Source organism: Heptranchias perlo, chromosome 30 (genome assembly GCF_035084215.1).
Source record: "Heptranchias perlo isolate sHepPer1 chromosome 30, sHepPer1.hap1, whole genome shotgun sequence".
Classification (NCBI taxonomy): Eukaryota; Metazoa; Chordata; class Chondrichthyes; order Hexanchiformes; family Hexanchidae; genus Heptranchias; species Heptranchias perlo.
This window is the reverse complement of record NC_090354.1, coordinates 32,229,762-32,373,940: the sequence shown is the minus strand read 5'-3', so window position 1 is coordinate 32,373,940 and position 144,179 is coordinate 32,229,762. Positions and strand designations below refer to the sequence as shown.

Genomic DNA, 144,179 nt, shown 5'->3' with positions numbered 1-144,179 from the left:
AGCAGTATGTGGCCTCCTTATTCTTCCTACCAAAATACACCACCTCCGCTTATCTATGTTGAAATTCATTTGCCAATTACACACCCATTCTGCACATTTATTAATATCCTCTTGCATTTTGATGCATTCTTCCTTTGTATTAAATATACCCCCCGATTTAGTGTCGTCCGCCAATTTTGAAATTGTACTTCCGATTCCGAATCCAAATCATTTATGCAAATGGTGAACAAGAGTGGTCCCAGCACCGATCCCTGTGGAACATCACTTCCCACCTTTTGCCAGTCAGTGATATCCCCTGACCTCACAGACAGTTCAGTGGGTGATAGTGACAGTGACCGTAACAGTGACAGTGACTGTGACGGTGACAGTGACCGTAACAGTGACAGTGACTGTGTCGGTGACAGTGACGGTGACAGTGACAGATACCCTGGGGTTTGTTGATTTGAGGAGGGGATGCAGTGCTTGACCCTAAATAGGAACAGCATCTAATTGAGGTGGGAGGGACATAAGGGCAGTTCCCACCTCGTGATCACCTGGCGGGTGCCTATTATGAAAGCCCCAGAGGAAGTTGCTGTTAAGCCTTGCACCTTGTCGCTCAGTGTGGGGGAACAAAGGGGCAGAGAGGACCCCAAAAGCTAGGGGCCCTTTTGTTTGGGTTCCTCCACAAATCGTCATGGTTACAGGCCTCCTGACTGCTGCTATTTGACAGAAACCAGATGACCTGCATCAGCGACTATTACTGCTGAGACCTCCTGCCAGGCCCGTATGTGGGGCTGGATTTCCACCCCTGTTTGCAGACACTAGGCCCTGCCAAGGCTCAGGCCTGTGCCTGGAGTATTTTGGGCCTAGGGTAATGACTTGAGCCCAGAACGTTCAGGTCAGGTGATGAGGAGCACATTTTGGGCCTGCTCTCCCTGGTGTGCAACCAGATGGAGCGATGAGTGAAGAATGGGCCCCTGAGAAGGTTTCAACCACCTGTAGTAAAGAGACAAACCAGCCCCTCTCCCAGACACATTCAGCGCGTATCCTGCAAAGTCGGGTCAAACTGCTTTTCAAACTGCACTATTCAGGGACAAGCTACCTTGAACACAGGGACTGTGATTTGTTCAGTTAAAAAGTGACAGCCCATTACTTCAGAATCCGAGAATCGACTAAGAAAATTCCAAACTTGCCACATTAACCATTGAACGGGTGAATACGTGACTGGAACTAATCTCTGAGTGAGTTAATGGAAGCTAGTCGAACTGATCACAATGTTCACAGGAAGGGATAAGATAGACCGCAGTCAGAAACAATAACAAGAAAGAAAAACACAAGGTATTTAAGAGTTATTTATAAAATAATACCTTAGTGTAATCTCCTCCAGCCCTACAAGCCTCCAAGATCTCTGCGCTCTTCCAATTCTGGCCTCTTGCGCATCCCCGATTTTAATTGCTCCACCATTGGCGGCCGTGCCTTTAGCTGCCTAGGCCCTAAGCTCTGGAATTCCCTCTCTAAACCTCTCCGTTTCTCTATTACTCTCTCCTCCTTTAAGTCGCTCCTTAAAACTTACCTCTTTGACCATTCTTGTGTTTACCTATCTTAATATCTCTTTATTTGGCTCAGTGCCACATTTTGTTTGAGAACAGAGAGGTCTGGGGGTGTATGTATACAAATCTTTGAAGGTGGCAGGACAAGGTGAGAAGGCTGTTGAAGAAGCATATGGGATCCTGGGCTTTATTAATCGAGGCATAGAGTACAAAAGCAAGGAAGTTATATTGAACCTTTATAAAACATTGGTTAGGCCTCAGCTGGAGTATTGTGTTCAGTTCTGGGCACCACACTTTAGGAAGGATGTCAAGGCCTTAGAGAGGGTGCAGAGGAGATTTATTAGAATGGTTCCAGGGATGAGGGACTTGAGTTATGTGGAGAGGCTGGAGAAGCTGGGATTGTTCTCCTTAGAGCAGAGAAGGTTAAAGGGAGATTTGATAGAGTTGTTCAAAATCATGAGGGGTTTTGATAGAGTAAATAAGGAGAAACCGTTTCCAGTGGCAGAAGGGTCGGTAACCAGAGGACACAGATTTAAGGTGATCGGCAAAATGAACCAAAGACGAGATGAGGAGAATTTTTTTATGCAGAGAGTTGTGATGATCTGGAATGCGCTGCCTGAAAGGGCGGTGGAAGCAGAATCAACAGTAACTTTCAAAAGGGAATTAGATAAATACTTGAAGGGAAAAAATTTGCAGAGCTCTGGGGAAAGAGCAGGGGAGTGGGACTAACTGGATAGCATTTTCAAAGAACCGGCACCGGCCCGATGGGCCAAATGGCCACCTACTGTGCTGTAACATTTCTTGATTCTATGATTCTTTGTTACTATTAATATATAGTTTATGAATCATTTAATAAATTCATGTAACATTTTAAACTTAAAACGGGCCCTGATGTGAGGCTCTAGTGTTCAGAAGACCAGCAAAGTCCTATTACAGCACAGAGTAAAGTCTAGTAATGGGTTGAAAATCACAAGCTGAGGCTGTGTCTTTGTTATTATGGGCTGTTTTCTGAATTCGGCCTCACTTCCAAGGTGAAGATACTTTCAAAAGTAGAGGGAGTGACTTGAGATAAAAGAGGCAAATAATCTAATGTAGAACTTTTAATTACCTCAGAATGTTACGTGTCAGATTACAGATATTGGGGAGTGTGTTACGTATCAGATTACAGATAGCGGGGAGTGTGTTACATATCAGATTACAGGATCGCTGAGACTGTGGAATGTTTTATCAGATTACAGGAAGGCTCTAAATTTGTAGCTGGGTCGAACACTTTGACGGGCCCACATCAGGTCATGTGTGTGCGGAAACCCTGCAGTGGGTTATTACTGTAAACTACATTCAGATGTCGTCCTGTCAGAAGAACAGAAATGTGCTGAGCCTGTGGAGGGAGTTTGAGGGAACTGAGCTGAGTGTAAACTCCCAGATATCCCCACTCACACGGATGGAACATTCGGTCCGTTAGGAGTGAGATTTATGATCAGAGTGAGCCGGATTTATTTAACCGTACAGGGCTGTCTCGTAAGAAATGCACCAGACTTGCAACAGAGTGGACCCCGAATGTTTTAGTGTCACGATGAGTGTGTGAGACTCTAGTCTGAGAACATAATAAGTGGCTCAGATTACAGGCTCTGGTACCACATCATTCAACTCCAGGATACATCACTGGGAATTTTAAAAAGCTGTTCTTTTGACTGATATAATATATTTGTTTGAAGTACAGAACGATTTCCACTGGTGTGGGAATTGAGAACAAGGGGACATAATCTTAAAATTAGAGTTAGGCCATTCAGGAGTGAAATCAAGAAACATTTCTTCACACAAAGGGTAGTGGAAATCTGGAACTCTCTCCCCCAAAAGGCTGTGGATGCTGGGGGATAATTGAAACTTTCAAGACTGAGATCGATAGGTTTACGTTGGGTAATGATATCAAGGGACATGGAGCAAAGGCGGGGAAATGGATTTGAGGCACTGATCAGCCATGATCTCGTGGAATGGCAGAGCAGGCCTGAGGGGCTGAAGGACCTCCTCCAGTTCCTAAATCCCTAGAGATATTTTTAAACCCATGTGTTGCGTCCTGTTGAGATAAAGAATCTCCTGAATTTCACCCATTGGCATCATCTTGGAATTTCACCGTGACCTTTGACACGGGAACACACAGCATTTCAGAGCAAAGTAATGCTGGACATTGTGCTCACTAAAAGCTGCAGGGCTGAGTGGGCCAGGAAAGGAGCCCCCTCTGCTCTCGTGGGTACAGGGCTGTGAAATGGAAGGGGTGGGGCCTGAGCAGAGACAACGCGGGGGGAAAGAATGTGGAGGGCATCACACCCTGAAAAATAATAATGGCACTTGGAGGGGGAATGGGCTCACGTTAACATTGTCAATCCCTTCTCTTGATTAACCCCTCCCCTCCCGACTGTAATGCTTAACATGTCGAGCTCATGCGTAGCTTTCAAGACTGAGATCGATATATTTTTCTTCGGTCAGGGTATCAAGGGATATGGAGCAAAGGCGGGGAAATGGAATTAAGGAGCAGATCAGCCATCATCAAATTCAATGGCAGAACAGGTTTGAGGGGCTGAACGGCCTCCTGTTCCTATGATTGGATCATTATTCTCCTGTTGCACTGAGTGGTGAAGTATTCCCATCTTCCTGCGTATCAGCCTCTCTCTCCCCTTGCAGGGAGTATTGTTAATTGATGGGCCTATGAGTCTGCTGGTTGCCACAGAATGCAGAGTCAGGCCGTCTGACAGAGGGAAAATCTGCCCATTCAGCCCATCTGTTCACTCTGGAATGTCACTGTGAACAGTCACAGCTGGGAGAGAGGGAGAAGGAGCTGTGTGTTTGTAAGTGTGAGTGTGAAACATAGAAAATAGAAAATAGGAGCAAGAGTAGGCCATTCGGCCCTTTGGGCCTGCTCCGCCATTCAAAATGATCATGGCTGATCGTCTAACTCAGTACCCTGTTCCCGCTTTTTCCCCATATCCCTTGATCCCTTTAGCATTAAGAAATATATCTATCTCCTTCTTGAATACATCTAATGACTTGGCCTCCACTGCCTTCTGTGGTAGAGAATTCCACAGGATCACCACCCTCTGAGTGAAGAAATTTCTCCTCATCTAGGTTCTAAATGGCATCCCCTGTATCCTGAGACTGTGACCCCTGGTTCTGGACTCCCCAGCCATCAGGAACATCCTCCCTGCATCTAGTCTGTCTAGTCCTGTTGGAATTTTATATGTTTCGATGAGATCACCTCTCATTCTTCTAAACTCCAGTGAATATAGGCCTAGTCGACCCAATCTCTCCTCATACGTCAGTCCTGCCATCCCAGGAATCAGTCTGGTGAACCTTCGTTGCACTCCCTCCATGGCAAGGACATCCTTCCTCAAATAGGGAGACCAAAACTGCACACAACACTCCAGATGTGGTCTCACCAAGGCCATGTATAACTGCAGTAAGACATCTCTGCTCCTGTACTCAAATCCTCTTGCAATGAAGGCCAACATACCATTCACCTTCCTAACTGCTTGCTGCACCTGAATGCTCGCTTTCAGCGACTGGTGTACAAGGACACCCAGGTCTCGTTGCACCTCCCCTTTTCCCAATCTATCACCATTCAGATAATAATCTGCCTTTCTGTTTTTACAACCAAAGTGGATAACCTCACATTTATCCACGTTATACTGCATCTGCCATGTTCTTGCCCACTCACCCAACTTGTCTAAATCACATTGGAGCCTCTTTGCATCCTCCTCACAGCTCACGTTCCACCCCAGCTTTATGTCGTCTGCAAACTTGGGAATGTTACATTCCGTTCCCTCATCCAAATCATTGATATATATTGTGAATAGCTGGGGCCCAAGCACTGATCCCTGTGGTACCCCACTAGTCACTGCCTGCCACCCGGAAAAAGACCCGTTTATTCCTACTCTCTGTTTCCTGTCTGTCAACCAATTCTCAATCCATGCCAGTATATTCCCCCCAATCCCATGTGCTTTAATTTTGCACACTAACCTCTTGTGTGGGATCTTATCAAAAGCCTTCTGAAAATCAAAATACATCAAATCCACTGGCTCTCCCCTATCTATTCTACTAGTTACATCCTCAAAAAACTCCAGTAGATTTGTTAAGCATGATTTCCCTTTCATAAACCCATGCTGACTTTGTCCAATCCCATTAATGCCTTCCAAGTGTTCTGTTATCACATCTTTTATAATAGACTCTAAAGCATTTTCCCTACTATTGATGTTAGGCTAATTGGTCTGTAATTCCCTGTTTTCTCTCCCTCCTTTTATAAATAGTGGGGTTACATTTGCCACCCTCCAATCTGTGGGAACTGTTCCAGAATCTACAGAATTTTGGAAGATGATCACCAATGCATCTACTATTTCCAGGGCCACTTCCTTTAGTACTATGGGATGTAGATTATCAGGCACTGGGGATTTGTCAGCCTTTAGCCCCATTAATTTCCCCAGCACTATTTTTTTACTAATACTGGTTTCCTTCAGTTCCTCCCTCTCACTGGACCCTTGGTTCCCTAACGTTTCTGGCAGGTTATTTGTGTCCTCCTTTGTGAAGACAGAACCAAAGTATGTGTTTAATTGTTCTGCCATTTCTTTGTTCCCCATTATAATTTCCCCCATTTCTGACTGTAAGGGACCTACATTTTTCTTCACTAATCTTTTTCTCTTGACATATTTATAGAAGCTTTTACAGTCAGTTTTTATGTTCCCTGCTAGTTTCCTCTCATACTCTATTTTTCCCCTCTTAATCAATCTCTTTGTCCTCCTTTGCTGAATTCTGAACTCTTCCCAATCCTCAGGCTTGCAGCTTTTTCTGGCAATTTTATATGTCTCCTCTTTGGATCTAATACTATCCCTAATTTCTTTTGTAAGCCACGGTTGAGCCACCTTTCCTGTTTTATTTTTGTGCCAGACAGGAATGAATAATTGTTGTAATTCCTGCACACGTTCTTTAAATATTAGCCATTGCCTATCCACCGTCATCCCTTTTAGTAAAGTTCCCCAATCTATCATAGCCAACTCGCACCTCATACTTTCATAATTTCCTTTATTTAGATTCAGGACCCTAGTTTCGGATTCAACTACTTCACTCTCCATCTTAATGAGGAATTCCATCATGTTATGGTCGCTCTTCCCTAAGGGACCTCGCACAACAAGATTGTTAATTAATCCTTTCTCATTGCACAATACCCAGTCTAGGATCGCCTGTTGTCTAGTTGGTTCCTCAACGTATTGGTCTAGAAAACCATCACGTGCACACTCCAGGAATTCCTCCCCCACAGTATTATTGCTAATTTGGTTTGACCAATCTATATGTATATTAAAGTCACCCATGATTATAGTTGTACCCTTCTTGCATGCGTCTCTAATTTCATGTTTAATGCCCTCCCCTACATCTCCACTACAGTTTGGGGGCCTATAGACAACCCCCACCAACATTTTCTGCCCCTTGGTGTTTCTTAGCTCCACCCATACAGATTCCACATTGTGATTTTCCGAGCCAATATCTTTCCTCACTATTGCATTGATTTCCTCCTTTACTAACAACGATACCCCACCTCCTTTCCCTTTTGCCTATCCTTCCTAAATATTGAATACCCCTGGATGTTCAGTTCCCATCCTTGGTCACCCTGCAGCCATGTCTCCGTAATCGCAACCTATATCAACCGTTGATATCTATCTGCGCTGTTAATTCATCTACCTTATTGCAAATGCTCCACGCATTAAGACTTGTCTTTTTAAGATTGCTAGTCATCTTAATTTTATTTTGCACTATGGCCCTATTTGTTTTTCGCCCTTGTTTTCTCTGCCTTCCACTATTGCTTCTTTCCTTTCTGTCTTTTGTTTCTATCCTTGTTTCCCCCTCCTCTGTCTCCCTGCTCAGGTTCCCATCCCCCTGCCACTCTACTTTAAACCTTCCCCAACAGCAGTAGCAAACACTCCCGCGAGGACATTGGTCCCAGTCCTGCTCGGGTGTAACCCATCCCGCTTGTACAGGTCCCACCTTCCCCAGAACCAGTCCCAATGTCCCAGGAATCTAAATCCCTCCCTCCTACACCATCCCTGTAGCCATGCATTCATCTGGTCTATTCTCCTGTTCCTATACTCACTAGCACGTGGCACTGGTAGTAATCCTGAGATCACTACCTTTGAGTTCCTGCTTTTTAATTTATCTCCTAACTCCTTAAATTCACCTTGCAGGACCTCATCCCTTTTTTTACCTATGTCGTTGGTACCGATATGGACCACGACTACTGGCTGTTCACCCTTCCCCTCCAGAATGCCCTGCAGCCGCTCCGTGACATCCTTGACCCTAGCACCAGGGAGGCAACATACCATCCTGGAGTCACGTTTGCGGCCGCAGAAACGCCTATCTGTTCCCCTTACAATTGAATTCCCTATCACTATAGCCCTGCCACTCTTCTTCCTCCCCTCCTGTGCAGCAGAGCCACCTGTGGTGCCACGAACTTGGCTCTTGCTGCTTTCCCCTGATAAGCCATCTCCCCCAACAGTATCCAAAGCGGTATATCTGTTTGAGAGGGAGATGGCCCCAGGGGACTCCTGCTCTACCTGCCTAGTCCTTTTACTCTGCCTGGCGGTCACCCATTTCCTTTCTGCCTGCGTAATCTTTATCTGCGGTGTGACCACCTCACTGAACGTGCTATCCACAATAATCTCAGCATCGCGGATGCTCCACAGTGAATCCACCCGCAGCTCCAGCTCCGTAATGCGGTTAGTCAGTAGCTGCAGCTGGACACACTTCCTGCACACATTGTCGCCAGGGACACCTGTAGTGTCCATGACTTCCCACATAGTGCAGGAGGAGCAAATCACGGGTGTGAGCTCTGCTGCCATGACTTGCCTTAGATTAAGCTCGTTAGTTACTCCCTTTAAGGAGTTTACTCCTTTAAATTACTCTTAATCTAGAAAATGTTAACTACACTAGGGACCTTGATTCACTAAAAAACATTACTTGCTATAAGACCTGCAGACCTTCCCTTTCTTTTTCCTTTAGTTACTGTAGAATAGTAGAAATACTCACCAGAATCTACTTACCAATCAGGTGCCTCCCCTGTGTGGCGTCCCTTTCTGATTCCTGACGTCACTTCGAACTCCGTCGCAGCTCCCTCTGCTCAGATCTGCTCCTCTTAGCTGTTCTCGGCGTTCTGAAATCCCGCCTTTTTATGGGAAGCTCCCTCTGCTCAGATCCGCTCCTCTCAGCTGTTCTCAGCGTTCTGAAATCCCGCCTTTTTACGGGACGCTCCCTCTGCTCTGATCTGCTCCTCTCAGCTGTGTGTCTGGGTGTGTGTGTGAGATTGTGTGTGTGTCAGTGTGTGCATGCATGTGAGTCTAAATGGTGTAGAGGAGCAGAGGGATCTGGGGTACAGATACACAAATCACTTAATGTAGCGACGTAGGTTAATAAGCACAAAGGTGTCTATGCATGTGAGAGTGTGTGTATGTGCGAGTGTGTTTGTGTATGTGTGTGTAAGTGTGTCTGTGCATGTATGTGATACACTCCCAGCTATCTGTAATTTGATATGTTACACACACCCACTATCTGTAATCTGATACGTAACACACTCCCGGCGATCTGTAATCTGATACATAACACACTCCCTGCGATCTGTAATCTGATACGTAACACACTCCCGGCGATCTGTAATCTGATATGTAACACACTCCCTGCGATCTGTAATCTGATACGTAACACACTCCCTGCGATCTGTAATCTGATACTTAACACATTCCCTGCGATCTGTAATCTGAAACGTAACACACTCCCTGCGATCTGTAATCTGATACGTAACACACTCCCGGCGATCTGTAATCTGATATGTAACACACTCCCTGCGATCTGTAATCTGATACGTAACACACTCCCTGCGATCTGTAATCTGATACTTAACACATTCCCTGCGATCTGTAATCTGAAACGTAACACACTCCCTGCGATCTGTAATCTGATACGTAACACATTCCCTGCGATCTGTAATCTGATACGTAACACACTCCCTGCGATCTGTAATCTGATATGTAACACACTCCCTGCGATCTGTAATCTGATACGTAACACACACCCTGCGATCTGTAATCTGAAACGTAACACACTCCCTGCGATCTGTAATCTGATATGTAACACACTCCCTGCGATCTGTAATCTGATATGTAACACACTCCCTGCGATCTGTAATCTGATACGTAACACACTCCCTGCGATCTGTAATCTGATACGTAACACACTCCCTGCGATCTGTAATCTGATACTTAACACACTCCCTGCAATCTGTAATCTGATACGTAACACACTCCCTGCGATCTGTAATCTGATATGTAACACACTCCCTGCGATTTGTAATCTGAAACGTAACACACTCCCTGCGATCTATAATCTGATATGTAACACACTCCCTACTGTATGTAATATTTGATATGTAACATACTCCATGCAATCTGTAATCTGATATGTAACACACTCCCTGCGATCTGTAATCTGATATGTAACACACTCCCTGCGATCTGTAATCTGATATGTAACACACTCCCTGCGATCTGTAATCTGATATGTAACACACTCCCTGCAATCTGTAATCTAATATGTAACACATTCCCTGCAATCTGTAATCTGATATGTTACACACACCCACTATCTGTAATCTGATATGTAACACACTCCCTGTGATCTGTAATCTGATATGTAACACATTCCCTGCGATCCGTAATCTGATATGTAACACACTCCCTGCGATCCGTAATCTGATATGTAACACACTCCCTGCGATCTGTAATCTGATATGTAACACACTCCCTGCGATCTGTAATCTGATATGTAACACACTCCCTGCGATCTGTAATCTGATATGTAACAAACTCCCTGCGATCTGTAATCTGATATGTAACACACTCCCTGCGATCTGTAATCTGATATGTAACAAACTCTCTGCGATCTGTAATCTGATATGTAACACACTCCCTGCGATCTGTAATCTGATATGTAACACACTCCCTGCGATCTGTAATCTGATATGTAACACACTCCCTGCGATCTGTAATCTGATATGTAGTGCACTGAAGTAATTAATTGTGTTACCTTTTGGTCTTTTTATATTAGATTATTTGCCTCTTGTATCTAAAGTCACTCCCTCTACTTTTGAAAGTATCTTCACCTTGGAAGTGAGGCCGAATTCAGAAAACAGTCCATAATAACAAAGACACAGCCTCAGCTTGTGATTTTCAACCCATTACTAGACTTTACTCTGTGCTGTAATAGGACTTTGCTGGTCTTCTGAACACTAGAGCCTCACATCAGGGCTCGTTTTAAGTTTAAAATGTTACATGAATTTATTAAATAATTTATAAACTATAGTGGAATAATACATTTATATATTAACAGTACCATAGATCACAGTAGGAGGCCATTCGGCCCTTTGTGCCTGTGCCGGCTCTTTGAAAGAGCTATCCATTTAGTCCCACTGCCCTGTTCTTTCCCTAAAGCCGTGTATATTTTTAAACTTCAAGTATTTATCCAATTTCCTTTTGAAAGTTATTATTGAATCTGCTTCCACCGCCCTTTCAGGCAAAGCATTCCAGATCATCACAACTCGCTGCATAAAAAATTTCTCCTCAGCTCGCCTCTGGTTATTTTGCCAATTACCTAAAATCTGGTTATTGACCCTTCTGCCACTCGGAACAATTGCTTCTTATTTACCCTATCAATACCCTTTTTGACCTTGAACACCTCTATTTAATCTCCCCTTAACCATCTCTGCTCTAAGGAGAACAATCCCAGCTTCTCCAGTCTCTCCACATAACTCAAGTCCCTCATCCCAGGCACCATTCTAGTAAATCTCTTCTGCACCCTCTCTAAGGCCTTGACATCCTTCCTAAAGTCTGGTGCCCAGAATTGAACACAATACTCCAGCTGGGGCCTAACCAGTGTTTTATAAAGGTTCAATATAACTCCATTGTTTTTGTACTCTATGCCTCTATTAATAATGCCAAGGTTCCCATATTCTTTTTTAACAGCTTTAGACCATAATTCTATGACAGATAGGAGCAGGAGTAGCCCATTCGGCCCCTCGAGCCTGCTCCGTCATTTAATGAGATCATGGCTGATCTGATTTTTACCTCAACTCCACCTTTCTGCCCTTTCCCCATATCCTTTGACTCCCTCGCTGATCAAAAATTTGTCTAACTCAGCCTTGAATGTATTCAATGACTCAGCCTCCACAGCTTTTTGGGGTAAAGAATTCCAAAGATTCACAACCCTCTGGGAGAAGAAATTCGTCTTAAATGGGCGACCCCTTATTCTGAGACTATGCCCCCTAGTTTTAGATTCCCCCATGAGGGGTAACATCCTCTCAGCATCTACCCTATCGAGTGCCCTCAGAATCTTGTATGTTTCAATAAGATCTCCTCTCATTCTTCTAAACTCCAGTAAGCATAGACCCAACCTGTTCAATCTTTCCTCATAAGACAACCCTTCCATACCCGGAATCAACCCAGTGAACCTTCTGTGAACTGCCTCCAATGCAAGTATGTCCATCCTTAAATAAGGGCACCAGAACTGTACGCAGTACTCCAGGTGTGGTCTCACCAGCACCCTGTACAGTTGTAGCATGACTTCCCTACTTTTATACTCCATCCCCCTAGAAATAAAGGCCAATATTCCGTTTAACTTCCGCTTTACTTGCACCTGTATGTTGACTTTCTGTGTTTCATGTACGAGGACACCCAGATCCCTCTGTACCGCAGTATCTTGTAGTATTTCTCCATTCAAATAATATTTTGCTTTTTTATTTTTCCTCCCAAAGTGGATGACTTCACATTTTCCCACATTATATTCCATCTGCCAAATTTTTGCCCATTTACTTAACCTGTCAATATCCCTTTGCAGACACTTTGTGTCCTCATCACAACTTGCTTTTCCACCTATCTTTGTATCAGCAGCAAATTTGGCCACAAGACACTCTGTTCCTTCATCCAAGTCATTGATCTAATAGTTGAAGCCCCAGCACTGATCCCTGCGGCACCCCACTAGTTACAGATTGCCATTTTGAAAATGACCCTTTTATCCCGACTCTTTGTTTTCTGTTAGTTAGCCAATCCTCTATCCATGCCTGTATATTACCCCCAACACCATGAGCTCTTATCTTGTGCAGTAATCTTTTGTGTGGCACCTTTTCGAATGCCTTTGGAAATCCAAGTGTACTGCATCTATTGGTTCCCCTTTATCCACCCTGCCCATTACTTCCTCAAAGAACTCTAATAAATTTGTCAGACATGATTTCCCCTTAATAAAACCATGTTGACGCTCATTGATTGTATTATGATTCTCCAAATGTCCTGCTACTACTTCCTTAATAATGGATTCTAGCATTTTCGCAATGACAGATGTTAGACGAACTGGTCTATAGTTACCTGCTTTCAGTCTCACTCCTTTCTTGAATAGGGGTGTTACGTTTGCGGTTTTCCAATCCGCTGGGACCTTTCCAGAATCTAGTGAATTCTGGAAGATTACAACCAATACATCTACTATCTCTGTAGCCACTTCCTTTAAGACCCTCAGATGCAAGCCATCAGGTCCAGGGGACTTGTCAGCCTTTAGACCCATTAGTTTACCTAGTACTTTTTCTCCAGTGATAGTGATTGTTTTTAGTTCCTCCCTCCCCTTTGCCCCTTGATTTTCTACTATTATTGGTATATTATTAATGTCTTCTACTGTGAAGACAGATACAAAATATCTGTTCAATTCCTCTGCCATTTCCTTGTTTTCCATTATTATTTCCCCAGTCTCATCCTCTAAGGGACCAATGTTTACTTTAGCTACCCCTTTCCTTTTTATATATTTCTAGAAGCTTTGACTGTCAGTTTTTATATTTCTTGCTAGTTTACTCTCATAATTTATTTTCTCCCTCTTTATTATTCTTTCAGTCATCCTTTGCCGGTTTTTTAAGTTTTCCCAGTCTTCGGGCTTACCAGTAATCTTTGCCACGTTGTATGCTTTTTCTTTTAACCTGATACCATCTGAATCTGAAGTCTTTGCGACTTGTCCTTCCACCTTCAAAGATTTGCATACACACCCCCAGGTCTCTCTGTTCTCAGACAAAATTTGGCACTGAGCCACATAAAGAGATATTAAGATAGGTAAACAAAAGAATGGTCAAAGAGGTAAGTTTTAAGGAGCAACTTAAAGGAGGAGAGAGTAATAGAGAAATGGAGAGGTTTAGAGAGGGAATTCCAGAGCTTAGGGCCGAGGCAGCTAAAGGCACGGCCGCCAATGGTGGAGTGATGAAAATCGAGGATGCGCAAGAGGCCAGAATTGGAAGAGCGAAGAGATCTTGGAGGCTTGTAGGGCTGGAGGAGATTACACTAAGGTATTATTTTATAAATAACTCTTAAATACCTTGCGTTTTTCTTTCTTGTTATTGTTTCTGACTGCGGTCTATCTTATCCCTTCCTGTGAACATTGTGATCAGTTCGACTAGCTTCCATTAACTCACTCAGAGATTAGTTCCAGTCACGTATTCACCCGTTCAATGGTTAATGTGGCAAGTTTGGAATTTTCTTAGTCGATTCTCGGATTCTGAAGTAATGGGCTGTCATTTTTTAACTGAACAAATCACAGTCCCTGTGTTCAAGATAGCTTGTCCCTGAATAGTGCAGTTTGAAAAGCAGTTTGACCCGACTTTGCAGGATACGCGCTGAATGTGTCTGGGAGAGGGGCTGGTTTGTCTCTTTACTACAGGTGGTTGAAACCTTCTCAGGGGCCCATTCTTCACTCATCGCTCCATCTGGTTGCACACCAGGGAGAGCAGGCCCAAAATGTGCTCCTCATCACCTGACCTGAACGTTCTGGGCTCAAGTCATTACCCTAGGCCCAAAATACTCCAGGCACAGGCCTGAGCCTTGGCAGGGCCTAGTGTCTGCAAACAGGGGTGGAAATCCAGCCCCACATACGGGCCTGGCAGGAGGTCTTAGCAGTAATAGTCGCTGATGCAGGTCATCTGGTTTCTGTCAAATAGCAGCAGTCAGGAGGCCTGTAACCATGACGATCTGTGGAGGAACCCAAACAAAAGGGCCCCTAGCTTTTGGGGTCCTCTCTGCCCCTTTGTTCCCCCACACTGAGCGACAAGGTGCAAGGCTTAACAGCAACTTCCTCTGGGGCTTTCATAATAGGCACCCGCCAGGTGATCACGAGGTGGGAACTGCCCTTATGTCCCTCCCACCTCAATTAGATGCTGTTCCTATTTAGGGTCAAGCACTGCATCCCCTCCTCAAATCAAGAAATCCGAGAGCATCTGTCGCTGTCACCGTCACTGTCACTGTCACAGTCACTGTTAGTCACTGTCATGCTCAGTCACGATCGCTGTTATGGTCACTGTCACCGTCACTGTCACGGTCACAGTCACTGTCACAGTTGCTGTCATGGTCACTGTCAATGTCACGGTCACTGTCACGGTCACAGTCACTGTCATGGTCACTGTTACGGTCACTGTCACCCACTGAACTGTCTGTGCGGTCGGGGGATATCACTAGCTACTCAGATTGGCAAAAGTTGGCACCCCCTCCTCAAATCAGGAAATCCCCAGGGCATCGCAAAGGGGCAGAGGCACAGCATCACAGGTAGCTGCCCTTTGTCCTCTGCCCGAAAACTGAATATTTCCCACATACAAATCAGAGGAAAACATCTCTCTGATGCTATGGGTTGCCATCACTCCAGGATTTTCCTGGAATCTCCAGGATTTAAAGATTAATCTCCAGGACACTGTTGTGAGCAACACCGGGGAGACAAAGCATAGGGGCATTAAAAAACATGGTGTTTCCTTCATTTTCTTTGAACTGTTTTGTTTCTCAGTTATAAAATTATTGAACCTCAGAATTTTGCAATCTCTCTCCATTTAAATAATATACTGCTTTTCTATTCCTCCTGCCAAAGTGGACAAGTTTGCATTTTCCCACATTATATTCCATCTGACAAATTTTTGCCCACTCACTTAACCTGTCTATATCCCTTTGCAGACTCCTTGGGCGCTAAATTGGGCTGTGTAGCATCCGTTGTTTTGGCGCTACACGGCCTCTCCGACATCCAAGATGGCGTCTTGGATGCGCAGACACGTTTCATGTGTGACGTGCGCCAGACGCCATCTTGGTATAGGAGTTTGCGCAGGCGCAGATAATGAACACTGGAATCATGTAAACTAGGGAGAAAATGGCTTCAATCAGTGTGCAACGTGGATTTGAAGTGATAGACACCATTTTAGGATTAAAGGCTCAACTCAACGTACAGTCTTAACCCCGACCATCTGAACGTGTCTTAGAGAGCCTGGAGGACCCCCCACCAGCGCTATTTAAAGGGACCATGCAGGATTTACAGGTTAGTGGCTGGATTATTGCCTCTGGCTGCCGAGACATTTGTAACTGTTTTTGGAGGTCTCCTAGACTTGAATACTAGGATGCAGAGACATAGCCTAACATTTAGAGCCAGGACGTGCAGGAGTGAAATTAGGAAATGCTTCTACACGCAAAGGGTGGGAGACGTTTGGAACGCTCTTCTGCAGATGGCAGTTGATGCTCGCTTACTTGTGAAAGTTAAATCTGAGATTGATAGATTTCTGTGAACCAAGAGTATTAAGGGATATGGGGCTAAGGCGGGTATATGGAGTTAGGTCACAGGTCCACCGTGATCTCACTGAATGGTGGAACAGGCTCAAGGGGCTAAATGCCACTGCCACTTGCTGCCTCTTGATATGCGCCACCTTCTCCTTCAAGAAAGCGGGACATGTGCTTGGGTGATGTGCCTGTCATGGTTGAATAGCTGCCATGTGGTGTGGCCTGTGAGTTGTGGGTGGGCGGCTTGAAACAGTGGTAATGTGTAAGTGTGAGAGGAAGCATCTGATTGGAAGAGTTGAGTACTGATGGAAAGAGTTTATTGGTATGTGGGTGATGGGGGTGTAGTGTGTGGTGCAGTTGGTAGGAGACGCCACTTGACAGTTGACCTCACTCACCTTGCCCACTCATGTCAAAGCATTGAACTTCTTCCTGCACTGCATCCATGTTCATGATGGTGTGAGCCTGGCATTGACTTCGTCCCCCGCTGCCTCCCACTGCCTTTTGGATATTTGTCTGGAGGGCCTCTTGCCTCCCCCCCACCCACGGATATAGGATGTCCCTCCTTCTGTCCACCTCTTGCACCCAAGGTCTTTGGTGCATCAGCAGAGAAGCTTGGCATATCTACTCTCACAGGCCTGGTACCAACTCAAATCAGCAGTTTGGTGAAGTCTGGTATGCAGATTGGAGGATGTGGGATTTAGTAGTGCGCAACATTTATTCAATGTTTTAATATATCTCATTAGTGTGTAAACATAGGAATGGGATCTGCATCTGTGTTTTACGTGCGCGATGTCTGATCTCTGTTCAGATTCCATGCAGACAGTAGACCGTTATTTTCAACAAATAACAGGTACCAGCTACCTTTAAGAGATTTCTAAGAAACATCCTTCCTTTAAGAGATTGATCTCCCTTTGTTGGTGGAAAGTGTGAATTGCATTGATTCCACGTGCAAGGCTGGAAAGGAACACTGATTGCAGGTATGTGCTCCCTTGGGTCCAATCTTGCGTCCTGCCTGCGCAGAGCTATTGGGTGCGGGGTGTTAGTGCATTGCACTAATACTGCCCAAAACGGGCCCTTATCGAATTTTCCACTCATTATGTCCTCTTCACAACTTACTTTCCGACCTACCTTTGCATCATCAGCAAACTTAGCAACCATACATTCGGTCCCTTCATCCAAATCATTGATATAGATTGTAAATAGTTGAGGCCCAAGCACTGATCCCTGTGGCACTCCACTCGTTACATCTTGCCAACCTGAAAATGATCCATTTATACCTACTCTCTATTTCCTGTTAGCTAACCAATCCTTTATCCATGCTAATATGTTACCCCCTACATCATGAGCTCTTATTTTGTGTAGTAGCCTTTGATGTGGCACCTTGTCAAAAGCCTTCTGGAAATCCAAGTACACCACATCCACAAGATCCCCTTTATCCACGTTGCTTGTTACTTCCTCAAAGAACTCTAATAAATTAGTCAAACACGATTTCCCTTTCACAAAGCCGTGTTGACTCTGCCTGATTGCATTGAGATTTTCTAAGTGCCCTGCTATAACCTCCTTAATAATAGATTCTAGCACTTTCCCTATGACAGATGTTAAGCTAACTGGCCTGTAGTTTCCTGCTTTCTGTCTCCCTCCTTTCTTGAATAGAGGAGTTACATTCACTATTTTCCAATCTGATGGGACCCTTCCAGAATCTAGGGAATTTTGGAAAATTAATACCAATGCATCTACTATCTCTGTAGCCACTTCTTTTAAGAGCCTAGGATGAAGTCCGTCAGGACCTGGGGACTTGTCAGCTTTTTGTTCTAATATTTTTTTCAAAACCCTTTCCCTGGTGATTGTAAATGTTTTAAGTTCCTCCCTCCCTTTCACCTCTTGATTCACAATTATTTCTGGCATGTTATTTGTATCCTCTACAGTGAGGACGGACGCAAAATATCTGCTCAATTCATCCGCCATTTCCTTATTCTCCATTATTAATTCCCCAGACTCACTCTCTAGAGGACCAACACTCACTTTACTTACTCTTTTCCTTTTTAAATACCTGTAGAAACTCTTACTATCTGTTTTTATATTTCTAGCTAGCTTTGTCACGTACTCTAATTTCTCCCTCCTTATTATTCTTTTAGTCACTCTTTGCTGTTTTTTATATTCTGTCCAATCTTCCGACCTGCCATTAATCTTCGCGGAATTGTATGCTTTTTCTTTCAATTTGATACTATCTTTAACTTCCTTCGTTAGCCATGGATGGTACATCCTTCCCCTGGAGTCTTTCTTTCTCACTGGAATGTACCTTTGCTGAGTGTTATGAAATATCTCATTAAATGTCTGCCACTGCATCTCTACTGACCTATCCCTTAACCTAATTTCCCAGTTCACTTTAGCCAGCTCTGTCTTCATGCCCTGATAATTGGTTGGCATCACCGTGAGCCCAGAGACACCTGTTGCTGCTCTCTGCCCAGGAAAGGTGCAATGCCCTCTTTTAGATGCTGCAGATCACAATTTCCCTGCCCCCCTAATGGGCGAGCAGCCAATCCCAGGGACTATTTGTAAATGAGGCAGAAGCCAGAAATAGCACTGGGGTCAGGGCCGATCCACTCGGGAGAGTAACATGCCCCGCCCCCCGCCGATCCTAAAGCAGCTGACTGTAGCCGGCCGCGGAGACAGGCAGGTGGGAAGGGCCTGTCCGATTCTTTCCATCAGTGTTCGACAGTGACCTTTCTGAGCCTGTAGCCATGGTGCTAGGGGCTGCCTCAGCCCATGAAGCAGATTGGAAAATAGGTTATTCACAAATTCTAACAACTGGATGATAATGAAGCACCGGGTCCAGATGGAACAGAGCCCAGAACTCAGAAACAAATGAGAACGGAAACATCGTCTGAACTGGGCAGTGTTGGCCCGGAAACAGTGCGAGATTGGAAAGTAGCAAGTGAGACTTCTCAGTGCTCAGTTGAGAGAGGCTTGAATCGAAGCCAGTAAGCTCGGCATTGAAGATGGGAAAAGTGAGGCAATCTGTTATAAAGGAAGCTTTTCAAGGCTATTAATCGTGAGAGAAGGAAATATACCAGAGGTGTCCTAGATTCATGAAAGGGAAGTCAACACCACTGAGTTCGTTGGAAATCTCTGAGATTGAAATGCCAATAATTATACATCTGCACTTCAGAAAAGTGACAGGGAAAGAGCCGGAGAATGGGACTAACTGGATAGTTGTTGCAAAGAGCCGGCACAGGCATGATGGGCCGAATGGCCTCCTTCTGTACTGTAAGATTCTATGAAATATTTAATAAGATCCCTTACAAGAGGCACAGGTTCATGTAGGCAGGAAAGGGGATACACCCGCCCGTTATACACCCACCCGTTATACACGCGGCCATTATACACCCTCCCGTTATACACCCGCCCATTATACATCCGCCCATTATACACCCTCCCGTTATACACCCGCCCGTTATACACCCGCCCATTATACACCCACCATTTATACACCCGCCCGCTATACACCCGCCCGTTATACACCCGCCCGTTATACAATTGCCCGTTATACACCCGCCCGTTACACGCCCGCCCATTATATGCCTGCCCGTTATACACCAGCCCGTTATACACCCGCCCGTTACACGCCCGCCCATTATACGCCTGCCCGTTATACACCAGCCCGTTATAGAGCCGCCCGTTATACACCTGCCCGTTACACGCCCGCCTATTATACCCCCGCCCGTTATACACCCGCCCATTATACACCCGCCCATTATACACCCACCTGTTATACACCTGCCCATTATACACCCGCCCGTTATACAACTGCCCATTACACACCCACCTGTTATACAACTGCCCATTATACACCCGCCCATTATACACCCGCCCGTTATACACCCGCCCGTTATACACCTGCCCGTTATACAACTGCCCATTATACACCCGCCCATTATACACCCGCCCTTTATACAACTGCCCATTATACACCCGCCCGTTATACAACTGCCCATTATACACCCGCCCATTATACACACGCCCGTTATACAACTGCCCATTATACACCATCCCATTATACACCCGCCCGTTATACACCCGCCCGTTATACACCCGCCCGTTATGCAACTGCCCATTATACACCCGCCCATTATACACCCGCCCATTATACACCCGCCCGTTATACACCCGCCCGTTATACACCCGCCCGTTATACAACTGCCCGTTATACACCCGCCCGTTATACACCCGCCTGTTATACACCCGCCCATTATACACCCGCCCGTTATACACACGCCCGTTATACAACTGCCCATTATACACCCGCCCATTATACACCCGCCCGTTATACACCCGCCCGTTATACACCCGCCCGTTATACAACTGCCCATTATACACCCGCCCATTATACACACGCCCGTTATACACCCGCCCATTATACACCCGCCTATTATACACCCGCCCATTATACACCAGCCCATTATACACCCGCCCGTTATACACCCGCCCATTATACACCCGCCCGTTATACAACTGCCCATTATACACCCGCCCATTATACACCCGCCCGTTATACACCCGCCCATTATACAACTGCCCATTATACACCCGCCCATTATATACCCGCCCGTTATACACCCGCCCATTATACACCCGCCCGTTATACACCCGCCCGTTATACAATTGCCCGTTATACACCCGCCCGTTATACAACTGCCCATTATACACCCGCCCGTTATACAACTGCACATTATACACCCGCCCATTATACACCCGCCCGTTATACAACTGCCCATTATACACCCGCCCGTTATACAACTGCCCATTATACACCCGCCCGTTATACACCCGCCCGTTATACACCTGCCCGTTATACAACTGCCCGTTATACACCCGCCCGTTATACACCTGCCCGTTATACACCTGCCCGTTATACAACTGCCCATTATACACCCGCCCGTTATACACCCGCCCGTTATACACCCACCCATTATACACCCGCCAGTTATACAACTGCCCATTATACACCCGCCCGTTATACACCCGCCCGTTATACACCCGCCCGTTATACAACTGCCCATTATACACCCGCCCGTTATACACCCGCCCGTTATACACCCGCCAGTTATACAACTGCCCATTATACACCCGCCCATTATACACCAGCCCATTATACACCCGCCCGTTATACACCCGCCCATTATACACCCGCCCGTTATACAACTGCCCATTATACACCCGCCCATTATACACCCGCCCGTTATACACCCGCCCATTATACAACTGCCCATTATACACCCGCCCATTATATACCCGCCCGTTATACACCCGCCCATTATACACCCGCCCGTTATACACCCGCCCGTTATACAATTGCCCGTTATACACCCGCCCGTTATACAACTGCCCATTATACACCCGCCCGTTATACAACTGCACATTATACACCCGCCCATTATACACCCGCCCGTTATACAACTGCCCATTATACACCCGCCCGTTATACAACTGTCCATTATACACCCGCCCGTTATACACCCGCCCGTTATACACCTGCCAGTTATACAACTGCCCATTATACACCCGCCCGTTATACACCCGCCCGTTATACACCCGCCCGTTATACAACTGCCCATTATACACCCGCCCGTTATACACCCGCCCGTTATACACCCGCCAGTTATACAACTGCCCATTATACACCCGCCCGTTATACACCCTCCCGTTATACACCCGCCCATTATACACCCGCCCGTTATACAACTGCCCATTATACACCCGCCCATTATACACTCGCCCATTATACACCCGCCCGTTATACACCCGCCCATTATACACTCGCCCATTATACACCCGCCCGTTATACACTCGCCCATTATACACCCGCCCGTTATACACCCGCCCATTATACACCCGCCCGTTATACACCCACCCTCTTTATACAACTGCCCATTATACACCCGCCCGTTATACACCTGCCCGTTATACAACTGCCCATTATACACCCGCCCATTACACACTCGCCCATTATACGCCCGCCCGTTATACAACTGCCCATTATACGCCCGCCCATAATACACTCGCCCGTTATACGCTCACCCGTAACACATCCGCCCATTATACGCCCGCCCGTTAAATGCCCGCCCGTTACACACCACGCCTGATTGTACTCCGTGTGTAACTAAATCAGGAAGTGCTGGAAATGCTCAGCAACCCCTGTGGAGAGAACAGACAAGTTGATGTTTCAAGTTCAGATCCTTCTTCAAAGCTCAGTTCTGGTGAAGGGACGGCACCTGAAACATTAACTTGCCAGTTCCCACCATGTTGGCTGATCGACTTGCTGAGTCTCTCCGGAATTTTCTGTTTCTGTTTCGGTTTTCCAGCAGCCGCAGTTATTTAAAATTCTCATCCCTGTTTTCAAATCCCTCCACAGCCTCGCCCCTCCCTCTCTCTGTAACCTCCCCCCTCCCTATCTCTGTAACCTCCCCCCTCCCTATCTCTCTAACCTCCCCCCTCCCTCTCTCTGTAACCTCCCCCCTCCCTATCTCTGTAACCTCGCCCCTCCCTATCTCTGTAACCTCGCCCCTCCCTCTCTCTGTAACCTCGCCCTCCCTATCTCTGTAACCTCGCCCCTCCCTCTCTCTGTAACCTCGCCCCTCCCTCTCTCTGTAACCTCGCCCCTCCCTCTCTCTGTAACCTCCCCCCTCCCTATCTCTGTAACCTCGCCCCTCCCTATCTCTCTAACCTCGCCCCTCCCTCTCTCTGTAACCTCCCCCCTCCCTCTCTCTGTAACCTCGCCCCTCCCTATCTCTGTAACCTCGCCCCTCCCTATCTCTGTAACCTCGCCCCTCCCTATCTCTGTAACCTCGCCCCTCCCTATCTCTGTAACCTCGCCCCTCCCTATCTCTGTAACCTCGCCCGTCCCTATCTCTGTAACCTCGCCCCTCCCTCTCTCTGTAACCTCGCCCCTCCCTATCTCTGTAACCTCCCCCCTCCCTCTCTCTGTAACCTCGCCCCTCCCTCTCTCTGTAACCTCGCCCCTCCCTCTCTCTGTAACCTCCCCCCTCCCTCTCTCTGTAACCTCGCCCCTCCCTCTCTCTGTAACCTCGCCCCTCCCTCTCTCTGTAACCTCCCCCCTCCCTCTCTCTCTAACCACGCCCCTCCCTCTCTCTGTAACCTCGCCCCTCCCTCTCTCTGTAACCTCGCCCCTCCCTCTCTCTCTAACCTCGCCCCTCCCTCTCTCTGTAACCTCCCCCCTCCCTATCTCTGTAACCTCGCCCCTCCCTCTCTCTGTAACCTCGCCCCTCCCTCTCTCTGTAACCTCCCCCCTCCCTATCTCTGTAACCTCGCCCCTCCCTATCTCTGTAACCTCCCCCCTCCCTCTCTCTGTAACCTCGCCCCTCCCTATCTCTCTAACCTCGCCCCTCCCTCTCTCTGTAACCTCGCCCCTCCCTCTCTCTGTAACCTCCCCCCTCCCTCTCTCTGTAACCTCGCCCCTCCCTCTCTCTGTAACCTCGCCCCTCCCTCTCTCTGTAACCTCCCCCCTCCCTCTCTCTGTAACCTCCCCCCTCCCTCTCTCTGTAACCTCGCCCCTCCCTCTCTCTGTAACCTCGCCCCTCCCTCTCTCTGTAACCTCCCCCCTCCCTCTCTCTCTAACCACGCCCCTCCCTCTCTCTGTAACCTCGCCCCTCCCTCTCTCTGTAACCTCGCCCCTCCCTCTCTCTCTAACCTCGCCCCTCCCTCTCTCTGTAACCTCCCCCCTCCCTATCTCTGTAACCTCGCCCCTCCCTCTCTCTGTAACCTCGCCCCTCCCTCTCTCTGTAACCTCCCCCCTCCCTATCTCTGTAACCTCGCCCCTCCCTATCTCTGTAACCTCCCCCCTCCCTCTCTCTGTAACCTCGCCCCTCCCTATCTCTCTAACCTCGCCCCTCCCTCTCTCTGTAACCTCGCCCCTCCCTCTCTCTGTAACCTCGCCCCTCCCTCTCTCTGTAACCTCGCCCCTCCCTATCTCTGTAACCTCGCCCCTCCCTATCTCTGTAACCTCCCCCCTCCCTATCTCTGTAACCTCGCCCCTCCCTATCTCTGTAACCTCCCCCCTCCCTATCTCTGTAACCTCCCCCCTCCCTCTCTCTGTAACCTCGCCCCTCCCTCTCTCTGTAACCTCGCCCCTCGCTATCTCTGTAACCTCGCCCCTCCCTATCTCTGTAACCTCGCCCCTCCCTCTCTCTGTAACCTCGCCCCTCCCTCTCTCTGTAACCTCACCCCTCCCTCTCTCTGTAACCTCGCCCCTCCCTATGTCTGTAACCTCGCCCCTCCCTATCTCTGTAACCTCACCCCTCCCTATCTCTGTAACCTCCCCCCTCCCTACCTCTGTAACCTCCCCCCTCCCTATCTCTGTAACCTCGCCCCTCCCTCTCTCTGTAACCTCCCCCCTCCCTCTCTCTGTAACCTCACCCCTCCCTATCTCTGTAACCTCCCCCCTCCCTACCTCTGTAACCTCCCCCCTCCCTCTCTCTGTAACCTCGCCCCTCCCTCTCTCTGTAACCTCGCCCCTCCCTCTCTCTGTAACCTCCCCCCTCCCTATCTCTGTAACCTCGCCCCTCCCTCTCTCTGTAACCTCCCCCCTCCCTACCTCTGTAACCTCCCCCCTCCCTCTCTCTGTAACCTCGCCCCTCCCTCTCTCTGTAACCTCGCCCCTCCCTCTCTCTGTAACCTCCCCCCTCCCTATCTCTGTAACCTCGCCCCTCCCTCTCTCTGTAACCTCCCCCCTCCCTATCTCTCTAACCTCCCCCCTCCCTCTCTCTGTAACCTCACCCCTCCCTATCTCTGTAACCTCGCCCCTCCCTATCTCTGTAACCTCGCCCCTCCCTATCTCTGTAACCTCGCCCCTCCCTATCTCTGTAACCTCGCCCCTCCCTATCTCTGTAACCTCGCCCCTCCCTCTCTCTGTAACCTCGCCCCTCCCTATCTCTGTAACCTCGCCCCTCCCTATCTCTGCAACCTCGCCCCTCCCTCTCTCTGTAACCTCCCCCCTCCCTATCTCTGTAACCTCCCCCCTCCCTCTCTCTGTAACCTCGCCCCTCCCTCTCTCTGTAACCTCGCCCCTCCCTATCTCTGCAACCTCGCCCCTCCCTCTCTCTGTAACCTCCCCCCTCCCTATCTCTGTAACCTCCCCCCTCCCTCTCTCTGTAACCTCGCCCCTCCCTCTCTCTGTAACCTCGCCCCTCCCTATCTCTGTAACCTCGCCCCTCCCTATCTCTGTAACCTCCCCCCTCCCTCTCTCTGTAACCTCCCCCCTCCCTCTCTCTGTAACCTCACCCCTCCCTATCTCTGTAACCTCGCCCCTCCCTCTCTCTGTAACCTCCCCCCTCCCTATCTCTGTAACCTCGCCCCTCCCTATCTCTGTAACCTCGCCCCTCCCTCTCTCTGTAACCTCGCCCCTCCCTATCTCTGTAACCTCGCCCCTCCCTATCTCTGCAACCTCGCCCCTCCCTCTCTCTGTAACCTCCCCCCTCCCTATCTCTGTAACCTCCCCCCTCCCTCTCTCTGTAACCTCGCCCCTCCCTATCTCTGTCACCTCGCCCCTCCCTATCTCTGTAACCTCACCCCTCCCTCTCTCTGTAACCTCCCCCCTCCCTCTCTCTGTAACCTCCCCCCTCCCTATCTCTGTAACCTCGCCCCTCCCTCTCTCTGTAACCTCGCCCCTCCCTATCTCTGTAACCTCGCCCCTCCCTATCTCTGTAACCTCGCCCCTCCCTATCTCTGTAACCTCGCCCCTCCCTATCTCTGTAACCTCGCCCCTCCCTATCTCTGTAACCTCGCCCCTCCCTATCTCTGTAACCTCGCCCCTCCCTCTCTCTGTAACCTCGCCCCTCCCTATCTCTGTAACCTCGCCCCTCCCTATCTCTGTAACCTTGCCCCTCCCTATCTCTGTAACCTCGCCCCTCCCTATCTCTGTAACCTCGCCCCTCCCTCTCTCTGTAACCTCGCCCCTCCCTCTCTCTCTAACCTCGCCCCTCCCTATCTCTGTAACCTCGCCCCTCCCTCTCTCTGTAACCTCGCCCCTCCCTCTCTCTCTAACCTCGCCCCTCCCTATCTCTGTAACCTCGCCCCTCCCTATCTCTGTAACCTCGCCCCTCCCTATCTCTGTAACCTCGCCCCTCCCTATCTCTGTAACCTCGCCCCTCCCTATCTCTGTAACCTCGCCCCTCCCTATCTCTGTAACCTCGCCCCTCCCTCTCTCTCTAACCTCGCCCCTCCCTATCTCTGTAACCTCGCCCCTCCCTATCTCTGTAACCTCGCCCCTCCCTACCTCTGTAACCTCGCCCCTCCCTACCTCTGTAACCTCGCCCCTCCCTATCTCTGTAACCTCGCCCCTCCCTACCTCTGTAACCTCGCCCCTCCCTATCTCTGTAACCTCGCCCCTCCCTATCTCTGTAACCTCGCCCCTCCCTCTCTCTGTAACCTCGCCCCTCCCTATCTCTGTAACCTCGCCCCTCCCTCTCTCTGTAACCTCGCCCCTCCCTATCTCTGTAACCTCGCCCCTCCCTCTCTCTGTAACCTCGCCCCTCCCTATCTCTGTAACCTCGCCCCTCCCTATCTCTGTAACCTCGCCCCTCCCTCTCTCTGTAACCTCGCCCCTCCCTATCTCTGTAACCTCGCCCCTCCCTATCTCTGTAACCTCGCCCCTCCCTATCTCTGTAACCTCGCCCCTCCCTCTCTCTGTAACCTCGCCCCTCCCTATCTCTGTAACCTCGCCCCTCCCTATCTCTGTAACCTCCCCCCTCCCTATCTCTGTAACCTCCCCCCTCCCTCTCTCTGTAACCTCGCCCCTCCCTCTCTCTGTAACCTCGCCCCTCCCTCTCTCTGTAACCTCGCCCCTCCCTCTCTCTGTAACCTCGCCCCTCCCTATCTCTGTAACCTCGCCCCTCCCTCTCTCTGTAACCTCGCCCCTCCCTCTCTCTGTAACCTCCCCCCTCCCTATCTCTGTAACCTCGCCCCTCCCTCTCTCTGTAACCTCGCCCCTCCCTATCTCTGTAACCTCGCCCCTCCCTATCTCTGTAACCTCCCCCCTCCCTATCTCTGTAACCTCGCCCCTCCCTATCTCTGTAACCTCGCCCATCCCTATCTCTGTAACCTCGCCCCTCCCTCTCTCTGTAACCTCACCCCTCCCTATCTCTGTAACCTCGTCCCTCCCTATCTCTGTAACCTCGCCCATCCCTATCTCTGTAACCTCGCCCCTCCCTATCTCTGTAACCTCGCCCATCCCTATCTCTGTAACCTCGCCCCTCCCTCTCTCTGTAACCTCACCCCTCCCTATCTCTGTAACCTCCCCCCTCCCTCTCTCTGTAACCTCCCCCCTCCCTATCTCTGTAACCTCGCCCCTCCCTCTCTCTGTAACCTCACCCCTCCCTATCTCTGTAACCTCCCCCCTCCCTCTCTCTGTAACCTCCCCCCTCCCTCTCTCTGTAACCTCGCCCCTCCCTATCTCTGTAACCTCGCCCCTCCCTATCTCTGTAACCTCGCCCCTCCCTATCTCTGTAACCTCGCCCATCCCTATCTCTGTAACCTCGCCCCTCCCTCTCTCTGTAACCTCACCCCTCCCTATCTCTGTAACCTCCCCCCTCCCTCTCTCTGTAACCTCCCCCCTCCCTATCTCTGTAACCTCACCCCTCCCTCTCTCTGTAACCTCCCCCCTCCCTCTCTCTGTAACCTCCCCCCTCCCTATCTCTGTAACCTCGCCCCTCCCTATCTCTGTAACCTCGCCCCTCCCTATCTCTGTAACCTCGCCCCTCCCTATCTCTGTAACCTCGCCCCTCCCTATCTCTGTAACCTCGCCCCTCCCTCTCTCTGTAACCTCGCCCCTCCCTATCTCTTTAACCTCGCCCCCTCCCTATCTCTGTAACCTCGCCCCTCCCTATCACTGTAACCTCGCCCCTCCCTATCTCTGTAACCTCGCCCCCTCCCTATCTCTGTAACCTCGCCCCTCCCTATCTCTGTAACCTCGCCCCTCCCTACCTCTGTAACCTCCCCCCTCCCTATCTCTGTAACCTCGCCCCTCCCTATCTCTGTAACCTCGCCCCTCCCTATCTCTGTAACCTCGCCCCTCCCTACCTCTGTAACCTCCCCCCTCCCTATCTCTGTAACCTCGCCCCTCCCTATCTCTGTAACCTCCCCCCTCCCTATCTCTGTAACCTCGCCCCTCCCTATCTCTGTAACCTCCCCCCTCCCTATCTCTGTAACCTCGCCCCTCCCTACCTCTGTAACCTCCCCCCTCCCTATCTCTGTAACCTCGCCCCTCCCTATCTCTGTAACCTCCCTCCTCCCTATCTCTGTAACCTCCCCCCTCCCTATCTCTGTAACCTCGCCCCTCCCTATCTCTGTAACCTCACCCCTCCCTCTCTCTGTAACCTCGCCCCTCCCTCTCTCTGTAACCTCGCCCCTCCCTATCTCTGTAACCTCGCCCCTCCCTATCTCTGTAACCTCGCCCCTCCCTATCTCTGTAACCTCGCCCCTCCCTATCTCTGTAACCTCGCCCCTCCCTATCTCTGTAACCTCGCCCCTCCCTCTCTCTGTAACCTCCCCCCTCCCTATCTCTGTAACCTCCCCCCTCCCTATCTCTGTAAACTCGCCCCTCCCTATCTCTGTAACCTCACCCCTCCCTATCTCTGTAACCTCACCCCTCCCTATCTCTGTAACCTCCCCCCTCCCTATCTCTGTAACCTCGCCCCTCCCTATCTCTGTAACCTCGCCCCTCCCTATCTCTGTAACCTCCCCCCTCCCTATCTCTGTAACCTCGCCCCTCCCTATCTCTGTAACCTCCCCCCTCCCTATCTCTGTAACCTCGCCCCTCCCTATCTCTGTAACCTCGCCCCTCCCTATCTCTGTAACCTCGCCCCTCCCTATCTCTGTAACCTCGCCCCTCCCTATCTCTGTAACCTCGCCCCTCCCTATCTCTGTAATCTCGCCCCTCCCTATCTCTGTAATCTCGCCCCTCCCTATCTCTGTAACTTCCTCCAGCCCTACAACCCTCCGAGACCTCTGCATTCGGCCAATTCTTGCTTCTTCTGCAGACCGATTTCCTTCGTTCCACCATTGGCGGCCGCGCCTTCAGCTGCCTAGGCCCAAAGCTGTGGAATTCCCTCCTTAAACCTCTCTGTCTCTCTACCTCCCTCTCCTTCTTTACGACGCTCCCTAAAATCAACCTCTTTGTCCAAGCTTTTGGTCACACGTTCTAATATCTCCTTTTGTGACTCAGTGTGAGATTTTGTTTGATAATCGCTCCTGTGAAGCCCTTTGGGACGTTTTACCACATTAAAAGGAAAACAAAAGAAGGTTACAGTCTAAAAGCTAAGCCCAAAATGGGCGGGTAGTTGGCGGAGCGGCCATGTCGAACTCCCGAAGCTGGCTTTGGGATGCCCGAACCATTTTCAGGTTTGGGCCTGATTTGAACGTGGCCAATGGGCTGTGAGGGGCATCGACTGCAGACCGCCGATTGTGGGGAGGTGGTAAATCAGCCGGCCGGCAGCTCGGGCCTGGGGAGGGGAAGGAGGGCAGCGAGCCGATTCCAGAGGGGGATTATCATTGGCTGGCAGCGGGCCGCCGTGTTTTTGTGGAGCTGGGTGGAATACTTCTGCTTCACCTCACCTCACAAAAATAAAAGAAAGGAAAGTCTGGGGGCTGTTTTGTTAAACAGACACTAGCAGTCCCTTTAAGGACTTCTGGTTACGCTGCTGACCGCCTGGTACAAATGGGCGGAGCTTGTGTAACGCATGCTCCGCCCACTTGTACTGCAGAATTGCACTCGTGATCCCAGAATGACCCCGATTTGCATATTTAAACAGCCTCCAGCCCAAAATAGAAAGTCATTGACCTGCAACGTTAATCCCACAGCCTCTCTCCACTCCTGTTGCCTGACCTGCTGAATGTGACCAGCATTTCCTGTTTTCACCTGAAACATTCGTATCGGACTGAGTTTGGGAATGTTACCCGCCAAAAGTGCCTATCAGAAGTTTGGGCATGCACTCCGACTGATTTGCCATCGCCACTGGCTTATCTCACCCCAATTCCCAACATACACGCCCAACATTCAAGGTAAAAGGCGGGAGGTTTAGAGGGGATTTGAGAAAGAACTTTTTCACCCAGAGGGTGGTTGGAGTCTGGAACTCACTGCCTGAAAGGGTTGTGGAGGCAGGAACCCTCACAACATTCAAGAAGCATTTGGATGAGCACTTGAAATGCCATAGCATACAAGGCTACGGACCAAATGCTGGAATATGGGATTAGAGTAGACAGGGCTGATGGCCGGCGCGGACACGATGGGCCGAAGGGCCTCTATCCGTGCTGTATAACTCTATGACTCTATGACTCTAAAATCGACCACACACAAACAGGAAAAGACAGAGTCGTGCCCTGACCCACACGGTGAAAGTTCAGCCTGGCTTCAAACCTCGCTTGGAATTGAATTGTAGAAAGGATCACTCGAGCGTCCGCTCTGGGCTGAGTTAGCCAATCCCCACTGGGAGTAGCAAGAGGCTTCAACTAGCTATGATAGAGACAGGACCATCAGCCAGGGTCCCAGCTCCCAATCCCGAACTAACAGCCCCCTTACTGGGAAATAATATACGTGGACATGGGTGAGGCTAGATTGGGGTCAGCTGTGAGGATTCTCCCCCTGGTCAAATACCTGCTAAGACTCACACATGTAGAATGTGTGGTACTGGGATACAATCGTAGGAACATAGGAACAGGAGTAGGCCATTCAGCCCCTCGTGCCTGCTCCGCCATTTGATAAGATCATGGATGATCTGTGATCTAACTCCATATACCTGCCTTTGGTCCATATCCCTTAATACCTTTGGTTACCAAAAAGCTATCTATCTCACATTTAAATTTAGCAATTGAGCTAGTATCAATTGCCATTTGCGGAAGAGAGTTCCAAACTTCTACACCCCTTTGTGTGTAGAAATGTTTTCTAATCTCACTCCTGAAAGGTCTGGCTCTAATTTTTAGACTGTGCCCCCTACTCCTAGAATCCCCAACCAGCGGAAATAGTTTCTCTCTATCCACCCTATCTGTTCCCCTTAATATCTTATAAACCTTGATCAGATCACCCCTTAACCTTCGAAACTCTGGAGAATACAACCCCAATTTGTGTAATCTCTCCTCGTAACTTAACCCTTGAAGTCCGGGTATCATTCTAGTAAACCTACGCTGCACTCCCTCCAAGGCCAATATGTCCTTCCGAAGGTGCAGTGCCCAGAACTGCTCACAGTACTCCAGGTGCGGTCTAACCAGGGTTTTGTATAGCTGCAGCATAACCTCTGCCCCCTTGTACTCTCGTCCTCTAGATATAAAGGCCAGCATTCCATTAGCCTTCTTGATTATTTTCTGCACCTGTTCATGACACTTCAATGATCTATGTACCTGAACCCCTAAGTCCCTTTGGACATCCACTGTTTTTAACGTTTTACCATTTAGAAAGTACCATGTTCTATCCTTTTTTGATCCAAAGTGGATGACCTCACATTTGTCTGCATTGAATTCCATTTGCCACAGTTTTGCCCATTCACCTAATCTATCAATATCCCTTTGTAATTTTATGTTTTCATCTACACTGCTTACAATGCCACCAATCTTTGTGTCATCGGCAAACTTAGACATGAGACTTTCTATGCCTTCATCTAAGTCGTTAATAAATATTGTGAATAATTGAGGCCCCAAGACAGATCCCTGCGGGACTCCACTAGTCACATCCTGCCAATGTGAGTACCTTCCCATTATCCCTACTCTCTGTCACCTTTCGCTCAGCCAACTTCCTAACCAAGTCCGTACTTTTCCCTCGATTCCATGGGCTTCTATCATAGCTAACAGTCTCTTATGTGGGACCTTATCAAATGCCTTCTGGAAGTCCATATAAATAACATCCATTGACATTCTCCTGTCCACTACTTTAGTCACCTCTTCAAAAAATTCAATCAGGTTTGTCAGGCACGACCTACCTTTCACAAATCCATGCTGGCTCTCTCTGATTAACTGAAAATTCTCGAGGTGTTCAGTCACCCTATCCTTAATTATAGATTCCAGCATTTTCCCCACAACAGATGTTAGGCTAACTGGTCTATAATTCCCTGGTTTCCCTCTCTCTCCTTTCTTAAAAAGCGGAGTGACATGTGCAATTTTCCAATCTAGAGGGACAGTTCCTGAATCTAGAGAACTTTGAAAGAGCCATGAAATGTGTACAACAAGTGCCAACACCTTGAAGAAGGGATAAAATGAGAGAATAAACACACTTTTTAAACAGTACACTTTGAACTAGCCATTAAGAAAAGGTTTGGTGGATAGAAATCCTGTTGAGTGGACACAAGAGGCAGCTCCTGCCAGTGAGGTGAGTTAACTGTGTTAATATAATTAACTTGAACTTGCACATTTCCAAATGGATTGGACCGATTTTGAAGCAGCCTTTGGAATGTTGTAAAGCTGTCTCCTTTCAAAACAAGTCAACCTGAAAACTCAGATCATAGAATCATAGAATCATAGAAGTTACAACATGGAAACAGGCCCTTCGGCCCAACATGTCCATGTCGCCCAGTTTATACCACTAAGCTAGTCCCAATTGCCTGCACTTGGCCCAATAGATCTTTCCGCATCGCTTCTTAATACGTAACCAGAAGCTCAGGGCAACTAGGGATGGGCAATAAATGCCAGCCTTGTCAACAACGCCCCACATCCCGAGAACGAATTGAAAATTAATGACGGCTCCTCACTTAAGCGCACTGGCATAAGCTGCACGAGCTGCCTGACAGGCTGTGCACGTTTGATTGGTGAGGCTCAGGCCTCAGGCCTCACCTGGGCCATCAAGGAAATAAAACACAGACTCTGAATAGGCCTCCAAAGGACTTGGATTTAGTTACTGTGTCTGGGGGTGACCACCCGCCCGGATTTCAGCCGCACATTCGAATCATTGCAAACTGTGAGTGAGCAGATCTATTTCACTCCGAAACACGGACGGTCGCACCCGTTTCACACGCACACTATCTGTGCCCCAGGCATTGCGACGGAGCGGGTGATGGCCCGAGGAAATTCACCCCTCCCCTAACACCTCCTCCTCCACTTCCCCTTCCCCTCCCCCTCCCCATTTCCTCCCCCTCCCCTCGTAGAGTGCTGTGTATGTTTGCAACTTTTGGGGAAGGAAGGCAGCAGGGGACCATTGAGCCTCCGTCTGACATTGGAAGATGGAAGAAGTCTTTGGCGATGAGGGTGGGGGAGGAAGAGGCAGGTGTGAATCAACCTGCATTCATTGAAAGCACCAGAAAAGTTGTATCCTCCTCACTCTGACTACTGGCCATCCTGATGGACCTTCTACTGGACACCCTCCTCATGGTGCGAACTCCTTACCTTCCCCTCCACTTCCCTCCTCAATCCCTAGCCCTTTCTCTCCACCTCCACTTCCCCATCCCCTCCCCATTTCCCCTCCCCTCCCTCCCCTCCCCTCCCCCTCCACTCCCCATGCGTACCGTCATTTAGGGGCATTAAAGAATCTCCTGAATTTCACCCATTGGCACCATCTTGGAATTTCATCGTGACCTTTGACACGGGAACACACAGCATTTCAGAGCAAAGTAATGCTGGACATTGTGCTCACTAAAAGCTGCAGGGCTGAGTGGGCCAGGAAAGGAGCTCCCTCTGCTCTCGTGGGTACAGGGCTGTGAAATGGAAGGGGTGGGGCCTGAGCAGAGACAACACGGGGGGAAAGAATGTGGAGGGCATCACACCCTGAAAAATAATAATGGCACTTGGAGGGGGAATGGGCTCACGTTAACATTGTCAATCCCTTCTCTTGATTAACCCCTCCCCCCCCCCCCGACTGTAATGCTTAACATGTCGAGCTCATGCGTAGCTTTCAAGACTGAGATCGATATATTTTTCTTCGGTCAGGGTATCAAGGGATATGGAGCAAAGGCGGGAAAATGGAATTAAGGAGCAGATCAGCCATCATCTAATTCAATGGCAGAACAGGTTTGAGGGGCTGAACGGCCTCCTGTTCCTATGATTGGATCATTATTCTCCTGTTGCTCTGAGCGGTGAAGTATTCCCATCTTCCTGCGTAACAGCCTCTCTCTCCCCTTGCAGGGAGTATTGTTAATTGATGGGCCTATGAGTCTGCTGGTTGCCACAGAATGCAGAGTCAGGCCGTCTGACAGAGGGAAAATCTGCCCATTCAGCCCACCTGTTCACTCTGGAATGTCACTGTGAACAGTCACAGGTGGGAGAGGGGGAGAAGGAGCTGTGTGTTTGTAAGTGTGTGTTTGTGTGTGCAAATATTAAATCAAGTCTTCCCAAAGTCTACGCTTTTCTAGAGTAAAGAGACCCAGCTCCCTAAGCCTATTGTGCTAGCTAAGAGTTCTTAAACAAGATATTTTTCACGATGGGCCGAAGGGCCTCTATCCGTGCTGTATAACTCTATATTAATTTTCACATCGTTCACCTGACGAAGGAGGTAGCCTCCGAAAGCTTGTGAATTTAAAATAAAATTGCTGGACTATAACTTGGTGTTGTAAAATTGTTTACTATATTAATCCATTAGTCCTCCTCTGAACCTTTTCCAGAGACTCTGTATCTCCCACCATGTCTCTCGTCTATTCAGAAGGTGAAACATATTTGCATTGTTAGACCCCATTTATGCAGGCTAAAGTGCTGACCAGATTTATTTACAAATAAAATTATTCACAGAATCAGTAACAGAAACAAAATGGACTTCAGCACAGTCTGTAATTTGCACCACGCACAGCTATAGCTCCAAGGTTCAAAGTCTTGCCATCTGCTGGAATAAGTGAGGCAGAGAGTCCCCCAATTTTCATCACTCCACCGTGGCCAGCTGTGCCTTCAGCTTCCAGGCCACAAGCTCTGGAATTCCCTCGCTAAACCTCTCTGCATCTCTACCTCTCTCTCCTCGTTTAAGACGCTCCGCAAAACCTACATCTTTGACCAAGCTTTTGGTCATCGATCCTAATATCTCCTTATGTGGCTTGGTGTCAAATTTTGTTTGATAATCGCTCCTGTGAAGCGCCTTGGGACGTTTTACTACATTAAAGGCGCTATATAAATGCGAGTTGTTGTTGTTGTTGATGTTGTTGAGATGGCTCCGACAAGACCCAGTAAGAAGAGAGACTGCGATTCTTCAGAGTGATGTTGTCATTCTACTGAGTGACATTCGACACAGGAGGGGCAGAATGGTGGGTGTGGAGTGAATGGCAAGAGGCCTGTCAACACAGCAGCCAGGGCCACATGGAAGGAAGTGGCACAGACTCTGAGAGCAACTCCCTAACCCCAGGTCTGATAAACTTTGATTGAGTTCTTTGATGAGCTAACGGAGAGGGTTGATGAGGGTAGTGCGGTTGATGTTGTGTATATGGACTTTCAAAAGGCATTTGATAGAGTGCCAAATAATAGACTTGTTAGCAAAACTAAAGCCCATGGGATTAAAGGGACAGTGGCAGCATGGATACAAAATTGGGTAAGGGACAGAAAGAAGAGAGTAGTGGTGAACAATTGTTTTTTAGACAGGAGGGAAGTATACAGTGGTGTTCCCCAGGATTCAGTATTAGGAACACTGCTCCTTTTGATATATATTAATGATTTGCGTGTAGAGGGCATAATTTCAAAGTTTGAAGATGACACAAAACTCAGAAATGTAGTAAACAGTGAGGAGGATAGTAGCAGACTTCAGAAGGACATAGATGAGCAGACACATGGCAGATGAAATTTAATAGAAGTGTGAAGTGATGCATTTTTGTAGGAAGAATGAGGAGACGCAATGTGAACTAAATGGTACAATTTTAAGAGGAGTGCAGGAACAGAGAGACCTGGGGATGTACGTTAACAAATTTTTGAAAGTGGCAGGACAAGTTGAGCAGGCTATTAAAAAAGCATATAGGATCCTGGGCTTTATTAATAGAGGCACAGAGTACAAAAACAAGGAAGTTATGCTAAATCTTTATAAAACACTGGTTAGGCCTCAGCTGGAGTATTGTGTCCAATTCTGGGCACCACACTTTAGGAAGGATGTCAAGGCCTTAGAGAGGGTGCAGAAGAGATTTACTAGAATGGTACCAGGGATGAGGGACTTCAGTTATGTGGGGAGACTGGAAGAGCTGGGATTATTCTCCTTAGAACAGGGAAGGTTATGGGGAGATTTAGTAGAGGTGTTCAAAATTATGCAGCATTTTGTTAGAGTAAATAGGGAGAAATTGTTTCCACTGGCAGGAGGGTCGGTAACCAGAGGATGCAGATTTAAGGTAATTGGCAAAAGAACCATAGTGGAGATGAGGAGAATTTTTTTTATGCAGTGAATTGTTATAACCTGGAATGCACTGCCTCAAAAAAGGATGTAAGAATAAACCCAGCAACTACAGGCCAGTCAGATTAATCTCGATAGTGGGGAAACTTTTAGAAACAATAATCAGGGACAAAATTAACTGTCACTTGGACAAGAGTGGATTGATTAGGGAAAGCCAGCACAATTGAGTTTTTTGATGAGGTAACAGAGAGAGTCGATGAGGGCAATGCGGTTGATGTGGTGTATATGGACTTTCAAAAGGCGTTTGATAAAGTGCCGCATAATTGGCTTGTCATCAAAGTTGAAGCCCATGGAATAAAAGGGGCAGTGGCAGCATGGATACAGAATTGTCGAAGTGACAGGAAACAGAGAGTAGTGGTGAACGGTTGTTTTTCAGACTGGAGGGAGGTGTACAATGGTGTTCCCCAGGGGTCGGCATTAGGACCACTGCTTTTTTGATGTATATTAATGACTTGGACTTGGGTGTACAGGGCACAATTTCAAAATTTGCAGATGACACAAAACTTAGAAGAGTAGTGAACAGTGAGGAGGATAGTGATAGACTTCAAGAGGACATAGACAGGCTGGTGGAATGGGCAGACACGTGGCAGATGAAATTTAACTCAGAGAAATGTGAAGTGAGACATTTCAGTAGGAAGAACAAGGAAAAGCAATATAAACTAGAGGGCACAATTCTAAATGGGGTGCAGGAACAGAGAGATCTGGGGGTATATGTGCACAAATTGCTGAAAGTGGCAGGTCAGGTTGAGAAAATGGTTAGAAAAGCATACAGGATCCTGGGCTTTATAAATAGAGGCAGAGAGTACAAAAGCAAGAAAGTCATGATGAATCTTTATAAAACACTGGTTCGGCCACAACTGGAGTATTGTGTTCAGTTCTGGGCACCGCTTTAGGAAGGATGTGAAGGCCTTAGAGAGGGTGCCGAAGAGATTTACTAGAATGATTCCAGGGATGAGGGACTTCAGTTACGTCGATAGACTGGAGAAGCTGGGGTTGTTCTCCTTGGAACAGAGAAGGTTGTGAGGAGATTTGATAGAGGTATTCAAAATCATGAAGGGTCTAGACAGAGTTGATAGAGCGAAACAGTTCCCATTGGCGGAAGGGTCAAGAACCAGAGGACATAGATTTAAGGCGATTGGTAAAAGAACCAAAGGTGACATGAGGAAAAACCTTTTTACACAGCGAGTGGTTATGATCTGGAATGCACTGCCCGAGGGGGTGGTGGAGGCAGATTCAATCATGGCTTTCTAAAGGGAATTGGATAAGTACTTGAAGGGAAAAAATTTTGCAGGGCCACGGGGATAGAGTGCGGGAGTGGGACTAGCTGGATTGCTCTTTTGGAGAGAGCCGGCACAGACTCGATGGGCCGAATGGCCTCCTTCTGTGCCGTAAGCATTCTATTATTCTATGAAAGGGCGGTGGAAGCAGATTCAATAATATCTTTCAAAAGGGAATTGGATAAATATTTGAAGGGGAAAAAATTGCAGGGTAATGGGCTGAATGGCCTTTTTCTGTGCTGTATGATGATATGATTGAGTGACTCCCAGCCAGTGCAGATATATGTTTAATAACTTCACAAGGTCAGTGAAGGTAAATGTGAAGGAAGTAAGTTACCATTCATTTATGCTTTAAACCATACAGACTGATATTAACCCTAAAAATACAGTAACAATTTTTTTGATTCAGTCCCAGGCTGTGGGCATCACTGGCAAGGCCAGAATTTATTGCCCATCCCTAGTTGCACTGAAAAGGTGTTGACGGGCCTTCTTAGCAGTTTGGTACAACTGAGTGACTCGTTGCGTCACTTGTCACTTCAGAGGGTGGTTGGTGTGGGACTGGAGTCACATATGGCCCGGACCGGGTAAGGACGGCAGGTTTCCTTCCCTAAAGGGCATTAGTGAACCTGTTGGGTTTTTACAGCTTCAGGGTCACTGATCCCAGTTTTTTTATTTCTAGATTTTAAAAAAAAACTGAATTCAAATCTCAATGTTCGTTGGATTTGACCTCACCGTTTTACCTAGTTTATTAGTCCAGGCCTCTGGACTACTAGTCTAGTGACATAACCACTGCACCACATCCAGGTAGTAACAAACTCAGGGGTATAAGCACATGAACTAAATGAACTGTACAAAGTACAGAAAAATTACATTATATCATTGGAGAATTCCGCAATGTTTGTTTCTCCTTTGACGAATCATTTTCTATATGGGAAGTCCGTAAAACAAGTCATATGACTTCTCCAATAGTCATATAAACCAGACTGCGACTGAAGGCAACAGACATTCTGTTCCCAGGCAAGAGAAAATTGTACATAATGCACGGGAATGACACTATGAGGGGAGTAACAGCAGAATGTTCATCCATTAACCCAGTAGGATTAGGAGGCAGTTGAGATCGTGCGGTTTTAAGATGATTGGCAAAAGAATTATGGGGGAGATAAGGAGAAATTTTTTTACGCAGCGAGTTGTTCTGATCTGGAATGCGCTGCCTGAAAGGGCGGTGGAAGCAGATTCAATAATAACAATTTGAGTGGTGTGTATGGGGCAATATAATTTGATACTGCCAACTTGCTGCAGTCTCAAATCTACACCAGTACAAAATACAGGGTAGTTGCAATACAATAGTACAAATAAATTATAGTAGCTGAGACAACATTGATGTTGAAGTCTTGGACAGTATCTTTCTAAATACTTTTTTGAGGGGTGGGTGTGAGGGTTTGACGAGGGACCTTCGCAGTAGTTTCAACTTGTAAATGTCAGATATGTTCACGTTTGCCAGCTATATGTGGAAGAACGAACTTTTAGCTTGTAAACTGTTATTGTTGCCCGTGGGGGAAAAAAACAGGGCTACAAGAGCAGGTCAGAGGCTGGGTATTCTGTGGCGAGTGACTCACCTCCTGACTCCCCAAAGCCTTTCCACCATCTATAGGGCACAAGTCAGGAGTGTGATGGAATACTCTCCACTTGCCTGGATGAGTGCAGCTCCAACAACACTCAAGAAGCTCGACACCATCCAGGACAAAGCAGCCCGCTTGATTGGCACCCCATCCACCACCCTAAACATTCACTCCCTTCACCACAGGATGCACTGCAGCAACTCGCCAAGGCTTCTTCGGCAGCACCTTCCAAACCCGCGACCTCTACCACCTAGAAGGACAAGGGCAGCAGGCACATGGGAACAACACCACCTGCACGTTCCCCTCCAAGTCACATACCATCCCGACTTGGAAATATATCGCCGTTCCTTCATCGTCGTTGGGTCAAAATCCTGGAACTCCCTTCCTAACAGCACTGTGGGAGAACCTTCACCACACGGACTGCAGCGGTTCAAGAAGGCGGCTCACCACCACCTTCTCAAGGGCAATTAGGGATGGGCAATAAATGCCGGCCTCGCCAGCGATGCCCACATCCCATGAACGAATAAAAAAAAAAGCTTCCTAAAAGGAGGCCAACACTACAGTACAAGGTGAAACCAATTCAATCCAGTTTATATCTGAGATTACATAGCTAGAATATAAAATTGCCTTTAGGAGGATTGCATTTTCAGTTGTTTGTGCACACCTATTTTCAAAAAAGAAAAACTGCAACACTGACGCCATGACAGGTAGCTCAGTGGTTCGGGAAGCAGCTTCTTAAGAGGAATCAGAGTCGACCTCCACCCAACCCCCCCACCACCAAAAAAAATTCCACGCAAATCGCCCAGCCCGGAGCGGCCCTCTGGGTTGATCAGTTGAAGGATCGGCCACTGCGATGCTCCCAGCACACAGGCCAGGATGTGGTGAGTGTTTGCTTTTTTAAGCAACAGCAGGACGAGGCCTGTTTTCTGAGCCCAACAGAAGGCGCGAGGGGCGAGTGAATAAAACATTCTGAAATTAAACTCCGGATTGGAAACCCACATCTCTCTCTGCAAGCATGTTACTCCAGGTCCGCCTCCCATTTTCACATGGAGGCTTCACAGCCGCCAGGATTAGGTCAAAAACGGTTTAAAATTTACTGAGAACATGAACCACATCACCTATATTTAAAAAAAACGACAGTATTGTTTTCTCATCGCCCCCCCCGCCCCCCTCTGTTTTTTTAAAATCAAATTGTCCCCCCCTCACCTCTGCTGCTTCTCCTCCTCTATCTCCTTTATCTTCTTTACCACAAAAGACCAGAAGATCTCCTCGATGTTGGTCACCATGGTTGTTCTCCAGCCTGCGGCCTATGGCACCCACAATGCACCTGCTCGTCTCGTCCCCTCCCCCACTGCCAGGGGAGCAGCGTGTACCAGCAATAAGGGAGTGCGGGGGCTCAGCGCGTCCTGGCTGATGCTCTTCATGATGGGCTTGACGCGGGAAAGAGGCAGCACGATCATGGCGAGCGAGGAACTCGGCCTCGCGGGGAAGCGACCCAGTGATTAATGTTCCCCGACCCAGTACTGGGTCGCGACCCGTACTTTGAAAACCATTGTTCTAAGTGCAATGTATCTAAGATGTGGATGGCTGCTCTATTTGACTCTAAGCCTCCTGGGATGGAGGTGGCCTTCCCCTCGGAGCCGGTGAGTCCTGGGATGGAGGTGGCCCTCCCCTCGGAGCCACTGAGTCCTGGGATGGAGGTGGCCCTCCCCTCGGAGCCACTGAGTCCTGGGATGGAGGTGGCCCTCCCCTCGGAGCCGGTGAGTCCTGGGATGGAGGTGGCCCTCCCCTCGGAGCCGGTGAGTCCTGGGATGGAGGTGGCCCTCCCCTCGGAGCCACTGAGTCCTGGGATGGAGGTGGCCCTCCCCTCGGAGCCGGTGAGTCCTGGGATAGAGATGGCCCTCCCCTCGGAGCCGGTGAGTCCTGGAATGGAGGTGGCCCTCCCCTCGGAGCCGGTGAGTCCTGGAATGGAGGTGGCCCTCCCCTCGGAGCCAGTGAGTCCTGGGATGGAGGTGGCCCTCCCCTCGGAGCCGGTGAGTCCTGGGATGGAGATGGCCCTCCCCTCGGAGCCGGTGAGTCCTGGGATGGAGGTGGCCCTCCCCTCGGAGCCGGTGAGTCCTGGGATGGAGATGGCCCTCCCCTCGGAGCCGGTGAGTCCTGGGATGGAGATGGCCCTCCCCTCGGAGCCGGTGAGTCCTGGGATAGAGATGGCCCTCCCCTCGGAGCCGGTGAGTCCTGGGATGGAGGTGGCCCTCCCCTCGGAGCCAGTGAGTCCTGGGATGGATCCTGCCCAAAACATTAACCTACCACACCACCCAGCCTCCCTGTGCTCCTTCCATTAAAGGCTATTCAAAAGCCGGGCTCACACATTTCAGATTTATTTTTTGGTATTGGCAGCCTAGAGAGATTTATTAAACTTTGCTTTCAGAAATGAATTGAGGAAGAGGAACTGAAGGTCACTGAGGTTCTGACTGAAACATGAAGCTTTAGGGCGAACCTGCTACATGCATCTCCCAATGGAATGTCAAGAAGAGTAAGGGAAGGAGTCTGAGAGCAGATCACCAGGCTGCGATCTTGGAGGGATTAACATGTGACTGAAACATACCAGTTCCTCCACATTTCCCAGTCTAATCTTCAGACATAGAAATCTGGCTCCCATTCAACGCAGATATGCAAATTTAAACTCAGAGGATAATAGGCTCGGTATGATAGACACGGTACCTGATCCACTGGTGGGATATGGCATGGGGAAATAAAAAATACAAATGAGGAATGAGCAGACAATGGGGGTAAGAATGGTGACTTCCTTCGACTGTCTTTACTTGCTGTTCAAGCCTTGTAGGCTGACAGCCTGTCCCATCTCACTCACGTTCACCCCTCTGCTCTTCCACCCCCCTCTCGTTGGGAATCAATCCAGCTCATTTTTTGCTTTCACTGCAAATTTGGTTTCTGCCATAAAATACCGTCGTTAAGTACAGTGTATTTAAATATTCCCGAAACCATGTTTACTTTTTTTTCATAATTACAGGTTTATTAAGATTTTGTCTACATATGCAGGAGGATTGACACCACAAGGTTCTGGAGCAGACTCTGCCAATGTTAAAGACATCATCAATGTCACCCGAAACCATACAGGACAAACAGTCCAGGGTCTGACTTCTGGTCCGTGTTCTGTTAAGTGACCTCAGCCAGAGGTCCCTCGCCTCTAAATTAACGACGGCAAAAATCTGCCAGGGTTCCAGCCCTTAATTACTATCCAGTGATTTCTATTGGAAAATGTACACATGCAGACACTGGGTGAGAACAGAATTCGGCCAGCTGTGATGCCTTCCATAGTTAAACAGCTTGTCAACATTCACTTTCGGGTATCAGAGAGCTTCTGGTGCCTGTGAAACTGGATCCAGCACGAGGATTGGGCATTGGTACCAACTCAGGTGTAACACAGAGGGAGCAGGGCTGAAAGCTGTCAGACTCACAGCTAGTGACGTTCTGGTCTAACCCAGATGAACAAGGACTGTTCAACCATTGAATAATCTGACCACAACCATGTCCAGAAATTAAGATGAACACAGGAAAAACCTCAAGCTTGGATTGTGATTACAATTTGACTTAAAGATGCATGGTAAAAATGTAAAAAGTTATTAGACACAGAACAGATCCTTACCCATTCCACTGGCACAGAACTGCCCGATGTGTCCAATCAGTGGAATCCCACCGACCAGTTATGGATCTTCACTTAATGATCAGTTCAAAGCTGAAACAGTGACGCCTTTTTTAATCTGTCTGTGTTTTTCTGACTGACTCTAATCTTTCTGGTGAATCCAATTGCAACATGAGAGGGACATTTAATAACCTGCTTCTCTGTAGCAGATGTCTTTCTCTTTAATTACGTCATCTGGTCTGTGCAGTAATTCCACATACACAGGCATGAAAAGACAAATTTATACCTCACTGTGAGCCAGGGTGGCTCTGAGTTCTATTTGGAATCAGATAGATGGAGCCCAGCGTAAGCTGATTAAAGGCAGTTTCCAAATATCAAACAGTATCATCTCCGGGATTTACAAAAATTCTGTACAACAACAACTCTTGCATTTATATAATGCCTTTAATGTAGTAAAATGTTCCAAGGCCCCTCACAGGAGCGTAATCAGACAAAAATTGACATGAAGATATTAGGACAGGTGACCAGAAGCTTGGTCAAAGAGGTAGGTTTTAAGCAGCATCTTAAAGAAGGAGAGAGAGGGGGAGAGGCAAAGAAGCTTGTGGAGGGAATCCCAGAGCTTAGGGCCTAGACGGCTGAAGGCCCGGCCGCCAATGAAGGGGCAAAGGAAGTGGGGGATGCACAAGAGGCCAGAATTGGAAGAGCGCAGAGTTTTTGGAGAATTGTAGGGTTGGAGGAAGTTACAGAAATAGGGAGAGGCGAGGCGAGGCAAGGGATTTGAACATAATGATGAGAATTTTAAAATTGAGGCTTTGCCGGACCGGGAGCCAATGTAGGTCAGCGAGCACAAGGGTGATGGATGAACGGGACTTGGTGCAAGTTACGATACGGACAGCAGGGTTTTGGATGAGCTCAAGTTTATGGAGGGTGGAAGATGGGAGGCCGGCCAGGAGAGCATTGGAATAGTCATTTTACTAAGTATACACCAGAATTTGAGTGTAATCCACCGTTTGATGTCTGCTACGCCCACTGACTTCAGACTAATTTGCTCAATTCTCAATGTTGGCAGTCTCATGGTCCATGGAGAGATTGCTTCAGGGTCAATCATAAAGTCAGAGGCATAGCTTTAACATTTCTGGAATGTGCGACTGAGAATTAAACTATTTGCCCTGTAACGAGATTGCAACAAATTACAAACATTTGGATCACAGCCCATTTATCAATTCATTCATTGATTCAATGTGAACTCAGCTCATAACAGCACTCAATAAAAGGACATCAGTGTCACGCTAAACCTGTCAGATTTCTGAACTTGCTGCTGGAAGTGGGCAGGACCTGGATATGCCCGGTGATGGCCTTTGCTGGGAGTTTCAAGAGGATCTCTGTTCACCCCAAACGTGAGCCCCCACTTCAGAGGGACGAGACCGTGGGTGGAGACTCCCTACAGTGGGAGTTCCTGTTTCCCCGACCTCGGTGAGACCCAACATAGCACTGAAAGCTGGTAAGCCCAATGAGGATGGACATTCCAGGCTCCAGAAGGGCCCTCTCGGGGGCCAGAGCAGGGAAAACCAGCTAAGATGAGATCTTTTTTTTCCCAAAAACATTTTTAGTACCAGTCCCCTTCCCCAGGTGGTGAAGGGGATGGAAACATAATTTCCTGGGGGGGGGGGAGGGAAACGGGCACAACCTCCCGGGCAACAGCAGATGCCGTATCACTTCGGGCTGACAGGTGTCAGTGATATGATTGTAGCGGCATGGGTGCCCACCAGCCCAATGCTAATGAGGTGCCCTTCCATTGATCCCACAAACACCGGCAAGGTTGGAGCTGGAGAGCACTGGACAATGTGATTATTGCCAATAACATAACCTGTGAAAGGAAGGGGTTTGGTCCATTGGAATTCTATACAATGGGAGGGAATGGGAAGGGGTTTGGTACATTGGAATTCGACACAGTGCGAATGAGTGGAAATCTGTCTATTATCCAGCTTTCCCCAGATACTCTTTCTTGCTCTTTATATAAGGGCCAACTGGCATGGACATGCCTGCACTTCCTATAAATTGAAGCAAGAACCTCTGTCCAAAACCTCTGTCCAAAACCTCTGGGATGGGGCTGCCAAATCTAAAGCCCCCTGAATGTCAAGGAGCATACAGGGTAAGATAAGGCTAAAAAGGGAAGCTTATATAAAAAGTGCAGGGGTGAAATTAAAAAGGAAATTAGGGAAGCAAAGAGAGGACATGAAAAAATATTAGCAAGTAAAATCAAGGAAAACCCAAAGATGTTTTATAAATACATTAAGAGCAAGAGGATAACTAAGAAAAGAGTTGGGCCAATTAGAGACCAAAAAGGTAAACTATGTGTGGAGGTGGAAGATGTGGGTGTGGTTCTTAATGAATACTTTGCATCCGTCTTCACAAAAGAGGGGACGATGCAGAGATTATAGTTAAGGAGGAGGATTGTGAAATATTGGATGGGATAAACATAGTGAGAGAGGAAGTATTAAGGGGATTAGCATCTTTGAAAGTAGATAAATCACCAAGCCTGGATGAAATGTATTCCAGGCTGTTAAAAGAGGCAAAGGAGGAAATAACGGAGGCTCTGACCATCATTTTCCAATCCTCCCTGGATACAGGCGTGGTGCCGGAGGATTGGAGGACTGCTAACATTGTACCGTTGTTTATAAAGGGAGCAAAGGATAGACCGAGTAATTACAGGCCAGTCAGTCTAACCTCGGTGATGGGAAAATTAATGGAATTAATTCTGAGGGACAGGATAAACCGTCACTTAGAAAGGCACGGAGTAATCAAGGACAGTCAGCATGGATTTATTAAGGGGAGGGGGTGTCTGACTAACTTGATTGAATTTTTTGAGGAAATGACAAGGAGGATCGATGAGAGTAGTTCATTTGATGTAGTCTATATGGATTTTAGCAAGGCTTTTGACAAGGTCCCACATTGCAGACTGGTCAAAAGAGTACAAGCCCATGGGATCCAAGGGAGAGTGGCAAGTTGGATCCAAAATTGACTCAGTGGCAGGAAGCAAAGGGTAATGGTCGACGGGTGTTTTTGCGACTGGGAGGCTGTTTCCAGTGGTGTTCAACAGGGCTCAGTACTAGGTCCCTTGCTTTTTGTGATATATATTAATGATTTGGACTTAAATGTAGGGGCATGATTAAGAAGTTTGCAGGTGATACAAAAATTGGCCGTGTGGTTGATAGTGAGGAGGAAAGCTGTAGACGACAGGAAGATATCAATGGACTGGTCAGGTGGGCAGAAAAGTGGCAAATGGAATTCAATTTGGAGAAGTGTGAGGTAATGCATTTGTTGAGGGCAAACAAGGCAAGGGAGTACACAATAAATTGGAGGATACTGAGAGGTGTAGAGGAAGTGAGGGACCTTGGAGTGCATGTCCACAGATCCCTGAAGGTAGCAGGACAGGTAGATAAGGTGGTTAAGAAGGCATATGGAATACTTTCCTTTATTAGCAGAGGCATAGAATATAAGAGCAGGGAGGTTATGCTGGAACTGTATAAAACACTGGTTAGGCCACAGCTTAAGTATTGTGTACAGTTCTGGTCACCACCTTACAGGAAGGATGTAATTGCACTAGAGAGGGTACAGAGGAGATTTATGAGGATGTTGTCAGGACTGGAGAATTTTAGCTATGAGGAAAGATTGGATAGGCTGGGGTTATTCTTTTTGGAACAGAGGATGCTGAGGGGTGATTTAATTGAAGTGTACAAATTTATGAGGGGCCTAGATAGAGTGGATAGGGAGGACCTATTTCCCTTAGCAGAGGAGTCAATACCCAGGGGACATAGATTTAAAGTGATTGGTAGAAGGATTAGAGGGGAGCTGAGGAAAATTGTTTTCACCCAGAGGGTGGTGGGGGTCTGGAACTCACTAACTGAGAGGGTGGTAGAGGCAGAAACCCTCAACTCATTTAAAAAGTACCTGGATGTGCACCAGAAGTGCCGTGACCTACAAGGCCATGGACCAAGTGCTGGAAAGTGGGACTGGGCTGGGTGGCTCATTTTCAGCCGGCGCAGACACGATGGACCGAATGGCCTCCTTCTGTCATGTAAATTTTCTATGATTCTATGATTCTAACCACTCTCTGAATAAATAAGTTTCTCCTGAATTCCTTGTTGGGTTTATTAGTGACTATCTTCTATTTATGTTAAAGTCAATCCACACAACACAGAAGCTTTGAACCAGTTCATGAAAGGGTTAATTGAACAAACCTGTCAGTAGATTCTCTTAATTTGACTTTCTTTGTAGCTCTATCTAAAACGAGATGGACAAACACTTCTTGGAAGGGCAGTAGCCATTCAAATCCGACCTATTGGTGTCTTTCTTTGGATGACTTGACTTCCCAACCGTTTAAGTCGTGTCTTGCCTCTATGTCTTGTAGCTAAATCAAAACCACAACTAACTGGGACTCAATAGTATTGAATTCTAATATCCATGAAATCCTTTAGAAATGTGGAAATTCAATACAGCAAGCGTGAATAAGAAACAGACAGGTCCATTAGTGTTGTTTGTTTGGATCAGAATTAGGCATAGATTGGTCGCACGTTTGTGGATTCCATGAACAAATGTCAGTTATTTGATGATGCTGTCACCTGCTATTGGGTGTTATCCATTCCCCCTCCACCTCTTCAAGCAGCAATAGCCAGTCACACACAGTGGGGGTCACTTTCAACCTACCACTGGAGCGTAAATCAACGGAAAGGAAATCGGGTGGTTTCTATAATGGGCACCAGATCCACAAATCCAGCAGAAAATTTACACCCAGCATGTTTCAAAGGGTGATTGTGTGTTATGTTAGCACTGCCTGTTGTCATTCTACAGTTGTTGGTGATCACTGTCACTAGCACTGGTTCACTCATTTTTCATTAGTCTCCACTTGGAGAAGCAAGGATTAATCAGGGATAGTCAACATGGCTTTGTCAAGGGAAGATCATGTCTGACTAATTTGATTGAATTTTTTGAGGGGGTGACTAGGCGTGTGGATGAGGGTAACGCAGTGGATGTGGTATACATGGATTTCAGTAAGGCCTTCGATAAAGTCCCCCACAGGAGACTGGTCAAGAAGGTACGAGCCCATGGAATCCAGGGTGCCTTGGCACTTTGGATACAAAACTGGCTTAGTGGCAGAAGGCAGAGGGTGATGGTCGAAGGTTGTTTTTGTGACTGGAAGCCTGTGGCCAGTGGGGTACCACAGGGATCGGTGCTGGGTCCCTTGCTGTTTGTGGTCTACATTAATGACTTGGATATGAATGTAAAAGGTATGATCAGTAAGTTCGCTGATGATACAAAGATTGGTAGGGTGGTAAATAGCAAGGAGGATAGCCTCAGTCTGCAGGACGATATAGATGGGTTGGTCAGATGGGCGGAACAGTGGCAAATGGAATTTAACCCGGAAAAGTGCGAGGTGATGCACTTTGGAGGGACTAACAAGGCAAGGGAATACACAATGAATGGGAGGACCCTAGGCAAGACAAAGGGTCAGAGGGATCTTGGTGTGCAAGTTCACAGATCCCTGAAGGCGGCGGAACAGGTAGATAAGGTGGTAAAGAAGGCATATGGGATACTTGCCTTTATTAGCCGAGGCATAGAATATAAGAGCAAGGAGGTTATGATGGAGCTGTATAAAACACTGGTTAGGCCACAGCTGGAGTACTGTGTGCAGTTCTGGTCGCCACACTACAGGAAGGATGTGATCGCTTTGGAGAGGGTGCAGAGGAGATTCACCAGGATGTTACCAGGGCTGGAGCGCTTCAGCTATGAAGAGAGACTGGGAAGATTGGGTTTGTTTTCCTTGGAGCAGAGGAGGCTGAGGGGGGACATGATTGAGGTGTACAAAATTATGAGGGGCACAGATAGGATGGATACTAAGGAGCTTTTTCCCTTCATTGAGGGTTCTATAACAAGGGGACATAGATTCAAGGTAAAAGGCGGGAGGTTTAGAGGGGATTTGAGAAAGAACTTTTTCACCCAGAGGGTGGTTGGAGTCTGGAACTCACTGTCTGAAAGGGTTGTGGAGGCAGGAACCCTCACAACATTCAAGAAGCATTTGGATGAGCACTTGAAATGCCATAGCATACAAGGCTACGGACCAAATGCTGGAATATGGGATTAGAGTAGACAGGGCTGATGGCCGGCGCGGACACGATGGGCCGAAGGGCCTCTATCCGTGCTGTATAACTCTATGACTCTATGACTCTATATACGGCACAGTTAGATACTGGGTAAAGCTCCCTCTACTGTGCCCCACATCGTGCCTTAACCTCAGCCTTGGGAGAGCGCGGGACTATTGCAACATTTATCTGCTTCTCCCATCAGCTTTCCTTTGACCTCTCCGAGATTTCCAATTGGAGACAGTCTTGAACTGAGGGCCGATGCCCACTGGGCATTGGTTGAGACTGGCAAAACTCATTTCACATCAGACCCTTACAGCCAGGGGATGGAGGAGACTTCCATCTCATCAGCCTGGGCTGGAATTGAACCCATGCTGCAGGAGAAAATACAGATAGTGTATTGACAGGGTGTGGGTAACAGCCATTATTACCCTACATTTTTGCATCATTGCGGAGTGGAGGTAGGGCTTAGCCCGGTGCTCCCACATCCAAGGGCCTGGTGTTTGCCAGCTGTGGAGTGCCAGCGAGACTGTTACTGATCTGGGAGGAGAGCTGTCTGCCCAGTTGACTCTGTCCAATCACTGGAAACCAAGTGAGTGGATCCAGAATTTTTTTAATTCAAATTATACAGCACAGGAGGCCGTTCGGCCCATCGTACCTGTGCTGGCACTCTGAAGGAGCTACCAATTAGTCCCACTCTTTCCCCATGGTCCTGCAATTTTTTCCTTTTTAAGTATTTATCCAATTTTCTTTTTGAAAGTTATTATTGAATCTGCTTCCACCGCCCTTTCAGGCAGCACATTCCAGATCATAACAATTCACTGCGCAAAAAAAATTCTCCTCATCTCCCCTCTGGTTCTTTTGCCAATTATCTTAAATCTGTGTCCTCTGGTTACCGACCCTCCTGCCCATGGAAACAGCTTCTCCCTATTTACTCTATCAAAACCCTTCATAAATTTTGAACACCTCTAGTAAATCTCCCCTTAACCTTCTCTGTTCTAAGGAGAACAATTTATGATTTTTAAAAAAGTTTACAAGTGTCAAGTTGCACTGGCCACAGTTATATTGTCACAGGTAAAGAGCAAGACGAGAGGGCCCACCTGTGGGAGAGGGTCTGGCTGGAGCTGTAACTGGGCACAAGGAGCTTTACACACACTGAAAATATTGACATGGCGTCTAGCCAAAGGGGCAGGCGGAAGACCTGTCCTTTATATTCCAGTGTGAATGAGAGCATTCAGGGCTTGCAAAGGGAAAAAAAAACTATTGAATTGACTGAAAAAATGTTCTTTCCAATTTCACCCTATTTGACTACATCCCATTCCTTATATAGAAGCTGAAAATCACATGAGCTAAATTCCTGGGTTATAGGCGAAGTTTAGGAGACAAGAAGCTTCTCATTAACAGGCGGCAGCTTGAAGAACATTGCAGGGGAGGAGACTTTGTGCAAAGGACGGGCGGTTGGGAGGAGGTGGACGGTGAACAGAGGCAGGGCTTAGAGAGACAGCCCAATCCAACAGGACATTGCAGCTCCGGGCACCGAGACAAGGGGCAGGAAGGAGAGGTGGAGGGAGAGAGGCTGAGCCCAGCCCAGCTCAGCCCAGCCCGGCCGGCAGTCAATCAGAGCCCGGCTCTGTCTGTGAGGCTCGGAGCTCAGGAAACAGCGCAGAAAAACCCGCTTCAGACCGGGACAAGGCAGTGAGGACCCAGACCATGATCGGCATCAAGTCCAGTAGATCGGAGCCCCCGGACCCGGATCCGGATCACAAGAAACTCGCTCTGAAAGCCTTCAAGAAAGTTGGTAAGGATCGGAGGGCATTGGGCAGAGTGGGCATCATTGAGGGGAGGGGGGCAATGTGCCCAGTCAGTTACTGGCAGGAGGGGTAGGGTTTAAACTGAGAATGTGGACAGAACCTGCTGTAATTACAAACTTTCAGGTTTCGCCCAAGGAGGAAACTTATGGAATTTCCAGTTGCATCAACAGCGCATTCCATAAAAGTTTTAACCTCATCGTCAATCTGGTTCTGTTGGCAACGTCTTTGCCTCGGAGTCAGAAAGTTTGTGTTTGCTCACAAATCAACAGTGACCGCAATCTAAAAGTACTTTATTGGTAATAAGGTCCTTTGGGATGGGATAAGGTGCTATATAAATGCAAGTTCTTTCTTTACTATTTAGAGAGTCTCAGTCTTGAAGTGCTCTGTTGTTTGAGGCAAGTGCGGATCTCAGAGTGTCAGCTATAGAGTGCGATACCGGGGTTATACTGCTGGCTGCACCTCCTGCAGGTAGCACTGAGGTCAGATATAAAGCAGGTCTGTTCCAGTGGGGCTAAGAATGGGCAGGAGTGTCCCCTCTCTCCTAACATTAAGAAGTTTTTGGCAGCCAGATTTGAAGGCGCCCAATTGTCCCAACAGGTCCGGGACAGTGGTTATACAGCACCTAGTGTGAACTTAAACTGTGGTGAGATGGTCGTGGGAGGGGAGGGATGGCCGTATCACCACTCAGCTTTACTGCTCTCAGGGTACAGATCAAAAATGTCTCTCGAGTTATACGGCCACTATTGTGTTGAATGGTATTCAAATGCCCTTTCACCTCAACAAGAGAGTGAGGGCTGTTGGCAGAAATACAAATAAGAGTGAAAATAGCCGAAAGATAAGAAAAAGAGATGAGAGCAAAGTCCAGATCATCAATGGTGTTAAAGGTAATAGGAATACTTCAGGTTCAGAAAAAAATATAGAAATAATAATAAAATAATTGGTTAAAAAAAAGACAAGTAATGAAGTTAAAATGGGTGAGAAAAACAGCACCAGGACAAAAGAGCAGGGCAGCGTCTGTTGGCCAAACTGGAGCACTGTGCACAGCTCTGGTCTCCATTTAATAAAAAGGATATAGAGGCACTGGAGAAGGTGCAAAACAGATTTACTAGCATAATACCAGAGCTGAGAGGTTATCCTATCAGGAAAGACTGAACAGGCTGGGGCTCTTTTCTCCAGTAAAGAGAAGACTGAGGGGTGACCTGGTAGAGGTCTTCAAAATTATGAAGGGGTTTGATAGGGTTGACGTAGAGAAAATGTTTCCACTTGTGGGGGAGACCAAAACTAGAGGTCATAAATATAAAATAATCACTAATAATTACAATAAGGAATTCAAGAGAAACTTCTTTACCCAGAGAGTGGTGAGAATGTGGAACTTGCTGCCACAAGGAGTAGTTGAGGGGACTAGCAGAGATAGGGGAAGCTAAATAAACACATGAGGGAAAAAGAAATCGAAGGGTATACAGACAGGGTTTGATGAAGTAGGGAGGGGGGAGGCTCATGTAGAGCATGAATACTGGCATAGACCAGTTGAGCCGAGTAGCTTGTTTCTGTGCTGTAAATTCTATGTAAATACACAAATGCACTTAGCATAAGGAATAAAACAAGTGAATTAGAGACGCAAATTCAGCTTTAAGAGTCTGACGTAGTGGCCGTCACAGAGACCTGGCTACAGGCTGGGCATGAGTGGGAAATAAATATACCAGGTTATAAGGTCTTTAGAAAGGTCAGGGAAATTGGAAAAGGAGGAGGAGCAATGTTGATCAAGGAAATGATTATAGCTTTAGAAAGAGGGGCTATCAGTCAGGGTGAGCAGGCAGTAGAAACTCTCTGGGTAGAATTGAGGAATAGAAATAAATGTGAGGCTTTGATGGGAGTTATCTACAGATCTCCTAATAACAGGGGTAAAGTAGAGGGATGCAAAACCACAGAGATTAGAGAAGCTTGTTGCAAAAACAACATAGTTATAACAGGAGATTTTAATTTTCGCCTAGGCTGGGAGAAGTAAAACAGCTCAAGTCGCAAAGGCAGCGAATTTCTTGAGTGTATTCAAGAGAGTTCAGTATGTTCTTGACCCAATAAGAGAACAGACAGTATTAGATTTAGTGATGAGAAATGAGCCTGAATCTAACGATAAGGGAACACTGAGCTAACAGTGACCATAACATGATTGAATTCGATATTAAGTTTGAGGGGGAGAAGGGGGAGTCACAAACTAAGGTTTTAAATTTATGTAAGGTGGACTTTAGGTAAAGGATGAGGCAGAAATTGAACACAGTAGGCTGGGCAGAACTGTTAACGGCAGAACAGTAGGAGGTGTTCAAAGGAGTATTTGGTAGAATACAAGACCTGTACATACCCCGAAAGGGCAACAGCACTACTTGTGTAATTAAACATCCTTGGTCAACAAGGGAAGTGAGAAATAGTACACAATTAAATGAAAGGGTACATAGTAAACATAGTAAAGAGTGAGGAGGATAGGCACAGACTTCAGGAGGATACAGACAGACTGATGAAATGGGCAGACACATGGCAGATGAAATTTAATGCAGAGAAATGAGAAGTGATTCATTTTGGTAGAAAGAATGAGGAGAGGCAATATAAACTAAATGGTACAATTTTAAAGTGGGTGCAAGAACAGAGAGACCTGGGGGTATTCGTACACAAATCTTTAAAGGTGGTAGGACAAGTTGAGAAGGCAGATGGGATCCTGGGCTTTATTAATAGAGGCATAGAGTACAAAAGCAAGGAAGTTATGGTAAACCTTTATAAAACACTGGTTAGGCCGCAACTGGAGTATTGTGTTCAATTCTGGGCACCACACTTTTGGAAGGATGTCAAGGCCTTAGAGAGGGTACAGAAGAGATTTACTAGAATGGTACCAGGGATGAGGGACTTCAGTTATGTGGAGACACTGGAGAAGCTGGGGTTGTTCTCCTTAGTGCAGAGAAGGTTAAAGGAAGATTTGATGGAGGTGTTCAATATCATGAAGGGTTTTGATAGAGTAAATAAGGAGAAACTGTTTCCAGAGGCAGAAGGGTCAGTAACCAGAGGACACGTTTCTCTGGTTGGAAGAGTTGAGTACTGATGGAAAGAGTTTATTGGTATGTGGGTGATGGGGGTGTAGTGTGTGGTGCAGTTGGTAGGAGACGCCACTTGACAGTTGACCTCATTCACCTTGCCCACTCATGTCAAAGCATTGAACTTCTTCCTGCACTGCATCCATGTTCATGATGGTGTGCGCCTGGCATTGACTTCGTCCCCCGCTGCCTCCCACTGCCTTTTGGATATATGTCTGGAGGGCCTCTAGCCCCCCCCTCCCCCCGACCTCTGCGGATATAGGATGACCCTCCTTCTGTCCACCTCTTGCACCAAGGTCTCTAGTGCATCAGCAGAGAATTTTGGTGCATGCACTCTCACAGGCCTGGTACCAACTCAGATCGGCAGAGGTCTGGCGTGCAGATTGGAGGATGTGGGATTTAGTAGTGTGCAACCTTTATTCAATGTTTTAACATAACTCATCAGTGTGTAAACATAGGGATGGGACTTGTATCTGTGTTTTACGTGTGCGCTGTCTGATCTCCGTTCAGACTCCGTGCAGACAGTAGACTGTATTTTCAGTAAATAACAGGTGCCAGCTACCTTTAAGAGATTTCCAAGAAACATCCTCCCTTTAAGTCTACATTAATGACTTGGATATGAATGTAAAAGGTATGATCAGTAAGTTCGCTGATGATACAAAAATTGGTAGGGTGGTAAATAGCGAGGAGGATAGCCTCAGTCTGCAGGACGATATAGATGGGTTGGTCAGATGGGCGGAACAGTGGCAAATGGAATTTAACCCGGAAAAGTGCGAGGTGATGCACTTTGGAGGGACTAACAAGGCAAGGGAATACACAATGAATGGGAGGACCCTAGGCAAGACAGAGGGTCAGAGGGATCTTGGTGTGCAAGTTCACAGATCCCTGAAGGCGGCGGAACAGGTAGATAAGGTGGTAAAGAAGGCATATGGGATACTTGCCTTTATTAGCCGAGGCATAGAATATAAGAGCAAGGAGGTTATGATGGAGCTGTATAAAACACTGGTTAGGCCACAGCTGGAGTACTGTGTGCAGTTCTGGTCGCCACACTACAGGAAGGATGTGATCGCTTTGGAGAGGGTGCAGAGGAGATTCACCAGGATGTTACCAGGGCTGGAGCGCTTCAGCTATGAAGAGAGACTGGGAAGATTGGGTTTGTTTTCCTTGGAGCAGAGGAGGCTGAGGGGGGACATGATTGAGGTGTACAAAATTATGAGGGGCACAGATAGGATGGATACTAAGGAGCTTTTTCCCTTCGTTGAGAGTTCTATAACAAGGGGACATAGATTCAAGGTAAAAGGCGGGAGGTTTAGAGGGGATTTGAGAAAGAACTTTTTCACCCAGAGGGTGGTTGGAGTCTGGAACTCACTGCCTGAGAGGGTTGTGGAGGCAGGAACCCTCACAACATTCAAGAAGCATTTGGATGAGCACTTGAAATGCCATAGCATACAAGGCTACGGACCAAATGCTGGAATATGGGATTAGAGTAGACAGGGCTGATGGCCGGCGCGGACACGATGGGCCGAAGGGCCTCTATCCGTGCTGTATAACTCTATGACTCTATGACTCTATAAGAGATTGAGCACCTGGTGGTGGAAAGTGTGAATTGCATTGATTCCAGTCCGAGGCCCGGAATGGAACGCTGATTGCAGGTGAGTCTTCGGGCTGGCCGAAACTTGCGTCCTGCCTGCGCAGGGGTCATTGGGTGTGGGGGTAATAGCGCATCACACTACCCGAGCCCAAAAACGGCCCTTATCCAATTTTTTTTATCCCCCCCCCCCCACCTAGTATCATAGTATGACACAGCACAGGCCTTGACATTCTTCCTAAAGAATCTGAATCCCTGTTCAGGCTAAAATGTGGTGCCCAGAATTGAACACAATACTCCAGCTGAGGTCTAACCAGCGTTTTATAAAGGTTTATCATAACCTCATTGCTTTTGTACTCCATGCCTCTATTAATAAAGGATCCCATATGTCTTTTTAACAGCCTTCTCAACTTGTCCTGCCACTTTCAAAGATTTGTGTACGTACATCTCCAGGTCTCTCTGTTCCTGCATTCGCTTTAAAATTGTACCATATAGTTCATATTGCCGTTCCTTATTCCTCCTACCAAAATGTATCACTTCACACTTCTCTGCATTAAATTTCATCTGCCATGTGTCTGCTTATTTCGCCAGTCTGTCTCTGTCCTCCTGAAGTCTGTTACTATCCTCTACATCTGAGTTTCGTGTCATCTGCAAACTTTGAAATTATACCCTCTATACCCAAGTCCAGGTTATTAATATATATCAAAAAGAGCAGTGGTCCTAATATCGACCCCTGGGGAACACCGCTGTATACTTCCCTCCAGTCTTAAAAATAACCGTTCACCACTACTCTCTGCTTTCAGTCCCTTACCCAATTTTGTATCCACGCTGCCACTGTCCCTTTAATCCCATGGGCTTCAATTTTACTAACAAGTCTATTATGTGGTACTTTATCAAATGCCATTTGAAAGTCCATATACACAACATCAACCGCACTACCCTCATCAACCCTCTCCGTTACTTTATCAAAGAACACAATCAAGTTAGTCAAACACGATTTTCCTTTAACAAATCCGTGCTGACTTTCATTTATTAGCCCAGACTTTTCCAAGTGCCAATTAATTTGGTCCCGGATTATTGTCCCTAAAAGTCTCTACGTTAGGTTGCCGGGTTTATCCCACTCCCTTTTTAGCACAGGGGTGTAACATTTGCCAGTCCTCTGGCACTGTCCCCATATCCAAGGAGGAGTGGAAGATTGTGGCCTGAGCCTTTGCAATTTCAACCCTTATTTCCTCAGTAACCTAGGATGCATCCCATCTAGACTGGGTGAGTTTTCTACTTTGAGCACTTCTGTGGTGTATCTTTCTGTGGTTCTATGAAGGGGCTAATACAAGTGCAAAGAATAGTAGAGACCCCGTGGACTGGGAGAGATAAAAAGAACGGCAAAAGGGATACGAAGAAAATAGTAAGAGCTACAAAAAGGGAATACGAGAAAAAACTTGCAAGGGATATCAAGGACTACATTAAAGGTTTTTACAAGTACATTAAGAGATACAGGGTGGCTAAGGGTAATGTGGGCCCCTTAATGACAGGCACAGGTGATATTGTAATTGAAAATCAGGAAATGGCAGACTTGCTAAATACTTACTTTGTATTGGACTTCACAGTAGAGGATTAGGATAAAGTACTGGAGATACAAGGAAACCGAAAAATAAATCAAGGGGAGGAACCTACTAGATTCAATATAAGTAACAAAATGGTAATGGAGAAAATAATGAGACTGAAGATAGACAAAACCCCGGGACCTGATGGTTTCCACCCCAGGGTATTAAAAGAAGTAGGTGAGGAAATTATAGAGAATTGGATAGGAGACAGGATGGATATTGGGTATGTACTTAAATTGGCAGGATGACCAGAGATGTTCCCCAGGGATCTGTACTGGGGCCTCAGCTTTTCACTATATTTATAAATGACTTGGATGAAGGAATAGAGAGCAGTATATCCAAGTTTGCTGACAACACCAAGTTAGGAGGCACAGTAAATAGTGCAGATGGAAGCAGAAAGTTGCAAAGGGACATTGATGGATTAAGTGAGTGGGCAAAACTGTGGCAGATGGAGTTCAATGTGGGGAAGTGTGAGGTCATCCACTTTGGACGTAAGAAAGATCAGAGTATTTTCTAAATGGTGAGAAGCCAGGAACTGTGGAGGAGCAGAGAGATTTAGGGGTCTAAGTACAGAAATCACTAAAAGCTAGTGGGCAGGTACAAAAAATAATTAAAAAGGCCAATGGGGGCTGGAATACAAAGGGATGGAACTTATGTTACAGCTGCAGAGAGCTCTGGTCAGACCCCATTTAGAGCACTGCGTTCAGTTCTAGGCACCGCACCTCAGGAAGGATATATTGGCCTTGGAGGGGGTGCAGTGCAGATTCACCAGAATGATACCGGGGCTAAAAGGGTTAAATTACGAGGACAGATTGCACAGACAAGGCTTGTATTCCCTTGAATATAGAAGATTAAGGGGTGATCTAATTGACGTGTCTAAGATGATTAAAGGATTTGATAGGGTAGAATAGAGAGAATCTATTTCCTCTGGTGGGAGAGTCCAGAACAACCTTAAAATTAGAGCTCGGCCGTTCAGGGGTGATGTCAGGAAGCAATTCTTCACACAAAGGGGAGTGGAAATCTGGAACTCTCTCCCCCAAAAAGCTGTTGAGGCTGGGGGTCAATTGAAAATGTCAAAACTGAGATTGATAGATTTTTGTTAAGCAAGGGTATTAAAGGGTTACAGAACCAAGGCAGGTAAATGGAGATAAGATACAGATCAGCCATGATTGGATTACAACAACAGCAACAATTTGCATTTATATAGTGCCCTTAATATAGTAAAATGTCCCAAGGCGCTTCACAGGAGTGATTTTCAGACAAAATTATAGTGTAATGGGAGACATAGATTAAACTTCAATTTCAACATCTTGAAAATAAGCAAAATGTTGCTTCCTGGATTAGTTTGGATTTGGGGCAGCATTGATGATGCTGGTGGTGTAGAAATGGGACAGGGAACATGTAGTCCTTGAGTTTGGTTCCCAAGGTAAGCTCTCTTTGCTCACCATTGCTACCAGGAACTAGATGGCTGGGGCACAAATCTGAGGGGAAATTGATGGAGTCTCTGCTCCCAGTGAGGAGCCTTGTTGGAGATGGAGCTTCAACATTCCAGCCCTGATTCTCCAACTCACGATCCTGTCTGGTGAGACTCTGCACATGCTCACTGAATTTGCTCTCTAGTGACTTGGTTTTTGTTTGATATAATCAGCAGTGTGAGTTTAAACCATTTGGAGGGTAGAGGTCTCACCCATATAGATGTTGGACGGCTCCACGGTAGAAATTGTAACAGGTATTAATGTTGCTGCCACCAGCCCATTTGGCCCTGAATCTCCCGCAAATGTCCTGGGTGGTCCCAGGCCAGTTGTAACAGGGCATACTGTAACTACGACATGGCACCTCTTATGGGTCTTCTGTATAAAAGTTTTTTTTTAAACAAAGACTGAGCAAGTGGAACATGTTGGCAGTGTACACTGTATTGGGCCCGTAGGATGAGTTGGGCCCATAGACTGTGTTGGGCCCGTAGACTGTGTTGGGCCCGTAGACTGTGCTGAGCTCATAGGGTCATAGATTCTGATGGTTCCATAGGCTGTATTGGGCCTATATGGCCCAGAGGCTGTGTAGGGCCTAAAGGCTATATTGGGTCTGTAGGCTGTACTGGGCCTGTAGACCGTACTGGGGCTGTAGACTGTATTGGGCACATAGATTGTGTTGGGCCTGTAGACTGTATTGTTTGGGGGCAGAGTTTGATTGCCTCTTTATCAGAATCTCACAATAAAGAGGTCATATTCCTTGCCCCCATTATGTTGAAAGTGGGTTCCACCATAAATGGAAGTTCATGCCTCTGGGTGTGGCTTTGATCACAGATGAGGTCTGAGCAATTGAGCTTGGCTGTAATATACCCAGGATCAAATAGCCCTGTGACCATCAGCCATGGAACTGGAGAGTAAATATTGTGAGTTGAGGTTGCTTGTAAAATTGACTTTCCAATCCCATGGATGAACAGATTGAGAGGGAAGTCTTGAAAGTTTCAAAACTGACATTGATAGATTTTTGTCCGGAACCAAGGTGGGTAAATGGGGCTGAGGTACAGATCAGCCATGATCTAACTGAATGGCAGAACAGGCTCGAGGGGCTGAATCCTGTTTCTATGTTTCTAGAGTGGTGTCTCGCTAAATTTACCACTGTATCACAGCACCTTTAGAAGAAATGGGAGATAAAGAGAGAACAAGAAATAATTATGGAAATATTTAGCTGCAGGATCTTTCCAACATGAATGAGCTGTGTCTGGGAGAGGGGCTCTGTCTCATACATGCAGTGTGAAGCCTTGTCTAATAATTCTTCTGTTCAATGTAGCCACGGTGATTCTTTGTAAACATGAAGCTTAATTGAATCATTGCTGCCAAATTCGGTTACATCAGAGGTAACCATTGGAGCACGCATGAACTTGCAATGACCATTTAAAGGAATAGTGTCTCCGAGGGTTTAGCAACACATTATGCAATTTATGTCTTAACAATGCCTACACTTCAAAAGTACCTCATTGACTGTAAAGCCCTTCGGGACGTCCTGAGGTCGTGAAAGGTGCTATATAAATGCAAGTCTTTCTTTCTTTAAGAAACGTCATGGCTTAATATAACAACTTATCACATTGAATTCTCTAAAAGCATTTTACACAACGAATTTCATGTGAAGTGCAGTGACTTGATGTTTAGGCAGGCAGGACATCAAAGTCCAACAGACATCAAGGAAATGTACAACCCAAGCAAACCCAAGAAGGAACTGAGTAGTTTTTCGACCAAAGAAGTGATTGAGAAATATGAGATTAGAGTACAGTATGGGAGTTTCTGAACTTTGATTCCAACCAGCTGGATCTGGGCTGTTTTTTCCACTGCTGAACATCGCTATGACCTTGGTGGTATTGGCTGAGAGTGGAATTGTTGCCCTGGACATCAGTAGAACAGTTGGTTTTTCCTTGGATGGTGTCATCAGATCTTCACACTTTACCAGGATCACCAAAACTGGCCTCGGTTTAACAGCTCATCCAAAGGACAGCACCTCTGGCAAAGCAGCAATCTGTCAGTGGTGCACTGAAGTGTAAGACTAGATTATGGGCTCAAACCTTTAGGCAGGCTTGAATCCATGTCTTTCTGAGACAAGCTGACACAGGTTACATGTGACATCGCTTCCCAAAATGAAAAATGATGAGGACAATAAATGCATCTGACTCAACAGCATGTAGATGGATAAATTGGTGCTGGGAGTGGGACACTTTTCACTAGTGCTGGGAGTAGGACACTTTACACTAGTGCTGGGAGTTGGACACTTTACACTAGTGCTGGGAGTCGGACACTTTTCACTAGTGCTGGGAGTCGGACACTTTACACTAGTGCTGGGAGTGGGACACTTTACACTAGTGCTGGGATTCGGACACTTTACACTAGTGCTGGGAGTCGGACACTTTTCACTAGTGCTGGGAGTCGGACACTTTTCACTAGTGCTTGGAGTCGGACACTTTACGTGAGTGTTAAAAAGCGGAACGTTTTACATTAGTGCTTGGAGTGGGATATTTTACACTGGTGCTATGGAGTGGGACACAATCTGTTAGTGTTGGGGAGCGGCACAATTTTCATTAGTGCTGGAAGTAGCACACTTTACACTAGTGCTGGGAGTGGGACACTTTACACTAGTGCTGGGAGTGGGACACTTTACACTAGTGCTGGGAGTGGGACACTTTACACTAGTGCTGGGAGTGGGACACTTTTCACTAGTGCTGGGAGTCGGACACTTTTCACTAGTGCTGGGAGTGGGACACTTTACACTAGTGCTGGGAGTGGGACACTTTACACTAGTGCTGGGAGTGGGACACTTTTCACTAGTGCTGGGAGTCGGACACTTTACACTAGTGCTGGGAGTCGGACACTTTTCACTAGTGCTGGGAGTGGGACACTTTACACTAGTGCTGGCAGTGGAACACTTTACACTAGTTCTGGGAGTGGGACACTTTACACTAGTGCTGGGAGTGGGACACTTTACACTAGTGCTGGGAGTGGGACACTTTACACTAGTGCTGGGAGTGGGACACTTTACACTAGTGCTGGGAGTGGGACACTTTTCACTAGTGCTGGGAGTGGGACACTTTACACTAGTGCTGGGAGTGGGACACTTTACACTAGTGCTGGGAGTGGGACACTTTACACTAGTGCTGGGAGTGGGACACTTTACACTAGTGCTGGGAGTGGGACACTTTACACTAGTGCTGGGAGTGGGACACTTTTCACTAGTGCTGGGAGTCGGACACTTTTCACTAGTGCTGGGAGTGGGACACTTTACACTAGTGCTGGGAGTGGGACACTTTACACTAGTGCTGGGAGTGGGACACTTTACACTAGTGCTGGGAGTCGGACACTTTTATTCTGTTGTTTCTTTTTACCCTTTTTTCTTTTTTTACCTATCCGTGCCCGAGGTGTAGAGAGTAGGTTCGAGGACCTCTCTCTCTGGCCTTCCCGGTGTAGAGATTGGGTTCGAGAACCTCTCTCTCTGGCCCTCCCAGTGTAGAGAGTGCATTCATGGACCTCTATCCCTCTGGCCCTCCCGGTGTAGAGAGTCCATTCCTGGACCTCTCTCTCTGGCCCTTCCAGTGTAGAGAGTAGGTTCGAGGACCTCTCTCTCTGGCCCTCCTGGTGTAGAGAGTAGGTTCAAGGACCTCTCTCTCTCTCTCTGGCCCTCCCGATGTTGAGAGTCCATTCATGAACCTCGCTCTCTCTAGCCCTCCCGATGTAGAGGGTGGGTTCGTGGACCTCTCTCTCTCTGGCCCTCCTGGTGTAGAGAGTCCATTCATGGACCTCTCTCTCTCTCTCTCTGGCCCTCCCGGTGTAGAGAGTCCATTCATGGACCTCTCTCTCTCTGGCCCTCCCGGTGTAGAGAATGGGTTCGTGGACCTCTCTCTCTCTGGCCCTCCTGGTATAGAGAGTCCATTCATGGACCTCTCTCTCTCTGGCCCTCCCGGTGTAGAGAATGGGTTCGTGGACCTCTCTCTCTCTCTCTGGCCCTCCCGGTGTAGAGAGTCCATTCATGGACCTCTCTCTCTCTGGCCCTCCTGGTGTAGAGAATGGGTTCGTGGACCTCTCTCTCTCTCTCTGGCCCTCCCGGTGTAAAGAGTCCATTCATGGACCTCTCTCTCTCTGGCCCTCCCGGTGTAGAGAATGGGTTCGTGGACCTCTCTCTCTCTGGCCCTCCTGGTATAGAGAGTCCATTCATGGACCTCTCTCTCTCTGGCCCTCCCGGTGTAGAGAATGGGTTCGTGGACCTCTCTCTCTCTGGCCCTCCCGGTATAGAGAGTCCATTCATGGACCTCTCTCTCTCTGGCCCTCCCGGTGTAGAGAATGGGTTCGTGGACCTCTCTCTCTCTCTCAGCTTCTCGGTACTTAGCCCCAGAAGGTACCAGGGACTGCTCAGACTGAGACTGAAACTTTCCCACCTCCCCTCCCCCCCCATCTCAGAGGGAGACACTGCATCATCCAGTCCCTGTGGCTCAGGTTGGGGACTGAAAGGAACAGCACTCAACCCTGCTTCTGTGGTGCTGAATGTTGGTTTACCAGTGCTGAGCTCCTGCATGCCACCCTGCAGATATACCTCACACTGCAAACAAGAGTAAGGCACAAAAACATGTGACAGGAACTCAGCGCTATCCGGGCACTGTAAAATATTGTTTGCCCTGAGGGGCTCAGCCAGTTACTCACAGGATTCTCTCAGTTTATTCAGCAAAAGCATCTGTAATGGCTGTAGGTTTCCTGTTACCTATTGTGTGTGAATGAGAGGAGAGAGAGAGGAGAGAGAGAGGAGAGAGAGAGGAGAGAGGGACATAAGAGAGGAAAGAAAAAGACAGCGACAGAGAGAGAGAGAGAGGGAGAGAGATAGAGAGACAGCGAGAAAGAGTGAGACAGTGAGAGAGCGATAGAGAGACAGAGGCAGAGAGAGACAGAGGGACAGAAAGAGACAGAGAGATTACTGTTTGAATTAGCAAGGTTATGTTTACAGTTTGTATTCAATGTGATCCCAAATTTCCAGTATTTACTATCCCTCTGGGATGCGAGTATAAAATAAACAGCCTCCTCCTTTTAAAGCTGGCTCTTCTATTATTGGTTAGCTGTGCCTTCTCGGGGGGTGCGCGGCCTCACCTCTGTGTGGGGCTTTAGTGAATGAATGTCCCAGGCTGTTGTTGTCTTTCTTTGATTGTCATCTTAGCATCCTAGCTTCGCTAACCTTGCACGCAAGCGTTTCTCTGTACCGTCCTGGGAGATTTTCCTGGGTCCGCACTCTGTTACACGGATTGCCCGGGTGTGGTGAATATCAGATATTCTGGTGGCTCGGTGCATGTGCCTGTAACAGAACCGCCTGGTTCTCCTCCGTTTAAAGTAATGCAGGAAAATCAGGCAGTGCCTTACCAGGTGTCCGTGCTCAGACCTGCCTGATTGTCTGATATTGGTTGTGACCCTGGGATCAGATCCAGGAAAATCTCCCCTTATAATTACACTTCTCTTCAATTAATCTCTCAGTCTTTCAACTTTCGCTCAACATTTCTCCATTTGGAAGACCAGTTTCCAAAGCCCCTTACAACTTCCTGTAACCTTTTAACCTTCTGATTGGCTGGGGAAAGCATGACCTGGTGTAGCTTTTTATTTACTAAATACATCTCATTCAAGGTTCACAACCATTAGTGACCAATTGGGATGATCAATTCTGTCACATGGTTCCTTTCAACGGGGCCAGCCAACGTGCCAGTCATGTATCAGAACCCATAATTTCTGGGTTTTTATTAGTTTAATAAAGAACGTCTTCCCCAATTAATTGTTACATCACATTGCTGTTCTGTGCTTAAGTCACATTAATGTAAGGCATCTTACAACACCAGGTTATAGTCCAACAATTTTATTTTAAAATCACAAGCTTTCGGAGATTATCTCCTTCGTCAGGTGAGTGAGTGAAAGGTTCTCAAATCGCATATCTTATATTAGGCTGGGACACCATCACACCAATCAAAGGTGTCGTTGGTGTTCAGACAGGTTAGCCACGGAAAACAGTAGGTCCCAGTATACTGAATACACAATGGGTCAAATTACACAGACAGAGAGAAAGAGACCCGAAAGGCAGAGAGAGAGAGAGAGAATTTCCAGTTGTATTAAAAACAGATAACTTTTTTTTCCTGCTGGTGGGGTTACGTGTAGCGTGACATGAACCCAAGATCCCGGTTGAGGCCGTCCTCATGGGTGCGGAACTTGGCTATCAATTTCTGCTCGACGATTTTGCTTTGTCGTGTGTCTCGAAGTCACATGTGTGGCTAATTCACATTAAGACTGAGGGGACTGAGGGGTGATCTGATCGAGGTGTTTAAAATGTTAAAAGGATTCGATAGGGTGGATACGGAGAAACTATTCCCTCTGGTGGGGGAATCCAGAACGAGGGGACATAATCTAAAAATTAGAGCTCGGCCAATTAGGAGTGAAATCAGGAAGCATTTTTCCAAACAAAGGGTAGTGGAAATCTGGAACTCTCTCCGCAAAAGGCTGTGGGTTCTGGGGGACAATTGAAATGTTCAAAACTGAGATGGATAGATTTTTGTTGGTTAAGGGTATTAAGTGAAAAGGAGCAAAGGCGGGAAAATGAAGTTGAGATGCAGATCAGCCGTGATCTAATTGAATGGCAGAACAGGCTCAAGGGGCTGAATGGCCTCCTCCTGTTCCTATGTTCCGAAGGTAAACATCTTTTCTGATTGCAGATTTCTCAAGGTTCTTCCTTGCTCATTAGTCTGATCTGCTTTAAGGCGAACGTGCATCGATCAGTTTAATGGTCTACAGTTCTGCCTGGGCTCTAGTTGTGACTGGCAGCTGGCTTTAATAGGATTATGTATGTGTGAGTCCTCTGTGTTACAAGGACTTCCCAGAATGCCTGTAATGTGTTTTAGAATGGCCAGTTTTCCTACACTGACACCTCACTGTATTACTGAGGGAGCGCTGCACTGTCGGAGGGTCAGTACTGAGGGAGTGCTGCACTGTCGGAGGGTCAGTACTGAGGGAGCGCTGCACTGTCGGAGGGTCAGTACTGAGGGAGCGCTGCACTGTCGGAGGGTCAGTACTGAGGGAGCGCTGCACTGTCGGAGGGTCAGTACTGAGGGAGCGCTGCACTGTCGGAGGGTCAGTACTGAGGGAGCGCTGCACTGTCGGAGGGTCAGTACTGAGGGAGCGCTGCACTGTCGGAGGGTCAGTACTGAGAGAGCGCTGCACTGTCGGAGGGTCAGTACTGAGGGAGCCCCGCACTGTCGGAGGGTCGGTACTGAGGGAGCGCCGCACTGTCGGAGGGTCAGTACTGAGGGAGCGCCGCACTGTCGGAGGGTCAGTACTGAGAGAGCGCCGCACTGTCGGAGGGTCAGTACTGAGAGAGCGCTGCACTGTCGGAGGGTCAGTACTGAGGGAGGGCTGCACTGTCGGAGGGTCAGTACTGAGGGAGCGCCGCACTGTCGGAGGGTCAGTACTGAGGGAGTGCTGCACTGTCGGAGGGTCAGTACTGAGGGAGCGCTGCACTGTCGGAGGGTCAGTACTGAGGGAGCGCCGCACTGTCGGAGGGTCAGTACTGAGAGAGTGCTGCACTGTCGGAGGGTCAGTACTGAGGGAGTGCCGCACTGTCGGAGGGTCGGTACTGAGGGAGCGCTGCACTGTCGGAGGGTCGGTACTGAGGGAGTGCTGCACTGTCGGAGGGTCAGTACTGAGGGAGTGCTGCACTGTCGGAGGGTCAGTACTGAGGGAGCGCTGCACTGTCGGAGGGTCAGTACTGAGGGAGCGCCGCACTGTCGGAGGGTCAGTACTGAGGGAGCGCTGCACTGTCGGAGGGTCAGTACTGAGAGAGCGCTGCACTGTCGGAAAGTCAGTACTGAGGGAGCCCCGCACTGTCGGAGGGTCGGTACTGAGGGAGCGCCGCACTGTCGGAGGGTCAGTACTGAGGGAGCGCCGCACTGTCGGAGGGTCAGTACTGAGAGAGCGCTGCACTGTCGGAGGGTCAGTACTGAGGGAGGGCTGCACTGTCGGAGGGTCAGTACTGAGGGAGCGCCGCACTGTCGGAGGGTCAGTACTGAGGGAGTGCTGCACTGTCGGAGGGTCAGTACTGAAGGAGCGCTGCACTGTCGGAGGGTCAGTACTGAGGGAGCGCCGCACTGTCGGAGGGTCAGTACTGAGAGAGTGCTGCACTGTCGGAGGGTCAGTACTGAGGGAGTGCCGCACTGTCGGAGGGTCGGTACTGAGGGAGCGCTGCACTGTCGGAGGGTCGGTACTGAGGGAGTGCTGCACTGTCGGAGGGTCAGTACTGAGGGAGCGCTGCACTGTCGGAGGGTCAGTACTGAGGGAGCGCCGCACTGTCGGAGGGTCAGTACTGAGGGAGCGCTGCACTGTCGGAGGGTCAGTACTGAGAGAGCGCTGCACTGTCGGAGGGTCAGTACTGAGGGAGGGCTGCACTGTCGGAGGGTCAGTACTGAGGGAGCGCCGCACTGTCGGAGGGTCAGTACTGAGGGAGTGCTGCACTGTCGGAGGGTCAGTACTGAGGGAGCGCTGCACTGTCGGAGGGTCAGTACTGAGGGAGCGCCGCACTGTCGGAGGGTCAGTACTGAGAGAGTGCTGCACTGTCGGAGGGTCAGTACTGAGGGAGTGCCGCACTGTCGGAGGGTCGGTACTGAGGGAGCGCTGCACTGTCGGAGGGTCGGTACTGAGGGAGTGCTGCACTGTCGGAGGGTCAGTACTGAGGGAGTGCTGCACTGTCGGAGGGTCAGTACTGAGGGAGCGCTGCACTGTCGGAGGGTCAGTACTGAGGGAGCGCCGCACTGTCGGAGGGTCAGTACTGAGGGAGCGCTGCACTGTCGGAGGGTCAGTACTGAGAGAGCGCTGCACTGTCGGAGGGTCAGTACTGAGGGAGCCCCGCACTGTCGGAGGGTCGGTACTGAGGGAGCGCCGCACTGTCGGAGGGTCAGTACTGAGGGAGCGCCGCACTGTCGGAGGGTCAGTACTGAGAGAGCGCTGCACTGTCGGAGGGTCAGTACTGAGGGAGGGCTGCACTGTCGGAGGGTCAGTACTGAGGGAGCGCCGCACTGTCGGAGGGTCAGTACTGAGGGAGTGCTGCACTGTCGGAGGGTCAGTACTGAGGGAGCGCTGCACTGTCGGAGGGTCAGTACTGAGGGAGCGCCGCACTGTCGGAGGGTCAGTACTGAGAGAGTGCTGCACTGTCGGAGGGTCAGTACTGAGGGAGTGCCGCACTGTCGGAGGGTCGGTACTGAGGGAGCGCTGCACTGTCGGAGGGTCGGTACTGAGGGAGTGCTGCACTGTCGGAGGGTCAGTACTGAGGGAGCGCTGCACTGTCGGAGGGTCAGTACTGAGGGAGCGCCGCACTGTCGGAGGGTCAGTACTGAGGGAGCGCTGCACTGTCGGAGGGTCAGTACTGAGAGAGCGCTGCACTGTCGGAGGGTCAGTACTGAGAGAGCGCTGCACTGTCGGAGGGTCAGTACTGAGGGAGCGCCGCACTGTCGGAGGGTCAGTACTGAGGGAGCGCTGCACTGTCGGAGGGTCAGTACTGAGGGAGCGCCGCACTGTCGGAGGGTCAGTACTGAGGGAGCGCTGCACTGTCGGAGGGTCAGTACTGAGAGAGCGCTGCACTGTCGGAGGGTCAGTACTGAGGGAGCGCCGCACTGTCGGAGGGTCAGTACTGAGGGAGCGCTGCACTGTCGGAGGGTCAGTACTGAGAGAGCGCTGCACTGTCGGAGGGTCAGTACTGAGGGAGCGCCGCACTGTCGGAGGGTCAGTACTGAGGGAGCGCTGCACTGTCGGAGGGTCAGTACTGAGGGAGCGCTGCACTGTCGGAGGGTCAGTACTGAGGGAGCGCTGCACTGTCGGAGGGTCAGTACTGAGGGAGCGCTGCACTGTCGGAGGGTCAGTACTGAGAGAGCGCTGCACTGTCGGAGGGTCAGTACTGAGGGAGCGCTGCACTGTCGGAGGGTCAGTACTGAGGGAGCGCTGCACTGTCGGAGGGTCAGTACTGAGAGAGGGCTGCACTGTCGGAGGGTCAGTACTGAGGGAGCGCCGCACTGTCGGAGGGTCTGTACTGAGGGAGCGCTGCACTGTCGGAGGGTCAGTACTGAGAGAGCGCTGCACTGTCGGAGGGTCAGTACTGAGGGAGCGCCGCACTGTCGGAGGGTCAGTACTGAGGGAGCGCTGCACTGTCGGAGGGTCAGTACTGAGAGAGCGCTGCACTGTCGGAGGGTCAGTACTGAGGGAGCGCCGCACTGTCGGAGGGTCAGTACTGAGGGAGCGCTGCACTGTCGGAGGGTCAGTACTGAGGGAGCGCTGCACTGTCGGAGGGTCAGTACTGAGGGAGCGCTGCACTGTCGGAGGGTCAGTACTGAGGGAGCGCTGCACTGTCGGAGGGTCAGTACTGAGAGAGCGCTGCACTGTCGGAGGGTCAGTACTGAGGGAGCGCTGCACTGTCGGAGGGTCAGTACTGAGGGAGCGCTGCACTGTCGGAGGGTCAGTACTGAGAGAGCGCTGCACTGTCGGAGGGTCAGTACTGAGGGAGCGCTGCACTGTCGGAAGGTCAGTACTGAGGGAGCGCTGCACTGTCGGAGGGTCAGTACTGAGGGAGCGCTGCACTGTCGGAGGGTCAGTACTGAGGGAGCGCTGCACTGTCGGAGGGTCAATACTGAGGGAGTGCTGCACTGTCGGAGGGTCAGTACTGAGGGAGAGCTGCACTGTCGGAGGGTCAGTACTGAGGGAGCGCTGCACTGTCGGAGGGTCAGTACTGAGGGAGCGCTGCACTGTCGGAGGGTCAGTACTGAGGGAGCGCTGCACTGTCGGAGGGTCAGTACTGAGGGAGCGCTGCACTGTCGGAAGGTCAGTACTGAGGGAGCGCTGCACTGTCGGAGGGTCAGTACTGAGGGAGTGCTGCACTGTCGGAGGGTCAGTACTGAGGGAGCGCTGCACTGTCGGAGGGTCAGTACTGAGGGAGTGCTGCACTGTCGGAGGGTCAGTACTGAGGGAGTGCTGCACTGTCGGAGGGTCAGTACTGAGGGAGCGCTGCACTGTCGGAGGGTCAATACTGAGGGAGTGCTGCACTGTCGGAGGGATGACTGTGCGGCCCCCTGTTTCAGGGGGTGACTGTGCGGCCCCCTGTTTCAGGGGGTGACTGTGCGTGCGGCCCCCTGTTTCAGGGGGTGACTGTGCGTGCGGCCCCCTGTTTCAGGGGGTGACTGTGCGTGCGGCCCCCTGTTTCAGGGGGTCGACTGTGCGTGCGGCCCCCTGTTTCAGGGGGCGACTGTGCGTGCGGCCCCCTGTTTCAGGGGGCGACTGTGCGTGCGGCCCCCTGTTTCAGGGGGTGACTGTGCGGCCCCCTGTTTCAGGGGGTGACTGTGCGTGCGGCCCCCTGTTTCAGGGGGTGACTGTGCGTGCGGCCCCCTGTTTCAGGGGGTGACTGTGCGTGCGGCCCCCTGTTTCAGGGGGAGACTCTGCTTGCGGCCCCCTGTTTCAGGCGGCGACTGTGCGTGCGGCCCCCTGTTTCAGGGGGCGACTGTGCGTGCGGCCCCCTGTTTCAGGGGGCGACTGTGCGTGCGGCCCCCTGTTTCAGGGGGCGACTGTGCGTGCGGCCCCCTGTTTCAGGGGGCGACTGTGCGTGCGGCCCCCTGTTTCAGGGGGCGACTGTGCGTGCGGCCCCCTGTTTCAGGGGGCGACTGTGCGTGCGGCCCCCTGTTTCGGGGGCGACTGTGTGGTCTCTGATTCAGGGGGTGAGAACGCTGTCCAGTGTGGAATTGAGCCCCACAGAACAGGAGGTGTTTGTTTGCTCTCAGTGAGTCCAGACCCTAAGGATCTTCTACCAGAAAATGGGCTTTGACGAGAAATGACTATTCCCTTGAGCGAGCAAGCACAAAAATATAATATTTGTGGACATCAAAAGTGGGTTAAATATCATGAAGAAACAACCTGGCAACGTTACAATAATACAGTTCAGCTGCCGATATTATCGGTGGATTCTTAAAATAAAATATATTTACAGTATTTTATTAATTTGTTTTCTCCTCCCTCCCTTTCCCTGCCCACAATGCTGTGTCCCAGCCTTTACGTGTCGTGCCCTGTATTTATAACGCGTGCAATTGCGCGTTGCAGAAAGTGGGTTGTTGATATGTGCCTGAACCCGAGACCAATCTCCCCTCATTCGCCACTGCCTGTATATTGCTGGGACATCACTGTACATAATGAAACACTACAGAAAGACAAGTTATTATTGAGCTTATGTAATGTTTCTTTTTAAACACAGCAATTAAATGGAATGTTAGAGTCTGGTTTTCAATGTTCAAAACTACCATGCAGCCATCCCTGGAAGCAGACTGTCTGATTCCAAACCAGCAGACTGACCACACTATTCCCATTCTCATTTTAGAGAGAGGGAGTGAAAACCAAGTGTCAGAGAGAAAGAAAGAGAGAAGGGAGGATCTCAGATGAAAGAGAGTCAGAGAAAGAAGGGAGTGACAGGGACAGTGAAAGAGAAAGCAGAGTGACTGAATGATTTTTTTTATATATATGAGAGACAGAGAGAGTGAGAGAGAAAATAGAATGACCAGGACAGAGTGAGAGAGAAAATGGAGTGACACAGAGAGAGTGAGAGAGAAAATGGAGTGACACAGAGAGAGTGAGAGAGAAAATGGAGTGACAGTTAGAGAGTGAGAGAGAAAATGGAGTGACAGAGAGGAAACAGACTGATGGAGGGAGAACGAGAGAAACAATTCCATTCGCAACCCCTCAGATAATGAAGTAGTCCATGCCCACATGCAGCAAGACCTGGACAACATCCAGGCTTGGGCTCATAAGTGGCAAGTAACATTTGCTCCAGACAAGTGCCAGGCAATGACCATCTCCAACAACAGAGAGTCTAACCACCTCCCCTTGACATTTAATGGCATTACCATCGCCGAATACCCCACCATCAACATCCTGGGGGTCACCATTGACCAGAAACTTAACTGGACTAGCCACATAAATAGTATGGCTACAAAAGCAGGTTAGAGGCTGGGTATTCTGCAGCAAGTGCCTCACCTCCTGACTCCCCAAAGCCTTTCCACCATCTACAAGGCACAGGTCAGGAGTGTGATGGAATACTCTCCACTTGCCTGGATGAGGGCAGCTCCAACAACACTCAAGAAGCTCGACACCATCCAGGACAAAGCAGCCTGCTTGATTGGCACCCCATCCACCACCCTAAACATTCACTCCCTTCACCACCGGCGCACTGCGGCTGCAGTGTGTACCATCCGCAGGATGCACTGCAGCAACTCGCCAAGGCTTCTTCCACAGCACCTCCCAAACCCGAAACCTCTACCACCTAGAAGGACAAGGACAGCAGGCACATGGGAACACCACCACCTGCACGTTCCCCTCCAAGTCACACACCATCCCGACTTGGAAATATATCGCCGTTCCTTCATCGTCGCTGGGTCAAAATCCTGGAACTCCCTTCCTAACAGCACTGTGGGAGAACCTTCACCACACGGACTGCAGCGTTCAAGAAGGCGGCTCACCACCACCTTCTCAAGGGCAATTAGGGATGGGCAATAAATGCCAGCCTTGCCAGCGACGCCCACATTCCATGAACGAATAAAAAAAAATGGAATGATGGAGAGAGAGAGAGAAAGGGACTGACAGGATAAAGAGAGAGACGCAGGTCAAGGGCAGTTCCAGGCATTCCCCTGCACCCTCCTAGTCTTCCCCCTACCCCAGTCCTCCCCTGCTCACCAGTCCTCCCCTGCCCTCCCAGTCCTCTCCAGCCCTTCCCTGCCCTCCCAGTCCTCTCCAGTCCTCCCCTGCCCTCCCAGTCCTCTCCAGCCCTTCCCTGCCCCCCAGTACTCTCCTTCCACCTCCGCGCCCCCCAGTCCTCCCCGGTCCTCCCCTGCCCCCCCTCCCCCCAGTGCTCCCCTTCCACCTCCGCGCCCCCCCAGTCCTCCCCAGACCTCCCCTGTCCTCCCTCCCCCCAGTAGAGATCCTGCGGGACTGAGAGTGAAATAAACAGCAAAAGGATACAAGGAAAGTATTGAGAGCTGCAAAAGGGAATACAAGAAAAATCTTGCGAGGGATATCAAGGACAACACTAAAGAGAGTGGCTAAGAGTAATGTGGGCCCCTTAATGACAGGCGCAGGTGATACTGTAATTGGAAATCAGGAAATGGCAGACTTACTAAATACCTACTTTGTATCGAGCTTCACAGTAGAGAATGAGGATAAAGTACCAGAGACATGAGGAAAACTAAAAGTAAATCAAGGGGAGGAACTTACTAGATTCAGTATAAGTAAAAAATGGTAATGGAGAAAGTAATGTGACTAAAGATGGACAAATCTCCAGGACCTGATGGTTTCCACCCCAGGGTATTGGAGGAAGTCGGTGAGGAAACTGATGATTCTCTGGTCGTGATCTTCCCAAACTCTCTCGATTCAGGAATTGTCCCCTTGGATTGGAAAACTGCCAATGTCACTTCATTATTTAAGAAGGGTAAGAGAGATAAACTGGGAAATTATTAATCTAACATCAGTTGTGGGGAAGTTACTGGAATCTGTTATTAGGGACAGAGTGACTGAAAATTTAGACAAATATGAGCTGATCAGAGAGAGCCAGTGTGGATTTGTAACGGGTCATGTCTAACGAATCTAGTTGAATTTTTTGAGGAGGTAACTAACACGGTAGATAGGGAGGGCGCTAAATTGGGCCCTGAAGCGCCCGTTGTTTTGGCGTCTTGTCTGCGCACACACGTTTCCAGTGTGACTTGTGCAGGACGCCATCTTGGAATAGGAGTTAGCGCAGGCGCAGATAACGAACGCTGGAATCATGTAAAGTAGGCAGAAAATGGCTTCAATCAGTGTGCAACGTGGATTTAAAGTGATAGACACCATTTTGGGACTTAATGCTCAACTCAACGCACAGTCTTAACCCCCGACCATCTGAACATGTCTTAGAGTGCTGGATGACCCCACCAGCGCTATTTAAAGGGACCATTCAGGATTTACAGATTAGTGGCTGGATTATTGCTTCTGGCTGCCGAGACATTTGTAACTGTTTTTGGAGGTGTCCTATACTTGAATACAAAGATGCGGGGACATAGCCTAACATTTAGAGCCAGGACGTGCAGGAGTGAAGTTAGGAAATGCTTCTACATGCAAAGGGTGGGAGACGTTTCGAACGCTCTTTTGCAAACGACAGTTAATGCGAGCTCAGTTGTGCACGTTAAAGCTGAGATTGATCAATTTCTGTGAACCAAGGGTCCCCCGCTGCCTCCCACTGCCTTTTGAGTCTATGTCTGGAGGGCCTCTTGCCCCCCCCCCTCCCCCCACTGCGGATATAGGATGTCCCTCCTTCTGTCCACCTCTTGCACCAAGGTCACTAGTGCATCAGCAGAGAACCTTGGTGCATGCACTCTCACAGGCCTGGTACCAACTCAGATCGGCAGATTGGTGAGGTCTGGTGTGCAGATTGGAGGATGTGGGATTTAGTGTTGCGCAACCTTTATTCAATGTTTTAACATAACTCATCAGTGTGTAAACATAGGGATGGGACCTACATCTGTGTTTTACGTGTGCGATGTCTGATCTCTGTTCAGACTCCATGCAGATAGTAGACTATTATTTTCAGCAAATAACAGGTACCAGCTCCCTTTAAGAGATTTCTAAGAAACATCTTCCCTTTAAGAGATTGATCACCCCCTGGTTGTGGAAAGTGTGAATTGCATTGATTCCAGTGCGAGGCCCGGAATGGAATGCTGATTGCAGGTGAGTCCTCGGGCCGGCTGAAACTTGCGTCCTGCCTGCGCAGTGGTCATTGGGCGCGGGGTAAGAGCGCATCACACTACCCGCGCCCAAAAACAGTTCCTATCCAATCTTCCCCCCGGAGTGTCTATGGATGTTATTTATATGGACTTCCAGAAGGCATTTGATAAGGTTTCACATAAGAGACTGTTATTAGAAATGAGAACACATGGAATTATAGGCAAACTATTGGCTTGGATAGGGAATTGGTTCGGAGGTAGGAGACGGAGAGTCGGGATAATGGGCATGTACTGAAATTGGCAGGATGTGACTAGTGGTGTTCCCCAGGAAACCTGCATCACTACTTTTAGTGACTTGTGTATTTTTACCCCTGGATTCCTTTGTGCCTCTATCCCATTTAGACTCTTATGGGGAGAGATAAGTAGTGAGAGAGAGAGGGGGAGAGACATGGTGGTGGGAAAGAGAGAGAGACAGGGAGAGAAGGGGTAGGGGGGAGATAGAGATGGAGGGACTAGAGGAGAGAGAAATAGAGAGACAAGGTGGAGGGAGATAGAGATGAGGAGTAGATGTATTTACCACACTAGGACAGCCGGAATGAACACAGCCGCTCCCCTCTGATATGAACAAAAACATGAAACAATATTTTCTTTAATAATTTGCTGTTTCTCAGTGATGCCAATGAAAGACACGAGGTGCCAAAATGATGGAAATATTTTCTTCAGGGCACTGGCTCCCAGGCACAAAGGATGCTTTGTCCTCTGTATGTGCGTACTCACATTTTATCAATGGACCAGTGTATCCAACCCTACTGTGTCCAGATCTGGAGCTGGCTGCAGCTTATTGTAATGTCAAACATTAATTTTATCAAACCAGACTGACACAGATTACAGTTTGTTAAAGGCAGTGCAGCCCATTGATTCTAAACATGGATTCTGAGCCTTGGGGCTCACTGTGTCTCCAAAGAGTCTCAGGGCTCACTGTGTCTCCAAAGAGTCTCGGGGCTCACTGTGTCTCCGGACAGTCTCGGGGCTCACTGTGTCTCCGGACAGTCTCGGGGCTCACTGTGTCTCCGGACAGTCTCGGGGCTCACTGTGTCTCCGGACAGTCTCGGGGCTCACTGTGTCTCCGGACAGTCTCGGGGCTCACTGTGTCTCCGGACAGTCTCGGGGCTCACTGTGTCTCCGGACAGTCTCGGGGCTCACTGTGTCTCCGGACAGTCTCGGGGCTCACTGTGTCTCCGGACAGTCTCGGGGCTCACTGTGTCTCCGGACAGTCTCGGGGCTCACTGTGTCTCCGGACAGTCTCGGGGCTCACTGTCGGAAAACTGTGTGGCGTGTGCTTGGAATACACAAAGTACACTCTCAGTTGTCAGGGCTTCTTGCAGGGAGCGCAGTCAGAAAATGACCCTTTGTCTTTTTACTTGAGTTAAGAGATCCATTGAATTACTGAGACACTGAACTTATCTTTATAAAACTTCCTCTCCTCTCTCCTCTCCTGTCCTCTCCAATCCTCACCTATCCTCTCCTCTCCATTCCTCTCTCCTCTCCTCTCCACTCCTCTCCTCTGTCCTCTCCACTCCTCTCCTCTCCACTCCTCTCCTCTCCACTCCTCTCCTCTCCACTCCTCTCCTCTCCACTCCTCTCCTCTCCACTCCTCTCCTCTCCACTCCTCTCCTCTCCACTCCTCGCCTCTCCACTCCTCTCCAACCCTCTCATTTCTTCTCTTCTCTCCTCTCCATTTCACTCCTCGCCTCTCCTGTCCTCCCCTCTCCACTCCTTGCCTCTTCTATCTTCTCTTCTCCACTTCTCTCCTCGCCTTTCCTGTCCTCTCCATTCCTCTCTCCTCTCTTCTCCTCTCCACTCCTCTCCTTTCCGCTCCACTCCTCGCCTCTTCTCTCTTCACCATTCCTCTCTCCTCTCTTCTCTCCTCTCCTCCTGTCTCCTCTCCATTCCTCGCCACTCCTTGCCTCTCCATTCCATTCCTGTCCTCTCTTCTCCACTCCTCACCTCTCCTTGCCTCTCCTCTTCTCCTCTCCTCTCCACCCCTCGCTTCTCCTTGCCTCTCCCCTCCTCTCCTTGCCTCTCTACTCTCCACTCCTTGCCTCTCCTTTTCTCCTCTCCTCTCTACCCCTCGCCTCTCCCCTCCTCTCCTTGCCTCTCTTCTCTCTATTCCTCTCTACTCTCCTCTCCTTGCCTCTCCCCTCCTCTCCTTGCCTCTCTACTCTCCACTCCTTGCCTCTCCTCTCCTCCCCTCTCTAAGTCTCTCCTCTCCTCTCCATTCCTCTCTCCTTTCCTTGCCTCTCCTCTCCACTCCTCTTTTCTCCTCACCTCTCCTCTCCAATCCTCACCACTGCTCGCGTTTCCTCTCCTCTTCTCTCCATTTCTCTCCACTCCTCGCCTCTTCTCTCCCCTCTCCTCTCCTAGCCTCTCCTGGTGCTGAAGGCACTGACTCACATTCGGGTACAATTCCATGGACACTGTGTGCCTTCTGGTACCTCCCTCGGGTGTGAAGTTTGACAGTGAGTGTATGCAGGTTATTTAACAGTGGGGATGCATCACAGCTGATCCCGATGTTGTCCTCACTCAGTGTACACACACACACACACACACTTACTACCAGTGAGGGCCTCTATTAGTGATCAGGAGCGGGAACCCTAGACAGTTTTTCAACAGGTCACATACACTAATGCACCACATGTACCGATATGCCATGTACCTGGTACACCAGGTGTATGCCAACACGCCACATGTACCAATATGTCATGTACTTGGTATGCCAGGTGTATACTGACACATCACATGTACCGATGCACATTTGCTACATAAATTATGCCACTATAATATATCCTGTGATCTGTCATTGTTTTGTAATGCAGTAAATGAATGTCATTTTTGCATATGTGGTGGCCCAAAATGAACACACGTAACTGTGAAATGCAGCCATAGTCCCTGATTGTAAATGTGGGTAGTAGAACTTTCTAGTGCATGGTTGCACAGCTCTCTAGATGCTCTGGTCAACAGTTGCGGCCTGCTTTAGTTTCACTGTTTGAGGCTGCACCACCATCATCTCCCTGATCTACCAGACCTTCCAGCTGCTTCTCATCCAAGTCTCCAGTGAGGCCCGTGTCCATGGCAGTATCATGAAGCAGGCAGAATGCTTCACTGCCCACCTGCAATGCAAAGCCCCCCTTCACCCTCCCCACCGCTTACATCCATTGCTTTGGATGTAAGAGATTCCTGATCTGCCCAAGTACCTCGTTGCATCTGTTCTGTGCTGTGGATCAGAAGTGGCGCAGTGCTTTTACCTAGCACGGTTGAACCGTGAAGCTCATATCCCCGAGGAGCCAGTCATTCATCCTTCCATCTCCTTTAAAGAACTATGTTCTGTTTGATATGCCAACCACAAGTGTATATATACACCAAGGCTCCCCCCTGCCCTAGCCCTGAACTTGCATCTTTCTGTGATTTCTCTCCTATCTCCCCTCATGCTCTCTCTGAGCTCATCTTGTCCATGAGACACACCCCCTGTTCTCTCAACCCTATTCCCACCAAACTGCTGACCATCCAACTTGCCTTCCTGGCCCCCATGTTAGCTGACATTGTTAAACGGTTCCCTCTCCTCAGGCACTGTCCCCCTTCCTTTCAAATCGGACGTCATCACCCCCTCCTCAAAAAATTCACTTTTGACCCCTTTGTACTTGCAAACTACCGCCCCATCTCCAACCCCCCTTTCCTCTCCAAAGTCCTTGAATATTTTGTCACCTCCGAAATCTTGGACCATCTTTCCTGCAATTCCATGTTTGAATCCCTCCAATCAGGTTTCCGCCCATGTCACAGGACTGAAACGGTCCTTATCAACATCACAAATGACATCCTATGTGACTGTGACCGTGGTAAACTATCCCTCCTCATCCTTCTCGATCTCTCGGCAATCTTTGACACAGTTGACCACACCATCCTCCCCCAATGCCTCTCCTCCTTTGTCCAGCTGGGTGGGACTGTCCTTGCCTGGTTCCATTCCTATCTATCCAATTGTAGTCAGAGAATCACCTGTGATGGTTTCTCCTCCCGCTCCTGCCCCGTTATCTCTGGAGTCCCCCAAGAATCTATCCTTGGCCCCCTCCTGTTTCTCAACTACAAACTGCCCCTTGGTGACATCATCCGAAAACACGACGTCAGATTCCACATGGACGCTAACGACACCTAGCTCTACCTCACCACCACCTTCCTTGACTCCACCACTGTCTCTGATTTGTCACATGGCTTGTCCGATATCCAGTACGGGATATGCCGCACTTTCCTCCAATTTAATATTGGGAAGACCATAGCCATTGTCTTTGGTCCCCGCCACAAACTCCGTTCCCTAGCCACCAACTCTATCCTCCTCCCTGGCCACAGCCTGAGGCTGAACCAAATTCTTTCCAGCCATGGCGTCCTATATGACCCTGAGCTGAGTTTCTGACCCATATCCTCTCTATCACCAAGACCACCTATTTCCACCTCCCTAACATCGCCCATCTCCGCCCCTGCCTCAGCTCATCTGCTGTTGAAACCCTCATCCATAGTTTTGTTATCTCCAGACTCAACCGTTCCAATGCTTTCCTGTCTGGCCTCCCATCTTCCACCCACCATAAACTTGAGCTCATCCAAAACTCTGTTGTCCGTATCCTAACTCGCACCAAGTCCTGTTCACCTGTCACTCCCTGTGCTCGCTGACCTACATTGGCTCCCGGACTGGCAACGCCTTGATTTTAAAATCACACCCTCTTGTTCAAAACCCTCCATGGCCTCGCCCCTTCCTATCTCTGTAATCTCCTCCAGCCCTGCAACACTCCGAGATCTCTGCGTTCCTCCAACTCTTGCCTCTTGTGCATCCCCCACTCCCTTCGCCCCTCCTGCCATTGGCAGCCATGCCTTCAGCTGTCTGGGCCCTAAGCTCTGGAATTCCCTCCCTAAACCTTTCCACCTCCCTACCTTGCTCTCCTCTTTTAAGACCCTCCTTAAAACTTACCTATTTGACTATGCTTTTAGTCACCTGTCCTAATGTCCCCCTCTTTGGCTCGGTGTCACTTTTTGCCTTATTAAGCTCCTGTGAAGCATCTTGGGACGTTTTCCTAAGTTAAAGACGCTATATAAATGCAAGTTGTTGTTGTATACTGATACACCACATATACTGATGATATGTCATGTGCCTTGGTATGCCACATGTATACTGATACACCACATATACCGATGCGACACACACCGATACACCACGTGTGCTGACACCCCATGTACCAATACACCAGGCGTGCTGATATACCGTGTGTACTGATGACCACGTGCACCCATACAGTGTCCTGTTTGATTGGCTCGTAATAAAAGCACCATGGGTACTCACTGTTGTTTTATGTTGGGTTTGCATGTTTTACTGGAATGATATCCCTTTCTGTTTAGTGATATCATTGGTGCACAAACTGCAGCCTCCGTAGATTCATTGATTCCCTGTACCCTGGGCAACTGAGCAATGGGATAAAACTGCTGCTATTTGTGGCCCTTGTCCTTGTACACTAAAAAAGGGCTTCAGTTACATCCTTAATGCGGCAGTGGGACTGGACACTGTCCCAGGACACGAACACTGAGGTCAGTGGTGACCTTCACTGCGAGGTTCACTGACCCTGAAGGTCAACGGGGGGAGGGGCCAGTTGACACAGCTCAGTCATTGGCCGGGAAATTCCTCGGTGCTTCTCCGGCTCCGCTGACATGTGGGGGTAAATCGCAAGACAGCACCCTGCCCCCGCCCCTACCCCCGCCCCTGCCCCCGCCCCTACCCCTGCCCCTACCCCTGTTCCTGCCCAGCCCCCACCCCGCCCTGCCCCCACCCCTACTCTCACTCCTGCCCCGTCCAGCCTTTGCCCCTAGCCCCCCACCCATACTCCTGCACACTCCTTACCCCAGCCCCTGCCCTTGGCCGCCCTGCCCCCGGCCCCCCTGCCCCACCCCCACCCTATTCCTGCCCCTGCCCCCGCCCAGGGCACTGCACGACGGCGGAGTTGAGGGGGAATGTCAAGAAATCAGGGTCAGAGATCAGCACACTCAGTCTGCTAATTTTCTGGGCATTAGTTTTAAGTGGCTGATGTCTCCCGGGCTGGGAATGGACTGTGCTGATAATGCAGAACAAAGTTTTGGGCTAAAGTCTACACCATTCTGATTTCTATAAGGGATCCGTTACTTGTCTGATTGTAAACAGTTTGCTGCCAGTTCACAATTATACTGTTCTACTTAAACTGTACCGATCCACGAGGGGTGACATCAGATTACCTAACGCACGCCGTGTATGACATGGACTGATATCACCCTCTTGTCAGTTTAAGCCAGATGGTAATTAGCCATTTTGTTATTAACAGGTGTCAGCCATGGCTCAGTGGGCAGCACTCTCGCCTCTGAGTCAGAAAGTTGTGGGTTCAAGTCGCACTGTAGAGACTTGAGCACACAATCTAGGCTGACACTGCTAGTGCAATACTGAGGGAGTGCTGCACTGTCAGAGGCGCCGTCTTTTGAATGAGATGTTAAACTGAAGCCCCGTCTGCCCTCTCAGGTGGACATAGAAGATCCCGCTGCATGATTTGAAGAAAGAGCAGGGGAGTTCTCCCTGGTGTCCTGGTCAATATTTATCCCTCAAGCAACATCAGCAAAACAGATGATCTGGTCATTTATCCCTTAATGTTTATAGGACCTTGCTGTGCGTAAATTGGCTGATATGTTTCTCACATTACAACAGTGACTACACTTCAAAAGTACTTCATTGGCTGTAAAGTGTTTTGGCACGTACTGAGGTCATGAAAGGCACGATAGAAATACAAGTTTTTCTTTTCTTTTTTAAAAAAAAATGTTGGATGCAGGTGAGGAGGCAGAGCACATGGACACTTTTCGAAATCATACTCCCACTGACTGGCTTTCAATTCTAGAAATTATCAGCTGACTGGATACGTGTTCGGCCTTTTTCCCCATAAATCACCACACAAGATTGTTAAAGGCACATGTAAGAAATATTAATAAACATAACTCTCACACGGGCGATTGTCCTGCAATCGGAATTCAGGACTCAGCCACCTTCAGCAAGTCACTGAGGGGCCTCTCTCTGCGTTATGTCACATCAAGTCTTCCATGTGTGTGGAGGTTCAGAGTGGAGGCTCTGGGATTAGGAATTCCTGAAGCAGCCTTCTGCCCATTTAATATTCCTCTTAATACTGTTCAGCAGTGTAGAAATATGGCACAAAAATGAGTGATTATGGTAGTGTCAGTGTTATAGTCTGATCTTGTCAAATATGCCTCTAAGATATCCCCCACCCAGGACCCCCTGTAATATCCCATTACTCCAGGAGCCTCTGTAATATCTCCCTGCCCAGCACCCTCTGTAATATCCCACTACCCCAGTACCCTCTGCAATATCCCACTACCCCAGGATCCTCTGTAATATCCCACTACCCCAGGACCCTCTGTTCCCACTACCCCAGTACCCTCTGTAATATCCCACTACTCCAATACCCTCTGTAATATCCTACTACCCCAGGATCCTCTGTAATATCCCACTGCCGCAGGAGCCTCTGTAATATCTCCCTGCCCCAGGCGCTCCTGTAATATCCCACTGCCCAGGCACTCCTGTAATATCTCCCTGCCCCAGGCGCTCCTGTAATATCCCACTGCCCAGGCGCTCCTGTAATATCCCACTGCCCAGGTGCTCCTGTAATATCCCACTGCCCAGGCGCTCCTGTAATATCTCCCTGCCCCAGGCGCTCCTGTAATATCCCACTGCCCAGGCGCTCCTGTAATATCCCTGTTTGTTCAGAGGACCTGACCTTTGCCCTCCTGTCTCTCTCAGGTCTGCATGAAGATGAAGATGTAAAGTTCTTGCTGAAAGGCAGCAAGTTAAAAAAAGTGAAGTCGAGTACGTGGAAGAAGGAACGACGGATGAAACTGCAGGAGGACGGGTTGTCCATCTGGTGCGAGTCCAGGAATAAGTCACCCACCTGTGAGTATCTCCCTGTGGGCACAGCACTGCTTTAGCAATGGTGGGCTTATCTGCACAAACGGGGAAGCGAGGATAGACAGCTCGAGATGGCCTTATCATCCACTTCTCCTCAATTCCCTGGGATGGCACAGGTCCATTGTCAATAAATGATTGGACCATGTCATATTTTGGGGAAAGTTTCCTTTCTCATTGGTCACATCCTCTGCTTTGTTGGGTCCATGGATTGCTCTGTGACTGCAGTCAGCAGGGGCGGCACTGAGGGGGAATAGTGTTAATGACACAATAACTGAATGGAGAGTTCGATCTGTAGGACAGTGCATTACAGTAACTGCAGCATTAGCACAACTGCAAGGGAGGGCCTGGAAACAGGGCTATTACAAGAGCAGCTGGCATCACAGATCTACACAGTAACTGAATGGAGAGTTAGATCCATAGGACTGTGTATTACGGTAATTGAAGGTAGAATTACAGTAATGGGAAACATATAGGTGTTAATTAGCTGTGATGGCCATTGTCAGTGATGTGCATCTTAGGCTATCAAAAAATATTCTTTCCATTCAGTGTTAAAAGATTCTGGGTTAACTAAAAATGAGAATTATGTTGTTTGCCCACAGTGATCTAGTCAGGAGGTCTTGGTGATTGATAGCTTGGCAGACTGAGCTCCCAATCTCAGACGTCTGGGGTTCCCTCTGTCTCCGTCTCTCACAGGAAAAATGGGGCCAATTTTAAATGGTCCCACCTGGCATAAAGGGTGCGGTAATGGGCTGAAAATATCATTGGGTCACTTACCGTGCCATTTACACTGTCGCCGCCATCTTGGGTAAAGCCCGAAGATGGGTGTCCAGAGCGATTGCCTGTTTCTGAAAGCAAACATGCAGGTGCAGCAAGCAGTTAGGAAGGCAAATGGTATGTTGGCCTTCATTGCAAGAGGATTTGAGTATAGGAGCAAGGACATCTTATTGCTGTTATAAAGGGCCTTGGTGAGACCACACCTGGAGTATTGTGTGAAGTTTTGATCTCCTTACCTAAGAAAGGATATACTTGCCATAGAGGGAGTGCAATGAAGGTTCACCAGACTGATTCCTGGGATGGCAGGACTATCGTATGAGGAGAGATTGGGTCGACTCGGCCTGTATTCACTCGAGTTTAGAAGAATGAGAGGGGATCTCATTGAAACATATAAAATTCTGACAGGGCTAGACAGACTGGATGCAGGGAGGATGTTTCCCCTGGCTGGGGGGTCCAGAACGAGGGGTCACAGTCTCATGATACGGGGTAGGACATTTAGGACTGAGATGAGGAGAAATTTCTTCACTCAGAGGGTGGTGAACCTGTGGAATTCTCTACCACAGAAGGCTGTGGAGGCCAAGTCACTGAATATATTTAAGAAGGAGCTAGATAGATTTCTAGACACAAAAGGCATCAAGGAGTATGGGGAGAGAGCGGGAATATGGTATTGAGATAGAGGATCAGCCATGATCATATTGAATGGCAGAGCAGGCTCGAAGGGCCGAATGGCCTACTCCTGCTCCCATTTTCTATGTTTCTATGTTTCACTCTGGAGGCCACTTAGACTCATAGAATAGAATGATACAGCACAGTAGGAGGCCATTCGGCCCATCAAGCCTGTGCCAGGTCTTTGAAAGAGCTATCTAATTAGTCCCACTCCCTGCTCTTTCCCCAGAGTCCTGCAAATTTTTCCCCTTCAAGTATTTATCCAGATTCAATTATTATTGAATCTGCTTCCACCGCCCTTACATTCCAGATCATAACAACTTGCTGCATAAAAATCTCTCATGAGCTCAATTCGCCATGAAGGGTTCATCAGAAAACTGCCGAAGATTTTTTTAATGTTTTATTCTTGTGGGGCCAGGAGGAGCCCCCCTGCTCCTGGACCCAACACAAAAGCTGGCCAGTTGGAGGAATCCCCTCGCTAATTTTAATTCTCCCTTCAGTTACTGTAATTCACGATCCTATAGATCTAATTCTCCATTCATTTATTGTGATACATGGACCTATAGATTTAATTCTCCCTGGTTAGACCACGTCTGGAGTACAGTTTACAGTTCTGGGCACCGCACCTTAGAAAGGATGTATTTGCCTTGGAAGGAGTGCAGCGCAGAATCACCAGGATGTTACCAGGGCTCCAAGGGTTAGATTATGAGGAGAGATTACATAAACTAGGCTTGTATTCCCTGGAATATAGAAGGTTAAGGGTTGATCTGATTGAGGTTTTTAGGATTTTGAAAGGAATTGATAGGGTAGATAGAGAGAACCTTTTTCCACTGGTGGGGGAGTCTAGGACAAGGGGACATAACCTTAAAATCAGAGCCAAGATATTCAGGAGAGAAGTTAGGAAACACTTCTTCACACAAAGGGTGGTAGAAATGTGGAACTCTCACCCACAGAGAGCAGTAGATGCTAGCTCAATAATAATTTTAAATCTGAGATCGATAGATTTTTGTTAGCCTAGGGTATAAGGGATATGGAGCCAGGGCAGATGGAATTAGGATACAGATCAGCCATGATCTCATTGAATGGCGGAACAGGCTCGAGGGACTGAATGGCCTCCTCCTGGTCCTGTGTTCCTAGGTTCAGTTATTGTAATACACAATCCTATAGATCTAATTCTCCATTAAGTTGCTGTAACACCCAGTCCTACAGGTATAATTCTCCATTCAGTTACTGTAATACACTGTCCTGTAGATCTCATTCTATCTCCTGTTACTATAAAACATGGTCATATGGTTCTAACTCTACACAGTCCTATAGAAATACAATATTTCAAAGCCATAAAGATGAGCTTAAGTAAGCAGCATTAGTGATACTGCCTATGAAGGACTTCAAAAAAAAAATCATTCTTATAATATGGGTGTCGCCAGCAAGGCCAGCATTTATTGCCCTAGATTTTGACCCAGTGACGATGAAGGAACGGTGATTTATGTCCAAGTCGGGATGGTGTGTGACTTGGAGGGGAATGTGCAGGTGGTGTTGTTCCCACGCACCCACTGCCCTTGTCCTTCTAGGTGGAGGAGGTCACGGGTTTGGGAGGTGTGGCCAAAGACCCCACTCCAGATAGCTGCTTAATATGTTAAAATACCATGATAGCCAGCCTGGAATCGGCCTATTGGTTTATTGCTGAGAAAAAATGGCGAATTTAACATTATAAAAATATCACAAGTTTCAAAAATCCAGTTCAGGCAACACAGGCACGGAGCAAATTGTTAGTGTTACAGGGGAGGTGGTATGAATTGAACAGTGTTATAGTGGGCTTGTGGTGAATACTAAGCTTCTGAGACATTGAGTTAAACTTTCCTCTTCACTGCCCGGGCAGTGAGCTGGCAGTGCCGATCGCACGCCGATCGTAGAACTTGTCCGATTTTCATTCCAGATTACCGCCCAGTCAGTGAAGATGAATCTTTACCCGGTTGATTTTCGGATGCTCTACCCTTGCTAATTTCTTGTCTGATTTTTCAGTCTCGGTGATGGATATCAGGGATGTCCAAGAAGGGCACCAGTCTGAGGTGATGAAGAAACATGGCGGCAGCTTCTCCGAGGAACAGTGCTTCACCATCGTGTTCATGGGCAGTAGGACCAACCTGGACCTGGTGGCAGGATCGGAGGAAGAAGGGAGGCGATGGGTTCAAGGGCTTAAAAAACTGCTAAGACGAGTAGAAACCATGAGCCAGCAAGAGAAAATTGAACAATATCCTTTGTGTGATCCTTTTGACAAAGAAAGGGGAAGGAATAGGCTAGGCAGTAGATTGGGTTCTCACACTATCATTATACATCAGGGACCTGATGCCACTCTAAATGTTTCTGTTGCTGATAATTGTCCTTTGCACCATGAGTTGAATCAATGGTAAACCCCGTACCTGGCAGCCATATCTACACGGCCAAAAAAACAGCCTCCAACTTGGCACCAATTTCGCAAACTCGGCCAAAAATAAACCCAATAACAAGGGACCATTTGAGAAACAGAATCTTCCTGTTGTGACAGGAAAAAGTGTTTAACATGGCCCAGGGCGACCCCTGTCTGATTCTCCCTCTCTCACCCTCTCTGTGGCTGAGCACCAAGCACCTGATGACCTGGTTTTGGTTGGATATTACGATCACGAGGCCCTGTCCTGATGCTTATGACACATCGATTTGCCTGCAGTTTCTGTTTGTTTTATATAAATTTCCTCTGGTGGGAGAGTCCAAAACAAGGGGTCATAACCTTAAAATTAGAGGTAGGCCATTCAGGGGCGATGTCAGGAAGCACTTCTTCACACAAAGGGGAGTGGAAATCTGGAACTGTCCCCAAAAAGCTGTTGAGGCTGGGGGGGTGAATTGAAAATTTCAAAACTGAGATTGATAGATTTTTGATAGTTAAAGGTATTAAGGGTTATGGAACCAAGGCGGGTAAATGGAGTTAAGATACAGATCAGCCATGATCTAATTGAATGGCGGAATAGGCTCGAGGGGCTGAATGGCCTCCTGTATTCCTATGTCCCTAAGTTATTTGAGTTAATGCTGCATAAGGAAACAATGAGGATCTGGTGACAGCCGGATTCCACAAGGAGGCACAAAAGGACTGAACATCTTTTGGGCTTGGCAAATATATAGATCAGAATCCAGGTTAAACTGGGCAATGGGTGAAAGACAGTGTACCAGTGGCACAGCCTCTTTAACAACTGGCTTCAGCAGATGTTAACAAAAGAGGATTGAGGGTAGAAGGGCTGAGAGGAAAGGCTTTTTTTGGATGTTTCTCTTTAACATTGCAGATTGATTTCTACCGAGATTTTTCTACAATATGGCATATGTTCAAAGCCACACCAGCTGTGGCCTAGTCTTGTACAAACTCAACATGACTACTTTGCTTTTATATTCAATGCCTCCCCTCCCCTGTTATAAAACCCAGGACCGCATCCATGCCTTTTCTACCTGCACTCCCACCTTCAGAGATCAGCAATGTATTTAAAAATAAGGCCTGCACTGCATAACACTTCACATCTACCGCAGGAAGGAAGAGGAGCAGCCCCCTTCTTGCTTCATTTCAATATCCCATGCTGACGGGTGGGCTGCCTGCCAGCAAATATATTTTAACCCAGCAGGTCTTCCAGAGGCTGCAGAGAGGAGTTTTGGAGAAAAGTTAAATTGCTGTGCTGAGGCAGGGCCGTCAGTACCTGACTTGGACGGGAACCCAGAACTGGCAGTATCGTAACAGCCGTGAGTTATACAGCCTTTCCATTGACCTCAGATGCGATATTGCCCGTTTTGTCCCCGGCCAAGTCGAATTTCACTCCCGTTCAGTGTAATAAGATTTAAGAGAAGACGTGAGCGTAAATATTCTGAGTTAATGCTGGCAGAAAGGTATCTCACCGACTTGGTAAATTAATCCCACGGTATCTGTTTCTGGCTCCAGAGACCAGTGCACTGAGTCCATGTCGACATCCCCATTCACTCCGTTCCGTATCCGTGCAGAGTTTTATTTTGTAATAGCAAAATGAGGAAGAACAGTACTGAGGTGGGACTGCGTTTTAGATACGGAGGGAGAGTATTCAGCGAGATGATTTTGGGGGAGTGCAAGTGGGAGTGGAGTTAGCACTGAGTTGTTCATCAATGAAGAATGTCTTCTTAAATGAGAATTCATTCAGTAAAGTTCATCATGGTGTTTTTTTTAAATATAAGGGAAAGTTTGACCAAATTTGCTCAGTGCTGCTGGGTTAAGTGAATTCTTTGTCGTCAAGTGCTGTCTGCAGGCACAGGGCTCATTTGGAAACACACTACAGACCTCTGGAGCTGAGAGTTTAGGTAGACAAGGCCACGTAAAGGGCAAATGGGATCCTGGGATTTATACACAGGCTTTTGAATATAAAAGCAAGGAAGTGATGTTGAACTTGTGGAAGACATTAGTTGGGCCAAAGTTGGAATATGGCGTGCAGTTCCGGACACCTCATTATGGAAAGGTCGTTAGAGCAATGGAAATGGTGCAGCACAGACCCATTATGGAATCATCAGATGGAATGAGAAGCTATGGTTAGGAAGAAAGGCTCAAATAGTTGGGGCTCTTTCACTAGAACTGAGAAGATTAAGGGGGATCTAAAAGAGATTTTCAAAACTATGAAAGGTTGTTAAAGGGTCGATAATAAAAAATTGTTTTGACTAGTTAATAATTCGGCAAAAGGGGGCACAGAGTGAAGACATGAGTAGAGACGGAAGGGGGAAGTTAGCAGAAGTATTTTCACACGGAGGCTTATTAGAACATGGTTTGCTTCACCACCAGTGGCTATTGAGGCAGAGACTGCAACATTCATTAGAAGGGAATTGGATAAATATTGGGAAAGGACGGGGAAAGGGAAGTAAACGGGTTTAAAGTAGAGAGCTACAGCTGAAGATCTAGCACCAACATGGGCATGATGGGCTGAATGGCCTCCTGTGCTGCAGTTTCTATGATTCTATAAGCTAGTGTGCTACATCAGCACATACTGGGCCTATCACTCTACTTCAAGCCTTGAATCCAATTATGTGTCTGTGCACATGCTGTGCCTTTTTATATTTCAGTATAGTTTCCTGAATAGCTGTCTGCTGGTTTAGTTATTGCCTTAAATCCAGCCACCTTGATCCATCAACACCTCCAGAAAGTTGATAAAAATAACGACAATAAGATCAGTTTCAAGGAAGTGAAAAACCTGCTGAAGATGATCAATCTCAAAGTAAATGACGATTACATCAATTCGCTCTTTCAGGTAAGACCCGTGAGTGTGGAGAGAGGGAGCCTGCCAATATTCTCTGTCGTTTTCCGAAGTGGCACCTGACCCCTTGGCTGTGTGGCATGTTGCTGGGCTCATCAGAGCGAATGATGTCTGTGGGGAGTTCAGCCATAAATCCAAGTGTTTGTTGGACCATTGCCTTACCAACTGGGCACTGAGGGGAGGATTGGGGAGCCAGTCAATACAACAAAGCTACAAATATCATAGAATCATAGAAAGGTTACAGCATGGAAGGAGGCAATTCAGCCCATCGAGTCCGTGCCAGCTCTATGCTAGAGCAATCCAGCTAGTCCCACTCCCCCACCCTATCCCCGTAGCCCTGCATTTTTTTTCCTTTCAAGTACTTATCCAGTTCCCTTTTGAAGGCCATGATTGAATCTGCCTCCACCACCCCCTCGGGCAGTGCATAACCACTCGCTGCGTAAAAAAGTTTTTCCTCATGGTTCTTTTGCCAATCACCTTAAATCTATGTCCTCTGGTTCTTGACCCTTCTGCCAATGGGAACAGTTTCTCTCTAGCTACTCTGTCTAGACCCTTCATGATTTTGAATACCTCTATCAAATCTCCTCTCAACTTTCTCTGTTCCAAGGAGAACAATCTCAGCTTCTCCAGTCTATCCATGTAACTAAAGTCCCTCATCCATGGAATCATTCTAGTAAATCTCTTCTGCACCCTGTCTAAGGCCTTGACATCCTCCCTAAAGTGCAGTGCCCAGAACTGGACACAATACTCCAGTTGTGGCTGAACCAGTGTTTTATAAAGGTTCATCATGACTTCCTTGCTTTTGTACTCGATGCCTCCATTTATAAAGCCCAGGATCCTGTATGCTTTTTTAACCACTTTCTCAACCTGCCCTGCCACCTTCAACGATTTGTGTACATATACCCCCAGATCCCTCTGTTCCTGTATCCCATATTAATGCATCTGATGCATTTAGTCAGTATTGAAAGAAAGACATGCACGTATTTGGTTCTTTTAACGACCTCAGGACTTCCCAAAGTGCTTTGCAGCCAGTGAGATACTTTTGAAGTGTAGTCACTGTTCTAATGTCGCAAACATGGCAGCCAATTTGCACAGAGCAAGGTTCCACAAACAGCAATGAGACAATGACCAGATAATCTGTTTTTTAGCAATGTTGATTGAGGGATAAATATTGGCCAGGACACCGGGGAGAATTCCCCTACTCTTCTTCAAAATAGTGCCGTAGGATCTTTTACGTCCACCTGAGAGGGGAGATAGGGCCTTGGTTTAGCATTTCATCTGAAAGACGGCACCTCTGACAGTGTAGCACTCCCTCAGTACTGCACTGGAGTGTCAGTTTAAGGGGTGGGGCCTGAACCCATAACCTTCTGACTCAGAGGCGAGAGTGCTACCACTGAGCCATGGCTGGCACCTTTACCACAGTATTGCACCTGTGTTGGTTCATAACTGGAGGACGATAACCTGGACTGTGGGCATCGGACAGTCTCTGGGTGTTGGATCGTTGGTCCTGACCTGTAAACACAAACATGGCTGAAAGCACCAAGTGCTGGCTGTTCCATAGTTGGCCAAGCGTTATTAATATATTCCTCTCCTCTCCCCATGTCCGTTTTTTTCTTTTTCTTTTCCGGTGTCACTCTTTATCCATGTGTGTATTCCTGCTTCTCTCTTCAAAACCATGTGTGGCTGAGGGTTTGAGATTGTTTCCTTTGATTCCTCTCCCTGAGATTTGGATCCAAGGGTTGATGAAGGACACTACAAAGCAAGAGCCAGCCAAAGCGATGGAGCTATCTCAGCATCCATGGTATTAGTGATACCCATGAATGTAATAAAGGACTTTCCCTACCCCTGTGGATACTGGGATAGACCTGCCTCCATTGTGCTCTTGGTTTCGCTCGCTGGAGAGCAAGAGAAGTACTTATATTTACATTCAACGCCTGGAGGAGACTGTGATTCTGAAGGGGGAGGGGTGGGAGATTGTGATTCTGAAGGGGGAGGGGTGGGAGATTGTGATTCTGAAGGGGGAGGGGTGGGAGATTGTGATTCTGAAGGGGGAGGGGTGGGAGATTGTGATTCTGAAAGGGGAGGGGTGAGAGATTGTGATTCTGAAGGGGGAGGGGTGGGAGATTGTGATTCTGAAGGGGGAGGGGTGGGAGACTGTGATTCTGAAGGGGGAGGGGTGGGAGATTGTGATTCTGAAGGGGGAGGGGTGGGAGATTGTGATTCTGAAGGGGGAGGGGTGGGAGATTGTGATTCTGAAGGGGGAGGGGTAGGAGACTGTGTTCCCTTCTAGGGAGTGACAGAGAAGGGAGAAAGATTGTAAATCTCCTGGAAATGTGGAGAGTTGATGGGCTTGGAACAAAACGTGGTCTTTGATTTGACTCATTGGGCGCTAGGTTGGGCCGAGTAGCGCCCGTTGTCTCGGTGCTACACGGCCTCTCTGACATCCAAGACGTTTCCAGTGTGACGTGTGCCAGACGCCATCTTGGTATAGGAGTTAGCGCAGGCACAGATAACGAACGCTGGAATCATGTAAAGTAGGCAGAAAATGGCTTCAATCAGTGTGCAATGCGGATTTAAAGTGATAGACACCATTTTGGGACTTAACGCTCAACTCAACGCACAGTCTTAACCCCGACCATCTGAACGTGTCTTAGAGTGCCTGGAGGACCCCCCTCCAGCGCTATTTAAAGGGACCATGCAGGATTTACAGTTTAGTGGCTGGATTATTGCTTCTGGCTGCCGAGACATTTGTAACTGTTTTTGGAGGTTTCCTACACTTGAATACTAGGACACGGGGACATAGCCTAACATTTAGAACCAGGACATGCAGGACTGAAGTTAGGAAATGCTTCTACACACAAAGGGTGGGAGAAGTTTGGAACGCTCTTCTACAGACGGCAGTTGATGCTCGCTCACTTGTGAAAGTTAAATCTGAGATTGATAGATTTCTGTGAACCAAGAGTATTAAGGGATATGGGGCTAAGGCGGGTATATGGAGTTAGGGCACAGGTCCATCATGATCTCGTTGAATGGTGGAACAGACTCGAGGGGCTAAATGCCACTGCCACTTGCTGCCTCCTGATATGCGCCATCTTCTCCTGCAAGTGTCTGGGTGATGTGCCTGTCATGGTTGAATAGCTGCCAGTGTGTGGCCTTTGAGTTGTGGGTGGGCGGCTTCCAACAGTGGTAATGTGTAAGGGTGAGAGGAAGCATCTGGTTGGAAGAGTTGAGTACTGAGGGAAAGAGTTTGTTGGTATGTGGGTGATGGGGGTGTAGTGCATGGTGCAGTTGGTAGGAGACGCCACTTGACAGTTAACCTCTCACCTTGCCCACTCATGTCAAAGCATTGAACTTCTTCCTGCACTGCATCCATGTTCATGATGCTGTGCGCCTGGCATTGACTTCGTCCCCCGCTGCCTCCCACTGCCTTTTGAATATATGTCTGGAGGGGCCTCTTGCCCCCCCTCCCCCCCTCCTGTGGATATAGGATGTCCCTCCTTCTGTCCACCTCTTGCACCAAGGCCTCTAGTGCATCAGCAGAGAACCTTGGTGCACGCACTCTCACAGGCCTGGTACCAACTCAGATCGGCAGGTTGGTGAGGTCTGGTGTGCAGATTGGAGGATGTGGGATTTAGTAGTGTGCAACCTTTATTCAATGTTTTAACATAACTCATCAGTGTGTAAACATAGGGATGGGACCTGCATCTGTGTTTTACGTGTGTGATGTCTGATCTCCGATCATACTCCGTGCAGGCAGCAGACTTTTATTTTCAGCAAATAACAGGTACCAATGACCTTTAAGAGATTTCTAAGAAACATCCTCCCTTTAAGAGATTGAACTCCCCCTGGTCGTGGAAAGTGGGAATTGCATTGATTCCACTGCGAGGCCTGGAATAGAACGCTGATTGCAGGTGAGTCCTCGGGCCGGCCGAAACTTGCGTCCTGCCTGCGCAGGGGTCATTGGGCGCGGGTAATAGCACATTGCGCTACCTACGCCCAAAAATGGCCCTTATCCAATTTTCCCCCCATTGAATCTAACGCAGATGCCTAGAAGATTGGACTTGCGAATCTGATTGAACTCTTGTGATCTCACAGCATGTTTATCTCAGCTTAACTGTTGTAGTTTTTAAAATTTGTTCTTGGGATACGGCCGATGTTGACAAGGACACAGTTATTGTGCAGACGTATTGCTCTGAGAAGCTGATGGTGGGCCCTCTCCTTGAACGCTGCAGTCCGTGTGAAGGTGGTGTTTCCACAATGGTGTTAGGTAGAGAATTTCAGGATATTGACCCAGCGATGATGAAGGAACGGAGGTGTATGTCCAAGTGTAAGAACACTGGGTTTTGCTATTCAGATAAATATATGCCAAGGAACCAGACAAATTCTTAACCCCCTCATTAAGCAACGATTTGCTGTTTCACCTCCCTGTTTAGGCCTGGGTTTGACTGGTGCCTGAGTCAGCTCACTGAACTGCCCTTACATTAACCAGTTCGGATTAAATTTAAGTTTTAGTTTTTGATCCTCGATTAGAATACCCACAAGTTACTGAGTGAATGAATTAGCTCTTTCTTGCTAGATCATCAAAGACAGAGTCAGACAACTGGTCATGTACTAACAACTATTTATTTGGTTACAACATCACAATTTAATGCTAAAGTTGGATACACTCACACTTAATAGATATGAGTAAATGTAATCAGTTTGATAGGAAATCATTAATGGACAGAGTTACTTAACAAAGTGAGTAGCCGAGGTTACTCGGGTAATTCAGTACATCACTATAAATCAGCATTAATGGACGCTGAGTATTAATTATAGCAGTGACCAGAACTTGAGATTACAAATCGGTGAAATTACTCTAAGAGTAGCTCCTTAGATAACTGACAAGTTAATAGCTTTGGATACCGAGTCCATTGGATAGATTAGCGTCTAGATACTGGTAATTAGCAACCTTTCAGAGCTTATTCAAGCTCGTCCTTACGAGTGGTGTGGTTGAGTGAATCTCCTTCCATCCCTGGGACGCAAGCGTTAGTTCCTGGAGCATCGAGTCCATGAGCCTTCTTTCGGCAGCGGAGTTATCTGTTCCACTCGGATCTTTGGTTCCGGCTGAACCCACCTAGTGCACGAGCAACAATATCCGTGCTCACTTCACTCTCATCTTGCTCAATCTCAGACTACAAGCAATTGAGCAAGCCTGTAACTGGTTGCTACAGCCATTTAATTTGACTTTGATAACTCGTTATCTGTTCTGAATACTCTTGTAAAAGTGGCCTTTTAAAATCTGTTAGGTAGAAGTTGCTTAAAGGAGATGACACAAGACAAAACAGTCTCCTAACTAACGTCTTCAAGGGACTGCCTCTAACAGAGACAAAGAGCTTCTGTTCTTGCCACTCTACTGACTCTACTACAGATTGCTACAGATTGTGTACATGGTGCAAAACTATTTGAATTTCATAGTGAAGGATTTGTATGAAATGGACATTTTGGTGCCTGTTCATAAGAAGGATTAAGTCAGGCTGATAGAACGGGAGCTGTCAGGGTGATGCTTGCCGGAGAACCATGAGTTGGATAAAGAAGTGAACTTGAAACCCTGGATTAGCAGGGTGAATACTTGGTAAAAGAGCATAATGGGTTAAAAGTATAAAAGTAAAAACTGCAGAGTCATATACAGAGGGCCAGGCAGCTCCACGTACCCCTGCAGGTGGGTCTTTGGTTATTACGAGGGTGCAGAGCTGTATATAAATTGGTGATTTCCGTGCAGCAGTCCCAAATCCCCTTCACCCATCACCCTCCATGCTCGCTGACCTACATTGGCTCCCGGTCCACTAACGCCTCAAATTTAAAATTCACATTCTTGTGTTCAGATCCCTCCATGGCTTCGCCCCTTCTCTATCTCTGTAACCTCCAGCCTTACAACCCTCTGAGAACTCTGTGTTCCTCCAACTCTGGCCTCTTGTGCATCCCCCACTTCCTTTGCCCCACCATTGGCGGCCGGGCCTTCAGCCGTCTAGGCCCGAAGCTCTGGAATTCCCTCCCTAAACCTCTCCGCCTCTTCACCTCTCTCTCTTCCTTTAAGGCGGTCCTTAAAACCTACCTCTTTGACCAAGCTTTTAGTCACCTGTCCTAATATCTCCTTCTGTGGCTCGGTGTCAATTTTCATCCGATTACGCTCCTGTAAAGCGCCTTGGGACATTTTACTACGTTAAAGGTGCTATATAAATTCAAGTAGTAGTTGTTGTTGGGAGGTGAGACACTGGTCACAGAGTGCCCAGCCTTTACCCTGCTCTTGTAGCCCATGGTACTGATACGGCTGGTAGTATTTAGTTTCTGATGAAGGGTGACCCGCAGGATGCTGATGGTGAGGTGTCATTGAAGATCAATGGAGATGGCTGGGCTTTTTCTTGTTTAAGATGGCCATTACCTGGTATTTATGTGGAGTGGACATACCTGGGCTGTCTTCCACATTGTTGGGTAGAGGCCAGTGTCACAGCTGTACTAAAACACTTCAGCTATTTGAAAAGGGAGAATAGATGGAGAAGAGAAAAGAGACCAGAAATGTACATTCCTCCATTTTCACTTTGAGTCACAGGCTTTGATTATGTGTTTCTTCCAGTGTGTTGAACTGGGCTCCTCTTCCAAAGGATGCCCAAAGCATTGTGGAATGCAGAGACTGCAGGAAATGCCCTTCAGGTGGAGATCTGCCTTTAGGATGTTGCATTTCTGTCTCTGTGAATCACCTGACTTTCCAGGATTGTCAGACTGTCCCTCAGTCACTACCTGTGTGAAGGCCTCCAATGAACCATCTGAAGCTCTACTATGAACCTGAAAGGCAGATGCTTTGTATCAATGAACCATGGGCAAGTTGGTAGAGACCCATTCAGAATCTCAAATGGGGAGTGGCTGCAGGTTGACTGAATGGAGCATTGAATGAGGTGCTTTTGATGTTTGTTGTGTTAATAATTCTTTCAGGTCTACAGTGTATTTATTGTCTGCCCACCTCCTTCTCCCCACCGTGACAAATTTGAGCAAAGTCTCACTGTAAACCTGGGCAAATCTTGTCTCTCTTCTTTCAGCAATGTGACAAGTCCAAAACAAACAAATTGGAAGAGCACGAGATCGAGGAGTTCTGCAAGCTCCTGATGCAGCGACCAGAGTTGGAGAAAATCTTTGAACGTTTTTCGGGCGAGAACCAGTGGCTGACTGTTGGTGAGATGGAAAATTTCTTGAAGGAACAGAAGGAGATGATTACGAAGGAAAGCAGTTTGAGTATCTTACAGAAATACGGACTTAATGATAATGGTATGGGAAATATTGAAGGCCACTGCATAATCAACTTATTTTAAACACCAGTCGATCTTTTGTGACAATGCTATGGGATCATGAGCACTGTTGTGAGATTTAGCTGCTAACTTGGCCTGTCCCTTTAAGACTACTGCTGTTAATAGGCATATCCTGGTGATTGTGTGGGAGAAATGGGGAAGGTGTTTTTGGATAATGGGAGGATTGGGCAGGGGATGGCAGGATATGGGAAGGGTACCCCAGGGTCTGAGATTAGTGTGTGTGATATGATGAGGAAGGGGTAGGGTTTTAGAGGTTGTTCACTGTGAGTAGCTTCCTGTTGGGGTTATGGGTCACAGAATTGGACCTCCATGTGGAAATGTTGGAGATGGTGATGAGTGTCATGGAGTAGGAAGTCGGGCGCAGGGGCAGATTCTACAATATAGTGCTCCCAGCATGCCTGGGGATGGGGCTGGGCATGGAGGCTTGGTGGGGCCCTCGTGGATAGGTTCCTCGTGCTTCCACACCTTAGGTCCACTCACCCATTGCTGCAGGACCATGGACCCTTGACCCTTGTGCTTCCAGACCTTGGACTGACTCGGTGCTGCTAGATTTTGGCACCCTCCCTTCCTGAGCTGCCAATCCCTGGGACCTTCCCGAGTTCTGGAAGACCCTATGGTCCTTGAGAAGTTGGGTTTTGCTTACTGAGAGACTCCTAGGTCTGGCAGTACTAGGTTACGACCCTGCGATATTTTCCTGAGTAATAGTAACCCTTGAATCCATTTCTAATCTTCAGCCAAACAGAACCATCTCTTGACCCAAGATGGCTTCATGATGTACTTGCTGTCTTCTGAAGGGGACGTGTTTAACTCCAACCATGACCAGGTCTACCAGGACATGACCCAGCCACTCAGCCACTACTTCATTTCAACTTCCCATAACACCTATCTGATGGAGGACCAGCTGGGAGGACCAAGCAGTACTGAGGCATACATTAGGTAATTATCATCAGCTTCTCAATGGCTTTCTAGATTAGTTGAGCAAAAGATCCCATATTTCTTCAAATTATCCATGCTTCATTTATAAAATATTAAAAGTCTTGTGCACATTAACACTACTTTCTGCATCACAACTTTTCAGTCATGCTCTGTATGTCAACATTTGTATGGTGTCACGTCTGCCTGTGTTAATTTCTAAGGCTGATTCACTGAAGTGACCCTGGTGAGGAATGGCGCTCGCAAGGAGTGGCCAAGGTGTGGACAAACTGAGGGCTCAGCTGTACAAAGCCTTGGTCAGGCCCCACCTCGAGTATTGTGTTCAGTTTTGAGCAATGCACCTCAGGAAGGATATATTGGCCTCGGAGGGGGTGCAGCACAGATTCACCGGAATGATAACAGGGGTTAAAGGGTTAAATAATGAGGACAGGCTGTATAAACTTGGCTTGTATTCCCTTGAGTATAGAAGGTTGAGGGGTGCTCTAATTAAGGTGTTTAAAATGATAAAGGGATTCAATAGGGTAGATGCAGAGAAACTATTTCCTCTTGAGGAGTGTACATATTACAGAGAGGGAGGTGCTGGAAGTCTTAACGCGCATCAAGGTAGATAAATCTCCGGGACCTGATGAAATGTATCCCAGGACGTTGTGGGAGGTTAGGGAGGAAATTGCGGGTCCCCTAGCAGAGATATTTGAATCATCCACTGCTACAGGTGAGGTGCCTGAAGATTGGAGGGTAGCAAATGTTGTGCCTTTGTTTAAGAAGGGCGGCAGGGAAAAGCCTGGGAACTACAGACCAGTGAGCCTGACATCTGTAGTGGGTAAGTTGTTAGAGGGTATTCTGAGGGACAGGATCTGCAGGCATTTGGAGAGGCAGGGACTAATTAGGAACAGTCAGCATGGTTTTGTGAGAGGAAAATCATGTCTCACGAATTTGATTGAGTTTTTTGAAGGGGTAACCAAGAAGATAGATGAGGGCTGTGCAGTAGACGTGGTCTACATGGACTTCAGCAAAGCATTTGACAAGGTACCGCATGGTAGGTTGTTACATAAGGTTAAATCTCATGGGATCCAAGGTGAGGTAGCCAATTGGATACAAAATTGGCTTGACGACAGAAGACAGAGGGTGGTTGTAGAGGGTTGTTTTTCAAACTGGATGCCTGTGTCCAGCGGTGTGCCTCAGGGATCGGTGCTGGGTCCGCTGTTATTTGTTATTTATATGAATGATTTGGATGAGAATTTAGGAGGCATGGTTAGTAAGTTTGCAGATGACACCAAGATTGGTGGCATTGTGGACAGTGAAGAAGGTTATCTAGGATTGCAACGGGACCTTGATAAATTGGGCCAGTGGGCCGATGAATGGCAGATGGAGTTTAATTTAGATAAATGTGAGGTGATGCATTTTGGTAGATCGAATCGGGCCAGGACCTACTCCGTTAATGGTAGGGCGTTGGGGAGAGTTATAGAACAAAGAGATCTAGGAGTACAGATTCATAGCTCCTTGAAAGTGGAGTCACAGGTGGATAGGGTGGTGAAGAAGGCATTCGGCATGCTTGGTTTCATTGGTCAGAACATTGAATGTAGGAGTTGGGATGTCTTGTTGAAGTTGTACAGGGCATTGGTGAGGCCACACTTGGAATACTGTGTACAGTTCTGGTCACCCTATTATAGAAAGGATATTATTAAACTAGAAAGAGTGCAGAAAAGATTTACTAGGATGCTACCGGGACTTGATGGTTTGACTTACAGGGAGAGGTTAGACAGACTGGGACTTTTTTCCCTGGAGAGTAGGAGGTTAAGGGGTGATCTTATAGAAGTCTATAAAATAATGAGGGGCATAGATAAGGTCGATAGTCAAAATCTTTTCCCAAAGGTAGGGGAGTCTATAACGAGGGGGCATAGATTTAAGGTGAGAGGGGAGAGATACAAAGGGGTCCAGAGGGGCAATTTTTTCACTCAAAGGGTGGTGAGTGTCTGGAACGAGCTGCCAGAGGCAGTAGTAGAGGCGGGTACAATTTTGTCTTTTAAAAAGCATTTGGACAGTTACATGGGTAAGATGGGTATAGAGGGATATGGGCCAAGTGCAGGCAATTGGGACTAGCTTAGTGGTATAAACTGGGCGACATGGACATGTTGGGCCGAAGGGCCTGTTTCCATGTTGTAACTTCTATGATTCTAGCATTTATATAGAGCATTTAACCTAGCAAAACGTCCCAAGTTGCTTTACAGGAGCGTAATCAGACAAAAATAGACACAGCCAAAGAAGGAGGTGTTAGTGCAGGTGACCAAGACTTGGACAGCAGAGTTTTGGATGAGCTCAAGTTTATGGAGGGTGGAAGATGGGAGGTCGGCCAGGAGAGCATTGGAATAGTCAACTCTGGAGGTAACAAAAGCCTGGATGAGGATTTTAGCAACAAATAGGCTGAGGCAAGGGCGGAGACGGGTGATATTATAGAGGTGGTCTTTATGATGGAGAGGACATGGGATCTGAAGCTTAGCTCAGGGTCAAATAGGATGCCAAAATTGTGAACAGTTTGGTTCAGCCTGAGACAGTGGCCAGGGAGAGGGATGGAGTCAGTGGCCAGGGAACGGAGTTTGTGGCGGGGGCTGAAGACAATGGCTTCGGTCTTCCCAATATTTAAATGGAGGAAATTTCGGCTCATCCAGTACTAGATGTCGGACAAGCAGCGTGACAAATCAGAGACAGTGGAGGGGTCGAGGGAGGTGGTGGTGAGGTAGAGCTGGGTGTCGTCAATTTACATGTGGAACCTGACGTCGTGTTTTCAGATGATGTCGCCGAGGGGCAGCTTGTAGATGAGAAATAGGAGGGGGCCAAGGATAGATCCATGGGGGACTCCAGAGGTAATGATGAGGGAGCGGGAAGAGCAGCCATTGCAGTCACAGTCACATAGGATGTCATTTGTGACTTTGATGAGAGCCGCTTTAGTGCTGTGGTAGGGACGGAAACCTGATTGGAGGGGTTCAAACATGGAGTTGCAGAATAGATGGGCACGGATTTGGGAGGCGACAACACGTTCAAGGACTTTGGAGAGGAAAGGGAGGTTGGAGATGGGGTGGTAGTTTGCAAGGACAAGAGGGATCAAGAGTGAGTTTTTTTTGAGGAGGATCATGATGATGGCAGATTTGAAGGGGAGGGGGACAGTACCTGAGGAGAGCAAACCGTTAACAATATCAGCTAACATGGGGGCCAGGAAGGGAAGTTGTGTGGTCAACAGTTTGGTGGGAAGAGGGTCGAGAGAACAGGAGGTGGGTCTCATGGACGAGATGAGCTCGGAGAGGGCATGAGGGGAGATAGGAGAGAAACTAGAGAAAGATGTGAGTTCAAGGCTTGGGCAGGGGATAACCTTAGGGGAAGTTTGGCTCGGTGGGCTAGGGGGAAGGAAAGGAAGTGGCAGAGGCAACTGAACGGATGGTCTCAGTGACAAAGAAGCCCATGAGCTCCTCGTGCTTGTTGTTGTGGGTGAGGGTGGAGGAGGCAGGAGAGAGGGGTTTATGAAGACGGTTTGTAGTGGAGAAGAGAAGCCGGGGGTTATCTTTGGATTTCAGGATGATCCTGGAATAGTGAGCAGTTTTGGCAGAGGAGAGCAGGACCCATTAGTGGTTTATGTGGTCCAGCCAGATCTGGCGATGATTGGCTAAACTAGTTGTGCACCATAAACGTTCAAATCGGCATTTCTTGGACTTAAGGGAGCAAAGATGGGGTCTGTCCCAAGGGGAACGACCTTAGAAGGGCTCTGGATGGGAAAGTAATGGTTTTACTTGGGACAAGGGCATCAGAGGTCGAGGTGAGGGTGTGATTGAGCAGATCGGTAACTGCAGAAATGTCGTGGTGAATGGAGGGTCAAAGGCTAGACAGTTGCGAATTTGAAAGTGCCGTTGTGACTTGGGGGAGAGTTTTTTCCAGGGGTGAACACAGAAGGAAGTGGGGCTGGACGGGGAAAGGTGAATGTAAGTGGTGGAGTGGTGGAGTGGAGAGAGATACAAGGAAGTGATCAGGGATGGCTTTATCTGTGATTGACACAATGGTAGTCGAGGGGCCTCGTGAGATGGCAAGTTTGGGTGGGTGAGTTTATAAGGAGGCAGAGGTTAAGGGAGGACAGGGGTCAGTGAGGTCAGAAGAGAGAGAGCATGATGAGTTGAGATGGAAATCACTGAGAATGAGAAGTCACTCGTAATTCTCTCATTAAAAATATTTTCCCTACCTTGCTCATATGTTCCACTCCTGGGAGAGATGGTATTGTGAATTTGGGGATTTTTAATATTCTGACATTCAGTGTTTGACTCTGGCTGTTTTTCAGAGCTCTTCTAAGAGGCTGTCGCTGTGTGGAATTAGACTGCTGGGAGGGGCCAAATGGAGAGCCAATCATCTACCACGGATACACCCTGACCTCGAAAATCCTCTTCAAAGATGTCATCACAACCATCCGGGATTACGCCTTCACAGTAAGACGATAGGGACCAATCCCAGTCACCGAGTCGAGCAAATGCATCCCGTCAAATACAGGTCCTCACATTTCCATTTCAACTTCTGACGGATATCAGAATTCACGTCTTAAACTGCAAGAGTTCCTGTTGTTTCAGACACATTTTATACCGTTCTTGGGTTTTGCACTTGTGTCTGGTGAATCCATTCTGAACTATTTCCACAAACATAGCAAACTCTTCATTTGCCAATAGTTTCCCCTCCTCTCCTGAGGGCACTGACTCCCACTGGGGTACAGGTCCCCATCTCTCCAGAGGGCACTGACTCTCACTGGGGTACAGGTCCCCTGTTCTCCTGAGGGCACTGACTCTCACTGGGGTACAGGTCCCCTGTTCTCCTGAGGGCACTGACTCTCACTGGGGTACAGGTCCCCTGTTCTCCTGAGGGCACTGACTCTCACTGGGGTACAGGTCCCCATCTCTCCAGAGGGCACTGACTCCCACTGGGGTACAAACTTTATAATCACACATCAAAGCATAATTGCATACTACGGTATAATCACAGATTATAGTGTATAATCACATACTATAGTATAATCATACCGCTGTATGTTCACACACTGTGTAATCACAGACTATACAGTACTTATTAAATGCTGAGTTCTCTGGGGTTACAGAGGCTTACATAGAATGTACAGCACTGAAACAGGCCATTCTGCCCAACAGTTCTATACCGGTGTTTATGCTCCACACAAGCCTCCTCCTTCCCTACTTCATCTAACCCTATCGGCATATCCTTCTATTCCTTTCTCCCTCATGTGTTTATCTAGCTTCCTCTTAAAAGCATCTACACTATTCACCTCAACTACTCCTTGTGGTAGTGAGTTCCACATTCTCACCACTCTCTGGGTAAAGAAGTTTCACCTGAATTACCTATTGGATTTATTAGAGACTATCTTATATTTGTGGCCCCTCGTTCTGGTCTCCCCCTCAAGTAGAAACATCAGGCAATAAATTGGTCCACGTAGCGCCCGTTGTTTCAGCGCTACGCAGCCTATCGAGGTGCCAAGATGGTGTCTTGGCTGCACACGCAAGTTTCCAGCATGATGTTTGCTGGACGCCTTCTTGGCATAGGAGTTAGCGCAGGCGCAAATACCAATCGCCGGCTGCATGTAAAGTAAGGAGAAAATGGCTTCAATCAGTGTGCAACGCTGATTTAAAGTGATAGACACCATTTTGGCAATTAACACTCAACTCAACGCACAGTCTGAACGTGAGTTAGAGTGCCTGGAGGACCCCCACCAGCACTAATTAAAGGGACCATGCAGGATTTACACGCAAGTGGCTGTTTTTGGAGGTCTCCTATACTTGAATACTAGGACGCGGGGACATAGCCTAACATTTAGAGCCAGGACGTGCAGGAGTGAATTTAGGAAATGCTTCTACACACAAAGGATGGTATAAGTTTGGAACGCTCTTCTGCAAACAACAGTTGATGTTAGCTCAATTGTAAATTCTAAATCTGAGATAGATTTCTGTGAACCAAGGGTATTAAGGGATATGGAGCTAAGGCAGGTATTTGGAGTTAGGTCACAGGTCCACCAAGATCTCACTGAATGGCGAAACAGGCTCGAGGGGCTAAATGCCACTGCCACTTGCTGCCTCCTGATATGCACCACCTTCTCCTGCAAGAAAGCAGGACGTGTGCCTGGGTGATGTGCCTGTCATGGTTGAATAGCTACCAGTGTGTGTGGCCTGTGAGTTGTGGGTGGGCGGCTTGAAACAGTGGTAATGTGTAAGGGTGAGAGGAAGCATCTGATTGGAAGAGTTGAGTACTGATGGAAAGAGTTTGTTGGTATGTGGGTGATGGGGGTGTAGTGTGTGGTGCAGTTGGTAGGAGACGCCACTTGACAGTTAACCTCTCACCTTGACCACTCATGTCAAAGCATTGAACTTCTTCCTGCACTGCATCCATGTTCATGGTGTTGTGCGTCTGGCATTGACTTCGTCCCCCGCTGCATTTTGAGTATATGTCTGGAGGGCCTCTTGCCCCCCCTCCCCCACTGCGGATATAGGATGTCCCTCCTTCTGTCCACCTCTTGCACCAAGGTCACTAGTGCATCAGCAGAGAACCTTGGTGCACGCACTCTCACAGACCTGGTACCAACTCAGATCGGCAGATTGGTGAGGTCTGGTGTGCAGATTGGAGGATGTGGGATTTACTAGTGCGCAACCTTTATTCAATGTTTTAATATAACTCATCAGTGTGTAAACATAAAGATGGGAGCTGCATCTGTGTTTTGCATGTGTGATGTCTGATCTCTGCTCAGACTCTGTGCAGACAGCAGACTGTTATTTTTAGCAAATAACAGGTACTGTCTACCTTTAAGAGATTTTGAGAGACATCCTCCCTTTAAGAGATTAGGGCTCTGCCTCCTAGTGGAAAGTGTGAATTGCATTGAATTGACGGGCAAGGCCTGGATTTGAACATAACTTGCAGGTGAGTGCTGAGGCCAGACGAAGTTCTCGTCCTCCCTGCGCAGGGGCCATTGGGCGCGGGTTAATAGCGGATCACGCTACCTACGCCCAATAATAGGCCTTATCGAATTTTTTTCCCCCATCTTCTCTACATCTACCCTATCAAACCCTTTCATAATCTTAAAAATCTCTATCAGGTCACCGCTCAGTCTTCAATTTTCTGGAGAAAAGAGCCCCAGCCTGCTCAGTCTTCCCTGATAGGTCTAACCTCTCAGTTCCGGTATTATCCTAGTAAATCTTTTTTGCACTTTCTCCAGTGCCTCTATATCCTTTTTATAATAATGAGACTAGAACTGTGCACAATTCTCCAAGTGTGAACTAAGGTTCTATACAGGTTTAACATAACTTCTCTGCTTTTCAATTCTATCCCTCTAGAAATGAACCCCAGTGATTGGTTTGCCTTTTTTATGGTCTTATTAACCTGCGTCACTACATTTAGTGATTGTGTATCTGGAACCCCCAGATCCCTCTGCTCTCTACCCCATTTAGACTCTTATTATCCAAGCAGTATGTGGCCCCCATATTCTTCCTACCAAAATGTAATATTTCACACTTATCTATATTGAAATTGATTTGCCAATCACACACCCATTCTGCAAGTTTATTAATATCTTCCTGTAGTTTGCCGCAGTCCTCCTCGGTATTGACCATACTTCCCAATTTGGTGTCGTCCGCAAATTTTGAAATTGTACTTCCGATTCCTGAGTCCAAATCATTTATGTAAATGGTGAATAACAGTGGTCCCAGCACCGATCCCTGGGGAACACCACTTCCCACCTTTTGCCAGTCTGAGTAACTACCTTTAACCCCTACTCTCTGTTTTCTGTTTTGTAGCCAGCTTGCTATCCATTCTGCTACTTGTTCCCTGGTTCCCTACAGTTGGTTGATGCCGGGTATCCTCTTGAATTCTCTCCCCAGGTGTCTCCGTATCCTGTTATTCTGTCCCTGGAGAATCACTGTGGCCTGGAGCAGCAGATAGTCATGGCCCGGCATTTAAAGGGGATCCTCGGCGACATGCTGGTAACTGCAACGATCGACGGCAAAGTCCCAAAGGAGCTTCCCTCACCAGAGGTAAATGAGTGGCCAGGGATTGTGTCACATCTCTGTGTAATGACTTTGTACAGTGTGAGCAGGGAGCTGCAGAAAGATTATTCCTATCTCCAATTATCTATAATTAATCAACTTCATCTCAGCGAAAGTACTGTCTTGGGTCACAAAATAGTGAGAGCACTATGAATATGGCAGCCAGTCAGGCGGGCATCACGCAGTTACATAAGGAGACGTTATTTACCCATTCCTAGTGTGGTACCAAGGGAGTGCTGTACAGTCACAGGTGCCCTCCTTCAGGTGGGAGGTTACACTGAGCTCCTGTCCACCTGTTTAGATGGACATTAATGATTCTACGCCACTTTTCAAAGAAGAGCAGAGAATTCTCAGTGTCCTGGCCAGGATTCTTCCACTTACCAGCACCACCGAACTCTTCATTCAATTCAAGGCTGTTTGTGGCAAGTTGTGGGCTCGCATTGGTTGCTCTGTTTCCCTGCTTAACAACAGTCGTTGTTCTCCAATTCACTATGAAGGGTTTAGAGATGTCTTGATCTATTAAAGAACTATAGAAGTGCAGGTATCATCATCAAACGTCTGGTAACCTGTTTGCTTCTCTATATCGCACTGTTCCCAACGTCCCCTCTCTATATATCGCTCTGTTTCCAGTGTCCCCTCTCTATATCCCACTATTTCTAGTGTCCCCTCTCTATATTCCACTGTTCCCATTGAGCCCCCTCTATTTCATTCTGTTCCCATCTGTCTATCACTCTGTTCCCCAGTGCATCCCCTCTATATTCCACTGTTCCCCAGTGTGTCCCCTCTATACCCCACTGTTCCCCAGTGTGTCCCCTCTATACCCCACTGTTCCCCAGTGTGTCCCCTCTATACCCCACTGTTCCCCAGTGTGTCCCCTCTATACCCCACTGTTCCCCAGTGTGTCCCCTCTATACCCCACTGTTCCCCAGTGTGTCCCCTCTATACCCCACTGTTCCCCAGTGTGTCCCCTCTATACCCCACTGTTCCCCAGTGTGTCCCCTCTATACCCCACTGTTCCCCAGTGTGTCCCCTCTATACCCCACTGTTCCCCAGTGTGTCCCCTCTATACCCCACTGTTCCCCAGTGTGTCCCCTCTATACCCCACTGTTCCCCAGTGTGTCCCCTCTATACCCCACTGTTCCCCAGTGTGTCCCCTCTATACCCCACTGTTCCCCAGTGTGTCCCCTCTATACCCCACTGTTCCCCAGTGTGTCCCCTCTATGTCCACTGTTCCCCAGTGTTTCCCCTCTATATTGCACTGATCCCCAGTATGTCCCCTCTATGTCCTGCTGTTCCCCAGTGTGTCCCATCTATACCCCACTGTTCCCCAGTGTGTCCGCTCTATACCCGACTGTTCCCCAGTGTGTCCCCTCTATACCCGACTGATCCCCAGTGTGTCCCCTCTATACCCCACTGATCCCCAGTGTGTCCCCTCTATACCTGACTGTTCCCCAGTGTGTCTCCTCTATGTCCCATTGTTCCCCAGTGTGTCCCCTCTATACCCGACTGTTCCCCAGTGTCTCCGCTCTATTGCCCACTGTTGCCCCAGTGTGTTCCCTCCACATCCCACTGTTCCCCAGTGTGTCACCTCTATATAGAATCATGGAAGCATAGCACAGAAGAAGGCCATTCGGCCCATCGAGCCTGTGCCGGCTCTTTGTAAGAGCAATCCAGTTAGTCCCTCTACCCAGCTGTTTCCCTGTAGCCCTGCAAATTTTTTCCCTTCAATTCCTTTTTGAAAGCCAGGATTGAACCTTCTTCCACCACCTTTTCAGGCAGCGCATTCCAGATCATAACCACTCGCTGTGTAAAAATGTTTTTCCTCATGTCACCTTTGGTTCTTTTGCCAATCACCTTAAATCTGTGTCCTCTGGTTCTCGAACCTTCCACCAATGGGAACAGTTTCTCTTTATTTACTTTATCTAAACCCATCATGATTTTGAACACTTCGATCAAATCTCCTCTCAACCCTCTCTGCTCTAAGGAGAACAACCCCAGCTTCTCCAGTCTATCCACATGACTGAAGTCCCTCATCCCTGGAACCATTCTAGTAAATCTTTTCCGCACCCTCTCTAAGGCCTTCACATCCTCCCTAAAGTGCAGTGCCCAGAATTGGTCACAATACTCCAGTTGTGGTCGAACCAGTGTTTTATAAAGATTCAATGTAACTTCCTTGCTTTTGTACTCTATGGGCCCGATATTACCAGGGTGGCGGGGGGGGCGATTGGCCGCGTGGGTAACGCGCCCGGTGAAATCAGTCTGCCCCGAACGCAATCGCAGGCTGATTGGATCCACTTACCTCTTGTTCCAGGTTCCCCGCTGCTGATCTGCTGATCTGCACGTCGGGCGGGCTGTGCATGCGCAGTAAGGTCTGTCAGCTGGAGGAGCCCTATTTAAAGGGGCAGTCCTCCACTGACTGATGATGCAAGATACAGGAAAAATTACAGTATGGAGCAGCCCAGGGGGTGAGGAGGAGGGGAAGGACAGAGATCTTCTCCCCGGCGGGCGGGAGGAAGCGGCCTGCCTCTGCCACCAGGAAGGCCTGGCTCGAGGTGGCAGAGGAGGTCACCAGCACCACCAACATATCGCCCACCTGCATACAGTGCAGGAGGCGCTGCAATGACCTAAGTAGGTCAGCCAAAGTGAGTACACTCATTCCCCTACACTCCGTCTACCACATCACCACCCCCACCCCACATCTCCTTCTGCACTGCCAACACTACTCTGTCACATCACCCCTCACACCCACTCAAACCCCATCCTCATCTTACCTGCACTTACTCACCTCGCCAGTACTCATCCCACCACTACCACTCAACCCAATCCTCATACAATCTCATGGCTCTATCTCATACTCACCCTCTTGTGCATCTCTTTCACAGTCAGCCTCACTCAACATGCCACTACCTGTACTGCAGCCACAGGGCATGCATCACGTATGTGCAGTAGGCAGCGTAAGGCAAACGTGTCGTGAGCATGAAGGGGATGCACAAGGGTGTTTGAGGGTTTGTCATGGTTTTTACTTATATTTAATTTCTGACCAACTCACATCACATATTATATTGGCACCACTACTGCCACGTCTTTGCGAATCTTGTTTGGTTTGTGCAATAATGCCCTTTCTTGAGGATCACTATGAGGACCCACAACTGATGCCACCCATTGTGTCACTGCAGAGTGGGTGTAGGTGTATTTGCAGGGCTCTTTTGTGCAGACGACTGAGAGACGTCAGCGATGTCCCCGGTGGCACCCTGGAAGGATGCGGAGGAGAAGTTGTTGAGGGCAGTGGTGACTTTGACAGCGACAGGTAAGAAGATGGTGCTCGGGCCAGCCAGGAGCAGCTTGGCATGAAGGAGGCTGCAGATGTCCACGACTACATGTCGAGTGACTCTGAGCCTCCGTGTGCACTGCTGCTCAGAGAGGTCCAGGAAGCTGAGCCTCAGTCTGTGGACCCTGTGGCGAGGGTAGTGCCCTCTGCGACGCATCTCTCTCTGCGGTTGCCCTCCCTCCTGCTGTGCAGGTGGATGTGTCACAGCACTGTGTTGTAGAGCTCCACGTGTCAGAGGTGGACGGCGTGGCCGGCGAGGCTGGTGATGCTGTTCGTCCTCCGAGGAGGTCATGACTGCATCTACGGCAGCCCCCATCCGGAAGATGTTCATCTGAGGGGGTCCGCAAGGTAGGTACATGTGTCTGGACACCGGGGTAAGTGTGCAAGTTTGTGAATTTTATTGTTAGGAGCAGGGTGGTGGAGGCCAAACTTCGTCCAAAATGACAGAGTGGCCTCCTGCAATGAGTGAGGGTCTCCCACCCCCACCTGTCAAATGGACCTTTGCAGCTGCCACAGGCTGATGGCTGCAACACGTCCATTTGAACTGGGAGTGTTTCCCCCAGTACGGGAAACAGTCCCAGTTGTTTGTGAAATCCCAACCCTCCTGAAATATCTCCTTAATCAGGTCTGTAAACGACCTGAAATACCTGAATAAATACTTTAAGTGGCACCAAAGCCGGCGGGAGTCCCACATGCGGGGGCTGCGCGCGCATGTCAGCGCGTCTGTGGGAAACCCAGAAGTGGGCGGGTTGGAGCCGGGCTCCCGCCCCGCCTCTGGAATCCCCGATTTTCGGAGCCCCCCCGCCAGGAACGCAGCCGATCGCGGGTGCTAAAATTGACCCCATGCCTCTATTTATAAAGCCCAGGATCCCGTATGCTTTTTCAACCGCTTTCTCAACCTGTCCTGCCATTTTCAAAGATTTGTGCACATAAATCTCCAGGTCTCTCTGTTCCTGCACCCCTTTTAGAATTGTACCATTTAGTTTATATTGCCTCTCCTTGTTCTTCCTGCAAAAATGTATCACTTCGCACTCCTCTGCATTAAATTTCATCTGTCATGTGTCCGCTCATTCCACCAGCCTGTTTATATCCTCTTGAAGTCTATCACTATCCTCCTCACTGTTCACTACATTTCCAAGTTTTGTGTCATCTTGTAAGTTTTGAAATTGTGCCCTGTACACCCAAGTCCAAGTCATTAATATATATCAAAAAAAGCAGTGGTCCTAGTACCGATCCCTGGGGAACACCACTGTACACCTCCCTCCTGTCCGAAACACAACTGTTCACCACTACTCTCTGTTTCCTGTCACTTAGCCAATTTCGTATCCATGCTGCCACTGCCCCTTTTATTCCATGGGCTTCAATTTTGCTGACAAGCCTATTATCAAACGCCTTTTGAAAGTCCATATACACATCAACTGCATTGCCCTCACCAACCCTCTCTGTTACCACATCAAAAAACTCTATCAAGTTAGTTAAACTCAATTTGCCTTTAACAAATCCGTGCTGGCTTTCTTTAATTAATCCACACTTGTCCAAGTGACAATTAATTTTGTCCCGGATTATCGTTTCTAAAAGTTTCCCCACCACCAAGGTTAAACTGACTGGCCTGTAGTTGCTGGGTTTATCCGAACACCCTTTTTTGAACAAGGGTGTAACATTTGCAATTCTCCAGTCCTCTGGCATCACCCCCATAGCTAAGGATGTTTGGAAGATTATGGTCAGCACCTCTGCAATTCCCATTCTTACTTCCCTCAGCAACCTAGGATGCATCCCATCCGGATCGGGGGTCTTATCTACTTTAAGTACAGCCAGTCTTTCTAGTACCTCCTCTTTATTAATTTTTAGCCCATCCAGTATCTCAACTACCTCCTCTTTTACTGTGACTTTGGCAGCATCTTCGTCCTTGGCAAAGACAGATGCAAAGTATTCATTTAGTACCTGGGCCATCCCCTCTACCTCCATGAGTAGATCTCCTTTTTGGTCCCTAATCGGTCCCACCCCTCCTCTTACTACCCATTTAATGTTTACTGTAGAAGACTTTTGGATTCCTTTTTATGTTTGCTGCCAGTCTATTCTCATACTCTCTCTTTGCCCCTCTTATTTCCTTTTTCACTTCTCTTCTGAACTTTCTATATTCAGCCTGGTTGTCACTTGTATTATCAACCTGACATCTATCAGGCAATCAATAAAATCAATACAGTCAGGCTTTTTCTGCTTCATCTTACTCTCTATCTCTTTTGTCATCCAGGGGGCTCTGGCTTTAGTTGTCCTACCTTTCTCCCTTGTAGGAATGTACCTAGACTGTATCCGAACCATCTCCTCTTTAAAGGCCGCCCGTTGTTCAATTACAGTTTTGCCTGCCAATCTTTGATTCCAATTTACCCGGGCCAGATCCGTTCTCAACCCACTGAAATTGGCCCTCCTCCAATTGAGTATTTTTACTCTAGATTAATCCTTGTCCTTTTCCGTAACTAATCTAAACCTTACGATACTATGATCACTTGCTCCACCTCATTCCCCAGAACCAGATCCAGCAATGCCTCCTTCCTCGTTGGGCTGGAAACATACTGATCAGGGAAGTTTTCCTGGACACCCTTCAGAAATTCCTCCCTCTCTTTGCCCTTTACACTATTACTATCCCAGTCTATATTAGGATAGTTAAAGTCCGTCATAATCACAACTGTATAGATCTTGCTCCTCTCTGTAATTTCCCTGCAAATTTGCTCCTCTATATTCTTCCCACTAGTTGGTGGTCTATAGAATACACCCAGTAGTGTAATGGCACCTTTATTGTTTCTTAACTCTAACCAAATAGATGCTGTCCTTGACCCCTCCAGGACATCCTCTCTCTCCGACACTGCAATATTCTCTTTAATCAATACTGCCACCCCTCCCCCCTCCTTTTTTTCCTTCCCTATCTTTCCTGAACATCTTGTGTCCAGGAATATTTAATACCCAATCCTGCCCTTTTTTGAGCCAGGTCCCTGTTATCGTCATGACATCATATTCTCATGTGGCTATTTCCGTCTGCAGCTCACCAACCTTATTTACCAGGCTTCGTGCGTTTACACACACGCACTGTAAACCTATCTTAGACCTTCTCGTATTCTCTCTTAGTCTGATTCCCACGAATGCTATAGTTTTCTTACTCTAGCACTATCTGTCTCTCCCAATCCTTTGTGCACCTTGTTTCTCCTTTCCAATGCTACATCCTGGTGCCCATCCCCCTGCCAAATTAGTTTAAACCCCCCCCCCACAGCACTAGTGAGCCTCCCCGCGAGGACATTGGTCCCAGCTCTGTTGAGGTGCAACCCGTCCGTCTTGAACAGGTCCCTCCTGCCCCAGAACTGGTCCCAATGCCCCAAGAATTGGAAGCCCTCCCTCTTGTCTCCAGCCACGCATTAACCTGCCTTATCTTCCTATTCCTGTACTCACTAGCACGTAGCACCAGAGATTACTACCTTTGAGGTCCTGCTTTTTAACTTCCTCCCTAGCTCCTGAAACTCTAGCTGCAGGACCTCCTCCCTTTTCTTTCCTATGTCGTTGGTTCCCACATGGACCACGACTTCTGGCTGTTCCCCTTCCCCCCGCAGAATGTTCTGCACCCTCTCCATGATGTCCTTTACCCTGGGACCAGGGAGGCAACACACCATGGGGGACTCATATCGACGGTCACAGAAATGCTAGTCTGTCCCCCTGACTATCAAATCCCCCATGACTACTGCATTTCGACACTTCACTGTGCTCCCTGTGCAGTCCTTTGCCCCATGGTGCCGTGCTCAAGACTGCACTCCTTTGAGGTGTCGTCACCCTCACTGGTATTCAGCGTTTTAAGGGAGCCACACACCCAGAAGATTCCTGCTGCCTGCCTCTTCCTGCCCTCTCGGATGGCCACCCACTTGCTATCCTGAACTCTCTGTGGCTGAGGGGTGACCACCTCCTGGAACGTACGATCCAGGAAACCTTCAGCCTCCCTTATGCTCTGCGGTGACTCCAGCCGCCCCTCGAGCTCAGAAACCCTCAGCTTGAGCTCGAACAACTGGAGGCATTTCCTGCACATGTGGCCCTCCCGGACACATGAAGAGTCCTGAAGTTCCCACATGGCGCAGGAATTGCAGGCAATGGGTCTCAGCTGCCCGTCTATTGTATTTGGAAACCGTTTTTTTCTAAACTCCCTTCAGACGCTCGATTATTATTAATTTACTTACTGCTTACTTACCCTGATTAACCTACCCTTTTATTCCGGGTCTCTCAGAGCTCCTGCTCTCTGTTCACTATCCTTCCCCCTCTACACTTAATTCACCCTCTCACCAAATTCGCAAGTTCCCACTCGGTTCACAATCCATTTTGTTCACAATGCGCAATATCCCACTGTTCCCTATTTTATCCCTTCTATATCCCACTGTTTCCCATTGTGTCCCTTCTATATCCCACGGTTCCCCCAGTGTGTCCTCTCTATAAGGCTTTGACCCCGCCGTGCGTCCCCTCTATATCCCACTGTTCCTCATTGTGTCCCTACTATATCCCACTGTTCCCCCAGTGCATCCCTTCTATACCACATTGTTCCCCAGTGTGTCCACTCTATATCCCACTATTCCCTGTCTCTCCTCTCTAAAACCCATTGTCCCCCCTATTTCACTCTGTTGCCCAGTGTGTTTATATTCCACTGTTTCAGTGTTTCTCTATATCTCACTGCTCCCCAGTGTGCCTCTGTATCTCACTGTTCTCGAGTGTGTCTCTATATCTCATTGCTTTCAAGTGTGTCTCTATATCCCACAGTTCCCCAATGTGCCTCTATATCCCGGTGCTCCCCAGTGTGCCTTTTAAAAAAATTTGTTCATGGGATGTGGGCGTCGCTGGTGAGGCCGGCATTTATTGCCCATCCCTAATTGTCCTTGAGAAGGTGGTGGTGAGCCGCCTTCTTGAACCGCTGCAGTCCGTGTGGTGAAGGTTCTCCCACAGTGCTGTTAGGAAGGGAGTTCCAGGATTTTGACTCAGCGACGATGAAGGAACGGCGATATATTTCCAAGTCGGGATGGTGTGTGACTTGGAAGGGAACGTGCAGGTGGTGTTGTTCCCATGTGCCTGCTGCTCTTGTCCTTCTAGGTGGTAGAAGTCGCAGGTTTGGGAGGTGCTGTCAAAGAAGCCTTGGCGAGTTGCTGCAGTGCATCCTGTGGATGGTACACACTGCAGCCACAGTGCACCGGTGGTGAAGGGAGTGAATGTTTAGGGTGGTGGATGGGGTGCCAATCAAGCGGGCTGCTTTGTCCTGGATGGTGTCGAGCTTCTTGAGTGTTGTTGGAGCTGCACTCATCCAGGCAAGTGGAGAGTATTCCACCATACTCCTGACTTGTGCCTTGTAGATGGTGTAAAGGCTTTGAGGAGTCAGGAGGTGAGTCACTCGCCGCAGAATACCCAGCCTCTGACCTGCTCTTGTAGCCACAGTATGTATGTGGCTTGTCCAGTTAAGTTTCTGGTCAATGGTGACCCCCAAGGATGTTGATGGTGGGGGATTCGGCGATGGTAATGCCGTTGAATGTCAAGGGGAGGTGGTTAGACTCTCTCTTGTTGGAGATGGTCATTGCCTGGCACTTATCTGGCGCAATTGTTACCTGCCATTTATCAGCGCAAGCCTGGATGTTGTCCAGGTCTTGCTGCATGCGGGCTCGGACTGCTTCATTATCTGAGTGGTTGCGAATGTAGACTGATGGGGCGGTAATTGGCCGGATTGGATTTGTCCTGCTTTTTATGGACAGGACATACCTGGGAAATTTTCCACATTGTCGGGTAGATGCCAGTGTTGTAGCTGTACTGGAACAGCTTGGCTAGAGGCGCAGCTAGTTCTGGAGCACAAGTCTTCAGCACTACATCCGGGATGTTGTCGGGGCCCATAGCCTTTGCTGTATCCAGTGCACTCAGCCGTTCCTTGATATCACGTGGACTGAATCAAATTGGCTGAAGACTGGCTTCTGTGATGGTGGGGATATCGGGAGGAGGCTGAGATGGATCATCCACTCGGCACTTCTGGCTGAAGATGGTTGCAAACGCTTCAGCCTTGTCTTTTGCACTCACGTGCTGGATTCTGCCATCATTGAGAATGGGGATGTTCACAGAGCCTCCTCCTCCCATTAGTTGTTTAATTGTCCACCACCATTCACAACTGGATGTGGGAGGACTGCAGAGCTATGTTATGATCCGTTGATTCCCAATGTGTCTCTATATCCCACTGTTCCCTACTGTGTCTCTATATTTCACTGTTCCCCAGTGTGTCTCTAACTCTCATTGTTCTGCAATATGACTCTATATCCCACTGCTCCCCAGTGTGTCTCAATATCGCACTGTTCCCCAGTATGTCTTAATATTTCACTGCTCCCCAGTGTGTCTCTAAATCCCACTGTACTCCAGTGTGTCTCCATATCCCACTGTACCCGAGTGTGTCTATATATCCCACTGTTCCCCAGTGTGTCTCAATATCGCACTGTTCCCCGGTATGTCTCAATATTTCACTGCTCCCCAGTGTGTCTCTAAATCCCACTGTACTCCAGTGTGTCTCCATATCCCACTGTACCCGAGTGTGTCTATATATCCCACTGTTCCCCAGTGTGTCTCAATATCGCACTGTTCCCCGGTATGTCTCAATATTTCACTGTTCCCCAGTGTATCTCTATATCCCACCGCTCCCCAGTGTGTTTCTGTATTCCACCGCTCCCCAGTGTATTTCTGTATTCCACTGTTCCCCAGTGTGTCTCTATATCCCCTTGTTCCCCAGTGTGTCTCTATATCCCACCGCTCCCCAGTGTGTTTCTGTATTCCACTCTTTCCCAGAGTGTCTCTATATCCCACTGTTCCCCAATGTGTCTCTATATCCCCTTGTTCCCCAGTGTGTTTCCATATCCCACTGTTTTCCAGTGTGTCTCTATATTTCACTGTTCCCCAGTGTGTCTTTATATCCCACTGTTCCCCAGTGTGTTTCTATATCCCACTGTTCCCCAGTGTGTTTCCACAGTTTGCCAATGTGTCTCCATATCCCACTGTTTTCCAGTGTGTCTCTATATTTCACTGCTCCCCAGTATCCCATTGTTCCCGAGTGTACCCCTCTATCCCATTGTTCCCCAGTGTACCCCTCTATCCCATTGTTCCCCAGTGTACCCCTCTATCCCATTGTTCCCCAGTGTGCCCCTCTATCCCATTGTTCCCCAGTGTGCCTCTGTATCCCATTGTTCCCCAGTGTGCCTCTGTATCCCATTGTTCCCCAGTGTACCCCTCTATCCCATTGTTCCCCAGTGTGCCTCTGTATCCCATTGTTCCCCAGTGTGCCCCTCTATCCCATTGTTCCCCAGTGTGCCTCTGTATCCCATTGTTCCCCAGTGTGCCTCTGTATCCCATTGTTCCCCAGTGTACCCCTCTATCCCATTATTCCCCAGTGTGCCTCTGTATCCCATTGTTCCCCAGTGTGCCCCTCTATCCCATTATTCCCCAGTGTGCCTCTGTATCCCATTGTTCCCCAGTGTGCCCCTCTATCCCATTGTTCCCCAGTGTGCCTCTGTATCCCATTGTTCCCCAGTGTGCCCCTCTATCCCATTGTTCCCCAGTGTGCCTCTGTATCCCATTGTTCCCCAGTGTGCCCCTCTATCCCATTGTTCCCCAGTGTACCCCTCTATCCCATTGTTCCCCAGTGTGCCTCTGTATCCCATTGTTCCCCAGTGTGCCCCTCTATCCCATTGTTCCCCAGTGTGCCTCTGTATCCCATTGTTCCACAGTGTGCCCCTCTATCCCATTGTTCCCCAGTGTACCCCTCTATCCCATTGTTCCCCAGTGTGCCTCTGTATCCCATTATTCCCCAGTGTGCCTCTGTATCCCATTGTTCCCCAGTGTGTCTCTATATCTCACTGTTCCCCAGTGTGTTTCCTTTGTATTCCTTTCTTTCACAGTGTGTCTCCCTTCTATATCCCACTCTCCTGAAATGTATCTCTCTATATTCCACTATTCTCACTGTGCCTTCCCATATCCCGCAGTTTTCCAGGCTGAATTAAAATATTCACTTTAACCTGTCATGTGCTACACTATTTAGCCCCATTCTGATTTCGGGTGGACTTTTCCTTGGAATTGATGGTGATCGTTGAATATTTTGGCACAAATGCGGGTGAACGAATGACTGGACGGCAGGGGTGCCTGTAAGTTACTGGAGTCCATTGTTCCTTGCACAAGGACATTTCGACTTGTAATACACAGACCCTTTGCTGTCTACATACAACTGGATTTTGATAACTGAATGGGCTTTGGACTGCAGTGCCCTCTGCCTCTGCTCCAGTGCGTACACTGACTAATGCCCTGATACTTAGTAGTCAGCAAGTGTTCCACAAGTGGGGTTGGTTGATATAAATAGGGAGTCAGAAAGCTTCTGTCAAAAATCTGTACATCTGGAACCAGCCTGGAAAGGGCTGGGACATGATGAAGTCTGCAGGGTACAATTCCAGTCTCTGTACCGCCCCTTTTCAGCTTGCAAAGACCTGATTTTCTGGCTCATAATCGTCGAGCTGCCTATAGAGAGTGTGTTTCACTTCAACGATGCCGATGATGGATGGCCCGGAAATTGGGACAGCTCCCTTGCTGACTCCTGTGGGCTGCTATTGCTCTCACTTCACGCACCTGCCGGGAGACTAAAATCGACCCAATTGGGAAGCCCATCTCTTACCTTGCTTTACTGCAAACTGCAAACCTTCTGCTCTGCTCACTGAATCCATGAAAAGGGACCGTGAATCTTCATGAACTGTTAATGGGTAAACCTACTGACAGGCAGTGGGAAGTATTCAATGAAGTTTTTGGCACGATACAAAAACCAATACATACTCCTAAAAGGCAAAGGCTCTACTTGTGTAGTTAAGCACCCACAGTCAACAAATGAGGTAAAGACAGTATCAAGCTACAGGAAAAGGCTAACACAAATGTGAGGATAAATAGCAATCCAAAACAACAAAGGGATACAAAAAAAAGGTAATGAGGTGCAAAAAGAGACTATGAACATAAAGTTCACAGGGTTTGCAAAGCTAACAGTAAAGGTTTTTTATCAATATGTTAAAAAAGAGTGGGGGGGATGTGGGCCCATTAAAGACTGGTGAGACTAATTAAAAAATAGCAGACTTGTTAAATGAGGACTTAGTACCTGTTTCCACAGTAGAGGGATAAAATACCAGCAGTATAAGGGAACCTAAAAATAAGTCAAAAGGGGGAGCTTATTGGATTTAACATAAGTAAAAAATAGTAATGGAATCAAAGGCGAGAGTGCTACCACAGAACCACAACTGACAATTACAGCAGTGTGCAAATGAGGAAAGTGCATCATACAATTCATTCGTATCATTTGCCCCTTAAGGGGGTTTAAAATTTAAAAGTCCAGTTTCACAACGCAATGAATCACGAGCCCACACTGATGAGCTATTTTAATAACAAACGCAAGCTTCCTTAAATCTGAACTCTCTAATTCGTAGTGAGAACACGTCGTCCTGAGGGCTAATATGATCCTCTGACATCATTTGTTTGACAGAAACTCAAGAGAAAGATTCTAATAAAAGGGAAGAAATTCAAGAACTCCGAGCCTGGAGCAGAGCAGCAGGAGGAAACGGCAGATGACTATGAAGACGAGAATGTGAAAAATGAAAAGAAAAGCAAAAAGGTAAAGGAGTGGTGGGGTTCAGGATGTGGTAAAGGGGGGGTTGGGGGAGGTAATAGAGAGGGAGAGACCTGCTTCAGCATTCCCTTGAGCGCTGCCATGTTACAAAAGTTTGTATCGGGTACAGGAGCTGGCTGAGGATTTATAGATCTTATATTAAATTTGGTACATACGTTTCACAACAACAACTCGCATTTATATAGCGCCTTTATCATAGTAAAACATCCCAAGGTGCTTCACAGCAGCGTAATCAGACAAAATTTGATATCAAGCCAGATAAGGAGACATTAGGACAGGCAACACATGAGATTCGTGCTTCTTGCTCACTTACCTGATTCCAGCGCGAGCAGCCAGGCCTGGCTACGTTGTTCAGTGACTTCTCACATGTGAGTGACTCGTACCTCTTAAAGGCAGCCCTCAGGTATATGACTCCGTCTTTTGGATGAGACATCAAACCAAGGCCCCGTCTGCCCTCTCGGGTAAATGTAAAAGATCCCACGGCACTGTTTCGAAGAAGGGTGGGGGAGTTCTCCCCAGTGTCCTGGCCAAGCTCAACCAACCTCACTTAAAAAAAGAAATCAGATTATCTGGTCATTATCACATCACTGTTTGTGGGATCTTGCTGTGCTCAAATTGAATGCCAAGTTTCCTATATCACAAGGTGACTACACTTCAAAAATACTTCATTGGCTGTAAAGCGCTTTGGGACGTCCTGAGGTCATTAAAAACACTGTACAAATGCAAGTCTTTCTTTTTACTCATTTTGTGTACACCCCTCAGTTACATTACTCACTGTATGTACACCCCTCAGTTACATTACTCACTGTGTGTACACCCCTCGGTTACATTACTCACTGTGTGTACACCCCTCAGTTACATTACTCACTGTATGTACACCCCTCAGTTACATTACTCACTATGTACACCCCTCAGTTACATTACTCACTGTATGTACACCCCTCAGTTACATTACTCACTGTATGTACACCCCTCAGTTACATTACTCACTATCTGTACACCCCTCAGTTACATTACTCACTGTGTGTACACCCCTCAGTTACATTACTTACTGTATGTACACCCCTCAGTTACATTACTCACTATCTGTACACCCCTCAGTTATATTAGTCACTATGTGTACACCCCTCGGTTACATTACTCACTATCTGTACACCCCTTGGTTACATTACTCACTGTGTGTACACCCCTCAGTTACATTACTCACTGTATGTACACCCTTCAGTTACATTACTCACTGTATGTACACCCCTCGGTTACATTACTCACTATCTGTACACCCCTCAGTTATATTAGTCACTATGTGTACACGCCACAGTTACATTACTCACTGTGTGTACACCCCTCAGTTACATTACTCACTGTATGTACACCCCTCGGTTACATTACTCACTGTATGTACACCCCTCAGTTACATTACTCACTGTATGTACACCCCTCAGTTACATTACTCACTGTATGTACACCCATTAGTTACATTACTTACTGTATGTACACCCCTCAGTTATATTACTCACTATCTGTACACCCCTCAGTTATATTAGTCACTATGTGTACACGCCACAGTTACATTACTCACTGTGTGTACACTCCTCAGTTATATTATTCACTCTGTGTACACCCTGTCAGTTATATTACTCACTGTATGTACACCCCTCGGTTACATTACTCACTGTGTATACACCCCTCAGTTACATTACTCACTGTATGTACACCCCTCAGTTACATTACTCACTGTATGTACACCCCTCAGTTATATTACTCACTGTATGTACACCCCTCAGTTACATTACTCACTGTATGTACACCCCTCAGTTACATTACTCACTGTATGTACACCCATTAGTTACATTACTCACTGTGTGTACACCCCTCAGTTACATTACTCACTGTATGTACACCCCTCGGTTACATTACTCACTGTATGTACACCCCTCGGTTACATTACTCACTGTATGTACACCCCTCAGTTACATTACTCACTGTATGTACACCCCTCAGTTACATTACTCACTGTGTGTACACCCCTCAGTTACATTACTCACTGTATGTACACCCCTCGGTTACATTACTCACTGTGTGTACACCCCTCAGTTACATTACTCACTGTATGTACACCCCTCGGTTACATTACTCACTGTATGTACACCCCTCGCTTACATTACTCACTGTGTGTACACCCCTCAGTTACATTACTCACTGTATGTACACCCCTCGGTTACATTACTCACTGTGTGTACACCCCTCAGTTACATTACTCACTATGTGTACATCCCTCAGTTATATCAGTCACTATGTGTACAACCATTAGTTACATTACTCACTGTATGTACACCCCTCAGTTATATTACTCACTATCTGTACACCCCTCAGTTGCATTAGTCACTATGTGTACACGCCACAGTTACATTACTCACTGTGTGTACACCTCTCAGTTACATTACTCACTGTGTGTACACCCCTCAGTTACATTACTCACTGTATGTACACCCCTCAGTTATATTACTCACTATCTGTACACCCCTCAGTTACATTACTCACTGTGTGTACACCCCTCAGTTACAATACTCACTGTGTGTACACCCCTCAGTTATATTACTCTCTGTCTCTACACCCCTCAGTTATATTACTCACTGTGTGTACACCCCTCAGTTATATTACTCTCTGTATATACACCCCTCAGTTATATTACTCACTGTGTGTACACCCCGTCAGTTATATTACTCTCTGTATGTACAACACCTCAGAAACAATAGGACAGCCATTCATCTTGAAGATGTGCACCTACACATTCCCAACAGTCTTGGGACCAGCCCCTGTGCCAAGTCACCCAGCCAGAAGTGCTGACAGCAGATTACCATCGGGCTGAGTGGGCTGATCACCCATAAACTGGTGTCAGATTCAACCAGTGCCACTGGGGGGTGTCATCTCTCCGACCCATTCTATCGGTCCACTCGGTAATATTTCTCACTGGAGGGATCGAGTGATAAAACAGCCACATGATCGGCAATGAACTGCCTCTCGTGCAAAGAGCTCCAACTCCTCGACTCCTCGAGTGATATAGTGATTGATATTTCAATTGGGTCAAAGGGTTTTATCCTTCTTTATTTTACACACTGGGGATAGGTTTGGACCTCTGGATGATTGACCCTTCATTCCGGCGGTGAAGGGGCCATTGCGATTTTAAAGTCCGTTCCTTGTTGGAATCCAGGTGGTGGGGTGAGGACACCTGGCAGGTGTCCCAGGCAGCTGGTCACTTCTGGGCCGCAACAGTGTCAGATGTTGGAACACAGCTGGAAATAGATCCTGGGGGGTTGAGGAGGAGAGGCTGAGGGGGGAGGAGACGAGGCCTAGTGTGGAGGAGAGGCCGAGGCGGGGGGGAGAAGTGATGAGACCGGGCTAGCATTGGCTCCAGAGAGTCACTCCAGCTCCTCCTAGCCCCACAAAAATAATTTCAATCTTACCTGTGCTGGGCCCCTGCAGCCCTATCGCCGGTGGAACTGGTCAGAGAAAGCACACGGTGCTCTGATTAGATCTGTCCGAAAATGGCCAAAGGGTCATATGTATGTGATAGGACCCCGATTTGCATATTAAAAGGGGCCTAACGCCTGAAGGTTTGGCCGTCCAGTGGGCCGATCGCTGGGGTTAAAGGAGCGGTAAGACTACCCACCGTATTTTGAGGCCGTTAGCTCCGAGTTTAGCAGGTTAAAATCAACCTCCCTGGAATTGTAGGGTCTTGTGTGGGAAGAGTGACTCATGGCCGCACAGCAGAGGAAACAAAACTCAGCTTTTCCCTCCCAGTCGAACGAGAGTTTAACCAAGCAAACTGCGAGTAAGAATGAAACACTTTGGAAAACATGTGTTGAGCCTGGTCTGGGGAACGGGAGCAGGTGTACGGGGTAATTGTACAAGTTTGTGCTCTTTGAAAGTGTGTCCAAATTCCTAAAGCGTGTTCCCGGCCGATGAGGCTCCTCAGCTGGACCACTACTTGTGAAGAAATCCTTCAACGTCGAGTTACATAGAATTACATAGTATTTACACAGAGTCTACAGCACAGAAACAGGCCATTCGGCCCAACTGGTCTGTGCTGGTGTTTATGCTCCACATAAGCCTCCTCCCATCCTACTTCATCTCACCCTATCACCATATCCTTTCTCCCTCGTGTGTTTATCCAGCTTCTCCTTAAATGCATCTATGCTATTCACCTCAACTACTCCTTGTAGTAGCGAGTTCCACATTCTCAGCACTCTCTGAATAAAGAAGTTTCTCCTGAATTCCTTATGAGATTTATTGGTGACTATCTTATATTTATAGCCTCTAGTTTTACTGTTGGTTTACAGTCCAATGAAACTTTATTGATTTCACAGAAGCTCACGAGGGTGCTGTCGGACCTGGTGATTTACTGTCAGAGTACTCACTTCCAGAGCTTTGACCAGACCTGGAGCAAGCAGGCTGCCTACGAGACATCCTCGTTCTCTGAAACCAAGGCCAAGAAGCTGATTGCTGAAAATGGTGAGGGCTGCAGTTTAAATAAAATGCTGCGTTCCCATAGGATGCCATGTCTGAATCAATAATCCTCGTTAGATTTCTTAATGGGAATCCCTTGGGACGTGGCAAAGCAAAATTGAAATATTATAATTAGCTGACTCAGGAGCAGAGCTAAGGTCAAAAGATTGATGTAGGAGTGGGGGGGTCGAAGTCTAGATTTGGCCAACACAATCCCCAGAAGACAAAAAGTTATGCTGGGGTCTGGAGGCCACTAGAGACCCCAGCAGGGTCCAGGGCAGAGCCCCAGTTGGGGTCCAGGGGCTAAAGCATGGTGTACCCTATTGAGGACTCCACCCCTCTGTCCCCTCCTACCAACGTATCTCTGCCTGCATTTTGAAAGAAACAGAGGCCAACTGGAGGACTAATCCTTCTGCCCAAAATTGGCCGACCTCAAAGTGATTGGGGCCCCCTGATCCCTCACTGGCTCTGCCCCTGAGATGACTTCACATTATGGGAGGCTGTCATCTCATTTCTGAGAAGATGCACAGAGTGTCTGTGCAGCAGCGGAGAGTGAGTCCTGGCAGAACCCCCGGCAACCTGCCAAAGAGCAGCGTCGGCCGCACCAGATCACCGTGCTCTTCACTGGAGAATGGTGCCCGTCACAGCGAGATGTTAAAAAAGAGAGAAAAAAATTGGGATGGTGGATATGTATATATCTGGTGCACATGTGCGGTGTACATGTCTGGTTCACGTGTCTGGTGCACATGTCTGGTGTACATGTCTGGTATACATGTCTGGTACACATGTCTGGTATACATGTCCAGTGCACATGTCTGGTATACATGTCCAGTGCACATGTCAGTTGCACATGACTGGTGCACATGTCAGTTGCACATGTCTGGTGTACATGTATGGTACACATGTCTGGTATACATGTCCAGTGCACATGTCTGGTATACATGTCCAGTGCACATGTCTGGTATACATGTCCAGTGCACATGTCAGTTGCACATGACTGGTGCACATGTCCGGTGCACATGTCCGGTGCATACATGACCAGTGCACATGTCTGGTGCACATGACCGGTGCACATGTTTGATGCACATGTCCGGTGCACGCGTCCGGTACATATGTCTGGGCACATGTCTGGTGCATACGTCCGGTGCACATGACTGGTGCACATGTCTGGTGCATTTGGGCCTGAAATTCCACAGATCTTCCGTCAGCTTCCGCTGGAGTTAAGCACGTTAAGTATTTGTACTGGAACTGTGCTGCTCAGAACATCTGCTCTCTAGAGAATGTCTTACTGTAACTTTACAGGCTGTGATTTGACAGGTTGATGGAACAAAAGGATGTAAATGTAGATGGAGTTTCTCTCACCATTGAGTTCCAACAACCTGGATGAGCTTTTTAATGGCTTATCACATCCATCTTCAGGCCTGTTTCTGGCCCTAAGTCATCACTATAAAGGCCGTTTGAATACTATCAGCAGCTGCTTATCAAACAATGAATGGTTAGCTAATTGGACTATCAGTCCATCTCACCAACCCATCCACCAGTCCATCTCACCTACCCACCATTGGTCCAACTTAACTACCCATCCATTGGTCCATTTCCCCTAACCACAAATTGGTCCATCTCTCCTACCAATCCATCGGTCCGATTACCCTACCCATTCATCAGTCCATCTCCCCATTCACCCATCAGCCTATCTCATCTCATCATTCACCAGTCCACCTCCCCTACCCATCGATCAGACCATCTCCCCTACCCACCTCTTGTTCCATCTCACCTATCCATCCATTGGTCCATCTCCCCCTACCCATCAATCGGTCCATCTCCCTTACCCACCATTGGTCCATCTCCCCTACCGACCATTGGTCCATCTCCCCTACCCACCATTGGTCCATTTCCCCTACCCACCATTGGTCCATCTCCCCTACCCATCATTGATCCATTTCCCCTACCCACCCATTGGTCCATCTCCCCTACCCATCATTGATCCATTTCCCCTACCCACCCATTGGTCCATCTCCCCTACCCATCATTGATCCATTTCCCCTACCCACCATTGGTCCATCTCCCCTACCCATCATTGATCCATCTCCCCTACCCAACCATTGGTCCATCTCCCCTACCCACCATTGGTCCATCTCCCCTACCCACCAAGTGGTCCATCTCCCCTACCCATCAATCGGTCCATCTCCCCTACCCACCATTTGTCCATCTCCCCTACCCATCATTGATCCATTTCCCCTACCCACCATTGGTCCATCTCCCCTACCCATCATTGATCCATCTCCCCTACCCAACCATTGGTCCATCTCCCCTACCCACCATTGGTCCATCTCCCCTACCCACCAAGTGGTCCATCTCCTCTACCCATCAATCGGTCCATCTCCCCTACCCACCATTTGTCCATCTCCCCTACCCATCATTGATCCATTTCCCCTACCCACCATTGGTCCATCTCCCCTACCCACCATTGGTCCATCTCCCCTACCCATCATTGATCCATTTCCCCTACCCACCAAGTGGTCCATCTCCTCTACCCATCAATCGGTCCATCTCCCCTACCCACCATTGGTCCATCTCCCCTACCCATCGTTGATCCATTTCCCCTACCCACCATTGGTCCATCTACCCTAGCCACCATTGGACCATCTCCTCTACCCATCGATTGGTCTATCTCATCTACCTCTCCAACTTCCCATGATTCCCAACCTTGATACATTTTCAAGTCCAATCACCCTGAATCCTGTTAGTTGATAGAAACTTGTCCCTTTTTGAACCCCTTCCAGATTTAAAAATTCCTGGTGTGTGCTGGGAGCCCATATTGCAAAATTGCACAGACGGTGATTTATGGTCCATTACATTTTACTGTTACACCATGTGCAGGCTGGTCTGTAAATAATGTAAATTGATTGGATCTGTACCCAGCAACAGAACGTTGGCAGAAGAAAGAAGGGTAGAGGGAGAACAGAGAAGTAGTCACTGATGTTTGAGGTACATTTCACAGGTTAGCCAGTGCCAATGGGGAAATTAGTGGTTGGACATTTGTGAAGGCTAGGAATGGAGCATGCTGACCTCTGCACCCGAATTCCAGATGTGCGCGACTATTCGCGCAAAGATCTATGCCGGGAATGCTAAGTCAGAAAATTTACTCTTGTAACTATAGCTGCAGAGTACAAGTTAGCCACAATGTTGTCACTTTGCTCAGAATGCATTGTATGTGATGAAATTGTTCCAAGTTACAGCAGAGGATGGCGCTTCTTCCTCCTGACACTGTCAAATATTACATTGATCTTCTTTTATTCCCGTCTAAGGATTGTTTTCCTTTTCTCTTCTTTTTAGGGTTCAGTTTTGTCATTCACAACACTTTGCAGCTGTCCAAGGTTTATCCTTTAGGCTCCCGGGTAGATTCTTCCAACTTCAACCCTCAGGAGATGTGGAACGGCGGCTGCCAACTGGGTCAGACTCTCTCACACCTGCCCGCGTTATTCACGTGTGTAACTGGGACATTGCTATTGGTGCTTGCTTCAGTTCTGGAGATCAGCAGTGCTGCACAGGGAAATAGGAGCTTTGCAAATTCAACCACAGAGTGAAGGAATTTATTGCTGCACTGCATACCCAATCTGATGTGACCCCCCAAGTAATCCAATTCCAATTAAGTCATCAGGTGCCTGAAGTTAGCCCAGTATGGGCACTTTTCACAAGACCACAAGTGAGGCTCAGCTGAGAAAGACCCTCCGGCCCATTTAATCCCATCCATCCAGGATATCCATCCTGCCATCTTCCTATTAGCATCCAACTGTTTCTTAAATAATACAGTATCCAGGCCTCAATCATCCTTCCTGGCGATCCTGTTACAGCAGTTTGACACTCCTGGCATCTGTCCTAAACTTGCCCTTCACGTCCCTGTCCCTGTGCCCTGTTTTATCTGAACGTATTGTTCGAGGTTTACTCTCTGTATCTCAATACCTTTGAGCTCCTCTTAGTTTAGCTACGTCTGCCCTCGATGAAGAACGACATTACCTGTGTATGGGATCCATAGTTTACATGCACTACCACTTTTACAGTGCCAGCTGGGCTCAGTTGGTAGAACTCTAATCTGAGTCAGAAGGTTGTGGGTTCAAGCCCTGCTCCAGGACTTGAGCATATAATCTAGGCCGACACTTCCGTGCAGTGCTGAGGAGGTGCTGCACAGTCAATTAATTATTTTTAAAAATCCCACAAACAGCGAATGAATGAATAACCCGTCAATCTGTTTGTGGTTGTATTTGGTTGGGGGAGGAATGTGGCCAAGACACCAGGAGAACTTCTTTGCATAATACCACTGGGTCTTTAGTGTTCAACTAAACACAGTCTTGGTTTAACCTCTCACCTGAAAGATGATTCCTCTGACAAAGGAGCAATGTCACTGCTGCACTGAAGTCTCAGCCTGGATTATATGCTCCAGTCCTGGCGTGGAGTTTGAACCTAAAACCTTATTGACAGCAAGGCAAGAGTACTACTAACTGAGCCAAGCTGACAAGTATTTCCCGAAGGATTTGTATTATCTATAATTTAAACCTGCATTATGTTTCAAAAAATACATGGGGCCCGTTTTTCAAGGAGACAAAAGTACTTGGATCAGTGATAGGTTAGACCTGGGACTGAAAGTTGTACGGGTAAAAACAGACAAAAAAGAAAGAATTTGCAATCACATCACACCTTTCACATCCTCAGGACGTCCCAAAGTGCTTCACAGCCAATGAATTGCCATTAAAGAGTAATCACTATTGTTTTGTAGGCAAACATGGGCAGCCAATATGTGACATAGCAAGATCCCACAAAAAGCAATGAGATGAATGGCCTGTTTTTGGAGTTGTTGACAGAGAGATAAATCTTAGTTAGGACAGAATACTCAGGAGCAAAACATATCACACAATAAATGGAACTTCAAACAGAATGTTAAAGTTCAAGTCATCTAAAGGATTACTTTGGAATTCAATGAAAGCCTTTTTTCCATTTGAAGCATACTAATCACTATATAATATTCTAATCACTCTATAATATATATCTTCATCTCTTACAGTGGCCCTGAATTTCCAGAAGCCTGGAACGGAGATGGATCTAAACAAAGGGAAGTTTCGACAGAATGGTCGGTCCGGTTACATCCTGAAGCCCAGTTTCATGAGGGACAGGTCCATTGAATTTGACCCTTTAAGACCAGTAGCAGGAACAGGCCTCAACAGGAAGCAGCTTACAATCGATGTAAACTTCTTTCAATACTAGTTTCATTAATCCCTGAGCAGTGTGTATTTGGGATGAGAGAATCATAGAAAATTTACGGCACAGAAGGAGGCCATTCGGCCCATCATGCCCGTGCCAGCTGAAAATGAGCCACCAAGCCTAATCCCACTTTCCAGCACTTGGTCCGTAGCCCTGTACTTTTTAAATGAGTTGCACATCCAAGTACTTTTTAAATGAGTTGAGGGTTTCTGCCTCTACCACCCTCTCAGGCAGTGAGTTCCAGACCCCCACCACCCTCTGGGTGAAAAAAGTCCTCCTCAGCTCCCCTCTAATCCTTCTACCAATCACTTTAAATCTATACCCCCTGGTTATTGACCTCTTTGCTAAGGGAAATAGGTCCTTCCTATCCACTCTATCGAGGCCCCTTATAATTTTATACACCTCAATTAAACCTCCCCTCTGCCCCCTCTGTTCCAAAGAGAACAACCCCAGCCTATCCAATCTTTCCTCATAGCTAAAATTCTCCAGTCCTGGAAACATCCTCGTAAATCTCCTCTGTACCCTCTCTAGTGCAATTACATCCTTCCTAGAATCATAGAATCATAGAAAGGTTACAGCACGGAAGGAGGCCATTCGGCTCATCGAGTTCATGTCGGCTCTATACAAGAGCAATCCAACAAGTCCCACTCCCCTGCTCTATCCGTGTAAATTTTTTCATTTCAAGTACTTATCCAGTTCCCTTTTGAAAGCCATGATTTAATCTGCCTCCACCACCCCCTCAGGCAGCACATTCCAGATCCTAAACACTCGCTGTGTAAAAAAGTTTTTCCTCATGTCACCTTTGGTTCTTTTGCCAATCACCTTAATCTATGCCTTCTGGTTCTTGACCCTTCCATGGGAACAGTGTCTCTCTGTCTAGACCCTTCATGATTTTGAATACCTCAATCAAATCTCCTCTCAACCTTCTCTGTTCCAAGGAGAACAATCTCAGCTTCTCCAGTCTATCCTTGTAACTTAAGTCCCTCACCCCTGGAATTATTCTAGTAAATCTCCTCTGCACCCTCTCTAAGGCCTTCACATCCTTCCTAAAGTGCGGTGCCCAGAACTGGACACAATATTCCAGTTGTGGCCGAACCAGTGTTTTATAAAGGTTCATCATGGCTTCCTTGCTTTATTACTCTGCCTCTATTTATAAAGCCCAGGACCCCATATGCTTTTTTAACCGCTTTCTCAACCTGCCCTGCCACCATCAACATTTAGTGCGCATATATCCCCAGATCGCTCTGTTCCTCTACCCCTTTTAGAATTGTGCCCCTCTAGTTTATATTGCCTCTCCTGATTTTTCCTACCGAAATGCATCACCTCGCATTTTTCTGCATTAAACTTCATCTGCCACGTGTCCGCCCATGCCACCTGCGTGTCTCTATCCTCTTGAAATCTATCACTATACTCCTCACTGTTCACTACACTTCCTGTAATGTGGTGACCAGAACTGTACACAGTACTCAATCTGTGGTCTAACCAGTGTTTTATACAGTTCTAGCATAACCTTCCTGTTCTTATATTCTGTGCCTCAGCTAATAAATGAAAGTATTCCATATGCCTTTTTAACCACCTTATCTACCTAACCTGCTACCTTCAGGGATCTGTGGACATGCACTCCAAGGTCCCTCACTTCCTCTACACCTTTCAGTATCCTCCCATTTATTGTGTATTCCCTTGCCTTGTTTGCCCTCCCCAAATGCATTACCTCACACTTCTCCAGATTGAATTCCATTTGCCACTTTTCTGCCCACCTGACCAGTCCATTGATATCTTCCTGCAGTCTACAGCTTTCCTCCTCACTACCAACCAATTTTTAGCCAATTTTTGTATCATCTGCAAACTTCTTAATCATGCCCCCTACATTTAATTCCAAATCATTAATATATCACAAAAAGCAAGGGACCCAGTACTGAGCCCTGCGGAACTCAACTGGAAACAGCCTTCCAGTCACTAAAACACCCATCGACCATTACCCTTTGCTTCCTGCCACTGAGCCAATTTTGGATCCAACTTGCCACTTTCCCCTGGATCCCATGGGCTTGTACTTTTTTGACCAGTCTGCCATGTGGGACCTTGTCAAAAGCCTTGCTAAAATCCATGTAGACCACATCAAATGCACTACCCTCATCGACCCTCCTTGTTACCTCCTCAAAAAGTTCAATCAAGTTAGTCAGACACAACCTTACCTTAACAAATCCATGCTGACTGTCCTTGATTAACCCGTGCCTTTCTAAGTGACGGTTTATCCTGTCCCTCAGAATTGATTCCAATAATTTGCCCACCACCGAGGTTAGACTGACTGGCCTATAATTACTCGGTGTATCCTCCCTCCCTTCTTAAACAACGGTACAACATTAGCAGTCCTCCAATCCTCAGGCACCACATCTGTGAGGATTGGATAATGATGGTCAGAGCCTCTGTTATTTCCTCCCTTGCTTCTTTTAACAGTCTGGGATACATTTCATTCGGCCCTGGTGATTTATCTACTTTCAAAGATGCTAAACCCCTTAACACTTCCTCTCTCACTATGTTTATCCCATCCAATATTTCACACTCCTCCTCCTTAACTACAATCCCTGCATCGTCCCCTCCTTTTTGTGAAGACAGACGCAAAGTATTCATTAAGAACCATACCCACATCTTCCACCTCCACACATAGTTTACCTTTTTGATCTCTGATAGGCCCAACTCTTTCCTTAGTTATCCTCTTGCTCTTAATGTATTTATAAAACATCTTTGGGTTTTCCTTGATTTTATTTGCTAATATTTTTTCATGTCCTCTCTTTGTTTTCCTAATTTCCTTTTTAATTTCACCCCTGCACTTTTTATACCCCTCTAGGCTTTCTGCAGTATTGAGTTCTCAGTGTCTGATATAAGCTTCCTTTTTCTGCCTTATCTTACTCTGTATGCTCCTGGTCATCCAGGGGGCTCTAGATTTGGCAGTTCCTCCCTTTTTCTTTGTGGGAACATGTTTACTCTGAACCCCTTGAATCTCCCCCTTGAATGCCTCCCACTGCTCTGACACTGATTTACCTTCAAGTAGCTGTTTCCAGTCCACTTTTGCTAAATCACTTCTCAGCTTAGTAAAATTGGCCTTTCCCCAAAGTGAGAACTTTTACTCCTGTTCTATCTTTGTCCTTTTCCATAATCCTAAAACGAACTGAAGAGATTCCAAACTCAGATCAGTTCAGCTTGAATACATATAGATTTCTTAACAGTTGACAGCTCTTGTACTTTTAGCAGAGGAAACATTAAGTTAATTCCTATTGATTTCTGTTCAGAGTGAAGGCAACACTCTTGACCTAAATCTGAGCAAAGGGTCTAATTGACCTTTGACTCTAGTATAAAATATGGGCCCCTTCACTGCGGCACAGAATGAGAAAATAACCCTTCACTCCAATATAACACAATTGGACCCTTCATTCTGATAAGACATGTCTGTTGCTGGCCCTTAATGAGCCTCTGCTTTCCATCACCGTCCCCTGCTGGATCCCATGATCTCAGACCCTTTTTCTCTTTTTCTCTGGTACCCACATGAAGTGCCATTCTTCATCTCTCCCCATGTCTTGATGCAAACCCACTCTCCCTGTCCCTTTCTCTAACTCTCTGAGTATCTCTTCATCTCTTCTGTCTCTGACTCTCCTGTCCCTCTCTTCCTCTCACTCTTTTTCTTATTCTTTCTTTTTGTCTCTTTCTCTCTCTTCCTATCCACTTAGGGAGCACATTCCAGCCTATTACTGCCTCCAATGGATCCCCACTCTCTTTCTCTCTGTTTCTCCTCTCACTCACTCAATGGATTCCCACTCTCTCTCTCTTTATCTCTCTCTCGCTCTCTCCCTCTCTGTGTCTCTCTCTCTAACTCTCTGTATGTCTCTCTCTGTCTCTCGCTCTCTCTCTGTGTCTCTCTCTCTGTCTGTCTCTCTCCCTGTTTCTCCCTGTGTCTCTATCTCTCTCTCTATGTCTCTCTCTTTCTCTCTGTATCTCTTTCTCTCTGTCTCTCTCTTTCTCTCCCTGTGTGTCTCTCTCTCTCTATCTCTCTCTCTGTCTCTCTCACTCTGTCTCTGTCTCTCTTTCTGTCTGTCTCTCTGTCGTTCTCTCTCTGTCTCACTCTGTCCCTCTCTCTCTCTTTGTCTCTCTATCTATCTCTCTCTGTCTTTCTCTCTCTCTCTGTCTCTCTCTCTCTCTCTCTCACTCTCTCTCTCCCTTCCTCTGTCTCTCTCAGGTTCCTATCTCTGGTGAATTACAGTGTACCCCATGTTGTAATACCCCAAGTTCTCAGATTGGTCTCTTCTTTTTCAGGTTATTTCAGCTCAGCAGCTCCCTAAAGTGAATAAGGATAAAAAGAATTCCATAGTGGATCCCCTAGTGCGTGTGGAGGTTCACGGTGTTCCAGATGATAACGCCATGAAAAAGACCGGACATGTCGAAAATAACGGTAAGATGCTGATGTGCGTTCAACACCTGTCTGATAGGAGTTATACTGACAATGGCGTGCCTGAGGATCTCGATAGTATCGTGGCTATTAACTATTCTGTACTGAAGCCCTGCACTTGGGTAGCTGATTGGCTGATTGGTATTCATTGGCTTGTGTCAGAGCTTCCAGGAGCTTTTGATGTACCTCAGTAATATCAACACCAGGATTGGGTCAGCACAGGTCACGCAAATTATCCTTGCACAGGGTCAGACCCGCGACAGAACTCAATTGGTAAAGGCCGTGTGCCGTACAGTTCTGTGGGTTCCAGGTTCAATCCCTAATCTATGCTGACTCAACTGATCGCGACTGGATTGGTGGAGAAGGCCATTACTGTTGGCCTCATCACCCCTGGAGTAGCGTGATCCCCTCCCCAGTTGTGATACATTGTTGGGAGCCCGTCCTCTCCGGAGAGGGGAAATGTGCCGGGGGACTCATTTCTGTGCTGCACAATAGAATTTTCAACAACAAATAGGACTGCACCCTTGTAAATCTTCCAGAAAGTGACGAACGTTTCTCAGCCATTTCTGAGATACTTGAAGTGTAAATGGGTGTCCTGGGATGGGGCGGATTGCTGGAATTCTATCAGACGGTTAACAGTTCCTGTATATTTTTGTTGAATGGCAGGTTTTAATCCGGTTTGGAATGAAGTTCTCCGGTTTACAATCAGTGTTCCCGACCTGGCACTGATCCGATTCGTGGTTGAAGATTATGACACAGCTTCCAGCAATGACTTCATCGGACAGTTTACTCTCCCGTTCACAAGCGTTAAAGAAGGTAATCCCCAACTTTACCCCCACCCCCCGACACCGCCCCCCCCCCACCCCGACACCGCCCCCTCCCCAACTTTACCCCCCCCCCGACACCTCCCCCTCCCCACCCCGACACCGCCCCCTCCCCAACTTTACCCCCCCCCCCCGACACCGCCCCCTCCCCACCCCACCCCGACACCGCCCCCTCCCCAACTTTACCCCCCCCCCCACCCCGACACCGCCCCCTCCCCAACTTTACCCCCACCCCCCCACCCCGACACCGCCCCCTCCCCAACTTTACCCCCCCCCCCACCCCGACACCGCCCCCCCAACCCCGACACCCCCCCCCCCACCCCGACACCCCCCCCCCCACCCCGACACTGCCCCCTCCCCACCCCGACACCGCCCCCTCCCCCTCCCCACCCTGACACTGCCCCCTCCCCACCCCGACACTGCCCCCTCCCCACCCCGACACCGCCCCCTCCCCCTCTGACATTGCCCCTCCCCCTCTGACATTGCCCCTCCCCCTCTGACACTGCCCCTCCCCCTCTGACATTGCCCCTCCCCCTCTGACACTGCCCCTCCCCCTCTGACATTGCCCCTCCCCCTCTGACACTGCCCCTCCCCCTCTGACACTGCCCCTCCCCCTCTGACACTGCCCCTCCCCCTCTGACATTGCCCCTCTCTGCCCTGATACCTCTCCCTCGATGCTCTGACCAGCCCCTCTGACACTGCCCGTGGAGTCTGAGCTAGAGTTGGATTGGGTGCAGTGAAGGTGCTTCGTTTGTGTCAATGCTTCAATCTCCAAGGTACAAAAGAACGTATGAAATAGGAGCAGGAGGAGGCCATTCGGCCCCTCGAGCCTGCTCCACCATTCAACAAGATCATGGCTGATCTTCCACCTCAACTCCATTTTCCTGCCTGATCCCCATATCCCTTGGTGCCTTTACTATCTAGAAATCTATGGATCTCTGTTTTGAATGTACTCAATGACTGAGCCTCCACAGCCCTCTGGGGTGGAGAATTCCAAAGATTCACCTCTGAGTGAATTTCTCCTCATCTCAGTCCTAAATGGCCGACCCCTTATTCTGAGACTGTGACCCCTGGTTCTAGACTCCCCAGCCAGGGGAAACATCCTCCCTGCATCTACCCTGTCGAGCCCTGTTAAAATTCTGTATGTTTCAATCAGTTCACCTCTCATTCTTCTAAACTCTAGAGAATACAGGCCTAGTCTACTCAATCTCTCCTCATACGACAATCCCGCCATCCCAGGAATCAGTCTGGTGAACCTTCGCTGCACTCCCTCTGTGGCAAATATATCCTTTCTTAGGCAAGGAGACCAAAATTGTACACAATACTCCAGGTGCGGTCTCACCAAGACCCTGTATAATTGCAGTAAACCATCTTTACTCCTGTTCTCAAATCCTCTTGCAATAAAGGCCAAGGTAAGTTTACGCTTTTTGTTTTCAGGAAGTTGGCTGCAAAGTCCGATCCCAGTGTGCCTCTGAAGATGTTGGGGAGCAGTCCGCGTGACTTTCCTCCGTCTTTCCTCAAATGTAATATTTTTATCTCCTTTTTAACAATTATTTAACATCCAACTGAGCTGCAGTAGATGCAGCGCTGACGCTGTCTGAAGTTACTACTGAAGGTAATAAGAGAGTAAGACAGCGGGCTGTGTGGAGTGGGCTATTGCAGGGTCCACGCCCCTGTCCTGCACCGAGGTGGCCCCTTTAATAAATGTTTCTGTTTATGCCCGCAGGCTATCGACACATCCACTTGCTCTCCAGAGACGCAGCCTCCCTCTCACCAGCAACTCTCTTTGTCCGGATCAGGATGAAGGACATATAACACGGATCGTACAAGGTCACATCGCACTCTGACTGCCTGACACAAACTGTCACTCTCCCCACCCCACGTACCTCCCCAGTGCAAACCACAGCAAGGCAAGGGGAGCGGGGCTGGGGATTGGAGACTGAAAATGAAATGATTTTTTTGCCTTCCTGTCAATGGGCCCTGTGGACAGTAATACTGCGTCGGTATTTTAAAATGCTAACACGAGTTTCAAATTAGGTGCGTGGATTGAACACGGAGTAGTGAATTAGAGCAACGTGTAGAGTATTTTTTACAGAATTATTTTTACATGGCTGATGCAGAAGGTGAAAGCTCTGCCTGATTTGTAAAATAACCTTTTTGTCTTTGTTCAAGAGCTTGTACCTTACGTTTACACTAACACCATTAGTGTGCTAGAAAGTCCCGACCGAGCAGCGAAGGGAGAATGGTTAGGAAGGTGACTGACTGCAGGGTCAGAGAGGTAGGTGTTAAGGGCAGGGGAGAGAGATAGCAAGGGGGAGGTGGTTAAGGGGAGTCCCTGAGTGTGGGGCTGAAGGACCTGGCACTGAAAGTGGAGCAGAGAGACATAGGAAGTGCAGAGGGAGGGTGTGTGTTAGAGTATGTTACAGAGGGAGAGTGTGTGTTAGAGCATGTTACAGAGGGAGGGTGTGTGTTAGAGCATGTTACAGAGGGAGGGTGTGTGTTGGAGCATGTTACAGAGAAAGGGTGTGTGTTGCAGAATGTTACAGAGGGAGGGTGTGTGTTGGAGTATGTTACAGAGGGAGGGTGTGTGTTGGAGAATGTTACAGAGGGAGGGTGTGTGTTGGAGTATGTTACAGAGGGAGGGTGTGTGTTGGAGTATGTTGCAGAGGGAGGGTGTGTGTTGGAGTATGTTACAGAGGGATGGTGTGTGTTGGAGCATGTTACAGAGAGAGGGTGTGTGTTGGAGCATGTTACAGAGAGAGGGTGTGTGTTGGAGAATGTTACAGAGAGAGGGTGTGTGTTGGAGAATGTTACAGAGGGAGGGTGTGTGTTGCAGAATGTTACAGAGAGAGGGTGTGTGTTGGAGTATGTTACAGAGGGAGGGTGTGTGTTGGAGAATGTTACAGAGGGAGGGTGTGTGTTGGAGTATGTTACAGAGGGAGGGTGTGTGTTGGAGCATGTTACAGAGGGAGGGTGTGTGTTGGAGCATGTTACAGAGGGAGGGTGTGTGTTGGAGCATGTTACAGAGACAGGGTGTGTGTTGGAGCATGTTACAGAGGGATGGTGTGTGTTGGAGCATGTTACAGAGACAGGGTGTGTGTTGGAGCATGTTACAGAGGGATGGTGTGTGTTGGAGCATGTTACAGAGGGAGGGTGTGTGTTGGAGCATGTTACAGAGACAGGGTGTGTGTTGGAGCATGTTACAGAGGGAGGGTGTGTGTTGGAGAATGTTACAGAGGGAGGGTGTGTGTTGGAGCATGTTACAGAGGGATGGTGTGTGTTGGAGCATGTTACAGAGACAGGGTGTGTGTTGGAGCATGTTACAGAGGGATGGTGTGTGTTGGAGCATGTTACAGAGACAGGGTGTGTGTTGGAGAATGTTACAGAGGGAGGGTGTGTGTTGGAGCATGTTACAGAGGGAGGGTGTGTGTTGGAGAATGTTACAGAGGGAGGGTGTGTGTTGGAGCATGTTACAGAGAGAGGGTGTGTGTTGGAGAATGTTACAGAGGGAGGGTGTGTGTTGGAGCATGTTACAGAGGGAGGGTGTGTGTTGGAGCATGTTACAGAGAGAGGGTGTGTGTTGGAGAATGTTACAGAGGGAGGGTGTGTGTTGGAGCATGTTACAGAGAGAGGGTGTGTGTTGGAGCATGTTACAGAGGGAGGGTGTGTGTTGGAGTATGTTACAAGGGAGGGTGTGTGTTAGAGCATGTTACAGAGGGAGGGTGTGTGTTGGAGCATGTTACAAGGGAGGGTGTGTGTTAGAGCATGTTACAGAGAGAGGGTGTGTGTTGGAGTATGTTACAGAGGGAGGGCGTGTGTTGGAGAATGTTACAGAGGGAGGGTGTGTGTTGGAGAATGTTACAGAGGGAGGGTGTGTGTTGGAGCATGTTACAAGGGAGGGTGTGTGTTAGAGCATGTTACAGAGGGAGGGTGTGTGTTGGAGCATGTTACAAGGGAGGGCGTGTGTTAGAGCATGTTACAGAGGGAGGGTGTGTGTTGGAGTATGTTACAGAGGGAGGGTGTGTGTTAGAGCATGTTACAGAGGGAGGGTGTGTGTTAGAGCATGTTACAGAGGGAGGGTGTGTGTTGGAGCATGTTACAAGGGAGGGCGTGTGTTAGAGCATGTTACAGAGGGAGGGTGTGTGTTGGAGTATGTTACAGAGGGAGGGTGTGTGTTGGAGCATGTTACAGAGGGAGGGTGTGTGTTGGAGCATGTTACAGAGGGAGGGTGTGTGTTGGAGCATGTTACAGAGGGAGGGTGTGTGTTGGAGCATGTTACAGAGGGAGGGTGTGTGTTGGAGCATGTTACAGAGGGAGGGTGTGTGTTGGAGCATGTTACAGAGGGAGGGTGTGTGTTGGAGTATGTTACAGAGGGAGGGTGTGTGTTGGAGCATGTTACAGAGGGAGGGTGTGTGTTGGAGTATGTTACAGAGGGAGGGTGTGTGTTGGAGCATGTTACAGAGGGAGGGTGTGTGTTGGAGTATGTTACAGAGGGAGGGTGTGTGTTGGAGTATGTTACAGAGGGAGGGTGTGTGTTGGAGTATGATGTGTGAATGTAGAAATATCCAATCAGCATGTTGCCTGGATGGATTTGGGGTTTGAAGATCAGTTTAGAGTGAAAACAGGACACAGTGTGTGTGTATTGACGGGTGTGGTCTGACTGAACAGCCATGGAGTGGGAATGGCAACCAAATGGTCTATGACATAAGATATATTTTTAGAATCAGGATAAGACTGTCCCTTTTTCAAAGATTAATTCCATCTGCCCATCTTCTCACCATAATTTCTGCACCCCACCCTACCCACCTTCTCACCACATCCCTCAACCCCACCTACCCACCTTCTCACCACATCCCTCAACCCCACCTACCCACCTTCTCACCACATCCCTCAACCCCACCTACCCACCTTCTCACCACATCCCTCAATCCCACCCTACCCACCCTCTCACCACATCCCTCAACCCCACCGACCCACCTTCTCACCACATCCCTCAACCCCACCGACCCACCTTCTCACCACATCCCTCAACCCCACCGACCCACCTTCTCGCCACATCCCTCAACCCCACCGACCCACCTTCTCACCACATCCCTCAACCCCACCTACCCACCTCCCCGCCATATCTCTCAATTTCTGTCTTCTCCTGTGATGCACCCAAATTGCCCCTTGACCCCATTTATATTGTCCACTAATATCTCCTTCCTCGGAAACCTAATCCACAGCTCGATTACCCTTTGTGTGAATGTTTCTTCTGGTTTCCCCTCTTACTCCTAATTTCCTCATTTTAACTCAAGTCGCATGGGATTTGAACCATTTACCACAGGGATCAGTGTTGTCATTTCACTTCATGATTTAAGAAAAACTCCAATTAGATATCCTCGACATCTCTCCTCCAAAGAGAGCACCACTTTGTTGTTCTTGAGCTTTCCTCAGAATGTAAGCTCCTGATATCTGGGCTCATCATGGTTGCCCCCTCTGTGCCTTCTCAAGGGGCGGTGCTGTGCTTCCTGTGACTGGACGTCCCAGATAGGACAGCAACAGCACAAGCTGTGAGATACACTCTATCCTTCTGCTAATGGAACCAAGAAACTCATTGGCCTCAAACTGTTCTCAGAGTAAAACCATGACAAGCAGACAGATACTGAGATGCCAGGGCACGGTGCCTGTTCCTACTCTACCAGCTTAAGGACAAAGCCCACTCAGTCTGCACCGTGGGCCCAGTAACTACATAGTACATCTGCTCAGAGCCCATGAACACTCTGAGGAGCAGTTCAGGTAAAAGCATGGCAGAGAGCTGCAGCTTCCTTCACAGGGCAGAGCTGCCCTACTGGCCTGATGGGTAAATGTGCCATCTGGTACTGAGAGATGTAGCTCTGAAGGTTGGCGCCTTTTCCTGTGCTACGTTCGTTGATCTCAGATGGGGCAGCAATTGGGGTGCTACAATTGGCACTGGGGCATCTGGAACACGGGACAGGGTAACTCAGCCATGGTTCCTGCTCCTGGTCACCATTCGGTAGCCCCTGCTGGAAAGTCTACAGGTGTAGGTATCAGAAGAAGACATGCAGGGCTCGCATGTGAAGCACTCCATGCTCAAATATCCAGAATCACTCTTGAAGAGTGGTCACTCAAAATACCAGAGGGTGGGCCCTGGCTGTGGCATTGTAGCCAGCAGAGTCCTTGCCCAGGAGAGGAGGGGGAAACTAGAAAAATAGTGACAAAACAGATGAAGAGTAGAGGAACTGAGATGAGAAGAAAGAAGACATTAATTGATTGAAACGAGACTGGCATTAATGTAAATAACACAAGCAATGTTAGACTGTGTGACAGTTTTGGAATGTAAAGCACTGTATTTTATAGAATAAATGATTAACAAGAACTCTGGGCTGTTCATAAGAAGTTGATATCAGTCAGCAACGTAAATTTAGGTAACATACCAAAATATCCCGGCATGCTTCACGGTTAGGGGTCAGACCCAAGCGGGTGTGTGGCGGGGGGGTCGAGGGTCGTGGGAGGTGACTGGAAGCGCTGTTGCAGATGTGAGTTCCACATCGCGCCCCCACCACGGACGCCAAAGAGTTTTGTCTCACTTGATGAAGCGAAGAATAGAGCAGAGACATCGAACTGTCTCTTCACCTCAGGTAGGCACAGAGGTCAGAGGTCAGCTGGGTGTGGCTGAAAACAACTTTCATTCACCGTCAAAGTGCAGACCAGGCAAATGAGACACCGCCTCGCCTGGACTTCCAGTGTGATGCTGTAGTTGTGCACCTAATGCAAATTAGGTAGATTTCTTTCAGAAAATAATATTTTGGGATCCAGTATATGAGTGATTTGGGGCATGACCTGTGGTGAGTGTCAATGCTCGGGAGGAACAGGTGACTCTGGACCTATGGTTCCCAAAGCTCTCCACCACTGGGGTTTCCTCGCCTCGTGTCTGGGTCTGTTGTAGACTCATTGATAGAGATTGATTGCTGTGATTAGTCAACAGCTCCATTATCATTGTACCATGCGACGACCAGGATGGTAAAAGGTGAACTAGGTGGAACTTGGTCTTTTATCGTTTCGCAATTCCTATGTTCCGATGTCTCAGAATCGAAGCAGCTGACGGTTCCTGGTGCAGATGTTTCTTATTTTTTGTTAGTTTTTCATGAAAACTGCCTGAAAGTGGCAGTCAGATTACCAGCTCGTGTCCTGGACTGTGGCACGGGGTATAGGCAGATGCGAGAAGGGCCCGTTGCCATGTGAACAAGCTGGTTTGATTAGGAATGCACAGCGTATGCCTCACCTATCCAAAAGTCCACCAGCCCCCACTGCTGCAGAACCTGCTTGGCGATTGTTATTAGGTTCTAGATTATTCCATGCCTCTGTAAGCTCTCACTTCAGTGTTTAAAATTGAACGATCAGATCAGACTGTTTAGGATAAGATATCAATTGAATTGATTAGACCAATGGGTGAGTGTGGATGACCGATTTTCAGGACTTTCATTTTAGTCACAGCTACAATACAATTTATCCGATAAACATCTTAGCAAATCAGAGTCACAGATAATCGATAATCAGCCTTACAGTTCCTTCCATGCTTCCTGCGTGGTTAGAGGTATAAAATACAATAATACAAATGAGAAAACCTTTGAGAGAGAGATTTCAGCTCTTGCTGACAATGGGAGAATGTACCACTGGGCTGGGGACGGGGCGAATGATAATACATCGTGAGAATCAAAAATAATCGGAATTGATAAATAATAATGACCTGGGCTTGGGTATAGAGGGTATAATTTCAAAGTTTGCAGATGACACGAAACTCGGAAATGTAGTGAACAATGTGGAGGATAGTAACAGACTTCAGGAGGACAGAGACAGACTGGTGAAATGGGCAGACACATGGCGGATGAAATTTAACACAGAGAAGTGTGAAGTGATAGATTTTGGTAGAAAGAATGAGTTGCATCGAGTTACATCGAAACTACAGCACAGAAATAAGCGATTACGCTCCACACGAGCCTCCTCCCTCGCTACTCCATCTCACCCTATCAGGATATCCTTCTATTCCTTTCTCCCTCGTGTGTTTATCTTGCTTCCCCTTAAATGCATCTATGCTATTTGCCTCAACTACTCCTTGTGATAGCAAGTTCCACATTCTTACCACTCTTTGGGTAAAGAAGTTTCTCCTGAATTCCCTAAGGGAGAGGCAATGTAAACTAAATGGTACAATTTTAAAGGGGTGCAGGAACAGAGAGACCTGGAGGTGTACGTACACAAATCTTTGAAGGTGACAGGACAAGCTGAAAAGGCCGTTAAAAAACCATATGGGATCCTGGGCTTTATTAATAGAGGCATAGAGTACAAAAGCAAGGAAGTTATGGTAAACCTTTATAAATCACTGGTTAGGCCTCAGCTGGACTATTGTGTTCAATTCTGGACTCCACACTTTAGGAAGGATGTCACGAGAGGGTGCAGAAGAGATTTACTAGAATGATTCTAGGGATGAGGGATTTCAGTTACGTGGATAGACTGGAGAAGCTGGGATTGTTCTCCTTAGAGCAGAGAAGGTTGAGAGGAGATTTGATAGAGGTGTTTGGTAAAATCATGAAGGTTTTTAATAGAATAAATAAGGAGAAACTGTTTCCAGTGGCAGAAGGGTCGGTAACCAGAGGTCACAGATTTAAGGTGATCGGCAAAAGAGCCAGAGGCGACATGAGGAAACATTTTTTTTACGCAGCGAGTTGTTATGATCTGGAATTCACTCCCTGAAAGGGCGGTGGAGGCAGATTCAATAATAACTTTCAAAAGGGAATTGAATAAATACTTGAAGGGAAAAATTTACAGGGCTATGGGGAAAGAGCAGGGGAGTGGGGCTAATCGGATAGCATTTTCAAAGAACCGGCACAGGCTCGATGGGCCGAATGGCCTCCTCCTGTGCTGTACCTACTATGATAGTATGAATAATACTTAAGAAAATCTCAATTCTCACTGTCAAACTAGAATATGAATTCTTTGCTGAGGTAAGTAATTATTATACAAAAATAATTTCTTCTCCTTACACTTGTAACTCCAACCATGATTTTTTTTATTCGTTCATGGGATGTGGGTGTCGCTGGCGAGGCCGGCATTTATTGCCCATCCCTAATTGCCCTTGAGAAGGTGGTGGTGAGCCGCCTCTTGAACCGCTGCAGTCCGTGTGGTGAAGGTTCTCCCACAGTGCTGTTAGGAAGGGAGTTCCAGGATTTTGACCCAGCGACGATGAAGGAACGGCGATATATTTCCAAGTCGGGATGGTGTGTGACTTGGAGGGGAACGTGCAGGTGGTGTTGTTCCCATGTGCCTGCTGCCCTTGTCCTTCTAGGTGGTAGAGGTTGCGGGTTTGGGAGGTGCTGTCGAAGAAGCCTTGGTGAGTTGCTGCAGTGCATCCTGTGGATGGTACACACTGCAGCCACAGTGCACCGGTGGTGAAGGGAGTGAATGTTTAGGGTGGTGGATGGGGTGCCAATCAAGCGGGCTGCTTTATCCTGCAAGGTGTCGAGCTTCTTGAGTGTTGTTGGAGCTGCACTCATCCAGGCAAGTGGAGAGTATTCCATCAAACTCCTGACTTGTGCCTTGTAGATGGAGGAAAGACTTCGGCGAGTCAGGAGGTGAGTCACTTGCTGCAGGATACCCAGCCTCTGACCTGCTCTTGTGGCCACAGTAGTTATGTGGCTTGTCCAGTTAAGTTTCTGGTCAATGGTGACCCCTAGCTTGTTGATGGTGGTGGATTCAGCAATGGTAATGCCATTGAATGTCAAAGGGAGGTGGTTAGACTCTTACCAGAGATGGTCATTGTCAAAGGCTGCAGACAGGTGGAGAAGGATGAGGAGGGAGAGTTCACCACGGTCACAGTCACATAGGATGTCATTTGTGACTTTGATAAGGACCGTTTCAGTACTGTGGCGGGGCGGAAACCTGATTGGAGGGATTCAAACATTGAGTTGCAGGAAAGAATGGCATGGATTTGGGAGGCGACAACGCGTTCAAGGACTTTGGGGAGGAAAGGGAGTTTGGAGATGGGGCAGTAGTTTGCAAGCACAAAGAGATCAAGGGTGGGTTTTTTAACAAGGAGGTGGTGATGGCAGATTTGATGGAGAGGGTGACAGTACCTGAGGAGTGGGAACCATTAACAATATCAACCAATATAGGAGCCATGAGATGAGCTCAGAGAGGGTATGAGGGGAAATAGGAGAGAAACTAGAGAAAGATGCAAGTTCAGGGTTAGAGTAAGGGGAACCTTCAGTCAAAAAAATAAAATACTGTAGAGTCTGAAAAAAAACAAAGAAAATGCTGTAAAACTCAGCAAGTCAGGCAGCGACTGTAAAGAAAGGAAAGTGTTAACGTTTCATGTACAGCCCTTATTCAGAAGGTTTCTGATGTGTTTCCAGTATTTATATTTTTTAAAGTATAATTAGCACAGGCTGACAAACAGATCACCAGTCTGGCATCCCAGGCAAAGCATTTGAACCATCTTCAGCCAGAAGTGCC

General features: G+C 48.0%; 1 protein-coding gene across 1 annotated transcript; it reads left to right on the top strand.

Moving 5' to 3' along the window:
- The first annotated feature begins 50,613 nt into the window (after positions 1 to 50,613).
- On the top strand, positions 50,614 to 136,006 carry LOC137300037 (1-phosphatidylinositol 4,5-bisphosphate phosphodiesterase delta-3-like). Its single transcript, XM_067969128.1, has 15 exons — positions 50,614 to 50,995; positions 82,405 to 82,554; positions 86,032 to 86,260; positions 89,156 to 89,285; positions 96,365 to 96,590; positions 97,366 to 97,567; positions 101,883 to 102,027; positions 105,463 to 105,615; positions 118,503 to 118,631; positions 123,014 to 123,158; positions 126,489 to 126,605; positions 128,212 to 128,390; positions 132,714 to 132,849; positions 133,513 to 133,662; positions 135,397 to 136,006. The coding sequence occupies exons 1-15, from the start codon at positions 50,908 to 50,910 to the stop codon at positions 135,483 to 135,485; spliced, it is 2,268 nt and encodes a 755-aa protein (XP_067825229.1). The 5' UTR covers positions 50,614 to 50,907; the 3' UTR covers positions 135,486 to 136,006.
- Positions 136,007 to 144,179: the final 8,173 nt, after the last annotated feature.

Coding starts and splice junctions, on each gene's coding strand:
- LOC137300037 (XM_067969128.1), top strand. CDS start 50,908: ATGATCGGCATCAAGTCCAGTAGATCGGAGCCCCCGGACCCGGATCCG. Junction 50,996..82,404: donor GAAAGCCTTCAAGAAAGTTG/GTAAGGATCGGA, acceptor TGTCTCTCTCAG/GTCTGCATGAAGATGAAGAT. Junction 118,632..123,013: donor ATGAAAAGAAAAGCAAAAAG/GTAAAGGAGTGG, acceptor TTGATTTCACAG/AAGCTCACGAGGGTGCTGTC.